The sequence below is a fragment of the Podarcis pityusensis genome (genome assembly GCF_964106645.2).
Source record: "Podarcis pityusensis genome assembly, chromosome: 12".
Lineage (NCBI taxonomy): Eukaryota > Metazoa > Chordata > Lepidosauria > Squamata > Lacertidae > Podarcis > Podarcis pityusensis.
Window position 1 is genome coordinate 27,949,408 of NC_138037.1, and position 144,179 is coordinate 28,093,586.

The window sequence follows — 144,179 nt, forward strand, 5'->3', positions numbered from 1 at the left end:
AGCCGCTTTGAGACTCCTTAAAGGGAGTGAAAGACGGGATATCAAATCCAAACTCTTCTTCTTCTTCATTTCAATGGGTCTACACTGAGTACGATGAACACAGTGTGCAATCCTGCGATGCTATGGAATCCTCTGTGTAACTGTCCTGCAAAGGAGTAGCAGGATGACAATCCGAAGAAAACCTGATAGACATCATTGCTCCGATTCAGCAGTAAACAGCAGGTTTTCCCGGGGAAAGCGGTGGGACACAAACAAACACCTGGACCCGAGCCTACAAATCATGGACCTGCTAGATATTGTGGCACAAATGGAAGTATGGGTGAGCCCTTGGTTGGGCAATATTAGCTGAGATGGTTGGTTGCCCGGGTTACCTTAGATTCAGAAATAAATGGTTTCCATTGCAATAGCCCTGAACCACATTTCACCTTTTCTGATTCAAGGTAAGGCAGTTTCATACACTGATCCCTCCAGTGTTGGGTTACTAGCGTTGCTAGGCTTGAGAAGTACAGAACAAGAACATACAGTAATAACTGCATTCTCCAACAACAACAAAAGTACCAGGATCTTCAGTCGGAATCAGATCATCTGAAATCCAGGTGGTTACATCCCAACTTTGGAAAAGAATCTCATAAAAGTGCCATGGTATCAAGGTTTTAAAGTTGCAGGCTTGCCCACATCAGTTGACACCATGTTCCTTTGTCAGATGAGCTGTGGTTCACTTTAAAATGAAGTCTTAACTGAGCTGCACCCATTAAAAAGGACAAATAACAAACATTGGATAGGTTAGGCCTCTTCTTTGAAATGAAAGAGATGGATAGGCATGATTGCATATGCAGAGTTTACATCCAAGGCTAACACTACTGTATCAGATAACGCACATGATTTGCAGAATAAGTTAACAAAGGGAAAACTGAATATAACTGAACAAAACCCGTAAACATAGGCATAAGTCTAGATCTTGTGGATAAAAGTGCAGTGAAAATACGTGTATGCCACATGTACAAACATAGGCTGCAGAATAAGTTAACTAAGGGAAAACAAGACCTATATAAATAATGTGTAAAGTGTAAAGAGGAAAAACCCACTTTCTGTTGTTTTATTAACACATTTTTCCCACAAGTTCACAGTGAAAATAAATTACAGCTGCACTTAACAAGTTAGGATGTGATTTTACCAGTTCTCATATCGGCAAATTAATAGTTGGTAGACGTACAAAAATACCCAGGAAAAGGGACAACATGAAGTAAGAGCAGATAACTGTTTCTCAGCTTCAAAACAGAAAACATGGTGAATACACATTTATAAAGGCCCCTCAAAATGTATTTTGTGTAAGAGATCCTGAAGACAACTTCAAAGAAGAAGGAAATATCCTCAATATCTGTCACGCATTCTCCACTGGGACTGTTCAGCAGAAAGGGAAATATTTGTATATATTAATCCTATTCACTGCAATCTTCATTTTGTAGGCCCAGTCAAAAATGGGCAGGAGTTGAAATGGCCTGGACAGTGCAATGTAGTCCATATGGGCCTCTGCATATTACGGGGCATATCTAAGTGGTAGAGCACATGCTTTGCATTGGGGAAATCCCAGAGACTGGCATCTCACTCATTTAATACCCTGACCACAATAAAAGACAGCTTCTTATATCCTGCCTTTCATCATCATAGAACCCAAAGCAATAGACAAGGTGTTCTCAGGTCACCTTTCCAGGTACTGACCAGATTCTGCCCTGCTTGGTTTCAGCAAGGTGATAAGTGTCATGGATCTTCAGACCAGGACTCACAGCACAAACACCTTGGAAGAAGGAAGTCCTTTCATCTTCTTTTGGCATTGTAGATGACATTGTAGAAGGACCGTAAAGGTAAAGGGACCCCTGACCATTAGGTCCAGTCGTGACTGACTCTGGGGTTGCAGCGCTCATCTCGCTTTATTGGCCGAGGGAGCTGGCGTACAGCTTCTGGGTCAAGTGGCCAGCATGACTAAGCCGCTTTTGCACGGAAATGCCGTTTACCTTCCCACCAGAGTGGTACCTATTTATCTACTTGCACTTTGACGTGCTTTCGAACTGCTAGGTTGGCAGGAGCAGGGACCGAGCAACGGGAGCTCACCCTGTCGCGGGGATTTGAACCGCCTACCTTCTGAGCGGCAAGTCCTAGGCTCTGTGGTTTAACCCACAGCGCCACCCGCGTCCCCAAGAAGGACCATAGGTAATAGGTAAGTGTTATTATTTATATCCCACTATGGGTGTATGGGGTGTGAGAGGAGGGCTAGTACCTTTGCTGAGGGACATTTCATACTCCTCCTGGGTGAGAGTAGCTGATGGGTCTCAAAACCTTGATGAGTTAAGGACTTCCCTTGTATGAGAAGACAGGCTCTGCAGGATTGAGCAGACGAGACTAATAGCGAGTTCAATGGTCAAGAAGGCGGTTTCTGCAAGTGCTGTAGAGGGAAGTGAGGGGCAGATGGGGCTCATCAACCTGGGAAGGTAGCCCATCCAAGAGAGTGAACACTTTGACCCTGAACCTCCACTGCCTTGCGGGATGTCTTCGGGAGAAGAAAACCCTACACAAATCTGTAGCGAAGTCCTTGGATGGCGCCTTGTACACCTCCTTCTGGCAACTTATGTGGCCAAGCTGGTGCCAAATATATTGCTCCGCTTTCCTTTGGACAACATCAGCAAGGCTGGGGGGGGGGGAGTCTTTTCTAGGCAGCCCAGGACCTCCATATACATTGCCCAGGCTTGCGCCCTGGAAAGGTCACTTTGGTGCTGCAAACACAACGGTTTGCCCTCACTCCTGGAGGCACACTCCCTTGTCTCTCAAGACAGACATATGGCAACAATGTGGGATGTATTGCTAGAGCAGTCAAGTACAACATTTTCCTGTTGCCTAGAACGGACACACAGGAGAACGTGGCTCCAGACAGGGAGGACTTCCTGTCATCCCTGCTCTTGTATGTATGTGACCAGGTAGATAGGCATGACCCTAGCTGACTCTGTAAAAGGGCTGGCCACGCAGCCATCTTCCCTTTTTTTCTTTTCAGACTTCTCTCTTGGACTGCCTCTTCTGGCTCAGTGGATGTAGCCTACCTTGATTTCAGCAAGGCATTTGACAAGGTGCCCCATGATATTCTTGTAAAGAAGCTGGTAAAATGCGGTCTTGACTATGCTACCACTCAGTGGATTTGTAACTGGCTGACTGACCGAACCCAAAGGGTGCTCATCAATGGTTCCTCTTCATCCTGGAGAAGAGTGACTAGTGGGGTGCCACAGGGTTCTGTCTTGGGCCTGGTCTTATTCAACATCTTTATCAACGACTTGGATGATGGACTCAAGGGCATCCTGATCAAATTTGCAAATGACACCAAACTGGGAGGGGTGGCTAACACCCCAGAGGACAGGATCACACTTCAAAACGACCTTGACAGATTAGAGAACTGGGCCAAAACAAACAAGATGAATTTTAACAGGGAGAAATGTAAAGTATTGCACTTGGACAAAAAAAAATGAGAGGCACAAATACAAGATGGGTGACACCTGGCTTGAGAGCAGTACATGTGAAAAGGATCTAGGAGTCTTGGTTGACCACAAACTTGACATGAGCCAACAGTGTGACGCGGCAGCTAAAAAAGCCAATGCAATTCTGGGCTGCATCAATAGGAGTATAGCATCTAGATCAAGGGAAGTAATAGTGCCACTGTATTCTGCTCTGGTCAGACCTCACCTGGAGTACTGTGTCCAGTTCTGGGCACCACAGTTCAAGAAGGACACTGACAAACTGGAACGTGTCCAGAGGAGGGCAACCAAAATGGTCAAAGGCCTGGAAACGATGCCTTATGAGGAACGGCTAAGGGAGCTGGGCATGTTCAGCCTGGAGAAGAGGAGGTTAAGGGGTGATATGATAGCCATGTTCAAATATATAAAAGGATGTCACATAGAGGAGGGAGAAAGGTTGTTTTCTGCTGCTCCAGAGAAGCGGACACGGAGCAGTGGATCCAAACTACAAGAAAGAAGATTCCACCTAAACATTAGGAAGAACTTCCTGACAGTAAGAGCTGTTCGACAGTGGAATTTGCTGCCAAGGAGTGTGGTGGAGTCTCCTTCTTTGGAGGTCTTTAAGCAGAGGCTTGACAACCATATGTCAGGAGTGCTCTGATGGTGTTTCCTGCTTGGCAGGGGGTTGGACTCAATGGCCCTTGTGGTCTCTTCCAACTCTATGATTCTATGATTCATCCTTGCAGAAGATGGAAGCCACAGGTAGAAAGTCTGAGGCGTAGCTCAGACTTCTTTTCTCTACAAATGTAACTGTAACCACAGGATAAAGCCTGCCTTCTGATTACTGCTGTGAACTGAATGTGAGTAAAACTTCATTGTTATTTTCAAAAAGACTGTGCTGTGTCATTGTTATTTTAAGAGGGAAATAAAGAGGACATTTACCAGGAACAATCCAGACTGGACAAGCCAGACTGGATTGCTTAATTAAAAGACTCCAACGAGTCATCAACTGCTTCACTATAAGCTGCAAGGGAATGTGCTCTGCTGTTTGCTCACTAGCGTGAGTGAGGAGGGATAATATCAAAAGAATATATTCTCTCCTACCTTCCTTTACATTCCCACAAACAAACAACATTTCCCACCCTTCCTCCCGAAGAAGCCCAGGAGGCAGTGTTCTTATTTTGTATTCTTATGTTGTGAACCGTCTTGTAATCTTTGGATAAAGTGTGGTATACAAATTTAATAAATAATAAGTGAAAGTATTCCCTTTCAATTCACTTGGGAGTTCCTGGCAAATCCCTTCATAAAATTAATAAAATTAAATTAATAAAATTAATAAAATTATTGAAAAGTTCATAGTGAAAGAATGGATAGCAACAATACCAATTTATTTGTAGTCTTCTTTAAGAAAAATAAATAAAGCAAATAATATGCAGCAGGTGACAGAGAAAGATCCTTGTTCAGTAGTGAGTGTTGAGCCTGCTCCTGCACATCAAGAATCTCTGCATGAAGGTCAACAAACCAGGGTTCTCTCCCTCAGCAGATCACCATGCTTTGAATATGGAGGCCAGTCCATAAGGCTGATCAGATAACAGTGACGATGACTTACTACATTTCCAGAACTGATCATATAGAAGAGCTGTTAAGATTGCTACATATAAACAAAAACAAAATCCACCCACAAATTAAAGTTCTCAAAGTTGAAATAATGCTTCTGGTCTAGAGACCTTCAGGTGCAAGAACGTATGTGGCATTTGTTTGATTTATAGACTTCTCCTCCTTATGAGATGGTGTTTCCCAATATTGCAACCGTTGCTTACATTCTTCCAACTAAGAAAAGAATAGAAACTGAATCACAATCGGAGGTAACTTAATTGCTTCATTCACTTGTACTAGAAGAAGAAAGAGAGAGAAGGGGAAAAAGCATGCAACGTTCCAGGTCTGCAAAACCCAAGGCACCAGATAATTGCAGTTTCTAATATGCGTGTCGTGGGCATTCAAGCAGGGGTGAAAGTGAGCGCTCCTCTCAAATGCCCACAAGCAGGACTGAGTCAAGCACAGCCCAGATCACAGGAAGCAGGACCTGTGCTCACCTTAAGCTCTGCAAGTGCCACCTTCTCATAAGGCCCTTGAACTCTCCTTGGGGAGGAGCAGAAGGCAGCAGTGGACACTTACCTGGCCTTAATACATGAGAGTGCGTGCAGATGGGAAACAGACTGCCAGGGAAAGGGGAGTGCCTCTTTCCTAAAATTCCTGGGCCTTGGGCAGGGGGAAAAGGAGGCAGGGGCAGTGGAGGATGCTTTGTAAGCACACTTCAAACTTTTTGGAGGTGGTCACCTAAAAAAAAAAAAGACATTGCAAAACACCAGCTTTTCCAAGCGGCTGTGTGGAACTGCGTAGAGTGTGCCTCACACTGTGTTGTGTCCCCTAATTTTATCCCCGTCTCCAAGCAAGGATTTCATGTTTTAAGGAAATAATGCGCACATGTGCATAATATATTGAACGTTTCAGTATGCCTGCCTTTATGGAAATACAGTGGTACCTCGGGTTAAGTACTTAATTCGTTCCGGAGGTCCGTTCTTAACCCGAAACTCTTCTTAACCTGAAGCACCACTTTAGCTAATGGGGCCTCCTGCTGCCGGAGCACGATTTCTGTTCTCATCCTGAAGCAAAGTTCTTAACTCTAGGTACTATTTCGGAGTTAGCAGAGTCTGTAACCTGAAGTTTATGTAACCTGAAGCGTATGTAACCCGAGGTGCCACTGTAAATGGAAAATGTTTTATTTGCACGTCATTCTGCTTAGTAAGCAGGCCAGGATTTAACTACCTTCCAGTTCTTTAGGACTGAGTTCCTTATGCTTAGGCAGGCTCCCCCTCATCCCCTCTCTTCTTCCTCAACCCCTGTGGAAACATATCTGCTCACACCACTCACCGCTCCCTCCGGGATTGCAGGAAACTGTCTTAATGCTCAGTGAGAATGCTGGTCCATCTAGCCCAACATTTTCACCATTTTCACTGACTTCGGTTTCAGGCCGAGGTCTCTCCCAGCCCTACCTGGAGACGCCAGGTATTGAACCTGAAGCCCCCTGCGTACAAGATAGGTGCTTTACCAATAGGCTATGGCCCTTTGCTTTTGTTTGATTGGTTGGGAGGAAGCAGGAGCCTCTCCAGAGGCCCCAGTTTTATGTTGAGCAGCTGGTCCAGAGAGAAGCTATGCCTGGGTTTCTCACAAGCCACTTTTATTGCTGCGTCTGGGCAATTCCCACCTTTGCACTGCAGTCCCTTCAAAACAGCACAGTTTACTCTGGAGCGTACAGCCATTTCCCATGCCTTGCCCTCTTCCGGCAACTACTGCCCGCTTCCGGTCCCTCTCATTTCCTTTGACAGTCCCACAACCACTTGGGGAAAGGGAGCAAACTGAATGGGTACTACCTGCGGCTTCTGCACTCACAGAAGGTGGTTTAATGCAGAGGTGGGAAACATCTGTCCTTCCATTTTCTTATTGGACTCCCAACTCCCATCAGCCTCAGAAGGTCAGGAATGATAAGAGATGTAGTCCAGCAGCATTTAGACGGACAGTTTCCTCACCCCTGATATAATGAAAAGCCTCCATATGAACTTCATGGGACCAAGACAGCATTAGCTCTGCGTGATACTTAAAAACTTTTTTTTTTAAATCATCCCAGACTTACTAGTACAGGGTTTATTTGTGAACCTTCACAATCTGGCTAAAACACTGCTCAAGTCCCTGTAAATCTCTATCACAGCAAGAGGAGAGAAGCCTACCATGCTTGCAGGCGTTCATGCAGTCTTTCTTTGTAAGAAAGTTGTTATTATTCCCGCCGCATCCCGTGTACATGAATGCCACACAAGTTCTGCTCGCTATATTGTAGTAAAAGCGATGCAGTGAAGCTGAACAGAGTCCCACATCCTTGGGACTAGAGCAAAAGGAGGGACCCCCTTCAAAAAAAGAAAGAAAGGAGTTAATTAAGGGTGTGTGTGTTTTGAAGAGCAGAATATAGTGATGTTTAGAATTCATAACCAATAATGCCCACCTTACAAAAAAATCGGCAGAGTTTACAGTTTTATTTAGATTCGATACAATATCACCTGGTTCACCAAGAACCACTGTTGTAGAGCTCCTGGTCCCTTGGAGAGTAAGTTTAGGAAATACATGAGAACATTTCATCCCTCCCCCACCTATCAAGCTCAATAGGCCTATGGCTTGTATGAAAAAATAATTACTTCTCCCCAACTTGCAGACGTCAGTGCAGGATCTTTTACTGGAAAACATGTTAGGGTGTCGTGAACGTTTTTTAGGGAAAAATTCCTCGCATTTCATTGTCTCAAGGTTGAAGAAATATTTTGGCTTGAGGGGGCTCCAGGTCCCTTGCGGAGGTTTTACTCGGCACATTACAGGCACTTCTGAAAATTAAACCACAACTGTTTAGATTTTTTTTTTAAAAAAAAAAACTGTCTAAAGGAAACCATTGCTCTTAAAAATCTCCCCCAATTCACTTCAGGATTTGAAATTTTAGAACAATGACTTACTCTTGATTTTCCCGCAAGTTTCTATACAAGCGTCAAAGCTCAAAAAGTTGTTTTCGTTCCCCAAGCAGCCCCCGTGAGTAAACCTCTGGCAGTCTTGTGAGGCTCAGTTGTAGTACCACCTGTCAAATGAACCTGGGCAGACTCCGGGCACCGGTGCCTCTAGGCAGAGCTCTCTGTTGTCTGGATGAAAACAAAACCAGGGGAATGGAAGAAATGAAATGCTCTAAGTCCAAATGAGTTAAGGGGTGGGGCGGGGGGGAGCCTGGCTGGATCAGGCCAAAGGCTCAGGCAGTCCAGCATCCAGTTATCTGTGGTCAATCAGATGGCCTGAACTCAAAAGCACCCTCCCCACATGCAATTCCCAGCAGCTGGCCTTCAGAGGCATACAACCTCCAAAAGGGGAGTCAGAAAAGGGCCTCTGTGGCAAGTCACATTTGAATGCCTAATCCTTTGTGAATTTGTACACTTTGTTCTCTTTCAGGCCGTTCAAGTTGGTGTCGGTCACTATTTGTGGGAGCAAACGCCAAAGTTTAAATATCCACTGTGGTAAGAAGTACTTCCTTCTGTTGAGTCGTCCAACATTCAGTTTCATTGAACAGTATGTTTCCGATCAATATTCAAAGTGTTGGTGCTGACCTTTAAAGCCCTAAACGGCCTTGGTCCTGTATACCTGAAGGAGCGTCTCCACCCCCATCGTTCAGCCCGGACACTGAGGTCCAGCTCTGAGAGCCTTCTGGCAGTTCCCTCCCTGCAAGAAGTGAGGTTACAGGGAACCAGGCAGACGGCCTTCTCGGTAGTGGCGCCTGCCCTGTGGAACGCCCTCCCATCAGATGTCAAGGAAATAAACAACCAGCTTTCTTTTAGAAGACATCTGAAGGCAGCCCTGTCTAGGGAAGGTTTTAATGTTTTATTGTGTTTTGGGAGCTGCCCAGAGTGGCTAGGGAAACCCAGCCAGATGGGCTAAGTATAAATAAAAGTTGTCCCCAAAGTGAGAGAACTGCCATGCTGCCAAGCAAAAGGGACTGTGTTGTGATCTGCTTAAGACTTCTGCAGTCCATTTCACCCTGCTCCAAAAGGTTCCTTCAAGCCCCATTATTTTTAGTCAATCATCAGCTTTTAAGAGGGTCTATTAAACGACTAAACAACAAAAAAAATTCATCTGAACTGTGTGTGTGTTTAATGTGCATTTTATCATTGCTTTTATTACTGATGTTCAGTACCGAGTGCAATCTTTGAGCCCCCCAACGCCCCCCAGCCCTGGAGGATTTAAACGAAGGCACAAGTGCTTTAGTAAGCCAAATACTCAAAAACTTCTTTGCTCATATTATTTCTCATAATAAAAACGCTTTGTTGCCAGCAAGTTGGATGGGGGGGCAGGTACACCACGCAAGGCAATGCGGGGATGAACCGGGCAAAAACATTCCTCTTCTTGCAGACCTGTGACTAATGAAGCAATCTTTGTATGGCCTTCTAAACTGTGGGCGGAGTTTATGGTTCTCCTTTGTTGATACGAGAAAAATCTATAATTCCAGGTGCCATAAGAAAGCTGTAGAGATAGCGCAGGATAGTGCGCACCCTGGAAATTATCTCTTTCAGCTTCTGTCTTCTGGAAGAAGGTACAGGGTTATAAAGACTAGGACTAGCCGCCTGAGAAACACTTTCTACCCAAATGTGATTTTGGTTTTAACGCAGTGTAAAGAGTCTCTATGGGAGTATATTGTATTTAAAAATGGGGTATCAGAGTTTTTAGGGGGCTAACCAGGTTGGGATAGCTGGGATAGCAGGCTTGTTGATTTTTGAATGTCTTATGTAGAGTTTTCAATTTCGTTGTTCTGAATGGGACAATGACAATAAAGATTATCGTATCGTATTTTTGTGGTTTTTAAAAATATATATTGCAAACCGCCCTGTGATCTGCGAGGGAAGGACGGCGTAGGAATTTAATTAAGAAAAACAACAAATAATAATAGGGTCTGGAGTCTGGAGTCGCGATCACCGAGAAGGTCAGATGAAATCCGTTTTACAGCGTCTTGCAAGAGCGCAGCCAAGGAAGCTCCCCACCTCCAAAACAGACCCGCGCCCCCACGCTACCTGCCGTCGGGATCTGGAGCCGGACGCGGCCCAGGAGCACCACGAAGGCGGCGGCCCGCAGAAAGGCGCGCGAGTTCCCCGCGGCCTGGCCCATCGCCCGCCGCGGGCGACTGGCTGCGAGGGCCGGGCTGGTCTACGAACGACGGAGACGTTGGGCTCACGGAGCCGCCGGGGCCTCTTTAAGGAGGAACTGCGCGTCTTCGCACGGCCGCCTCGTCGCGGCTCAGCGGCTGGGCGCGCGTCTCGCGGGCGCGTTGCAAAAGGCATCCCCGGGATCAGAGTCCCTGGGCATCCGCGAGCGGCATCGGAGGCGAGGGGACGGCGAGCGGGGTTGCCGCGGAGGCCTGGCGCGTCTGGGCTGCCCACCTCGACGGCGCAGGGGATGAGCTGCCCTCGAGCAAAAAGTCCCCGAATCCATCAACAACTCGCCGAGCCTTTGAGTTTTAAATAATCCCCAGTGCGCATAATGTGGCCACGCGGCTTTTGATGCTTCCCGGGTTTATGGCTTTGTCTAGAACACAAAGTGACCATTATTACTTGACTTCCTTTGAAGGCTATATGGTAAATTGCCCATTAAACCAACTGCTGGCGACATTTTGGAGGGTGGTGGTATATACGCGCTGGAGGGGGGTAATCGGGAGAAGTATTTGTATATTTTAGCCCTGTTCTTATCAAAGTACCCAACTGCAAGGCCCAGTCCAATCTGCAGGAGTTTGACCTGGCTATTGCAGGGTAAGTCACACTCAGCTCCGCAGAGTAAACTCAGTTATTAAGTTGGGGGAATGTTGGTTTGTTTCAATACTTCAAAGCCCCTGTTAATTGGTACTTTGGTTATATTGACTAGAGGCACGTTTCAATGTTGATTGGAAAATGTTGGGTGGGTGTTGCAATTTATTGCTAGGATGTAGAGCTTGATGTTTCTAATGTTTGATGTTTTATCGTGTTTTTAATATTCCGCTCTTGAGAGCCACCCAGAGTGGCTGGGGAAACCCAGCCAGATGGGTGGGTATGAATAATAAATTCTTGTTGTGTTGTTGTTGTTAAACAGGGTTGGCCCAGATAGCCTTCAAGGTTCCAAAGCAGACCCATTAAAAAGAAGTCCTAAGTCACGTCCATTTATTTCCATGGCAGCCCTGTTCAGGGAAGTTTTTAATGTGTGACATTTTTGTGTATTTTTGGTCTCTGTGGAAGCCGCCCAGAGTGGCTGGGGAAACCCAGCCAGATGAGTGGGGTACAAATAAATTATTATTATTATTATTATTATTATTATTATTATTTACACTGAGTGCGTCTAACATAGCATACAACCCTCTAATTCTCTGAAATCTGAAGGGATGCTGGTCTGCTGAGGGGAAACAAGATGCAATGTTTAATTTTATTTGTATTTTATTTTTGTACAATTTTAATACATGCGGGATGGGGCGTAGCACATGTGTTGCATTCTAAAGATCAGAGGCTTTATCAGTTGCATCTTCAGATTAGATTGTTCTGGTATGACACCCATTTAAGGCTGCTTCATACATATCCCAATACATGTCTTCAATCATTAAACTGAAAAGGATGTGACTGCAGTTCTTGAATAGTCACCCATCCAGGTGCTGACCAGATTCTGCTCTACTTACATTTAGCAAGGTGATAGCCTTCAGACCACAAGGAGTCACTGAACAGGGATTTGAGCATGGATCTCCATGACCCCTTCAGCTGCAGAAGAGGCAATTCTGCATGTGGACATCTGTCCTCTTCCTTGAAATTAATGGGATGAGTATGCTTGGGAGCAGAGGCAGAGTCTAGATCTTAACTGGATAAAGTGGAATGAAACTGTAGCATGTGCATGCAGTGTGTACATACATGGACTGCAAAATAAGTTAGCTAGGGGAAAACTAGATCTACCTAAAACGATGTGTAACAAATTAGGAGAAACAAACACTTATGACAACTTATTTTATTTTTCTTTATTTTTACAAATTTACAGTGAAGGTCAGTCACATTTGCACATAGCAAGTTAGGATGTAATTTTACCATTTCTCATATAGGCAAAGTAAGGTTTGACAGAGGTGCAAATATCCTTAGGGAAACGAGACAGCATGAAGTGAAGGCAGATGACTCTTCTTCAGCTTCAGAACAGAAAACATGCCGAATGCACATTAATAAAGGCACCTCAAAATGTGTTCTGTGCAAGAGATCAGGAGGATGACTTTAAAGAGGAGGGACATAACCTCAATATCTGACTAGCATTCTCCACTCTTAACTGTCCAGCAGGAATAATCTCATGATGAAAATTAATCCTGTAGCTTTAGAACTGGACCAGTTGACAATGGGAGATGCAGCCATCAGTTCACCACACTCCTGAAACCTTACGTAGCTTATAACTCACCTTTAAAAAACAAGCAATCCCCACTATCAAGTTCATTGCTGGTCTCTTCCCAGTGCCAGCTTTTTAATCAGCAGCATTATGATTATGTGTATTACCAAGAACGAATGTATTTAATTTTTATTATCACAGTGTCTATATCCCACCTGTTCTCCAAGGTGGCAAACACACTTCTCCCTTCTATACCCTCATAACAATCCTGTGAGGTAGGTTAGGCTGAGAGACTTTGTGTGTACAAAAACCACCCAGACATGGCTTGAGTGGTGAATTGAACCCGTCTCCCAAGTCCTAGTCTAGTACTCTTAACCACTAGTCCACGTTCATATTTCCTAACCTCAAACAAGGGCTTTGAACCAGGATAAAATTTTAGAATGTCAGATTGGGTTTTGACTTATTTACATTCTCCTCCCTTCCAGGTCACTTGGTAGTTTCTGGCAAGCCTGCCCCCTAAGGATGTTCTTGAAAAGTTCACAGCAAAGAAACTGATATCAGCAATACCAATTTATTCAAGAGAAAAACGAGTTTGGCTAATCTTTAGTTAAGGGAACAATGCAAGAAATATCTGACAAAGATCAGTTTTTAAAAAAACAACAACTATGGGCCATGGTTCTTGCTTCAACTATTCAACAACAGTTCAGCTCTTCCAATACAGCAGAACCATTTTCATAAACTACAGAAAGGGGAAAGTTTAAAATGTATGCATTTATATTTATAGTAACATTTTATAAAACTTGGGGGAAACTCCTTAAGAGCTAAATATCTACATCTACAGTTATCCTGCAACGTCTGTAATCAGCTATATCTTTTCTGCCAGACTTATTCACTTAGAAACACAGGAATCTCCCTTATCTCAAGCCAAAATATTTGTTCAGCCAGCTCAGTATTGTCTACAATGAGTGGATGAGGCTCTCCAGGGTTTCAGACCAAAGCCCTCCCCATTACCTACTATCTAATGCTATATAGTGGTCAATGAGACTTGCCTGATCTCCTGCCACTGGCATCACTGGCTTAACTTGAGCAAGGCAGCATTGAGAGTGGTGTTCTGCAAATGCGCTGGCAGAAGCACTGGATTGGTTCTGCCCATGTGTTTCAACTGCGCCAACCACACCCCGACTGATCAGCCGCTGTCATGCAGATGATGGGAGGTCATGTAACATCAGCACAGCGGACTGTTTTAACTAGAGATTCCAAGAACCAAACCTCAGACATTCTGCATGCAAGGTAAGCCCTCTACCACGCATCTGCCACCCCTCCTTATGAAGGTGAGGATACGAAAGTTCAGGAGAAGGTCTTAATTTAGTGTTCCATATAATGAAACCATCAGAAAGGGTCTATCATATTCAGCAGCCAGTAGAGAAGAATCAATGTTCAGCAGGGAGTGTTGAGCCACCTCTTGTGCGTCGAAGTATCTGAATACTGCAGGATTTTATCCTGCAACAGGGCACACTGCCATGTGCATGGGGCCCAATCCATAAGTGAGCTGTAACTAGATCAAAGTAACCTTGCCGTTCTACATTTCAAAACTGTTCATATAGTAAAATTGTTACATAGCCACATAAAACTGAACAAAACCCAAACCCACCCATAAGTTAAAAGCTTCTAGTGAGTGAAATCAGTGCATCTAGTCTGGAGACCTCTCCAGATTTAAGAAGGTATGTGGCGTTCGTTGGATTTGAATGTTGGCTGTAGACTCCTCATCCTTATGAGACAACATATTTTGATCTCGTAGCAGGTGGTTTCTTTCTCCCTACTAAGAAAATAGAAACCGAAATATAATTGGAGGTAACTTAAATCACTTTATTCACATGTGAATAAAGACAAAAGAGAAGAAAAAGGGATGCAACTTTCTAGGTCTGCTAATTCTCAACCACCTGGTAATTGAAGTTTCCACTATGTGTGTTTTGGGCATTAAAGCAGGGACAAAAGAGAGCCCCCGTCTCAGCAGGACCGAAGCCAGCACAACCCTCCTTGTGGCAAGCAGGGCCTGTACTCACCTTAATGCCTGCAGGTACTACCTCCTCACAAAAGCAAACAGGCCCTTGACCGTGATGGGTAGAAGATAGTCCGCCAGGGAAAGGGAAGAGCTCCTTGTCTGAAATTCCTTGGCAGAGGATGCTTCCTCACAAGCTGCTTTTGCCACAACCTGGGACGCATCCCACCTTTGCTCTCCTTCAGAGCAGCACAAACGACTGGAGGGTACAGTCCATTACCCATGCCTAGCCTTCATCCGGCAAGCATTGCCCCCTTCTGGTCCCTCTCACCTCCTTCTACATCCTCACAACCTTTGGCCAAGGGAGTGAGCTGAAAATACGGGAGAACTACAATCCACCTGTGGCTACTGCATTATGCACTTATGGAAGGTGGTTTAATGCAGGAGTGGGAACCCTGTGCCTCTCCAGTTGTTCTTGGACTCCAACTCCCATCAGCCTCAGCCACCACGTCACATGGTCAGGAACGATGAGAGATATGTACTCCAGCGACATTTGGACGGACACAGTTTTCTCACCCCAATATAACGAAAAGCCTCCCTGTTTGCTCTTGGAGAGCATCAGCTGTTTGTGTTGCTTAATGTTGTTCTCTTTAATCACTCCAGAATTACTAGAACAGGGCTTATTTGTGAACCTTCACAATCTGGCTATAAGGCTGCAAACGTCCCTGTAACTCTCGATCTCAGCAAGTAGAGAGCATCCTACCTTTCTTGCAGGCCTTGAGACATGATTTCCGAGTGAGGAAGTTGTTAATATTTCCTCCACATCCTGTATAGGTGAATTCTTCACAATCTCCTGTGTCTATGTTGTAATAAAAGCGAGGAACTGAACCTGAACAAATTCCCACGTCTTTGGGGTTAAAGCAAAAGGAGGGGGCATCTTTAGAAAAAGAAAAAGAGAGACAGAGTTAATTAACACTACTTCTTTTTGTTTTTTGAAGTGTAGACTGCAGTGGTAGGCATACAAACCAACAGTTCCCAATCAGAAAGTGGGCCGAGTTTCTGATCTTTGATTTAATATTTGTACACTGCTTTCCCAGCAAAAATATTGAGCTCAAAGCGGCTCATAACTACAAAGCATTAAAAATGAGCAAACATTTCCATCCGTGCAATCTATTAGGGGGAAAAAACACACACCACAATAGTGCGTTGGTAAAGCAAAAACGAACAATGCTGTAAATGACTGATGCAATTCAATACAAACTTGTAATAATTCAAAATTAATTCATCAGAAATGGTTGGCGAGCACCAGTCCCATGAGACACAACAGAACATTTCACCCTCCCCCACCCAAACAAGCTATTAATTAAAAATAATAATTACTTCTTTTCGGCAGACAGAAGTTCATGCAGGAGTCTTTATCGTCAAATCGGTTCTGGTTTCCTAAACAGCCTCCATAATAAAATTTTTCGCAGCTCATCGTCTCAAGGCTGAAATAATATTTTTGCATTAAACCTCTACAGATTCCTTCGTCAGATTTCAGTCGGCATATTTTAGGCACCTCTAAAAACAAAAGAGCAACCAACTGGTTGAAAACAACAATCTAAGCCAAACCTTTGCTTTTATCAAACCGATTCTGCAATTCACTCCTGAATTTGAAATTTTAGAGCCACAACTTACTCTTGATTCTCCCGCAAGTCTTTGAACACTCTTCAAAACTCAAAAAGTTGTTGTCGTTTCCCACGCAGCCCCCGAAACTAAACTCCTGGCAGGTTTGGGTGGCTCTGTCGTAGTACCACCTGACATACAAACCCCGGCAGGGTCCTTTAAGTGGTGGCTGGAGACAGATCTCTCTGTTGTCTGCATGAAAACGGAAGGGGGGTGGGGGAAAGAGAAATGCTTTAGGTACAAATCCCAGAAACATGAAGAGAAGAGAGTAGGGAGGCAGGTAAGAAATTCATGTGTTGAAAGTTTGTCTTAGTGAAATGTAAGAAGACCTCTCCTGCACGAGGCCAAAGCCCAAGTAGTCCAGCCTGAAAGCAGGACCTGAGTTCAAGAGCACTCTCCCCACCTGCGATTCCCATGACTGGCCTTCAGAGGCATAAAAAAAGGTAACCTGGGCGGTTAAGTCCAGTCAAAGGCGACTATGGGGTTGCAGTGCTCATCTCGCTTTCAGGCTGAGGGAGCCGGCGTTTGTCCACAGACAGCTTTCCGGGTCATGTGGCCAGCATGACTATACCACTTCTGGCACAACAGAACACCGTGACGGAAACCAGAGTGCATGGAAACACTGTTTACCTTCCCGCTGCAGTGGTACCTGTTTATCTACTTGCACTGGTGTGGTTTTGTACTGCTAGGTTGGAAGGTGCTGGGACAGAGCAACGGGAGCTGACTCTGTTGCGGAGATTCAAACTGTGCATCTTCCGATCGGAAGAGGCTCAGTGGTTTAGACCACAGCGCCACCCGCGTCCCTGTTTCAGAGGCATACCCCCTTCTTGTGGAGGGCAGTGGAGAGGACTGTGGTGGGGCAGCTGAAATTATTCTAGGTGACATCAATCTGGGTTGAGAATGCTGTGGCAGGATTGCTGACAGGAGTTTATACCCTGTCATCTTATAATACATGTTCTCAGAGAGCTGTACTGGTTGCCAATCTGCTACCAGGCCTGGATCAAGATGCTACTCTGAGTATGTAAAGGCCTTAACAGATTGGGGCAGTTTACTTGCGAGATCCCATTACCGCCCCCTCCCTTCATATGCCCGCTAAATTACTTTGATCTGTGACTGGTGTCACATAATACTCATTCCACATTTGTAAGAAATATTTTAGTGTGGCAGCACTCACACTTTGGAACTCCCTGCCTAGGGACACCAGGCAGGCACTTTTCCGCACATGCTAAAAACATTTTTCTTTAGCCAAGCCTACTTTGTAAACTGCTTTGAGGGTTGTTTTTAACTATCAAGCGGTGTATAAATTGTTTGAAATAAATTATTATTATTATTATTATTATTATTATTATTATTATTATTATTAGAGTTTATATACTGCCCTATACCTGGAGGTCTCAGGGCGGTTTACAGAAAAAAATCACAACATATATAATCAGAATGAAAACAGCAACCCAAACACCCCCCCGAAAAGAGCCACATTTTAAGGGGGTATAGGATGCCAAACAGATCAACCAAAGGCCTGGTTGAAAAGGAACGTTTTTGCCTGACGCCTAAACTGTATAATGAAGGTGCCAGGCAAACTTCCCTGGGGAGAGCATTCCACAGATGGGGAGCCACTGCAGAGAAGGCCCATTCTCCAGACATGTAGAATGTTGGCATGTTTTCTAATTTGATTTTTAGCTTAGCATTTATTTTAATTATTATTTTTGGATGTTTTAAATACTTTTTTCTGATGGCTGCATTATTTTATTCTTTTCATAAAGTGCTTTAAGGTTTTATTACAATGACACAGTATCTAAAACTTGTGAAACGGATTATTTTTTTTTTAAAGTCTCCAAACAGCAGTTGGTCACAGTTCTAAATTGCTTGGAAAATGGCATTTCGCTGCAGATCTTGTATTTCTGAATCCTGACATTTTGGGGGAATTGCTTAATCAACATATCTCACATTTCCGGACGACACAAGATCCTTCTTTAATTTATCATATTTAAAGGGAATATAATCTCTGCATTACAGGCACAAGCGCTTTAGTAAGCGCCAAACACACCCGCAAACACTCAATGACGCCATCACTATTACCTGACAGCACTGATAGTCTTTACTTGGACTTTTGTTATTTTAACCCCTGGGCAAACATACTCTTTCTACGTTCCTATTCTAGAGTTTCCTTCTTTGGTCTTTTAATTTTCACCTGTTGTTATAATTGTTCTCTCTGTTTTGTAAACATTGTACAATGAAGTTTTGAAAGAAAAACTTTGCCAAGAAAGAATAAAAACACCAGCACTCATAATATTCTGGCTACCAGCTAGGGCAAGGAAAAGAAAAAAAAATAAAAAGGGTTTTGGCAGACGGAGGCAGGTGCAGCATGAGGGGCGAAGCGAGGATTTTGGAAAGAGACCATCGGTCGCCATCCCTGGGAAGAGCAAAAACAACTCGCAAGAAGAAAACAGCTGATAACATGAACCCGCTCCAAAAAGAGCCCCGATTACCTCCCGTCGTCGACTGGGGCCAGACCTGCTCCAGAAGTACCACCAAGGAGACGACCAGAAGAAAGGCCCGCGAGTTTCCAGAAGTCAGATCCATCGCTGCAAGTCGCTGCGCGCGTTTGGCTGGTCTACGACCGATGGAAACGTTGGTCACAGTGGCCCCTTTATAAACGATGCCGGCTTCTCCGCCGCCGCCTCTTGGCCCAAAGCCTGCGGGCGTGCTTCCCAGACGAGGGAGGCTCGGCGGGGTGATTCATCCGTTTCTGGAAAGCGATGTAAAACCGCGAGGGGGCGGGCGGATCGACGGAGCGGTCCCTTGCGTGGCTGGTGCGCCCCGCGCGTCATTGCGCATCTTCCGAAGAAGCAGCTCCACGAGGTGGTCGCTGGCCCATCCCGACGCGTATCCGGGACGGCTGGGGCGGGCCTGGAGCCTTGCTGCTCGCCACCCCGACAGCGGCGAAAAGGTGCGAGGAAGATGGAAGGAGCAAATATTGGAGTAAACCCCGAGTTGAATGCACGGAACACCACCAGCCAGAAACGGAAGGGTCCCCAGGCGTCTGTTGAGGACTCAGTCGGCACCAAGATGTTCTGCCCCACTACAGCTCACTTCTGAAGTTAGAAAGCAAAGCTTAGGGAGCTTGTGCCACACTGGCAGGTTGCAGTAGTTTTGTCTATGCGCTTATCGGACGCTATCCGAGCTTTCCACAGGAAGTAGCCTTCTACCTGGTTAGATTATTTATTCGTATAGCCCAGTTGTTATATTTACATATTTTTATATTTATAAAATGGGACACGGGTGGCGCTGTGGGTTAAACCACAGAGCCTAGGACTTGCCGATCAGAAGGTCGGCGGTTCGAATCCCCGCGACGGGGTGAGCTCCCGTTGCTCTGTCCCAGCTCCTGCCAACCTAGCAGTTCGAAAGCACGTCAAAGTGCAAGTAGATAAATAGGTACTGCTTTGGCGGGAAGGTAAACGGAGTTTCCGTGCGCTGCTCTGGTTTGCCAGAAGCAGCTTAGTCATGCTGGCAACATGACCCGGAAGCTGTACGCCAGCTCCCTCAGCCAATAAAGCGAGATGAGTACATATATATATATATATATATATATATATATATATATATAAAAACTATTTCCCTTTTCCTCCAAAAGCTTCTTCCTCGCCGTTCTCCGTATTCTCCTCACAAGAACTCTGCAGGGTAGATAAGGCTGAGAGATCATGACTGGCCCAAGGTCACCCAGTGAAATTCATGACTGAGTAGGGATTTGAACTCTAGTCTCTCTGGGCTTAGTCCATCACCCTGTCAAGGGATGAGGAACTGTTTTCAACTTGTGGGTGGCATTCGTACAATAGGTTTCGTTCCAGCCACAGGAAAAGGCAGAGGCATCTGCCCTGAACTTCTCTCCATCCAAGCAAGAAGCACCACACATTCTAGCCTAACAAAAGCAATCAAGGGTTCACAGAGCATTAGTAAGGGAAAGAGGCCTGAAGGGGCACATTTGGCCTGAGGTTTCCCACCCCTGCTGTGACCATTGCACTGCATTGCCTAATCGTGTTGGTAGGTTCTCAAGCTGAGGGAGGTCTTTCACAGCACTGCCTAGTTGGACCTCCTAACTGAAGATGGTGATAGGCATAGCATGTCTCCAGCGTTTCAGACATCGTGCCCCACATATTTTTAACTGGAGATGCCAAGGATTGACTCTACTGCTCACTTCCGTGTTATTTGCTTCCAGAGAAAAACCCATTTCCAAATAACACAAAAATGAGCACTAACCTCACATGATATTCCACAATATTTCTGGAAGTGACTTTTACTGTTCAGGGAAGTTTTTAATGTGTGACATTTTAATGTATTTTTAATCTTTGTTGGAAGCCACCCAGAGTGGCTGGGGAAACCCAGCCAGATAGGCAGGGTACAAAAAAATTATTATTATTATTATTATTATTATTATTATTATTATTATTATTATTTTATGTCATGTGGCAGTTCAGACATCATGCAAAAATTAAGAGCTTTACTGAGACCAGAGGAAATGCTTATATATATATTAGGAATAGGAAACAAACTATTTGATCTAACCCAGTACTGCCTACTCAAATTAACAGGGATGTTGGAGAATTCAGCTGAAATGAGATATGGTACTGGAAACGGCATCAGTTTGTGTGCCTGCCTGCAAGCAGCACTGGAAATCAGGCAAAAAGATAAAAACATGCAACTGGTATTCACAATCGTCATTCCCCTCCCCCCAGTCTGTAATTTGCTTTTGTTATTTTTTTCAGTATGCAAACAATATACTATTGATAGGATTACCCCACCCCACCCATTGAAATGAACAGTGTGGAATCATAACAATACAGTGGTACCTCGGGTTAAGAACTTAATTCGTTCCGGAGGTCCGTTCTTAACCTGAAACTGTTCTTAACCTGAAGCACCACTTTAGCTAATGGGGCCTGTTGTTGCTGCTGCTGCTGCTGCTGCGCTGCTGGAGCATGATTTCTGTTCTCATCCTGAAGCAAAGTTCTTAACCTGATGTAATATTTCTGGGTTAGCGGAGTCTGTAACCTGAAGCATATGTAACCCGAGGTACCACTGTATTGTAATCAATTATGTTATTAAATCTGAACAGCAAGCTGATTGATGTTGGTTTTGAGGAACCTGAACTGCAGTGGAACGGAAGCAGCACTGCATATGTTGGATATGGGGCAGAATCCCTATAGGAAATGCCAGGAATTGAATGTGGAACCATTTCAAAGCACATTCTCTGTCCCTGAAGTATGTTCCTTCTTATGCTCTTTTACTTACTACTCATCAGCATATAGCAGAACACCCTGAGAGATGCAGCTGTGTTTTCAGAGGTGCTTAATCCTCTGAGTGCAAAAAAGGCGGAAAGTGAGCAACGTGGGGGAGATTAATCAGCATCTTTTTATGGCGCATTTCCAGTACAGTATCCAATTCTGGCCAATTTCTTAAGACAGGCAATGGAAGCTAGATGGAGCATTCAGGTGGCCCAAATGATAGTGCCTTCCGCTCTTCCAGAAAATCTGGAATTGGTTATTGTTAGCTTTCCAAGAAGAATTTAAAACGGGCATTGCTGTATTCTATGAAAGGAAACAACTACTATTCCCCACCCACTGCTCCTCAACTTCAACTGAATTAATATGCCAGGCATCGATAATAATAGCATGGAGGGAGAAATATGGACAAAAATGGAATGAGACACCGACAAGCCTTAATTATAAATTGTTTAGTAGCCCCAAGGGCCTAATTCCAGCATGGGGGGGGGGGGGAACCAGGTGGCAGGATGCAGTAAAGGGCGATAAAGTACGTCTGAGTTGCTGACATTAATTTCCCCAAGATCTGGTGGTGGTCGAAGTTAGAATCAGGGAGCAGGAGATTATACTCATCTTCCAAGCTAGTGAGGACAGATCTTTTATATGAAGAATCTCTGCCCCATTCTATCTATCCTTTTCACCAAGACCTTGATTTAAGTCCTTCCTTCCTTGCGTCTTGGTTATGCTGACAATTAAATGTTTTCAAGATCTTATTTTCTTCTTCAATGTTCATGATTGCTCATCTTGCCTTAAGATCACCCCTTCTGTCTTTCTCTTCATTGTCGTACAACAGCTTTGCATGACCTGGTGCCTTCCACATGTTTTGGACTACAACTCCCATCAACCCTAGCCAGCTTGGCCAACAATCAGGGAAGGTGGGAGTCACAGTCGCTCAACATCTAGAGGGCACCAGGTTAGGAAAGGTTCTCTGCTCTGTATTTTTATAAACAGAGTCTTCAGGCTTCTCATTACTTTGCTTCTAATCCCCCCCATTACATCCCAATTTTGTCCTCTATGTTTTGTGGCTTTGATCCAGAATCCATTTGATCCATTACTGCTTGTTTCACTTCCCTGCTTTGTTGGTTAGTTTTATATTGTGGCTCTACAGGCAAAGAGTGAGGTTTTAAAAAACTGTTGCCAAGCACCTGTGCCTAGTAATGCTAGGAAACTTATTATAATAGAAGCAAGAAAGTATATCTCTTTACCCCCATTGCAGAGTAAGGTCTTCCTAGGGGGTGAAGAAATCTAGGACGTGTGTGGAAAACCCAAATCTCCTTAGCAAGTCATTTTAGATTGAGTTAACTTAGCTGGAATTTATTAATAATGGTTACTGTGGAAAATCATCATTATCATCATCATCATCATCATTTTTTTTTTTATACCCCACCCTCCCCAGCCAGAGCCGTGCTCAGGGCGGCTAACACCAGTAAAATTACAATAAAAAATAAACCAATTTAAAATACAGGTTGAAATATAATTTAAAATGCAGCCTCATTTTAATAATAGCCCATATGGGAAGGATATTCCTTTATATTCTGCTTGTGGGCTTTTTGGAGTTTCTACTTGGTCATTTTGGGAAACAGGACATGCTGGAACTTTGTTCGTATCCAGGATGGTTCCTATGTTTGTCTTTATGTATGTACAAATGGGACTGCAACAATGTGTTGCAGTATGCTCCTTCTTAGGCTGCCAGCCAGCCAGCCATGCTGTCATGCAGGATACTTAAGGGGCTTGAGCAGGAATCTCTCACCTCCTCCCACACAATACTTCAAAATCTGTAGCTACTAAGTATGGTCAGTCCTCATTGGGCTGGTTTTTTGTGGGGAGAGGAAGGGGGATCTCCATGGTTTAACCCACCCCATAATTCTACCCAGTGCTTTTTTTCTGGGGGTATGCATACCCCAAAACATTTTGTGAATCTTTGTACTTTTGTCCATTTACTGTATTTATTTCCCCCAATTTGAACTATAAAATGGTGATTGTCTTGAGTCAAAATGAGAGTACATTTTTTAAAGGAAAAAAAGCACTGATTCTACCAATGTGTTGTTTCCCCAAGCATGATGATACCACCCTCTTTTTTAATATATATGTTTGTTTTTGAGAATAAAGGTGTAAAAAGATGTACAATCAAAAGAAAATAAAAAAAACTGTAACTGTGACAAAAGTTGTTTATGTCATCTTCACCTTCAATATTAAGAAATAAATATGGAGTGTTGACTCTAACCACTCTTAAGGTGCTTCCAGATGACCTGTTTATGGAGTATTCATCCTGATTTGTTTACAGGGAGATATCGTGTCAAAGTACAGTGGTGCCTCGCAAGATGAAATTAATTCGTTCTGCGAGTTTTTTCGTCTTGCGAATTTTTCGTCTTGCGAAGCACGGTTTTAACGGTATTAACGGTTTTAAGAAAAAGGAAACAAACTTGCAAGACGTTTTCGTCTTGCGAAGCAAGCCCATAGGGAAATTTGTCTTGCGAAGCAACTCAAAAAACGAAAAACTCTTTCGTCTTGCGAGTTTTTCGTCTTGCGAGACATTCGTCTTGCAAGGTACCACTGTAACTGTTCTCCCACACTTTCCGGTATGTTTTCCAATTTGCTTTCCTTATCAGTAAAAGCCCAATCTTTTCAGAGAGAGGCAGGTTTGTTGTGCAAGAGCTCACAATCAACTATAATGGTGCAACCTGAATTTGCTGCTATGTGATGGAATCGCACCCCAAAATAGTAGCAGTCCAAAGCACACTTCTCATTGGTCCTATTTTGGTTCAGCACTCGCCACCTGAGTTTGCCGCTCAAAGGAGTGGTACATACATACATTTCATTATCCCTTTGAAAACTTAGCAAAGGCATAGGCAAACTCGGCCCTCCAGATGTTTTGGGACTACAACTCCCATCATCCCTGACCACTGGTCCTGTTAACTAGGGATGATGGGAGTTGTAGTCCCAAAACATCTGGAGGGACGCGTTTGCCTATGCCTGGCTTAGCAGAACTTATGGAGCTCCCATTATTCTTCCAAGTTCAAATCCCCTTCGGCAGTTATGGTATACAATTTAGAACTGCACCATTTAATAGATTAGAAGGCACTGTGGCTGCCTAGAATATTTTCTTATGATTTGTTGTATACTATTACAGAGGTATTCAAAAGACACCCAATCAGGACAAAAGCTCTTAAGGATCCATAGATATACACTGGAAAAATAATATATTCCAAACATTACAATTTCTTGTAAAACAATGAATAAAAATGGACAAGCAAATAAAGATTGAAGATTCCATATATAACAACAACATTCCACTGCTCTCTTATAGCATTTTCTTTTTCAGATATTTACTGAAGATCAGTACTATTTTGAGGCATTTGTAAAATTTAGAGCTAACCTGGGTATTGCTACAGGAGTTATACAGCATACAGCATATTTGGGTATTGCTACAGGAGTTATACAGCATAGTGAAACTACATTGTAAACTAGAAGAAGAAGAGTAGAAGAGTTGGGATTTGATATCCTGCTTTATCACTACCCGAAGGAGTCTCAAAGCAGCTCACATTCTCCTTTCCCTTCCTCCCCCACAACAAACACTCTGTGAGGTGAGTGAGGCTGAGAGACTTCAGAGAAGTGTGACTAGCCCAAGGTCACCCAGCAGCTGCATGTGGAGGAGTGGGGAAGCGAACCCAGTTCACCAGATTACGAGTCCGCCGCTCTGAACCACTACACCACACTGGCTCTATGTGCATATTTATGTGCTTTACCACTCAAAATGCAAAAATAAAAAAATGGGGGGGGGGGGACTCCTTAGTTTAATCCACCCCATAATTCTGCAAATGTTGATGTATCCCCAAGCATGTGATACTACCCTCTTTTTATTTTGTGTATGTGTGTGTGTGTTTACTGGTTTTTGAGAAAACAGCTAAGCTGCAACACGTTTCCATTTTTAATATAAATTGTATTAGAGTTTATAGAGAAAAATACAAAACTTAACATCAAATATCTTTTTTATCCAACATTAGTCGAAGTAAGAGAAAAACAGCAAAAAAGAAACAAAAGATAAGTAGATAAGTAGATACAAAAAAAAGCTTAAAAGAGAAAATAGAAAAAATAAAGTTCAAAAACTAAAAAACTTCCAATTCTTCATCTGTCTGCTATATATAAATAGCATTCACTTCATCCACTCCAATATAACACCCAACCAAACCACTTTCTATAAACAAACTTCAATCTTCAATCCCCAAATCCAAGTGCCATTATTTCAGTTTCTTTCTCATGCAAAATGTCTATCAGAGGTTTCCAATTTTGGTAAATGTTAACAACTTAAACACGTGCATTTTGCCATCTCAGCTAAGTCCATTAATTTTAACAACCATTCTTCCATTGCTGGTAATGATGAATCTTTCCATCTTTGTGTATGTAATAGTCTCGCCACTGTAATCATATATTGAAACAAAGTTCCATCGACCTTTTCTAATTGTATATCCATAAGTCCACGCAGGAAGAGTTCTGGTTTCAGTTGAAAGTTAATCTTCAAAATTCTCCATATCAGTGTATGTATTCTTATCCTCTTTTGGGGGACTTTTTTACATGTCCACCATGAATGATAAAATATCCCTTCATTTTCTTTATATTTCCAACAGGTATTCAGAACATTTTTATACATTCTAAATAATTTCTCGGGAGTTAAGTACCACATGTTTCCTATGCAGAAGATCTCAACTTTCCCCTCGAGCATCTGAAGTTAACAGGGCTGAGACTTTGGAAAGCGAATTATACTGGGCTAGATGGGCCAGTAGTCCAACTTCACAGGTTCATATAAAATGGGCACTATGAGTGAATAGCACTTACTGTGCTATCTTCTCTTTGGTGATCACTCATAGTTGAGTAAGATTGTCTTCCATGAACACAGTTTTAACAGTGAGTCCGTAAGTGACTGTGGAGGCCAATTCTGGATCTACACGTCCTTCCACAGTGGGAACATGTTTCTGGGTGGGAGTTGATCACGGTGAGGGTTTGCCAAGCGTGCCTTCCTCTAGCACGTTTCTCCCTTTGGTAAAGGCTGTTCTCCAACTGGAGCGTTCACAGGCCAGTGTTGCCCAAGTTGTCAGTGTTTGTACCACTTTTTTTTAGATTTGCCTTGAGAGTCTTTGAACCTCTTTTGCTGACCACCAGAATCACAACAATATCAATACTGTACAGTGGTACCTCGGGTTAAGTACTTAATTTGTTCTGGAGGTCTGTTCTTAACCTGAAGCACCACTTTAGCAAATGGGGCCTCCTGCTGCACCGCCGGAGCACGATTTCTGTTCTCATCCTGAAGCAAAGTTCTTAACCTGAAGCACTATTTCTGGGTTAGTGGAGTCTGTAACCTGAAGCGTATGTAACCTGAAGCGTATGTAACCCGAGGTACCACGGTACTTCAAAAGAGGTTTGTGACCTCTTGAAACAGATTAATCCACAATGCTCGTGCTGGTGGTCACCATAATATATATGAACAGCAGAAAATAAGTCATTTAAAAAAAGAGAGAGACTTTAGGCCCGGGGAGCGGAGCTTGTGGCGCTCCAAAGGTTAATGGACTCCAGCTCCCATCAAACCCAGCTTGTTGATATTCTTATAGTCAATTGCTTCAAGATGCCTCACAAGAAGGGAATGAAATAAAGAATACCCAGAAGTAATTACACCCCACTGCATATAGGCATGCACAGCCAAAATAGGTTTGCAGCCTAATATACCGGTATGTAAATAAACAAGCTGTTGCTAGGGTGTTCCCCTGCTTCCCTTGGGGTGGGGAGAAGGACAACTCTAATAGTGTTTCCCCCCTCTATAGGTTTGCCTTTTCTATTTTCCCATGCTGCTTTCCAAGCCACCCTATTGTTTCAGGCAGGCAGAAAGGGCCAGACATTTCCTTAGCAAACCTGTTTCCTCCGGAGCGCTCAGCATGGCTGGCGTTTTCCATTGTAGAGAAAGCCGAAGCACACATCCTGTCTCTCAGAGTTTCCCTCCTCCCATCCTCCTCTCCGCCCCCCAGCTCCGCAGTCTCTCTTCATGCACACTTGAGAGCTTACAGCCTCCAGGTGTGTTAATAATCCCATATAAAAAAATTATCCAAGGGGATTTCTCTGTGAAATTCCCTGACCTCCATTCTTCCCCTCTCCTGGGGCCCAAGAGTCTTTCTAGGTAGCGAGAGAGCTGGGGTCCCCCCCCCATGCCTTGTGTGATGTTAGGGAAATGTTAGGGAAATTTGGGGATGGCCTGGAGACAGAGAAGCGAAGGATGGTTTTCCATGTATGTGTAATGCTTCTTTTTGGTTTGAAGCAGTGAAAACTAGAGAGAGAGAGAGAGAGAGAGAGCCACAGAGAGAGGTCAAACTGTGCAGTTTAATCAGATTAGGACGGATTCTGCTGATGAATTAAAATCCTGAAAGTAGTTACTAGGAGCTCAAAGAGCCTGGCAAGAAAGTTGGCTGAACAGGAAGTTGCCGCCGCTGCTACAGAGAAACCGGGACAAACTCACAAAGAGGAGGTAAGGATTTTCTGGGGAGAAAAGGAGAGGGCAGTGACATAATTAGGTAACTTTAGACGCCGGACTTAATGATCTTGTGCCCCTGCTTTTTAGTTCACTCATTCCTGCTGTGTTTCGGGGCCCTCCTGCTCATTTTGGTGAGTGGGGCCATGGACCTCTGCCCTAAAGTCCAACCCCGATGGCACCACCAGGGTGGGGAGGGCGTCTTATGCACTCAGCTGCACCTCTCAACCTCATTTAACTCTCTTTCTCCCTCTGCCTCTCTCCCTGCTTTAAGCCAGCGATGCCAGCAATCAATATAGAGGATCTGAGCGAGAAGGATAAACTGAAAATGGAAGTGGAACAGCTCCGGAAAGAAGTCAAGCTGGAACGGCAGCCGGTGAGTGCTGCGTGGTTTCTTTATTTATTATATCTGGGGAGCCTAGCTGTTGGTTGGAACAGCTCCTGTTTTCAGTGGCAGGCAGATCAAAGCCTGTTTGTTTGGAAGAGGCCTTGCGTGCATGTCTGCAGCTTGCTGGTTACAAAGCAGTTTGGCAATTTGACTGCCTAGGATCATTAAAGGGGCCTCGAAAGGAGGCCCAAACTGAAGGGAGGGGTGTGTGAAAGGGAGGAAGGGATTGATTGATTTTTCTAGACTCGGGTAAAATCAAAACAAAACAAAACACAACCATCTCTCCCCGATACATAAGGGGCACAGGTAGGGATAAAAGATCAGAATTGCATTCCATTGTGGGGAAAGATTATCCTGGCCAGATTGCGCTCAAAAGGTACACATGTGAAATCCATATGAACATGGGAAGCTGCCTTATACAGAGTCAGACCAATGGATTATTTAGATCTGATATTTCTGCATTGCAGGGGTTTGGATTAGATGAGCCTTCCAGCTCTATAATTCCATGATTTTATACGACTGGCAGAAGCTACCCAGGGTTTCAGACTAGTTGGCCCCACCAGGATATGCCAGGGATCCCCAGCAATTATTGCCAGGCAAGGGCGTGTGATCGAACCAAGTGATTAACAATGTGATTGACTAACAGCAGGTCTTGGGGGGGGGGGGGGGAATTCAATACAGTTCACATGTGCAGGTGACCCCTACCTAATCCACACTTTACAAAACAGTAAGAGAACTGGAACAAACCATCCTTCGAAAGGTGCAGTTTGCTGAATTTTGCAATGCATCTCTCACCTGAGATAGCTTCCTCACTTCGCCTAATGATAGGGCCGTCTCTCCAGACTACACACAGGGGGCTAGCATGTGAGGTAGAAAGTTAGTCGAGAACCTGTCCTATCATGCATTGCCGGGGGTTGGGCTAGATAACCCTTGGGGTCCCTTTCAACTCTACAATTCTAATTATTCAGCCAAGTAACATATGCAAAAATGCATGCATTGAGGTAAAGTGTGCATATAAATGCACATACGAGTGAAAATAATGTACAAAAATCTACTATACTAAGGAAAAACACTTTGTAAAAACGTGCAGATTGCCTAGAAATATGTGTATATTAGAAGCTGACCCTAAAATGCTGATGAAGTTTCATGAGCACTTTTCTTAAGTCTAGATCAGAACTTCTTAGTACTTCTGCCTTTATTTCTGTTTCCCCCCATTTCTGATTTAATCTATCATATGTACAACTGTGAAAGGAGTATAGGACTATCTGGATTTTCTGTCTATCGGGAACAAAATGTCTTGGGCTGCTTCTGCCTGGCCCGGCCCCCTCTTCCCAAAAAAAACCACAATTTGGGAATCACTGACACACGAGGGAATGCCTATTGACATCAGCTGCAGAACTGATGACACAGCCTGAATTAGAGTGGAAGCTGCAATTACAAGGAAAGGGGAGAAGCGTGAAGAGGCTAATTATGGGGTAGGCAAGCAGAGGGCTAAATTTGGGGCTTTTTACTGCTTTAGTACAAGACTTCAGGGAGCTGAGGTATGCAATATAGTAAGGAAGAAATGGCCAGATGACTGGGGGTGGGGTGACAAATTGGGCATGAAGTGTTTCCCTGATTATTTCCAGAAATCTGGACAGATTTGCCTCTCCTGGCAAATCTTGTAGAGAAGTGGAGATACTCAAGAGAACTGCAAGAAACTATGTTTTCATAAAGTTCATCCAGTGGCAGGGTAGGAGGTACTGTTATTTTTCACTAATATCCAGCCATAGCCCAGTGGATGAGGGATGGGGAACCTGTGCCCTCCCAGAGGATGTTATTTTCTTATTTTTATTTATAATATACTGAATTCACATCCTGCCCTTCCTCTCCAGGCGGGTGTGAGGTTGTTTTTTTTTTTTTTTAACATAGCAAATATAAAACAAATTGATGGTACAGAATACAGGCAATCCTCATTTTGTGTGGGGGTTCCATCCCAGACCCCATATGCGTTGTCAGAGTGCACATACGTCTGCTCCGCCCCTTTTTGTGGCGTTTTGGAGCTACTTCTCGGTTTGGCGCCATGCACATGTTATTTGGACACACCTAAACCAGGAGTTGCCTGTATTCCTACTACTCAACACGTTTTCACATGCAATGTATATTTTCATATGCAATATCATAATGTACACTTTAAACTGCTGTTATATTCATTTTGCATCTTTATACACTTGCTTTTTTAAAAAACAGATTTAATGTGTATGTCATGTTCTTTGTAAACTGCCTAGAGGTTTCACTTACAGTTATACAAATTTTGTTAAATAACACAAGTTGCAGGAAAAAATATTTATACATAGCAACTTGCAAATTTTATTTCTGGTGTTTATCATTAATTCATATGTGTAGTGTTTGTGTATCACTGTGAAACTATTTTCTTGCCTTCCAAAACGACCCCTGTATTTAGATTTCTTTCGCTCTCTCTTTTTGAAGGTTTCCAAATGTTCTGAAGAAATTAAAAATTACATTGAAGAAAGATCTGGAGAAGACCCTCTGGTTAAAGGCATTCCTGAAGACAGGAACCCTTTCAAAGAAAAAGGAGGATGTGTTATTGCTTAGACGAAGATGGTTAAGCAATATTGAAAGTGGAATAAAAAGCATCCTAGCATAACTAGCCAGATTTAAGTTCCAGGAGTCCTTACTGAACAAATAGACAGTGATAATCCTTTTTTTTATTTTTAAAGAAAACAGAAAATGCCTGCTTATATTTTTATTCCATGAAGCAGATTCTTGCTTACTGTATCCCTAAATAAGTTCTAGAGGCTGCTTCCTGTTCTTTTAATTTCCTGCACATGCTGATTTGAGTAATAAAAGAAATCTATTTGAACAATCAACTACAGTGTTATTTTGGTAAAGAGAATGCTAAGATGCATGGTGAAAGGCTTCTTTTTTTCTTTGCAGAAAATAGAACTGTAACCGTGAGAAAACCATGATAGCACTGTTATAATAAAAATAGGGGTTCATTTACATCTGGTGAAGTACAATGATTATGCGAGGGTTTTAGTTTTTTGGTCAGCTGCAGTAGTGTGGTGGCAAATTCAGAAGTGCAGGGGCTCCTCATGGTAGTCACAGCCATGCGCCCCCCCTCGCTCCCACCCTTCTAAGATTATACAGTGGTACCTCAGGTTACATACACTTCAGGTTACATACGCTTCAGGTTACAGACTCTGCTAACCCAGAAATAGTGCTTCAGGTTAAGAACTTTGCATCAGGATGAGAACAGAAATCGTGCTCTGGCGGCGCAGCGGCAGCAGGAGGCCCCATTAGCTAAAGTGGTGCTTCAGGTTAAGAACAGTTTCAGGTTAAGAACGGACCTCCGGAACGAATTAAGTACTTAACCCGAGGTACCACTGTACAACCTTTTAATGTTTTTATATTGTAAACTGCCCTGTGAATGAACTTCAGATGAAGGGCAGTATAGAAATTTAATAAACAGTAATAATAAAACAAGAACATTCTAAGATTATATTTAAATAATAATAATAATAATAATAATAATAATAATAATAATTAGGGGTGCATTGCTATAATTAGTGCAGATCTCCACATGTTGCTTTCAACTAGATCCAATTTTCTATGCACATACGTGGGCAAATGATTCGGATTGCTCCAATATCTTCTTTCAGAGTGACTTAAGTTGCATTTCCCTTGAAGTTCCATTGTATATAACAGAACCTGCACACTATTGCCTTGAAACTGAGGCACCTGGTTTCAGTGTTCCTAAACGCTTAAGCTTTGGAGCTACAGAACAGCAACTCCTCAACGTTCTTCCCATGCGCTTTCTCTAAAGTGACCCTAGAAGCCAATCCTCAATGGCTGACTGACCACCATTCACTCTGATTGGCTCCAATCAGCACAAAGGGTGAGAAGGCCTTTTCTCAGTGGCTAAAAATCTTGCCTTCTATACTAAGAGAGTAGCTCTAGGACACAGGAGTCAGGGCCCAAGCTGTAGAAACTGTCACAGGTCTTCAAGCCTCCACGACCCTGGACTGCTGCAAACAATGTACTTCAGATTAAATCGGCTTTATTCGTTTATTAAAAAACCCTTATCTACTGCTTTTTGTTTAGAAAAAAAAATATTAAAGCAGTTCACAACAGGCGATCCAAAATCCGATTAAAACCAAACCAACAAAAAGCAATTGAAATCAGGTAAACAAACTATACAATAGCATGGCTGCAATAACCACAGTAATCAAACCAGCAAAAACTGTTCTGAAGAGTTAGGAAATGCCAGGGTAGGAAATATCACACCATTACTGACTGCCTGATCTCCACTAGGAGTTCATTCTACATAGTGCAGGGCTGGGGAGCCTTTGGCCCTCTCTGTGTTGTTGGAACAGAGGAAGCTGCCTCATATGAAAACAGACCACTGGTCCATCTAACTCAGTATTGTATACATTGACTGGCAGAAACTCTCCAGGATTTCAAGCAGGAGTCTCTTCCAATCCTACCTGGGAGATGCCAGGGATTGAACCTGGGAGCTTCTGCTTACAAGGTAGCTGCTCAACCACTGAACCATGGCCCTTCCCTACAACTATCAGCCTCGAAGATTGGCCATGCTGGCTGCAGTTGATGAGAGATGAAGTTCCACAGCACCTGGAGGACCAAAACTCCCCCACCCCTGACACAGTAGGTGCCACAGTGGAGAAGGCTCTTACCAGGACCCCAAACACTCAAACCTCAGCTTAGGGCAGCATTCTTCAACCTTGGGAACCCATATCTTTTTGAACCACAACTTCCATGATCTCCAGTCACCTTGCTCCCTGCACCTTGTGCCTCTCCCTTTCAGAAGCCAGCCGTGATGCTGTGTTGGGAAGGCAGGTCAGCAACCCTGTCCTCCCTGTGCCACCCCACCAACTGCTACTGGAGCCATTTAAGGCAGTGGGGCTTTTATTGAACTTGAGTAGGCTTTACTTCTGAGTAAAACAGAAGGCTTGCACTGTTAATTAATACGTTCAATGAGGTATGTGGAAGTTTTTTCCATCCGGAAGGCTGCATTTTCCTTGGTTATGCACTGCCTAACCACATGCAGACTCAATTCTCCCCAGACCACGATTGAAAATTTAGTTAATTTTAAAATTAACCAGAAATTAAACGGATTAACGGCAAAGTCCTACAGGATCATAGGAAACTGTTATATTGAACCAGATTACCAGTGCATCTAGCTCAGTACTGTCTACACAGACAGGCAGCGGCTCTAGGTCAGGCGTCAGCAAACTTACCACGCCTCGGGCTGGTGTCTCCAGGGCTGATTGTGCAGCGGGCTGGAGGGCGCATGCCCATACATGAGTGCACATGCTATTTCCAGTGCACTTCCAGGTTGGAGGAGCATCGGAAATAGCTTGTGCACATGTGCACGGGCCTCCTCCGACCCAGATGTGCACTGGAAATAATGCTTGCGCATGCACAAATAACGCTTGCGCATGCGCACAAGCTATTTTTGGTGCTCCTCCGACCCAGAAATGGGCAGCCCCGGTAAGAGCGGGCAGCAGCAGCGGGTGGTGGGGCTTTCCACGGGCCGGATAAACGAGTCCCTCGGGCCTTATCTGGCCCGTGGACCTTAGTTTGGGGACCCCTGCTCCAGGATTTCAGACAGGGAGACTTTCCTGGCCAGTAGGGAGTGAATGTGGGACCTTCCGCTTGCAAAGTAGGTTCTCTGCCACTGAGCCACCATACTTCCCAATAAGCCCCATTGAATTCAATGGAGCAACCTCCCAGGTAAGTAAGGAATTGCAGCCTAAAGATGTAAAAGTTTGGAATTGGAGATTTCTAAAGAAAATATGTACTTTTAATAGACTTATACAAACTTGATATACTTACTGACAATCTTAATGTACGTGCTTATAAAAAACGGCAGCTAGCAAGCACAACATAGGGATTCTCTCCCTGTTCCTTTTCTTACACAGGAGGGACTACCTCTTCCAAGATGACTCCAGGTCACATAAGAAGCTGCTGAGACACACCATTGGTAGTTCATGTTGGCGTTATTATTATTATTATTATTAATTGAATTAATATACCGCCCAATACGTGGAGGTCCCAGGGCGGTTCACAAAACAAAATCAAAATATAAAACCACAAAATCTATAATCAAAATAAAACAACAACCCAATATCACTCCCCCCACCCCCAATGCCTGCATTACCAGACAAGGAAAATGGGCTTTTCTGCTTCAGAGATGCTGCTTGAGTCCTCTAAGCGACTCAAGAGCTTGTGAATAAGTAAATTATATTGTTTGCAGCTTTCGCTGCTGTTGTTTATTCGCAGGGACCTGCAAAGGGAAGGCTCCACCTTAAGGGTGCGACGACGGTCTCTGGAGCTGACGCAGCTCCTCCTCAGGGACTGACCGCGAAGCCTTTTCCCAAGCGACGGAAAGCGCATTCGCGGCAGCCGAGGCAAAGGTCGGAGGGGCGTTTCGAGAGGCGGCCCAGCTTCGTTCCGTCCTTCTCCGCCGCAGGGCCCGCGCAGGCGCTTTAGCTGCCCTGCCGAACATGGCTTTGCGCTGGGCTTTTGCACTAAGGCGCAAAGAGGCAGCCACGTCGCTGCTCCTTTGGCGCGGGGCGCAAGGAAGCTCTCCTCGCAGCCGGAGCAGCAGCGCTGCCGCAGTGGCCGGGTCCCCCTCCGGAGACCACCTAATATACACGCAGGAGCATTTCGCCTTGAGGGAGTCTCTGAGAAAGGTATTGCGGGCCGGGGCGCCTCGGCCTCACCGCCCGCCTCGCCTCTTCGTGTAGTTTTTTGTGTGCAGTGAATTGGGCGCTGGAATCCGCAGCCGCGGTGCCTTTTGAGTTCAAGGCGGCATCCAGACCACGCATTGAAAACAACACGGTACCGCTTTAAACCAGTCACGGCTTCCCCAACCCGCCCAAAGAATTCTGGGAGATGTAGTTTGTGAAGGGTCCCAAGAGTTCTTAGGCGACCCCCTGTTCTCAAAGAGCTACAATTTCCAGAGTGGTTTAACAGTCGTTCTCTCTTCCTTGGGAACCCTGGGTGTTGTAGTTCTGGGATCGGATCAGGGGACTCCTATAACGCTGTTTAACAGACTACATTTTCCAGGATTCCTTGGGGGGCTACATGACTGATCATGGTGCTTTCTATGGTGCAGATGTGGTTTTACTGTCACCGGCTGCAGACTCCCATTTGGTGCTGTGAAAGCAGTGGGGCTTTTCCCCTGTCCTGGCAGCCTCTGCTCTTAGCTTCCATCAGGCCCAGCCAACATGGTCAAGATCCAGGGATGATGGGAATTGTAGTCCAGCAACTTCTGGAGGTCCCCACATTGGCTAGAACAATCTCCATAGCGCAGGATAGTAGCATAACAGGCTATCTACCCCTAGGGAAATTGCACGGGTGTTTTATTTAGTTTTTAAGTTGGGCTTTGTTCTGAAAAAGAAAAAGAAAGTACTGAAGCTGAACAGGGATAACATGAGGTAGCGATGCTTTGTTCACAGTGCCACGCAGATACCCTTTAAAAACCAAGCAAACTGTGGACCTAGGCGTGAAAGCAGCCAGGCTCTGGTGCAGGGTCCAGAACTATAAGACAAAGGGTCAGTAGCTGTGGTAACTGAAAATGCAATGTGAAATATGTTCCTACTGCCAGCATTCTGAGTAGCTGCTCTAGTACTGGCATAATTTGTAGATGGGATTAGAAACAATTGGGATAATAGTTATGGCTCAAAGGAGAAACTGCACCACCCTGATTACTGAGCCCAGGGCGTGCTTTGGGAGTTGGTTTCATTAAAATCTACAAGAACTTTACATTATTTCATCAAATAGTATTAACTAATATGTCACGCATTTGCAGTTACTAATTTTTTTGTTTCCTAATACTTCCAAAAGGTTGGGGAATAGTATTTAATAGTATTTTAACTCAGTAATGACAGACCAGAATGGCAAGGTAGTCAGACACAAAGCCAGATTGGTTGCCAGAGGTTTTTCACAGGTACCAGGACAGGATTACCACGAGACCTACTCACCCACCGTCAAGTATGAGAGCATTTGGCTGATGCTCAAGATTGCTGCGGAGCAGAAACTGCATGTTTCCCATCATGACATTAATACAGCTTTTTTGTACAGGGTTTTGGGGGAGGAGCTGTTTATGCTTCCACCTGATGGAATGCAGATACAGAAGGGAATGGTCTGTAAACTTCAGAAATCCTTATATGGTCTCAAGCAGAGTGCCAGGTATTGGAACACAAAGCTCACTGAGACATTGCTTTCTCTAGGTTTTCACCAGGGCAAAGCTGATCCTTGTGTGTTTGTCAAGGAGGAGGGGCAAAACAAACTGTATTGTTTATGTTTTGTTGATGATCTTCTGATGTTTTGGAAGAATCAGGCTTTGTACCAAAGCACCCTAGCTCAGCTGAAGGAGCACTTTGACATGAAGGATCTTGGTGAGGTATCCAACTATCTTTCTCTGCAGGTGGAGAGGGACCAAGCAGGTAATTTTCTGGTACACCAAACACAGAAAATTGCTGATGTATTAACCAGGTTGAATTTGGTTGATGCAAACCCAGCAGACAGACCGATGGTGACAGGTTACCAGGTAGATAGTACTGCTGAAGCGTTTTCTGACACTACCCTATACAGATGCATTCTAGGCAAGCTGAATTTCATTGCTAGATGCTCAAGACCTGACATAGCTGTAAGCACTAACCTGCTTAGCAGACATGCTAATAATCCTACTGTTCAGGATTGGAAAGCTCTGAAGCGCATAGCCCTCTATTTGAAAGGGACTTTGCACTACAGGCTGAGGTTCACCAGTCAGAAGACTGGAGGTCTTGAAATCTTTGCAGATGCAAGTTTTGGAAGTGACACCACGGATGGTACAAGCACTTCTGGAGTATGCTACATGTACAACCACTGTCTGTTTGACTGGCTGTGCAAGAAGCAGACGACAGTGAGCCTAAGTTCCTGTGAAGCAGAACTCAATGCTGTCATTTTCACTCATGGATTGTGAATGGTTGATGCAACTGTTTAAGGACATCAGAGTTTCTGTGAAATGTCCTATACAAGTGTATCAAGACAATAGATCCTGTTTGGCTTTGCTGAACTCAGAGAGATGCAAGCAAAGAACCAAGTCCTTGCAGATTAAGCTGCATCGTGCAAGAGAGTGTATTCAGAAAGGACTCATTCAGGTGTCCTACATGCCAGGAAATGAAATTCCTGCTGATCTGTTGTCTAAGGTTGTTAACAGAGAACAACTTTAGGTTTATGTACAAAGGTTGCAATTGGGTTGAACCACAGGTACTACAGGTTACACAGAAAGGGGGAGGATGTTAGGATATTTCCGTTCCACCTTAAAAGGGAGCAGGCTTTGTGAGTCATAGAGTCTGTGTATTTCCTGTTCACAGGAAGTTTATGTTTTCTATTGCTTTCGTTTCTCTCTCTGTATCCGAGACACTGAAGCAGGCAGTCATGTTTTTCTTTGTTCTGATCAACGCGGAATAAACTTGTAAATAATGCTCTCCTGCGTGCATCTTTCGCTGTGCATTATCTGCTGATAGCGCGTGCACCAGTTCTGGAATGTGGCAGGCTATTTCTGGAGCTCGTGTCACTAATTGCAGATACTGCGTGTCCGGAGGCGGCTTGGGGGCCATGATGGACTTTGTCTCCCTGGCAGTATCCCAACAATATGATGGAATCTTTTTTTTTTTTTTTTTTAAATTTTTTTTATTGGTTTTACAGAAAAATTTTAAACAATACAAACAAATAAAAAAACACATACAAACATGTATAATTTCATAACCTTTTTTTCATATCCCTCTCTTCTCGGACTCCCCCAAACCTCCCCTTCCTACATCCCAATTTCCAAAATTATTTCAGCAAATTCTAATTAATTTTATCAAATATATTTTTTCTTATTCTTTTCTTCAACTTAATCTTATGTCGCTGTAATCTCCTTTTCTTTCTCCAAACCTCGACATTTTAACATTCCTCAATTTTATAATAGTTCTTAAGATAAATTTTAAATTTCTTCCAATCTTCTTCCGCCGTCTCTTTCCCCTGCTCACGGATTCTGCCAGTCATCTCAGCCAATGTCATATAGTCTATTACCTTCATCTGCCACTCTTCCAAGGTGGGTAATTCTTCTGTCTTCCAATACTTTGCGATGAGTATTCTTGCTGCTGTCGTAGCATACATAAAGAAAATTCTATCTTTCTTTGACACCAATTGGCCGACAATGCCCAAGAGAAAGGCCTCTGGTTTCTTAGGGAAAGTACATTTAAGTACCTTTTTCATTTCATTATATATCATTTCCCAGAAAGCCTTAATCTTCGGGCACGTCCACCAAAGATGATAAAAAGTACCTTCCGTTTCTTTACACTTCCAACACTTATTATCAGGCAAATGATAAATTTTTGCTAGCTTGACTGGGGTCATGTACCACCTATAGATCATTTTCATAATATTTTCCTTTAAGGCATTACATGCCGTAAATTTTATACCGGTGTTCCACAACCATTCCCAGTCAGCAAACATAATGTTATGACCAATGTCCTGTGCCCACTTAATCATAGCTGATTTAACTGTTTCATCTTGTGTATTCCATTTCAGCAGCAGATTATACATTTTTGACAAATTCTTAGTATTGGGTTCTAACAGTTCAATTTCTAATTTTGATTTCTCCACCTGGAATCCAATTTTCCTGTCTTGTTTATGCACCTCCATTATTTGATAATAATGGAGCCAATCTCGAACTTTGGGTTTCAATTTCTCATAACTCTGTAACTTCAATTTATCTCCATCTTGTTCCAAAATTTCCCAATACTTTAGCCATTCAGCTTCCATATTAAGCTTTTTCAGCGCCGTAGCCTCCAAAGGTGACAACCATCTAGGGGTTTTACTTTCCAACAAATCTTTATATCTTATCCAAACGTTATATAATGCTTTTCTGACAATATGGTTTTTAAAGGCCCTATGCACCTTAATTTTATCATACCATAAATATGCATGCCAACCAAATGTATTGTTAAAACCTTCTAAGTCCAAGATATCTGTATTCTCGAGGAGCATCCATTCTTTCAGCCAGCAAAATGCTGCTGCTTCATAATACAGTTTTAAGTCCGGCAGGGCAAACCCCCCTCTTTCTTTTGCATCCGTCAGTATTTTAAATTTTATTCTGGGCTTTTTGCCCTGCCAGACAAATTTCGAAATATCCTTCTGCCACCTCTTGAAACAGTCTATCTTGTCCAGAATTTGTAGTGTTTGGAACAAAAATAACATTCTAGGCAATACATTCATCTTAATAGCTGCAATTCGGCCTAACATTGACAATCTCAAATTTGACCATATTTCTAGATCTTTTTTAATTTCCGACCAACATTTTTCATAATTGTCTTTATACAAGTTCAAATTCTTAGATGTCAAATAGACCCCTAGGTATTTCACCTTCTTTACCACTGTCAAACCTGTTTCATTCTGGAACTTCTCCCTCTCCATGACTGTCAAATTTTTTTCCAAAACTTTAGTCTTTTGTTTATTCAATTTAAATCCGGCCACCTGAACAATATGATGGAATCTTGGTCTCTTTCGCCGAGTGGAAAAACTAGGTTTACAGGAATAGTTCATGTTTCATGTTGTCTTTCCTCAGGTATACTGTACTTTTGACCAGTGCACGAGCCAGGGTAATCATTTAGCTTCCTTCACTTCTTGCAAGCCTTTCAGCAAGCATGCAAGACTAGAGATTTCTCAGGCTATCTAGGGCAGGAGATCTCAGACTCTGCAGCTATTGAGGCGCAAGAGGGAGGTGTTGGCATGCTCCAGAAACCTTGGCTATGGCTTGTGGTTAGGGAGCTTACTGAGCCAAACCTTGGCTTAGCTCAGTGCAATGCAGAAGTTAAAAAAAAAGAAGAAAACAGACCAGGTAGGAGCAGAGCAGCTTTGAACTTCTATCTGGGAACCTGCGTAGTCCCAGTGAGCCATGGTTTGGCTTACTATGATATGTGAAACAGGCCACTGTACCCTTTTCTGACTAAACTACAATACTTCAGCCTCTCTGTGGAGGGAAAGAAACTCTTAATTGTGCCAGAGGCAGGTCACAGAACACATGTCTGAACTCTGAATAAGCCTTTCTGCTTCAATAATACTTCAACCACAATAAATACTTTTTTTGGCTTGCCTCTTAGAACCTTCCTGTGGACATTAGTGAAACACAAGGGATGTTTATTACTACTATTGGCTGAAACCATTGTCCTCTTGTCTTATCTTCCCTGCCCTTGCAAACTCAGAAACGTGCTCTGCAATCTTGTTTTGATTGTGCTTCTCTGCTAAATGAAAGAATCAAAAAGTATTTTAGATTCCAAAAGAAGAAGAAGAAGAAGAAAAGGGAGATGATATGCTAGCATTATTATTTTTGAAAAGCCACAGTCAACAGTATTAATCTTTGAGAAGGTCAGTGACGTTTAAAACACTGGTGTGTCCAATTAGAGCATGTATTCTGGTTAAGTGAAGGAATCCAGTATTTGAGCTTCCCCTAGAAAGAGATAAAGCAAGACTGGACATGGTAGGAGTTGCTTTAGTTCACTTTGTTTTGGGTGATTCCATAAATGTGTGACATGATTCACATAGATGGGACTGAGCTAAAAATGGCTGGGGAAGGAATGATGTCGCCGCGTTTCCCCCCTTCCCATCACCTCAATCTGTCAGCACAACAAAGGCACAAAACATGCAAGTACATTTTACGTCCTTCTTAGACCCAATCACATTGTGGTATTTGTGATATTTGAAGGAATTGCTGTGACATGTTTGATGATAGCAGGCTCACAAGCCTGTGAACAATTGACTGTGGCATGAGAAAGGACCTTTTTGATGGGTGGTGGATGTGGGACAGAGGGGATGGAACCCTCTGGCCTGGGAGGCTTAAAAAGACACCACATTTATACCCTGCCTTTCCTTGTAAGAGCTCAAAGTGGCATACAAACTTCTCCCTCTTTTCACTTTATTCTCGCAACAACCCTGTGAGGTAGGTTTGGCAAAGAGACAGTGATTTGGCCCAAGGTCACCTAGTGGGCTTCATGGCTGAGTGGGGATTTGAACCCTGTTCTCCCAGGTGCTAGTCCAGCACTCTAACCACTACTCCACACTGGCTTTTCTTACGTGGCCACATTATAGATGTACTGTCTTGCAATCAAGACTGTACTATCTTCTATTCCTGGCTTGCTGTAGTACTTCAACAGATTATTCAGCTGCATCATGATGATTATCTGATTGTGTTTCATTATATATTGTTTTTACATTTTGCTAGCTCTTTCGAAGGATCATACAAATGGAAAGCAGCATATAACTTTTAATATAAATAAATAGTTTTATGGGGAAAGGCCCAAGGAACCTGTCCTGAAGAGTAAAAGTTATGAGAGAAAACCTAAGACCTCAGAGCAATTCCCAAAAAGTGGAGAGGTTTTATGGCAGGGGAAATCTGCAGACATTTGTGGTTATCCAAGGCACTCTCTGGGTCAGATTTACAACAGAGTACTCATTCTCTATATAGTATGGAAATGATGTTTTTGAAGGGACTAAACACAATGCCCCAACAGCCCTGTTGCTTTTTCCATTTAATAAATTAGGATTAGGACTGCAGTTGCAGGTGATTCCCTCTAATTTATGTGTATGATGGGCAACAGTGAGGTATTTTTGTTTGTTTAGTCGTTTAGTCGTTTCCGACTCTTCGTGACCCCATGGACCAGAGCACGCCAGGCACTCCTGTCCTCCACTGCCTCCCGCAGTTTGGTCAAACTCATGCTGGTAGCTTCAAGAACACTGTCCAACCATCTCGTCCTCTGTCGTCCCCTTCTCCTTGTGCCCTCAATCTTTCCCAACACCAGGGTCTTTTCCAGGGAGTCTTCTCTTCTCATGAGGTGGCCAAAGTATTGGAGCCTCAGCTTCAGGATCTAATATGCAGCATATTTAGGTGGAAATCCTATGCCCACTTAACCTGGAAGTAAGCCCTGTTGAAGTTAATGGGACTTACTTCCATGTAAATATATGTAGGATTATACTGTTGGTTGACAAGGGAAGCTTAAGGGGTTTGGTTTCCATTGTTCTGAACGTGAATAGGGATGGTACTGTAAGCAGTTTTTAGTGCCTTCTATTAGAATTATTCCCAGATTTTATAATAAATGAAAACATGCTGTATTGTGAAGTGAATTCAAGAAATTACTTTTAAAAGATCCTTTTAAAGTGATTATCGTCTTGATTATTGGTATAAGTAGCAAAAATAGCTATCATCTCGCAGTCATTGATCTTAATATTAGCTTTTAAAATTGCCCTGTTATCATTAAAGAACTATGTCTGGCTCTTTGCTCATTCTTTGCTCCTACTATCTTTCTCCTCATTAATTAAAGAGCAGTCTTCATGAATTATTTTGTCATGAGGCTATGAGGAAGTCTTTCCCTTACTGTCTCCCGCTGGCATTATAGGCACTGTTAATATAATAACTCAAATGTGCTCTATTTATTAGGTCCCAAAATGTAATTAAGCACCATACTGGTCGTATTAATATATACAGGAGCTAAAGTGGATATCACAGTTATGGATAATACTTAAGGGATTAATTAATTAGGCCACATCTGCATCTTAGAGCTAAAGCACTCTTATTCTACTTTAACAGTCACAGTTTCCCTCGAAGAATTCTGGGAAATGTGGCTTTTTAAGGGTGCTGAGAGTTGTTGAGCAATTTCTGTTCCTCTCACAGACATACAATTCCTAGAGATTTATGGGAAAGAGGATTGATTGTTAAACCACTCTTGAAAATAAATTCTGTCTACAGTTAGTAGTACCTAATTTTGGACAAGAGACTTGTAAAAAAAGTTGTTGCTTTTAATTTCCATTGCAACCTAAAAACTGACCTTTAATCAATTACTAAGGTCACCAGACTGTGTATTTTAAAATCTTTCTCAGATGATTTTAAAGTCTTGCACAGATGACCCCATGCTTGGCTTATGATCAAGGGAAGATTTCATTAAGGCCCACTAAGTAACTGCTGCCAACCTAGCAGTTCGAAAGCACGTCAAAGTGCAAGTAGATAAATACGTATTGCTCTGGCAGGAAGGTAAATGGTGTTTCCGTGTGCTGCTCTGGTTCGCCAGAAGCGGCTTAGTCATGCTGGAAAAACTGTCTGCAGACAAACGCCAGCTCCCTCGGCCAGTAAAGCGAGATGAGCGCCGCAACCCCAGAGTCGCCCGCGACTAGACTTAACTGTCAGGGGTCCTTTACCTTAACCTTTTAAGTAACTTGTAATAGAGATGTAGGGCAATTGGTATTCAGCTGTCTTTACTATTTTATCTTAATTGTTATTTGAAATGTTGGACAGAAATGAAATATAAAAACCATGCATATCCATGTCTTGTTCCTTCTACAACTAAAGGAAGCCGATCTAGTAGGCATGGTTTTCCCCCACAGATTGAGAGACCACCTTTGCAGCAGGAATTGTGTATAATTCTGTATTGTGGCAAATAACTAATCATGAACAACCACACTTTCTTGTGCACGCATGTGAATGAGCACAGAATTTCATTAAGGTGGGTTTGTTAATTTCTCTTCAGTATTGGTTAATGCTCCAGGTTTGTAGAGTATATCTTGAGATGAAAGAGGGTGGAGCATCTTTTGCCTTCATGGAGCATAAGCCAAAGTTTGTGATCCAGCTATCCTAGTAAAGTTGTACCTTGGAAGTTGAATGGAATCCGAACATTTCCAAAATGTTCAAAAACCAAATCACAGCTTCTGATTGGCTGCAGGAAGCTCCTGTAGCCAATCAGAAGCCATGGAAGCCCCGTCAGATGTTCAGCTTCCAAAAGAACAGTCACTTCTGGGTTTTGATCGGGAGCCAAAATGTTTGAGAACTAGGCTGTTCAACTTCCAAGGTATGGCCGTATTAGAATCTACAGTGCTTTATGGCAAGATGATGTTATCAAGTTGCAGTAGTTTGTATTTCATCCCAGATTTAGAACTTCTACTCTGTATTTGTTTGCTCTGGGGACCATTTGGAGGACAGCTGCTGATGGGCTCTATGTTTTCATATAATATGAAGACTCAAGGTATTCATCCATGGTGTAGTCACCAGTCACCAATTCTGGGCTTCTTGTTTTTGTTTTTCTCTTGGTTTTCCAGTATGGAATCTTCCACTTTTGCCCCAGAAGGAACTTTTCACAGACCTATTTTTCCCAACATGAAAAATGAGGTGCCAAAGGTGATCTCATGGTAATTTTTACCATATTAAAAAATGTTTTTGTACCTTGACTCATTCTAGGCGGAACTAGATGGGACAGTAGTAAACATGGAGTTGGCCTAAGCGACACCAGTTGACACCTTACAGCTGAGGTTAGTAATACCCATCCAGAGGCTAGCTCATAAACCAAAAAGACCCCACTGATTTTGGCAATGGTGGCAGCAAAATAAAAATAAAAATAAAAAATAGCCACAGCACTCTGACAGGGATGTGAGTTGCTCCTCCCCAGTCACCAGATTGTTCATTTAATGAGAAGGAAGGAGGAATAATTCTCTTCCTCATTTGATTTCCATGGATCAGTTGAGGGGGGCAGTGTGTGCAAAAATGTTTGTGGCCATACCTACTGCAGGTGTGTAGCCCCTTGGCAGGGTGAATGCAACCCCTCCCCCCATAGTCCCAGATACAGACGTATGTAGAAAGCAACTTTTATTTGTACTGTGTTCCATGTAGCTGATCACTGATTGTGGAGGCAGGTTCACTAGGATGAACAGGGCACTGTCTGACCACCAGCCTGTGCCCTTCCTTACAACTAGTTCAAGGGATGGCCCTGACTGTCAGCTTCCTCCATAGGCTCAGTGTTGTCCCTTGTAGAACTCAATAGGGAGGGGAGGGACAAAACCAGAATTAGTTGGATTTGCCTGTCACTTTCTCTGGCGCCACCTACTGTTCGTCTCCCTGCCTCCCACCCTACCAGTCCAACAGGCACCAGCCGCCAGCGAGTCTTACTAAACTCCAGCTACTGTTAACCTGCAGTTCAGTACACGCGCACACATAAAATAACAATCTGACTGTCTGGAATGTGTATATTTATATATATCCATGGTGGAAGCCTGCAAGGAGTTGATACCATCACTGGGAAAGGAAGCCCAGGACTCTTTTTGTTTGTGCTGATTACAAGGCAAACACTTGGCACAGATGACAATCATTAATAACCCTGTTTAATCCATTTCAAGAATGTCATGTTAAAGGAGTGGTATAGGGTGTATTGACATGAAAACACTATATTCTTCTGAACATCTCCAGAGAAGCTCTACATAGATTTGTCAACACGTGACAGTTTAGAAAGTAGATGTGTTTACTTCCAGATTAAATGGTTGCCTATTTTTGCACCATGAGATTTGCTTATTTTCCTGGTGAGGGGAAAAGATTAAAAACAGCAAACACACTTATTTTGTGATAATGATTTTGCATTCATCTCTCTGTCTTGCTTCAGCACATAGCTAGTTTTCACGACAAAACTGAACAGAAAAGCAGTAACTTTCTCATAAAAAGACTAACATTTCTATCTATTAGATGTCAGAGGAAGAAAATTCTAAGGGTATATGAACTGATTGTTGTAGGGATAAAATGAGATGTGGTGGTAGAACGACAAATGTCATATTTAGCTCTATGGAGGAAAGGCGGGATATAAATAAAGGTGCTGGTCAGCAATTAGGCTTGTTCAATCTTCTTACTGAAAATTGAGTTGCTGCTTTAAGCAGATTTCAAGAAACCTGTTAAAGAGTGTTACAATGGTGTGTCCTTTATTATAATTATATATATATATATAAAATAAATGGGATTCAATTTTGTAAGTGGAACCTACAACAAAATGTTGCAGTGTGGAGTGTTCAGAATTTCAGCCATGCCATTCTTGTCTCACTTTCTAGTTTTCTGTCTCTCTGGCCCTGTCAATCTGCAGTCTGTGACCACTCAGCCCAGTGTTCATTTGGCTGATGAGGGGTTTCACAAGTTTGCTGACACCTCTTCCATGTGTGAAGATGTTACAGTGTTGGCTATATAAGCAATGACACCTAGCCTCAGAAACAGGGGAAATGATTTCAAAGTTCACTGACAAAGTATACTCTACTGCACATGAGTCAGTAACTCATTTCCTGCAAACTATGGTGCGTCATCTGAATATGTAACCTGAATGCTGACTTGCATACCTCTGTGATAGTTTTAGCTGTTTGTAATAAATTGTTCTTTTTTCTGACAAAAAAAATGTTTTCCTTCTCATGTTAATAGAACCACAGAATGGTGGAGTTGGAAGGGACCCCGAGGGTCATCCAGTCCAACCCCTTGCAATGCAGGAATCTCATCTGGACCATACATGATCTCAACTAGATCATTCAACCTCTGCTTAAAAACCTCGAAGGAAGGAGAGTCCACCACCTCTTGTGGGAGTCTGAGCCACTGTTGAGCAGCTCTTAACTGTCGGAAAGTTCTTGATGTTTAGTCAGAATCTCCTTTCTTGTAACTTGAATCCATTGATTTGGGTCCTAGCCTCTGGAGCAGGAAAAAAAATAAGCTTGCTCCATTCTCCGTATGACAGCCCTTTAGATATTTGAAGATGGCTATCCTATTTCAGTCTCTTCTTTACCAGGCTAAACATACCCAACTCCCTCAACCATTCCTCGTAAGGCTTGGTTTCCAGAACCTTTCAAGATTCATGAGGAAAATAATTCTTATCTCATATGTTTATCTGCCTCCATTTTTCCATTTACTTCCAAGCAGCTTCCATACACCTGCAGGGCAGAAAGGATTCACAAAGGAGTGTGTGAATTTCTGTGGTTCCCCAAAGGGAATTTAGTTGGAAGTGGGGAAAGAGCTGCCATTTGTCAGGCCCTCAAGCAACCTTCACCCATCTGTTGCCCTCCAGATGCTTTGGACTACAACTCCCATCAGCCCCAGCCAACACATGGAGGCTAGTCCATTAGGGCAAATGGGGTCTATCAGCTTTCCCCTGCTTAGTCTCCACATTGCCCTTGTAGAACTCAGTGGGGAGGAGGAGGGGCAAACTTAGAATAAGTTGGCTGTGGCGCCATCTACTGTGGGGCTCCCTGCCTTCTGCCCTACCAGTCCCAGTGGGCACCAGCCAGCACCAACTACAGGATGCTGTTGATTTGAATTGAAAACGTGATTAAGATGAGGGAAATCTCCCAAGAACTGGAAGAGTCAGCTGTCCTTAGGTGTTAACAAAGTGCTTTGCTTCAATTTAAGATGAGAAGCCTGACACACAAACCCTGCCACAATCTCATTTAAACTGTAGCATCTGGTGTTAAGCCTATTTAGGCCCACTGAAGCTAATTGGACTCAGCCAGGCCAAATAGCACAAGCTTAACTTTCCGAACTCTTGTCTCTCCCTCTCCCCCCACTTCTCAAAATACAGATTATTGACAAAGAAATCAACCCATTTGTGGACAAATGGGAAGAAGAGGGACAGTTTCCAGCACACCAAGTTTTTAAGACTCTGGGGAAAGCTGGATTCCTTGGAGTGGATAAGCCAACTGGTAAGAAATAGTCTTAAGTCTCTACTTTTAATGTAAAAGGCATGTTCTGGCCTTTAAAGGGCTTGGTTCAGAGATTTACCAAAAGCTGTTTGTAAATTAATCTCAATAGCTGTTTGTAAATTCATCTCATTTAGAACATTTTAACACTGCGGATGCATAGATACATAGCAGTTTCCCCTACCCTCCCGACCACAGGTGTAATTTGCTCTGGGTGTATTCTGGGACATATTTAATTTATTCTTGCAGAGCCTCCTTACACATTTGAATGAAGAGTCTGACCTTATGAACCACTGTACCAGCAAACAGGTGTGCAGGATGAGAATCAAAGTTCCTTGTGGTCAGTCTTAACATAATTGCCTTGTGTGAACTGACTGCATTGTAGAAATTAATGCAACAACTGGGAACGGCAACAGAACGTTGCAGTGCTGTTCAAGGTGCCAGCCAAGCTTGCTCTCATCAGTACCATTTCTTTTTCTCTCCTGTCTTTCCCCCCTCTCCCTCCCCCAACGGTCAGTCAATATTTTATGGTTACTGAGCATGCTTAGGTTTGGGGTTTTTTTTATTTATTTAAGGGGTTTTGTACTTCTGAAAAACTTGGGGTTTCCCTGAGACTTGCTTATACCTTCTGTGTGCTATTTTGTTTATATAGGAATTGGACAATGTGATCACTGTGTCAACCCCATAAATCTGAGGATGGTTTCATCATAGGATTTAGGGTTGCTGCACAGATCCATTACACAGCACAGCATAGAAAAGGATAAGGATTGGGGATGCACAAGACATTTTCAAAGCCTACCCTCAAATAATTATGGGAATTTTAGTTCACACATACCCCACAGACCTACAATTCCCAAACTACAAACTACTAACAAACTACAGTTCCCAGGGTTCTTTGAGAGACGAAATGTATTTTGAATGTGCTTTAAAGGTCTGGTGTATATACAGCCAAAGGTAGTTTCATTAGGGATAGGTCCAGGAGAACATGGGTTGTTGCCAAGTTACATTTTTTCACCTTAAGGCCAGGAGACTGCTAACTTTGAAAAAGAGCCATTGGTTTGCTCTGTCTCAGGTTTTGTTTTTGTTTTTTTTATTTTTAAAAACAGACCTTTAAATTTGTGGCAGGACACCTTGTAAAATTTGGACTAAAGTGGACTACGCCAAGAATCCAGATCACTTGCCAATTTTGTCCTAGGGTCTGCTGTCATATCTCTGTTGAAACACTCAAGTAGAAATTGAGAGAGAAATAACTTCTTGCTCTTACCTTGGGAAGATTTTTTTAATCCTTAGTAGCTTCTGAAAGAGAACTAGAACTAGTCTAGTCGCTAATTTTTTAGTAAACATACTTTGAATCATAGTCAGGGTTGAAAAGATACAGAATCCACGAAAAGCAAATGAGGCATAATTGCATGGTTCAGATCTAGTTCTGAGTAGTTATATGTGAGCATTTGGTCATTCCTGTTTAAGAAATGCACTTTTAAAAACCAAATTGCAGAGTTAAATGGAACAAAAGCTTGGTAATGTATCACTTATCTTGTTTTCTTTTTTCGTCTGCTGCCCCCCCTTTTTTAATGCTCAGCTTTTAGCACAAATTGAACATGGGCTTCAAAATGCACTGCATATTGAAATTGCACAAGATTGGACTTCTTTTATTATCCTACAGCTTGGGTCACATCTCTAGCTGTGTGCTGGATGGCATTTCACCACAAGAAAACTAGCAAGAAGTGCAAGGCAAACGTTTTGAACATATTGCCAGATCTTGTTGAGCGCCTGCTATTTGTTATGTCCCTCTCAAGTGCGGGGTTTTCCTTGCAGGGTCGTGTGTGTGCATGTTTTAATATTGTCTGCAGGTAATGAGGACTTGGGTTATTGTCTCTTAAATGCTCCAGAATTCAGCCTCTGTGATTTTGCTTCCCTGTAAGAATGCAGCTATTTAAAAATAGCTCCCTTTGCAAATGTTTTGTAAGTCTCCAACGTGAATATGTTCCTCAAGGTATAATATTGTCACCATCTCATTGTGGAAACTTTGCTTCAACTGGGCTGGCTGGGAGGATACTTCTTTGATTTTATAAGAGGCAGACTGTGGGATTAACCATTTAATGGAGTGTGTCAGGGAACTGCCATTGGCTCAGGGGTGAGAGGGGAAAAGCCGGATAGATTACAGAGAGGCCACAAAGATCATGGGAAGCAGACCTCCTCAGCGGAGGAGAGTAACCGCACCTCCAGAGGAGAGGAGCTGCAGGGCTCGGGGGAGGCAAGGAGGTGCCAGGACACCTTGCCTGAGCAAAGCGGGGAGGAGAGAGGTCCTCCGTTACCCACGCCCTCCTTGCGCAGTAGGCTTCCGCGCAGAGAGGGGAAGTGCAGACTGGGTGTCAAGAAACTACTCTGCTGGGAAAGGTTTAAGGACCGCCCACTCTCAGATTCTGCCAGTGAATGAGCCAGCCACTGAAGAGTGGCACTCTGCATGGTGAAGGTTTTTTGGCACCATTTACAAGGCTTTACAGCCGACCAGGGAGGCATTTGCCTGATTGCTCTTGAGCAACCCCCTGATACCCTTACAGAGAGTATCCTTGAAGGCATTCTTTCCTTTATTGTTTATCTTGGACAGTTAACAGCTGCAGGAAAGGCCCGGGAATCCAGACAAAAGAAAGAGTGTTTATGCATGCACACACATGTGTTCTCTCTCTCCCTCTCTGACCGTTGATCGTATCTCTCTGATATAAAACGAAAACCAAAATTCTGTCGAAACAATGCCATTATTTTAATAGGGTTTGGCCCAGAATGAGGGAACGGTAGCCATAAACAGTTGCTCTGCTTCAGAAAACTGCTACACTGTGATGGGTTTGTTTGACAAATCCAATTAGTTTTGAGCTTCCACTTTATAAAAATGCTGACGGTGCAAAGAGAACATTAAAGATTAACTTTAAAGGACAAATGAGATTACTGGTTAAAGAGAACTTGAAACCAGAAACTGGATCAAAGCAGTTCTCTAGCTCGGCATACTTAGAGCAGTCTTGCATTCCCAATTTGGTCGATGATTTGACTTCTCTTTTCATATCTAAGGGTATGTTCACAGAACTGTTTGCTTCCCATCCAGTGCACTACCACTGCTAATCTTTGAAGGCAAACTTACATGCCGCTAGCTGCAATCCATATTGATCCTGGAGTTTCTTGACAAATACTGCCATTCGATGTGGTGTTTCCCCGCCACAAACTAGTTTCAATCCATTTTTTTTTAAAAAACCACAAATGCAGAATAATGCGAACATACCCTAACTGCTGTCACACAGAGGCAGATGACAGCTTTATGAATAGGAGTTCGAGGAGAGTTTCAGAGGTGGGGGTCGAGTGAAGACATCCCTGTGCTCTTTCTAATGGGAACATCTCATTGCAAATGCAGCTTGAACAGCAGCTGGGGTGTGTGTGTGTGTGTGAAGAGACATGACCTTGCTGTGTTTCTAACCACTAATATGAATGTGCTCTTTACACGGCTAGTCTGAAGGTATTTAAGCTGCAGTCAGTTGGTATTATGCCAGTTCTGATGTTGGAGTAGCTGCCTTTGAAAATAACTTCACTAGTTTTTGTATATGATTAAATAAAGTGTTTTGAAATCCTGCATCACAAGGTGTCTAGATTTCGTGTGCCTCTCTCCATCTTTGTCTTCAATCACCCCATCTCTTCTTTGCTGGATTGGATTGCAAACCTTTGGGCAAGTCTTTGTGTTTTATGTTGTACTGTATAGCACTTTGTAGGTGTTCATGCAATTAAAAAAAGGTAAAGGCAATGTTAGTAAGTTTCAACGCGGGTGGCGCTGTGGGTTAAACCACAGAGCCTAGGACTTGCTGATCGAAAGGTCGGCGGCTCGAATCCCCGTGGCGGGGTGAGCTCCCGTCGTTCGGTCCCAGCTCCTGCCCACCTAGCAGTTCAAAAACACCCCTAAGTGCAAGTAGATAAATAGGGACCGCTTTCTAGCGGGAAGGTAAACAGTGTTTCCGTGTGCGGCGCTGGTGCTGGCTCGCCAGATGCAGCTTCGTCACGCTGGCCACATGACCCGGAAGTGTCTTCAGACAGCGCCGGCTCCCGGCCTCTTGAGCGAGATGAGCGCGCAACCCTAGAGTCGGTCACGACTGGCCCTGACGGGCAGGGGTACCTTTACCTTTACTAAAGGTAAAGGACTCCTGACAGTTAAGTCTAGTCGCAGACGACTCTGGGGTTGCGGCACTCATCTCGCTTTACAGGCTGAGGGAGCTGGCGTTTGTCCGCAGACAGTTTTTCTGGGTCATGTGGCCAGCATGACTAAGCCGCTTCCGGCGCAACTGAACACCGAAAACAGAGCAGCACATGGAAACCTATTTATCTACTTGCACTTTTTGGCGTGCTTTCAAACTGTTAGGTTGACAGGAGCTGGGACTGAGCAACGGGAGCTCACCCTGTCGCGGAGATTCGAACCGCCAACCTTCTGATCAGCAAGCCCAAGAGGCTTGGTTTAGACCACAGCACCACCCGCGTCCCCCTATACAATTAATATATAATAATTAAAAAATGTTCAGGAAGGTGGTGTGCATGCTCCCCCCCGTCCCCCGCTCCTCACTTAATCCCTACAATAACCCCTTGAGGTATGTTAGGCTGGAAGGCAGTCATCCAGTGATCTTCATGACCAAGTGGGATTTGAACCCTGGTCTCCCAGGTCCCTGTCTGACACTAACCTCTACAACACATTCAAACACAATTTCTGTCTAGCCACCTGTTCTACTTCAAAAGTAGGAAACATCTGCTTGATTGTTCCATTGTGAAGAATGAAGTGTGTAATAGGAATAGAATGTTTCAACAGAAGTGGACAGCCGTGTTTGACTGTGATCAATTGAATTGTATTGGGGTTTTTATTGTGAAGGTGTCATCAGCTTTTGTCTACATACGTAGTTGTCGCTTATTAGTTTGTCATTCCAGTACATTCCTTTATTAATAGTAAACTCTGGTACAAGTTTGGGGAAGTTAGTAAGCAGTTTTCATTATTGCCAGAGGAAAAGGGAAACCATAAATAATCAGCGAATCCTAAAAATGAATGACAGAAATGCTGTTTGAGAACATCTTTTGAATCATACTGCTAGGATTTGATTTTTATGCCTTTTATTTTAAGACCTCAACCACATATTTTTACACTAAATACCTGGTACAAACCTGGAATGTATTTTACCTTTTTAAAAATTGATCATTTGTGTAGATTTATAAGCTGATTCTGTTAAATAATCGCTTCTTGTTTCCAAAATTAAGTGTCAGAAAGTATTCACCCCCCACCAGTTTTTTTTAAAGGAAACCAATCTTATGTTTACAAAAGCCATGCTTAAAGTTTGGAGCATGTGTTTTCAAAAACTTGCTCCAGAAATGTTTCCCCTTACCTTTGACTAATCAGTTTATAGGAAGTCAACTACAACATACACTTAATGGCTCAATCTGGGGAAACATTCTTCATTTTAAGGATTGGATAAACCAAGGACACATAGTTGCTTAAGATCAAGCAGTAATCTACTGAATCAGACATACCTTCCATCTTTCTAAATAAGACCCGCAAGAGAACAACTTTTAACAAAATATGGAATTCCTTTTCTGAAAATTCCATTCAAAAATCTCTTGTTACAGAATGCTCAGGGAAAGTTGGTTTTAAAAATCTATGCAATTCTATCTAAATTTAAAAGAGAAGACTGGCAAGCAACATGCATAATTTTTTTTTTTTAAAAAAGATTTTTTTAAAAAAACATGTTTATTGCAAATTTGTAAAGAAAAAAAAAGGGAAAAAACGGGGAAGAGGGAGGGGTAATTCTGTCACCTTGTGTTAACAGTATAATAAATATCACTAAATCCATCTTAGTTTACACATACAAATCCATATATGCCATCCAGACATCCAAATGTTTGAAAATGGGGGGCAAGTTCTTATGAAACAGCTGATAATGCAACAGAGTGATTGGAATGGCTGTTCAAAAATACACGTGCTCCATTAATCCATGCTAATTTAAAGGAAAATTTATTTGGAACAATTTATCCATGTTAACTTGTTTCATATTGACAGAGCAAAATATATAATCAAAACATGTTCTGTTTGAGGTGAAAGAGAAGCGGAGTCAATTTTAAACATAGTTGCACAGTACTAAAATAAAAACCTTTTGGATTATAGAACTAAATGTAGTACAAGAAATGACAAGATATGTGTTATCTAGAAACTGAAAACATTTCTCTTCTGTATGATACAACCAGAAGCACAGATCTCCAGCTGAAGGCAAATTTTCTGTACTTTGTAATGGAAGAGTAAAGATCCCAACACATGACACTTGCATTATTTACCATACTTGTATGGCACTAATTTTATTATCGGTGTTGGATACTGTTTCCTGTTTGTTTTATATACTGACTTTCATTGTTTTATTTTAGTTACTGTTATCTTTGGATTCTTTTTTGGGAGAAAAAAAGGATGTAAAAAAGTTTGTACAAACCATAAGTTAAAACACAAAAGCCAATGATTTAAAGTAGAGTCCTTGGAAAGTTGGTACTCTGTCTATAATCTCTTTTATAATATGTTTTGAAGAGTGAAACTATTTTGTTTACGGCAGTTTTCTACCAAGTGTACTATAAATCACTTTGAGATGCCCCATATAGGAAACATTTCATAAATGAAAGAAATAATAATGTGCATATCAAATACATGCATCAACACCTAACCTTTTTTTCCTACAGAAAAGAAAACCTAGCTATCATTCCATCCTGTCCATTAAAGAGTTCTTTGCAACTCTGAGGTTAAAAGCTTGCAGGTCAAGCAAGGGCCGTTCATCATTACTTGAATGCCTTCAAGTATTCGTTTTCAAACAATTCAATGCAACAAGCAAGAATCAGGGCTAGACCTGGATGAGTTGCTGATGGCAAGTGCCACACCAGCTTTCCTCCCCTTAATTTTTTTCTTCTCTTTTTCTGTTTTGGGTCCCCCTATACCTCTTCCTAGGGACGCGGGTGGCGCTGTGGGTTAAACCACAGAGCCTAGGACTTGCTGATCAGAAGGTCGGCGGTTCGAATCCCTGCGACAGGGTGAGCTCCCGTTGCTCGGTCCCTGCTCCTGCCAACCTAGCAGTTCGAAAGCACGTCAAAGTGCAAGTAGATAAATAGGAACCGCTCCAGCGAGAAGGTAAACAGCGTTTCCGTGCGCTGCTCTGGTTCGCCAGAAGCGGCTTAGTCATGCTGGCCACATGACCCGGAAGCTGTCTGCGGACAAACGCTCCCTCGGCCCATAGAGCGAGATGAGCGCCACAACCCCAGAGTCGGTCATGACTGGATCTAATGGTCAGGGGTACCTTTACCTTTTTATACCTCTTCCTTCTCTTACTCTGTTTTTTGACATTGCTAGTGGTATTGCCAGGGTGTTGCCCAGTCCCTGCTCCTGCCAACCTAGCAGTTCGAAGGCATGTCAAAGTGCAAGTAGATAAATAGGTACCACTCCGGCAGGAAGGTAAATGGCGTTTCCGTGCGCTGCTCTGGTTCGCCAGAAGCGGCTCAGTTATGCTGGCCACCTGACCCGGAAGCTGTACGCCGGCTCCCTTGGCCAATGAAGCGAGATGAACACCGCAACCCCAGAGTCGGTCACGACTGGACCTAATGGTCAGGGGTCCCTTTCCCTTTACCTAGTGGTGTTGCCAAGGATCCCAACCAGCTGTGTCTGGCATAGCTACAGCCATTTGCACTGGGCTGCAGGATCGCTATGCAAGATGAGAATATTGTCCAATATCTAGGCCTCCATTTATTAATGTTTGCCTCCTGAATATTTTAAACGAAGAGTGCAGATTCGTTAGGAGGGAATGCATAAATAAACGTTGAGGCAAATTAAATCAAGTGTCCGTGCAATCTCCAGAGTACACAATAAAGCTAGAAAAGGCTGTTCTCATTAACATTTTTTAATGGCAGCATGGCATGAAGCGACACAAGCTTCTAATTAGGGGAATGATGTAGGCAACACTCTAGGTTGGTAGAGGTATGGCTTGATCTAATGCTAAAAAAAGAGTTCCCACGGTAATTGTGCTTACTGATAACCTAAATATTCAGAAGCGGGTGGGGGTGGTTTGGGATGGCACAACCCCAGTGAGTCTGTAGCTCAGAGCATGGGCTTTGCATGCCAAAGGTCCCAGGTGAAATCTTGGGGTTTGCAAACAGTGCTGGAAAGACCCGTGTCTGAAGCCTTGGAGACCTGCTGCCAGCCATTGTAGAACAGTGCAGACAGTAGGTAGGTTGTCTGACTTGGTATAAGGCTGCAATCTCATATGCCCTTACCTGGGAGTAAATTGTCTTAATCTCAGTGCAACTGACTCCTGAGTAGGCAGGCCCAGAATTGTTTACATGCTGCTTGGGGGGGGGCATTTTAAAAATGCAACTGCAGAGGATGGGAAGACATCCCAAGGGCAAAATGCAAACTTGGCGGATTGGCTAGCGTGTTAAAGGAGCATCCAGCCTCTATTAACAGAGCTTCAGTATTTGCACTCCTAGGATTGTTCTGCCCTTTTTCCGGTGGCACGTTTACCTTGGGGAGCCATTTCACCTTGCTTGTCAACATAGCAGCGACTTCAGATTGGCAGATTCATTGCCTGCTGTTTTGCAGATGCCCCTTTCCGAAGGGGAAGCTCCAGCAAGCGTTAACTCTGAGCTCTGAATTCTAAGTGAGAGTTTTGGAGACCTTTCTTTTGACCCAAGCAGAGATAAATCGTATAAAAGTGTCTAATGGCAGGGACTGTGGAGATCCCTGTGGAAAACGGGCAATCTATTGTTCTCATACCTGCAGAATCTTAATAGCTGATCTCATACGGTGCTGCACTGAATACTTTCCATGTGTGTGAAAGGAGAATCCTTAACCTCAGTAGATATACAAGGAAACTTGATTTTTAAAAATGCTATGTCCAGCCTTGTTTTTTGCCCCTTGGATGCAGGGAAGAGCCCTCTGCTATTCAGAAAGTTAATTACTGTCCTTGGAAAGGGAGAAGGTATGCCAGTATCTCTGTGGATACTTGCAGAAAATCCTATCTCCCTGGGGAGGAAACGGCACAGCTGGAGCATGAAATGTACATTTTCTAATTCAGGCGTAGGCAAACTCCGGCCCTCCATATGTTTGGGACTACATTTCCCATCATCCCTAGCTAACAGGACCAGTGGTCAGGGCTAGTGGGAATTGTAGTCCCAAACATCTGGAGGGCCGGAGTTTGCCTACACCTCTTCTAATCGTTCTGGGAAGATCGCTTGGTAGGTTTTGTTGTTTTCCCAGCTCAACCCCAGCTAAGGCTGAGGATGGATGGAGATGGAGGAATTGTTAGCAGGAGCGAGAGATGGGCACTGCGGTCGCTTAGGAGAATGGGGCAGTGAGGCCTTCCAGCAGGGATGGGCAACCTGTGGCCCTGTACATGTTGGTGGACTCCCACCTGTCACACTACTTGGGGATCATGGGCAGTGCTTTAAAAAAAACAAGAGAGAAGAACTTGGGGATAGCCAGTGAAGCTGAATGTTGGAAGATTGTGGACAAAAGAATGTAGTTCACACAACGCACAGCTCAACTATGGAATTGGCTGCAACAAGAGGCAGCGGTGGCTACCAACTTAGAGAGCTTTAATAGAGTATTAGACAAATTCATGGAGTATAAGTATGGTTTTGAATTTCCAGTTGCTGGAAACTGCAGGAGAGATGAGAGCTGTTGTGTTTCTTTCCTGCTTGCATCTGGGGGACCACTGTGAGAACAAGATGCTGCACTAGATGGGCTACTGCAACTGAACCAGCAGTCCCTTCTTATGTTCTTTAGATGCTTCCACTTGTTTCCTCTCAAATTTCACGGGATGCGTCTGTCCATAAAAATTCATGGTTCCAAGATGGTGAGTGGTAGGAAGAAACCATATAACCTTTGTGTGGTGCTTAGGATGTCATATTAGGATGTCATAACTGCCTGCATAGTTCTTAGAAATGCAGTTCCCCCTTCCTCCACTATTCATTCTCTATCAGCTATTTAAGGCAAAAGATGTAAAGTTTGGCTGTCGTGTTCATTGGACATTGATTATTTAAAAGGTCAAAATGATGCTCAGTCTTGATGGTAATTAATCTGTGTTAAGGCCAGGGTTCTTTTTTGTCATCTAGGAGCAGAAAAACACCTTTCTCGATAGTGGCAGGTTAAATTTTTAATGAACATGGCCTTTGTGCCACGATCGTTAGTCATTTGTGATATAATTTGATTTGCAATTAATTACAATAATGTGTTTTCCATTAATCAGCCATGCCTCCTTAGGCAAGCAACAGCAAGTTTAGTGTAGGAATGTTTCTCGGAGCATTTAATCTGTGAGCAAGTGCAGCTCCTGGAAAGTAGGGAACGATGACACTGTCACTTTCGGTTGTGCAAGTTTCTCATTTCTCCACATTCCCACAGCAAATTGTGATTTATTTAAGTCCTCGTGAAACTTCATCAGCATTTTAGTGCGATTTTTCTCCCAATACAAAACATTTGGGTATGCCATTTTGACGGATACAGTGGTACCTCTGGTTACGTACTTAATTCGTTCCGGAGGTCTGTTCTTAACCTGAAGCACCACTTTAGCTAATGCTGCCGCCGCACAATTTCTGTTCTCATCCTGAAGCAAAGTTCTTAACCCGAGGTACTATTTCTGGGTTAGCGGAGTCTGTAACCTGAAGCTTATGTAACCTAAAGCGTATGTAACCCGAGGTACTACTGTATATGCATTTTTGCTAGGAAATGCCCCTAAAATAATGCATTTTTGGTTGGAGAACTGCATTACAAAATTTTGAGGAGTGCAAATTTTGAGGAGTACCTGTGTTTCAGTGGTTGGAGCAGTAAGAATGAGGCAGTTTCTCATTAAATGCAAGCAAAATTGAATTGCTGCTTAATACCAAAGGGCAAAGATGCACAAGTTATAACACTTGTAGAGGCCCAAGTGACAGCCCCACAGCCACAAAGGCTGACTAAACTGAAGCCAATTGTACTGCATCACCAACTGTACACAGTATTCAATACGTTGTTGCGTCATAGATTTGTATAAAGATGTTGTGATATTTGTCGTCTATTTTCTATTCTTTTCTCAATGTTCCTCAAGATGGAAGTTGCCTTTTTCACAGCATCAGTACAGAGACATTTCAGTCAATGCCCAGATCCCATTCCTGGCCTGCCGCTGCCAACACAGACACCATCAGCACTATAAGTGAAGCTAGGAATTTTTTATCCCACTTTACACTTGCTTCGGTTGAGCTGTTTTTGCCTTTTTGACCCCCAGTCTGCCATTTTGGAGAGATACTTCTGGGGCTGTTTTGTTTTTACCACCCTAAATTATTTGGAGTCATCAGCAAACTTGGCCTGCTCAGCGCTCATCACTGTCTTGTCACAATATATAACTTTGGGGGACCCCATTTTTTACATGCCTCCGTTGTAAGAACTATTCATTTATTATGTTTTCTGTTTCATATTCTTTAACCATAAACTTTTAACTGTTTCATATTCTATATCCATAAGAGCATCTTGCCTCTTATCCTATGATTACTAAGTTTGCTTAGGAGTCTCTGGTGAGGGACTGTAGCATGAATCTGCTGCAGCCTGGTCAGTTTGGTTTGCTTGTTTGTTTATTTAGGTTATTAGTTTGCTGCTCTCGGTTTTTAAAATTGTTTTTAATTTATCTCCTAATAAGGCATGGATTAAGGCACAAACGTCAAAGTCCACTTTTTGAGGGCAGAGCTGCATTTTAGGTCATGCGTTTCATCTTCCACGACCTTGTTAAAATTTTGTTTTGCAGAGGAAGCAGTTTGAGAAAAGGAGAGAAAAGGAGAGAATCAGAACACTAATCTCCACTGCATATTAAGGAAAACAGAGCCTTGGAAATACTGATTAAAAATCAAGGCACGTGGCCAAAAAAACCTGGCTGTTCTTTTTCTCAACAATCTCAGTTGTTTTTAAAAAATTAAATAGTTATACATTAATTCTGGTTTCCAAGGCTTTTTAATAAGCATTATGGGTTCTGCCCCCCACCTTTTCTTTCTCTACCTTCTTTCCTCTGCCCTCACCACAAAAGTAATGGCCTGCCATCCTTTTCTACCCTTCCCCTTTTCCTGCTGTAGGGAGGAATAGAGTCATAGGTTGCGTACACAACATATATTTGAAGCAACCCCTGGGAAAAAGAATCCTGGGAACTGTAGTTTACCCTTCAAAGAGCTACAATTCCCAGCACTCTTGACAAAATTACAGATCCCAGAATTCTTTTTCCCAGAGGTTGCTTCAAATGTATGGCACAAATGCAGCTTACCTTTGGATGGAAATGTTGGATGGAATAGCTGGTGCTGATTGTAAATATATCTCAGATCCACGGTCAAGGGAACAGGTTGCTATATCTTCTCCCTCTTTTATTGTGCCCACATATCCACTTGACTGCTTATGCTGGCAAACGTCTATAGCTGTTATTTATAAACAGAATTTGAAACTGTTTTTAAGTGGATGTCAGAGCCCAGGGTGACAAACATAAAAAAATTAAAGCAGCACAATTTAGAATAAAATAAAAGCGTATTTAAAACATCCCTGGTTTAAGCTTTTGTTTAGTCAAACTTCCTTTAATAAGAGGTTCCATATTAGCAAGAATAGCAATGTGGAATCTGTGCCCCATCCCATCCTTGCAGATGTTGTTGGATGCAGCTCTTATCATCCCTGACCATTGACCATGCTGCTTGGGGCTGATATGAGTTGATGCCTGACAACATCTGGAGGGCCACAGGCTCTCTTTAAATTCCAACTCAGCCATGAAGCTCGTGTGACCTTGGACCAATCTCTCTCTCTCTCTCTCTCTCTCTCTCTCTCTCTCTCTCGATAGGAGGATAAACTGCATGTTTGTGATGTTCAGAGAAATCCATGTTCCCCTGATGGAAGGGTGCAACATAAATGTAACATGCCTAACCCTCATAGCGTGTTTATTTAAGAAAACCAGATGCCTTTGAAATAACTATTGTGGAAGGGGCCTTATGAAATAGATGAATTTAAATTAGCCTGAGAAGAGGTTTGTTTGTACATTTCAAAATGAAATAAGGTTAATTAAAATCAGTGGCAGGGTCCTGAATAGGTGCCAACTAGGATTTTGCATGATCTTGTTTGGTATTTTATGCATTAGTTAATACAGAATAGGGCATTTGTTTTTAAAACTGCTCTTGGCTTGACGGACCATTCAATGCATATTCAGTGTATCCATGTGTGTTACTTTATTGGCTTTGAACCTCTTAATAAAGCGATTATGCATTCCACTGCGTTGCTGTGTGATCTGTGATAAATTGTATTGCAATTAGCATTGACAGGTACTATTATAGTCAAATGCCTGTATTGCTATTGCAGAATTTTTTTTTAATTTTTTGGGGTCTTGTCTTTTGCAGCTAGATTTGTTTCAGGTTGTGTATCATTTATATAGTGCTATCAAAGTTCTGAACTGCATTTCCCATGACTAATGGCCATGCAGATGGGAGTTGGGGGTCCCCTACTCCTGCTCCAAAATTTTGCACAAGGGAGGCAACGGCAGAAAGGGAGAGGAATGGATGCAGGGGTAAATCGTAGAAAATGTGTTGGGCTAGCAGGCAGGTGGGCATGAAGATCACGTTTGCCAAGTAGTCCTGGAAATAGCCTGATAATGGAAGTGTCAGAATAGATTAGCTTTCTCATTGTGCTTTATCTCTGGTCTGGAATATGATGATGATGATGATCCCTCAAGGCAAGTCTGTATGATTATATCCCCACTCACTGCAGAAAGGGATATTGAAGCTGAGGGAGAAGAATGTGCTTAAGTCCATCGGGTGAGGTCATGGCCGAGGTGACATTTGAATCAGGAGGTTACAGATGTATAGCTCCCTCTCAGCCACTGTGCTATACCAGCTTGGGTCTGTACTGCAGGGGAACTGCTAATACCCTTTGTGGAATTATCATTTTCTAGGATGTCCAACTAGGCAAAGTGCTGATTACACTTACAAATTTTGTGTTCTGACATCTCCGACTGGGGTGCTGTTGTTGTTTCTGTTGGTCTGTGTATCTTAGTTTTGAATCTTTTGAATCTTTTGTTCAGTATTTTTTATTGTTTTATTTATTGTTTATGACGACTTTTGTTATGTTATACAGTGGTACCTTGGGTTACAGACACTACAGGTTACAGACTCCACTAACCCAGAAATAGTACCTCGGGTTAAGAACTTTGCTTCAGGATGAGAACAGAAATCGTGTGGCGGCAGCGGGAGGCCCCATTAGCTAAAGTGGTACCTCAGGTTAAGAACAGTTTCAGGTTAAGAACGGACCTCCAGAATGAATTAAGTTCTTAACCTGAGGTACCACTGTAGTTGTGTATCTTCTTCATGTTGCAAGCTGCCTTGAGCATAGTTTGAACTGCGGAAAGGAGGCATATACATAAAACTTATGTGTGCATGTATTAAGGGAGAAGAGATTTTCTGTAGTTTTTTTATGGTTTCTAGTGGGGTAGCTATGTCTTGTCCAGCAAAAAACAACGAAAGCCTTATAGAACCTTAAAGACTAACTGATTTATTATGGTTTAAGCTTTCATGAACAGCAAAAACCACTGAATCACAATACATCAGTATGTTTAACGCTCATATTTGTGAGAGGACAGCAATCTCCTCTGCCCCCTTGAGTGTTTTTCTATAGCTGGTAAAATGTGGCAGATCAAATCTTTTCACAAAAGTGCCTTTCCTCATTGTTCTGGACTCTGAGAGATGATTGTCAGGTTTCGAGTAATGTTGGCATTTGCATATGAAAAGCAGCTTGAAGTCAGCTTATTATGCATTTAAATTGTTGCTTCTAAATTTTACATTTTATTAACTTAAAAACTTTTCCTCTCCCCCTGCAGCCCCCTTCCCTCATTACAATAAGTCCCCAAGTTCTCCAGAGCAGATTTTTGCAGGGTACAAGAATAGCGAATTGACAAAAGTCACTCCTTCCACCTCTATTGGCAGGAGCGCCCCTTGAGCGGATTTCTTCTGAATCTGAATCTAAGCCAATTAATACCACGCTCTGTGGAGCCCAGTGGGTATAGCCATTGCTAGTCATACTCAAAGTAGACCCATTGAAATTAATGGGCATGGCTAAGTTAGGCTGATGAATTTTAATGGGCCAATTCTGAGCAGAACTTCCTTAGATGCAACTCCATGTTTCCTTCTTTTCAAGAGGGCTGCATCATTACCAACTGTAGGCACCAGATTTGGTGTAACTTTCGAGGTCCTTTTCTAGAGTTTGAGCTTTGAAGCAACATACTTATGTCCGAGCTTCGTCAGTGCTGTGTAATGGTCCCCCTGCACCGTACATGTGTGGGAAAATAGAGCTGGTATGTACTCTGTAGTTTGCCCTGGTGGAGACTTCATTTCTTTTCCAACAGATGTCCCAGAGAAGCAAACTCTGACCCAGTGGAGCAAGTCAAGAACCTGACTTCTTTCAGCCCAAGCTAATGAAATAAGTCCCATTTAGAGAAGCATTAACATAAAGCCATGCTATCAGCTCTTCAGCAAAACAACCGTGGGTAAATCTTAGCCCATGATTTGTGGTATATTTCCATAATTGAACAAATGCCATTTGCTTCAAAATATGAGGGCTTTATGAGTTTTTCTTAATGTCAGTTGCTAAAAATCCTTTTAGGCTGTACATATATAACTTCAGACAAATAAGCATGAATTAGGAGGTTTATTCCCGGTGATGGACATGGGAGGAATAACCTTTAAGAAAAGAATTTAGAAGACGTTTTCTACCAATGTATGCATTCTTCTTAATCCTTATTTTAAATCGGGTATTAAGCGAGCAGTGCAAACAAGCATCCCTTGAGCAGATGACCACTTAGAGGAGCTGTGAGCTCCTCTCCAGAAGCCTGCATGTTTCTGTAATTCTAAGCCAGTAAACTATAGTTTGGCTTTACAAGATGTACAAACAGTTTAACACTTGATTCCTCACATACTTCAGATATTTTGGATTACAGCCCATGACAATTTTTCATGCTAGCTGGGACTGAGGGTCATTGGAATGCAAAATATCAGGTCAGAGAAGGCTGCATTATAGGATACTGGTAGCCTTGCCAGCATTGATCGGGAATTCTTAGAAAAGAAAAAGATCAGATCAAATTCAGTTCACAATCTTGATTTAAAATGACATCCAGTTGTATCCAAGCATAGATGACAATCTTTTCTGTGAGGGACCATCCTTCAAAAATTAGGTTACGATAGCTTAAGAGGTATCCAAATGCATAGTGAACAACAAATTTTCCATAATATAGAGTAAAGGTAAAAGTAAAGGGACCCCTGACCATTAGGTCCAGTCGCAGACGACTCTGGGGTTGCGGCTCTCATCTCGCTTTATTGGCCGAGGGAGCCGGCATACAGCTTCTGGGTCATGTGGCCAGCATGACTGGCGAACCAGAGCAGCACACGGAAACACTGTTTACCTTCCCGCCGGAGCAGTACCTATTTATCTACTTGCACTTTGACATGCTTTCAAACTGCTAGGTTGGCAGGAGCAGGGACCGAGCAATGGGAGCTCACCCCATCACAGGGATTCGAACCACCGACCTTCTGATCAGCAAGTCCTAGGCTGTGTGGTTTAACCCACAGTGCCACTCGCGCCCCTAGAGTAATATAGAGTAATATTGAGTAATATAGAGTAAGTGGTGGTGGTAATAATAATAATAATAATAATAATAATAATAATAATAATAGATTGAATACAATTTTATAATTCTAAAGAAGAAAATTTCCTTTCTTATGAACAGAATATGGCGGCCTTGGCCTGGACTTCTCATACAGTATTGCAGTGGCTGAAGAACTGGGAAATATTCGCTGTGGAGGGGTTCCCATGGCGATTGGAGTACAAGCTGACATGGCGACACCTGCCCTTGCAAGGTAGATTTCCCAAGAAAACTCATTGGCTCTTTCTCTTGACTTTAAAGGGTTTGTTCTTCAGGGGGGCAGTGAGGTTTTTAAAAAAAGCAGAAAGAGAGCTACAGCTTTCAATCTAGCTCTGCATAATGAAGGAAGGCAAAAATGGAAGATTTTAAATGTGACATATGTTTCACCCAAGACATAAAATACCACAAAGGAACAAGAGTAGCTCACACAGATTTTAATGAAAAGCTATATTCTTGTTGAAGGATTTGTTTAAATGCTTCATTTGGTTGTTTCAATTATTGTGAATCGCCCTGGGATCAATTAACAACAGGCAATATAGGAAATCCCACAAATAAATAAATAGGGTAACTATTAACTCGCCTAGTATGTGTACATACTACCACAATTCAGCAAAGGTCTGAAATAAATGGTAAGGTCCTGATTTAATTTGTTTGCTACTAATTTCAAGAAAGCTGCTATTATTTTGGTGCAAAGGCAAAATGAGGTTATAGCAAGAGGTTTTTTTCTACTTTCTTTTTTTAAATCAATATTTATTTATTTGAATTAAAAAATGTCAAAACGCAATGACATTTACTACAGACACAAAACGAGAAAATAAAAAAGAAAGAATATAAGAAGAGAGCAAAAGAGAAAGAAAAAACCCCATAATACTATACATTTCATATATGTAAATGCCATATCTTTTTTGTGAGTTTGTAAATATGCAAGAGGTTTTTTTCCAGATAGTTTGTGTGATGCTCATAAGCACATATTTCAACACTAAATAAAATAGATGCGCTAACCCCAAAACATTATTGTTATCATCAACTTCATTACCACCTTGACATCCAATTTGGTCTCTAGCCGCAGTGCATAGCTTGGGAGTGGGAAAATGCCTTCCTATCCATCTTGTGGTGTAACCGTAGCTAAGGAGGCTGTTGACTCTTAGTACCTGGATAACAGATCAGCATCTCACTGTCAAGTTTCCCCACATGTGTTCACAATGTCAAGCCGGCTCACCGCCTGACTGATGGCCCCTCCAGCTGCCTCTGTGAACATTGTATGGGGCAAGGTGTGCACTCTGCCCCAATTTCCCATCTGTAATATGGGAACTGCCATATGACCTACTTAGCAGTTGTTTTGAAGGCAAATGCTGTGAAGATCAAAGACCACTCTGCAAATTACCTGAAGGAAAGGTAACAGAGAAAAATCCATTAGTAGAAATGGTTCTGTACACCTGAGCCTGCTCACCAGCACCCACCTCTTCGGCAGGTCGATAATCGCTCTAGTTTATCAAAGCTGCTGGTTATCTTGTTTGGAAATTCAGGAAATAGAAGCCATGTTACAAGGTTTTTTTCCACTGCAGTACCATTACTACTGCTGATGAGACGAGCCTCAAGGTAAAAAAATAAAAAAGTAAATAAACTCTCAGCAGGTAATATTGCCACCCAACTCGATAGAGACAAGAACAAGATTGGACAGTTAATTTGCAAGAAGATGGATGGAAGTAATTCGGGATGAGAGAATCATAGGACCATCAACAATTTAACATGTAGACACCAGAGATGAAAATACTATGAAAGAAAATCTCAAAGGGATTTTTATCACCTGTCTTAGAAACTTGTGTATGTAGACGCTGTTGAAAAGTTCTCTCTGTCCACACCATTCATAATTTTTATGCCTGTGATGTCTCCAACACCATTGCTCAGTTTCCCCCTAAACTAATAAGTCAAAAATGTTGGTTGCTCCAGCCACGGGATCATTTTGGTTGCCCTTTTGTGCAGCTTTTCCAGCAAAACAGTATCCTTCTGAAATAGAACAGCTTTCACCTGACAGCTCAAACCTACCGGAGATGGTGCCTGCTTGATTTCTAATGGAAGGGAGTTCCATGGAGTTGGGCCCACAACACTCAAGGCATGGCTCCTTGTTGACACAAGTCATGCTTCTGGACTACAGAAGACCAACTAATAATGTTCTCCCAAATGATCGCAGTAATTTACTTGGGACATATGGGGTAAGGTGGTCATTAAAAGCACCACAGACCAAATCTTCTAGAGCAAAGCTAAAGGTAGCCTGACATACAGCGTGTTGTCATAATCCAGACTTGAGGTTACCAATGCATGGGCTACATCAGTGGCCGCAGCTGAAGCGGATCAATGGCATCCCTAGCCTCTGAGACAACCTGTTTATGCTTTCTTGGTGGGACAGAGATTGCCTTCTGTTGTGTTGTCAACTATCAAGGAAGCCTGTGGATTCAGATTTAAGCACATGTAGGCTCATTATCATTAATTACTGTTGGCCTTGCACACAATCATCTTAAGGCAGTGTACAATTAAAACAGCAAATGGTATTACAAAACAACAACCAGCTGATACATTTAAAACAAAACTAAAACAATACAGGATAGAGACCTGTGGCAGAGACCCATTCACCCACCTGGGAAAGCCTGTTGGGACGAGAAATGTCTTCAGCTGCTTCCAGAAAGTGGAGATAATGGGTGCCTGTCATATTTTGACAGAAACGTTATTCTACAGTACAGGGGCAGTCATACTGAAAGTCCTGCTCTGAGTTACTGGAGCACAGGCTTCTGAGATTTGTGACACTTGCCAAAGAAGCTTTCCTGCAGACCATGGGGTTTAAGGTAGTGTCTCAAGTCACCTGGTCCTGAGCTGTAGATTTTAGTACCAACACCTTGGACTTGACCCAGTAGCAAAGCGGCAGCCAGTGAATATCCTGCAATCAATACGTTATATGCTGGTGGTAATTTGTCCCCACAAGCAACCTAGCTTCCATATTCTGCACCACCTGTAGCCTCAGGACCAACCCCAAGGGCGGTCCCACAAAAAGTCCTTTGTGGTAATCCAACTGTGTGGTTAAAGTTGAATTTGGAATTGGTCAGGTCCAGGTGTAAAATGCATTTTGCTTGTCTTCCCACCTCTACTCCTTTCTGAATTAACACCCCTGTTCTTGAATTTATCCAGACAAGTTAGAAATGTGAACATTCTTTGTTCGATATGAAGGCTCCCCCCAGAGAGATCTTTCCAAATAGCATTTTCTTTTTCCTTTTAAACATGTGTGGTATAAACCCCCTGGCAACGTGCGGGTTGCCATAATTTCACATATCGATTGCTTCCTCCCAAACTCTGGCCCATTTATTGTACTGCTGAGGATAAAAATGGCAGCTTGATGCAATAAGACTGTGGAAAGAATTCCCCAGAATAGGCTTTTATTATATTTAATTCTTCCCTGTGGTTTTTAAACAAATCAATAAATAGCCGACACATGGCTTCATCCCCCCCTCCCCCAGTGTTTTGGCTTACGTTTGCTGTGTTTTTTCAACACCATGTGGCAATGACAGCCTCTGGGATACTAATCATATCCATTTACAAGCTACACAAATGTCTCATGGAAATGGCAAGAATATGCTGCACTAAAAGAGATGGGGGGGAGGCAGGGAAGGGACACTTTGGTTGAGAACTGAATACAACAGGCACATCCAACTTCCAAGAGACTGTGATCAACTCCCTCTATAAATAAACTGGCAGTGATATACCTATTGGATTGACCACAGTTAGTTGCTGAGTTTTTTTGGGGGTGGGGAATGACCAGAGTTGATGAGCTTATTTGGGGAGGAATAACCAGAGTTGTTGAGCTTTTTTCACCAAAAGTTCGACCATGATCGACCACAGACACCCCGCGATCAACCGGTAGGTAGATTGCGATCGACCTGTTGGACATGCCTGGAATACAAGAATCTTTGCAGCAGAAATTGCAGGCACTGTTGGCAGAATAGCAACATGAGAAATTCTGATTATATTGGGAGTCCTGCATAATAAACCCTAAACCACTTACCCTGATACTTCTTTTCCAAAGGAATTGCAGGAGCTCAAATGGACTGCTTAGCCTTCCCTCTAATAACAAACTCCAGGGGCAACAGAAGTGCAGCCCATAGCAGGTCTCCAACAAAAGGGTGGCATCACCATGCTTAAGGGAATACTGAGGTTTGAGAAAGTAATTTTTGAATAAAACTTCTAAAACAGGAGTGGAGAGTCTGCAGCCCACAAGCCAGCTTTGGCCTGTCACAGGTCCCAGCTTGGCCCACAAGGTTGTTTTCCCCCAACCATGGCCACTTTCCCCATACCTGATGGCAGACGGAGATGCGGCTGAATCAGCTGCTTATCAGAGTTCACTGCAGGGAACTTGATCACACAGGCAATCCTTGCAGAAAGTCATCACTCATCCTTCAAAACTCACACTTCTCCAGATATTGCAATGCATTTCTTCAACTAGGTAACACATACATGTGTGAAGATTCATATACTGTACACGCATTTATTTGTGAACAACATACAAAAAAATAAAAATGTTACATTGAGAAAATTTGCTTAGCAAAAACATGTATAGAGCAAAAATTGGTTCCAGAAATGTGTCTTATTAGGAGACTTTTTCATGAGGTCTGTTTCATTTATTATTATTATTATTATTATTATTATTATTATTGAAAACTGATGTGGAGAACCAAACTTAAGAATGGAAAAACAAGAAACGGAGAGAAACAGAAATGGATATATTCAGCCCTCACTAAGCATGTGACTCTCAAGACTGACTCTTTTCAGTATTGCTGCTGCTCAGTCTTGGGTTATCAGCTGTTCGATGCCCTTCTGTGCAGATCCGCTGCGCCACTCGTGTGTGCCAAGTGCCACACTCATCCTGGAAGACCTGCCATCTCCTTTGAAGTGGGTCATTTGACGTGGCGCTTAGAAAGACGCGAGCGTAGGGTGGTTTAATGAAATGTGGAATGTGAAAGAACTCACCTGCAGCTGTTCCTACTTGGAGCTACAATTTCCCCCCCACTGATGGTATGTCATAAAGTGTCAGTCCTAATTAGAAACTTTCCTCACTCTAGATTTAATTAATTCAGTTGCACGACGCTCCGCATGGCTCCTTTTCCTCCCCTGTGGGATGCGAAAGAAGAAAGAGTACCATCTCGTCTCCCTGCCTCCCTCCTTCATATTAAGAGAAGGGAACAAATGCCCCCCCTCCAGTTAAATCCGAATGAAGTGCAGGCATTTAAGACATGTTTTTGTTCAGTGCAGCAAGACTCCCATCTGCCAGAAAGCATATTGATTGCTCTTTAAGGGGAACTTGGGAAGCATTTTCCTGGGGTACACAGGCATCTGCGTGGAAGAAGTGAGTGTGGTAAATGTAACAGTGTTCGGATGCCCTTATAAATCTCTTCTTTGTAACTCCATTCAACAGAATTGTATTCACATTTTGTTCCAGAGTTGAAACATCAGTTCCGCTCATGGATTGCTTGAATGTAGGGCAGGAGCAGGGCTGTGTCAAAGTCTGCACATTTATGCAATTATCTTTATTTGTCTGAGCAATTTATAATAAATCTCTAAGCGGTTTACAAAAACACAATACAGAAAAATCAGTTAAATCTATAAAATCAAACTTTAGTTAAAATGCTTGCTTGCAAAAAAAGAAGTCCTCAGTAGACACCAGAGGTTCAGGAAGGAGGGAAGCCTCTTGTCCCCCAACTGGAAGGGCATTGTGTAAAATTGAGCCCACAATACTAAACACACAGCTCCTGTTGTGTTCAAACTGTGCATCCAAGCGCCGGGGGAGAGGCCTCTTAACAGTGACTCCCCCAAAGAACTCAGTGATTAGGCAGGGATATATGGGATTAGCTGGCTGTTGAGGTATCCTGGACTCAAATTGTTAAGGGCCTTGTAAATTAATACATGAACGTAGAAGCATTGAGTATGGTCATTGGCAAAGGAACCCCTTTGTGTGAGCAGGTGCTTCTGTATAAGGCAGCTTCCTATGTCCCTATATGTTTGGAGTTTTGTATGTTTGGCTGCTTGCCAGGGACTGCAAAGGGAGGGTATTGCAAAAACACAGGGCATTTGTCAATTGCCCCAGCAAGCCACCAGTCCATTTGGATTGGTTCTCATTCCTTAGAAGAAGCCGCCTCTTAGTGCCCTTGCCTTATTGCTTGATAGCCACATTGTAAATCTTATTTTTCTGTGGTTTCTTTTTGCTTCTCCCCTTCTGCAGACATACAGGTTATTTTCATGGCTTCTGTCTCTTTTGAATATGTATTTTGAAAAGACATAAATGAAAGTATTGCTCTCCCGTTCAAAGAAAAAAATGGGGGGGGGGAGGAAGGACTATTGTAATGCCACTTGCATTCAGAAATATTCAGAATTGTAGCAAACAATGTTCTGAATATTTCACATTGCAGATTTGGATCTGAAGAGCTGAAGAGAGAATTCCTTGCCCCAAGTATAGCTGGAGATGTTGTGGCTTGCTTAGGAGTCAGTGAACCTGGTGCAGGCTCAGATGTTGCAAGTAAGTAAATAGACGATGCTTAGGATTTTTATAAGACGTGTAAGCTGGTGTTCATTTCATCATGTTTTTGGATCTTGTCCTCCAAGTTCCTCAGGGTGACACACACACAATCCCTCTGCCCCGCACAGACAACACAGAAACTTTAATTTTGCGAGATGGTGATTGGCCCAAGATCACCCAGTAAACTGTGTTTACATTCTCAGTTTCACAAATGTGCAGGAGATTAAGCTGCTAGTTGCTATGCTATAGGGCATGGACGAGTAACCTTTTCTGTCACATTCTCTCCAAGGCAGTCTGTCAAGGGCTGCATGCCACTGATAGGTGGAGCCATACTTAAAGTGGGAGGGACCACTGCTTTCCCCTCCCTCTTCCTCCATGTCTAGCGGCTGCAGTGGGGAGAGCAGATCACTCTTGCCAGAGCTGCGACTTACCAGCTTGCAGAGGGCTATTGAAATTACACAAAATTGGGTCCCTGGGTATGGAAAGGATTTTCTGCAAGTGGGCTTCCTGAGCTCGTGGCGACAAGGGTTCCTCATCAGGGTTGTGGATCATAATCTTACAGCATTTGGGACATTTCGTGCTGTTACGAAAAAGCTTTGCAGAATGGGCTCTTGCGGGGGGAAAGGGCCTAGTGTTTTGTATGATATTGCAATGCAAATGGCAACATGTGGGGCTGCCCCTGAGGTTGGTTCAGAAACTGCAGCTAGTGAAGAATGCTCAACTCAGCTCACTAGGGCAGACTATAACCATCGTGTTACACCACTGCTGAAATAATTGCACTGACTGCCAGTTAGCTACTAGGCTAAGTTCCAGTATGCTGGTGCTGTTGCACAAAGCCCTGTGCAGCCTGAAAAGATTTTTTAGACCTCTTATTTCTGGAACAGGTACACCTAACAACTTATTTACTTTTGAATAGGCATCAAGACGAAGGCTGTAAGAAAAGGAGACGACTATATTATAAATGGTGGCAAAATGTGGATTACATCTGGTTGTCAGGCAGATTGGATGTGCTTGCTGGCAAACACTAGTGACGGACCACCTCACAGAAACAAATCTCTTCTGTGTCTGCCGATGAAGCTACCTGGTAATAAAAAGGGTGTCTTTGTGAGTGTCTGTGAAGGCGCATGCGGCCACCAACTTGCTGAAGCTAAGCAGGTCCGGGTCTGGCCTGTGCCTGGATGGGTGACTGCCTGGGAACTGCAAGTCTGCTGCCTTCAGTTCCATGATGCAACAAAGGCAGGATGCAAATGTAATAAATTATATGGGGAAATGGCAGTAGTACCAAAAATTGGAGGGCTGGAACATCTTCTGCTCTGACCTCCCTAACCTGTCCTTCCATCCTCAAATGAAAACAGTGTTGCCTGGAAATGAGATACTCTCTTAAAGTAATCAATCACATTTGAGAGAGGCTAAATGATATGTCATGGTTTGAAAGTCGCGGGGGGAAAGAATGAGAAATGGGAACGAAAGTAAAGTAAATATTTTATGCATAGTCTCTACCCCTTCCCTCACCCCAAGCAGCGGAAATTTAAAACCATCTTTCTCTTAGAAATGTGTTTGATGTGGAAACTTGTAACCTATTGTAGGAATAGATAAGGAACCCACAGATTTCTATTTTCTTTTAAAAAAAAATACTTGTAAAAACACGGCTTGAAACATCCAAACACACTGAACAATAGTGCTATCAATCTAGTATGTCTTGGAGAACGGTCACCAAAGCTACAGCCAGGAGATAGATAGATAGTTAGATATATTTCTTTGCTGTATAAACTGTTTTTGTTGCTTAACTTCATTAGGTAACCTGGAAACCTGATGGCCAGAAGCCCAACTTTCCACCCATGAATTTAAAACAGTTCATGAAATAGGCTTTACTGCCTTACCTTTTCCCTTTCTGCAACCCCCTCACCTCCCTTCCTACAAATCTGCTCCTGGGAACTGGAGGCGGCTTGGGAGTGACGTGGGATATGGTGGTGGTCGGGGCTTCAGGTGAAACGGCTGTTTGTAGAAATTGCTTCCCCCCGACACTTTACAGTCGACAAAGGAGCAATTTGGGGTCCAAACCAATGAAAACCCAGAGCCGCCATCATCTTTCTTTACAAAATATGGTTGAAGCTGGGGTCAGTTTAATATGTCCAAAGACATATACAGTGGTACCTCAGGTTACAGACACTTCAGGTTACAGACGCTTCAGGTTACAGACTCCGCAAACCCAGAAATAGTGCCTCGGGTTAAGAACTTTGCTTCAGGTTGAGAACAGAAATCGTGCGGCGGCAGCGTGGCGGCAGCTGGAGGCCCCATTAGCTAAAGTGGTGTTTCAGGTTAAGAACAGTTTCAGGTTAAGAATGGACCTCCGGAATGAATTAAGTTCTTAACCCAAGGGTACCACTGTATGTAGAGTTGAGATTGGCAATGACAATTGAAAAGCACACAGAGCTGAAACTTCCTTCTTCAGCTCTGCGTAGTTTTCATGGGAGAAAGAGACAACCACTCTCAGCATCTCATGATGCTGTGAGGCAGCGAGGGGGATCTCAGAGACTTTGTGGACAACTGGTGAAGGCCTCCAGGTCAACTTAAGGATAAGCAGATAGTTGTGGCCGATTTCGATAGGAACAGACCATCGTAGGGTTTCCTGCATCAGAGTCAGTATGTTTTCTGGATGGGAAAATTACTGTTCTCCCCCCAGATAAGACTGGAATCTCCATTGTCGGCACTGCCCACAATCTCAGATGAAAATATTTCCATTTATTATTAAAGGACTTTTGTTCCATTAACTGCTCCTTTTCCGTTAAAAGAACAAACCAACAAACTTCTCACGCATCTTCAGGGCTGATCCCTCCCCTCTTCTGCATTGGAGAAGGACAGGTGGAATCCGCAACGAAATGTTGCAGCATGCAGTGCCTCTGTTCAGGGTTCCATTAACGCTACCACCATCCCACAATGGTCTGTCAGCATTCTGTGACCATTGAGCACCCCCAGTTCTCATTAGGCTGGCTTTGGAGTTTTCTCCTTCCTCCTTAGTGCCCCCCCCCCCCGCCCTCAATATTTTTTGCACTTCTGTAAACCTTGGGTTCCACCCCACCCTTCAAACCTGCTAATATCTTCCCTTGCGTGTGGGTGGTGCTGTTTTGGCTACATAAATAAACAGCACCCACTGCCTGAACATGCAAATGGAAGGAATGATAATACCGTGACTGAGATCAATTAAAATTTATGTGAACTGAGTTTATGGACTTCACCAAAATTTAGTCTGGTCATAACAGAGCTAAACTTGCAGCCCATTTGTTTTTTCTTTTAAAAGTGACCAGTAATCCTGAATGATTTCTTCTTTGTTTTGTTCCTAACCAGGGTGAAATACCTCTCTTAGGTTTTTGAACCTCACTGAATCCAGCTGCTTTGATTATCATTCTGTGGACTTTTGTTTCCTTTAGAATTACAAATGTGCGTGCAGTTCTAACCAAGCGGCCTTAGAAACATAACAAATTAGGACTTTGCTACGCAGCCAAGATTCAGAAACTTATTTGAATTTGGAATCTGGAGGATGTTTTCAGTCATGCTTTCGTTTTTCCATGCGTCACTGTGAACTCCACTCTGCTAATGGGCTTAATTACACACGCAAGATTGAAACATTAAGTGGAAGAGCCCTAGAGGCTCATGGGATTAAATAGGGAGGGGGAAACCATGTACACTGCCTCCAGCTCCATGGGGGAACCCCGGGAGGCTGTTAGCAGCAGGAGTGAATGATGCTGAGCTAGGCAGACCAATGGCTTGACTTGGTTTAAGGCAGCTAGCTTCCATGTAGTCCGACACATAGCTGCTTATCCCTGCCATGCCAACACATGGTTAAAAAGAGAAGAAAGCCCAGGATGATTCCGCAGCCTTGTTTTGCTGACTGTCTCGGGTCATGTGACCTTGAAGAAAATAGCATTTATCTATTTCATTCTGACCTCCACCCAGCAAAGAGAACAAAGATGAAATTTCCCCTTCTCTCAACCCACTCCTTCCCATTTTCTCCAAATGCTTTTCTTTTCTTTTTAAAAAGCTCACTTATCCTGGAATGACCTGAGGTTAATTGTTGCGGGTGTTTTGCTCTCAGAACCATATTCTGGATGGGAATGGAGGGTACATTCTCAAGGGTTTAGATACTTGAATGACGCTCTGAGAGACAGAACAAATTTCATACTAATTCTCTGTAATTTTTTTTACATGTTTTGTTTCCTTTATTAATCAAGATTCTAACGTTTTACCATAATAAGCAACCTGGACAGTTTTGACATTTTTCACTTTAAAATTCAGCTTACTCTCATTAGGAAGCTGTTCCTGTTTTCAGGATTATGAAAAGCAAGACCTTTTTTAAATCTTGAGAACTCTGATTTGCTGATTAACAACAGCACCACCGCTTTTACAGATGAGGTAGAAATGGAAATATTTACCTTATCTTGGGGTTTTTTAAATACACACACACTTCCATGTGTTCTTAAATTTTAAAATCTTATGTGTTTAAAAAGGAAGACTCTTGGTTATACCTTTTAAAAAGAAAATACCACGGTACGTTTGGGACTAATTGTTTCCTGTCACTTTTTCCACAAACCCTTATTTTTAGGTGTTCACATTGCTAAGAAAATTGACAAGATGGGCATGCGGTCATCCGACACGGCACAAATCTTTTTTGAAGATGTCAGAGTTCCCAGAAAATACCTCATTGGGGAGGAAGGAATGGGCTTTACATACCAGATGTTGCAATTCCAAGAGGAGCGAATGTGGGGAGTAGCCAGCAGTAAGTCCTCTGGGCAGTGATAAAGCCTGTCCCTTACATAACAACTTACAAAATGCATTTTAGTGGTAGATCACAGCCATATCTTGATGGGCATTTTGAAAGCCCTTATTTTTGCTGAACACCAAATACTTTGGTATGCGCTGGCAAAGTCAGTTTTTTCCTCCCTTCTGCATCCTTGACATTCTGTTTGCAGAAAAATACATAAATGAAAGTTCAACAAGCAGGAGTCCACAAATGGAACAAAAAGTTCCATTTCTGACTCAGTAAGAGGCAGCTCCCTATGTTCTTATAAGTTAGCGGTTGTAAATTTTCCAGAGGGCCTTTCAGAACTCAGCTGTACATGCTTATTATGAAAAGGTCCTCCTAGAAAATGTGTAGAATTTTCTTGCACTTAATCTTACCCTCTGCTTCGCTCAGCACCCAAAATAATATGAAATTAACATTTTTTTCTTTCCTTAACTAGGATTTTTAGTGCATTTGTTATAACCCATATAGCACTGCCATCTGCTTCACAATGCTGTTACGATGGATTAAAAAAGCAAAACCCAAACTCCCTGTTGGAAATGCCATTTTCTTAATTTTATTATAGAGATCACTTTCATATGTTCTTATAATAAGTGCAACAAATTAATGTTTGAATTCTGCTTCTGCAGTACTTATGGGAAACAAAGTATTATTGGGTTGCTGCCAACCAGCTTCTACTCAGAGCAGATCTATTGAAATTAATAGACCTACTTTAGCCATGCCAATTAATTTCAGTGGGCCTGTTCTGACTATGCCCAGCTTTGCATACAACCCATTTTATTGATTCATAAAGGTAAAGGTACCCCTGCCCGTACGGGCCAGTCGTGTCTGACTCTGGGGTTGCGCGCCCATCTCGCTTAAGAGGCCGGGGGCCAGCGCTGTCCGGAGACACTTCCGGGTCACGTGGCCAGCGTGACGAAGCTGCTCTGGCGAGCCAGCACCAGCGCAGCACACGGAAACGCAGTTTACCTTCCTGCTATAAAGCGGTCCCTATTTATCTACTTGCACTTAGGGGTGCTTTCGAACTGCTAGGTGGGCAGGAGCTGGGACCGAACGACGGGAGCTCACCCCGCCGCGGGGATTCGAACCGCCGACCATACGATCGGCAAGTCCTAGGCGCTGAGGTTTTTACCCACAGCGCCACCCGCGTCCCCTATTGATTCATATATACTGCCTAATGTCAAGGTAGCATTCAAGAGGTTTGTAAAACATGAAAACCAATTACACAACATTGTTTAAATACAAAACAATTAGAAATACACCAGGCTGTTAAAACAGCATGGCAGTTAAAGCAGGAGACTTTCATGAAGAGACCAAGGGAATGCCTGCATTCCAATCTCTGCTAATTCCCCCTTGTTTTATTTATACTGTATTCCACCTTTCTTCCAAAGCACCCAAGGCAGTTTGCAAATTGAAATAAACCTATGGTTTGAAATACAGATTAACACTTGTAAAAGGTGTGAAATACAGATTAACACTTGTAAAAGGCTTGCCGATCAGGTGGTCGGTGGTTTGAATCCCCGCAATGGAGTGAACTCCCATTGCTCTGTCCCAGCTTCTGCCAACCTAGCAGTTCGAAAGAATGCCAGTTCAAGTAGATAAATAGGTACCGCTCCAGCGGGAAGGTAAACAGTGTTTCCATGCGCTTTGCTTTCCATCACAGTGTTCCGTTGTGCCAGAAGCGGTTTAGTCATGCTGGCCACATGACCCAGAAAGCTGTCTGTGGACAAATGCCGGCTCCCTTGGCCTGAAAGCGAGATGAGTGCCACAGCCCCATAGTCGCCTTTGACTGGACTTAACCGCCCAGGGGTCCTTTACCTTTTACCACTTGTGCAACTCCTTCCCCACAGAGGTGCGTCTGGCACCTTCCTTATACAGCTTCCAGCAAATGCTGAATATACATACCTCTTTATCCTGGCTTATGAAACTTGAGTTGCATATTTTTAGGACACACTTTCTTTTTATTTTCAGGTAGGTAGACGTGTTGGTCTGACGCAGTCAAAATAAACAAAAAAAATTGTCCAGTAGCACCTTAGAGACCATCTGAAGAAGTGTGCATACCCAGAACAAACTTAGTTGGTCTCTAAGGTGCTACTGGACAATGTTTTTTATTTATTTTGACCTATTTATGTTGTTTTAAACCATTTTTAATACTCATGCAGTCATAGAATTGTAGAGTTGAAAAGGGATCCTCAGGGTCATCTAGTCCAACAATGCAGGAATCTCAACACAAAGCCCCCCCACCCAATTTGAAACCATACCAGACCCTGCTTAGCTCTTCAAATGTGCCAGCAATTGTACTGCTGCACCGCTAGGAGGACTACTGTGTTATAACATTGTAACCCACCCTGGGATGTTGAGAGCAAACAGCAGGTAATTAAAAATAATAATTCTATCGGGGCACACAGGTCTTAAATATTTTATTCATTTTGAAAATTTATAAACCATTTGATAAAAAATAAAATTATCCAAGCGGTATACAAGTGCAGTTATATACAGAACAGTACCTCAGTAGAGCATGAGACTTAATCTCATGGTCATGGGTTCAAGTGCCGCACTGGGCAAGAGATTTCTGTGTTGCAGGGGGGTTGGACTCCATGACCCTCGTGGTCCCTTCCAATTCTACTATTCTATGATTAACATGACAAAAATATACAAACCAATCAAAAGCATATACAATATCAGCCAGACATTTAAGTATAATGTCTGGATAGGTTTTCTGAGACAGAGGTTTCTTCAGCCACTGCCTAGACCAACAGAGTGAAGGTGCCTGTTTGATGTCAGGAGGGACCCAGGGGACATGGCGCTGCCACAACATCCTGGACAAAGTGAAGCCTGAGTTTGCTAAGTGAGCTGTAAAATAGCAACAAAGCAACTTCAGCTTGAGAAGCTGAATATGTTTTCACATGAATGCTGGGAATAACTATTTTTGGCTAGACATTTGTTGTGCGGAAGCGGCAGGGGGAATTGAAAATGGCAGGCAGTGTCAAATGTTCACAGAGGCACAGTAACACTTAAGAGTCATTTTCCTTCAGTGTTACGCTGAGAACTCGTCTAGGACATGAAAACGTCTTAACAAAGGAAGGTTTCCAGTTGCTTTGCAACTAATGGATTCTTAAGCACTAACGCTGAAGATTAAGCGGATTTCTCTCCCTTCTCAACCCTTGAAAACAGTTTTGCCACTGTGATGGTTTATAAAGTGGTGTTTGCTGTGGCTCAGTGGGAATAGGATTTGGCTGAGATTCCTGGGGTGAATTCTTGGTGAACAAAGTACTGTAAGCTCTATTTCGTTGCAATCCAGAGTCCCACAGAAGCTCTAACACACATGCAAAGCTCCTCACAAGCTTCTCTTCTGTGTCAGAAAACACCGCACAAATGTCGTCTTCTTGTGTGAAAGGTGGAGCGTTCTGCAAGACTGAAGTGTGAGGAGCAGTTGCCATTCTCATGGAGTAATGGACTTATTCACTTTCTACTTTGAGGGGGAGAAGGGGGAATCTTAAGCTAGTAAGAGTCTTGGATATGGGCCTTGCCCCTCGCCATGGGATAAAAGTTACAACCAAACCAGAGTGCAACCACATTTTATTTGAGTATGAAATGTAACTCATGCAATGAAAGAAAAAGGGAGGTTTTTTTGGGTTGCGTGTGTGTGAGGAGTGACAGTGAGAGAGAAAGAGAGGTGGGGAGAGAGGAAAAGAAAGGAGTAACAGTGTTCAAATAGACACAGTATATCCTGATTCACTTTCCCCACATTAAGAGGGTTGCTTGAGAGAAAGTATTGGACTCTTCCCAGGTGGACTGTTCCCTTAGAACTGTTAACAGGTGAACAAGCCTATACGCAGGTGTACATTGGATTCCCCCATCCCCTTGGGTCTCTCAGAGCTGCTAGCGTGAGCCATGGGGTGTTAAGTGCCATTTCCAGGCAGTAAACACCATAGAGCACAGTAGGACTTATTTTCAAGGAAACACGTGCTGTAAGTAAATTAATACCTTAGTGATCCATTCCAAGACATACGACATAAAATGTCCTTTAAAGCTGTTTCCAAACACTAACTTGTTTGGAGGTCACAAGTTAATCTACCCTGAATTGGTGAATCAGGCTCTCTGTGAATGAACATTATTGTTTGTTGCTTGAGGACTTGCATGAGCGAACGGGTCGTCACAGGTGAAACTTTCATTTTTTCCTCTCATCATCTCGCCCACAATGCTTTTCAGTGGTCCATTCACAGAAACACCTGTGAAGAAGAGCAATGGAACGATGCGCATGGGTGTATGAACTAAGTCGGAACGAAGCTGTCATTGTTTAACCACAGACTCTAGGGCCACACACACGACCATATTTACCCTTGTCATTAGGGCCACTTCTCCGGTAAAATACAAAGGGTTAGCGTTCATAACCTTTGTGGAAAAGTCATTCATTAAACTCACTTCCTCTTTCATTCTCCAATTCCTATAGTTTTGATGCCACTGGAAAATGCGATACAAGAGACGGTTGATTATACTCGCCAGCGTAAGGCATTCAACCAGCCAATACTTCATAACCAAACAGTGCACTTTCGTCTGGCAGAATTAGCGACAGAGGTGGAACTCCTTCGATCTTTACTCTATCGGGCTATTGGTAAGTGGATTGAAGTTTTGCTTCAGATATCTGCTTGACCGGGGAGAGATTCCCACCCTCAACTTTCCAGAGCAGATTTTGAGGGTCCTCGGGAGACTGCAGGCTGGAGGAGAAGGTGAAGTCCTGTTGTGCAAGCCGGAGTCTGTTACATTCATGCACAGACAGTATTGGGGGGAAACCCCCACACTATTTTGTTAGGATTTATCTGCTTGTTGGATCAGATCAAAGGCCCAGCTCATGCACATCCAGCCAGATGCCTCTGGGAAGCCCACAAGCAGGACATGAGCTCAGTACCACTCTCCCCACCTGTGAATCCCAGCAAGCGGTATTCAGACATACCACCTTTGACGCTGGAAGTAATGCATAGCCATTATGGCTAGGAGCAATCGATAGCCTTATCATCCATGGAGACACATTAAGCCACCATCTTGCTGAAGCTAAGCAGGTCTGGCTGTGGTCTCTGCTTGGATGGAACTGCAAGTATGCTGCCTTGGCTTCCATGATGGAAGAAAGACATATAAACTATAAAACCTGACAAAATATCCATATAGGTATTCTTAAAATTCATTCTTTATGTCTTTTTTTATTATAGCTCTGTATATCTGTGGCAATGATGTGACCAAATTTGCATCCATGGCTAAATTAAAGGCAGGGCGTCTGGCTCGGGAGTTAACAGATAGTTGTCTCCAGTTCTGGGGAGGAATGGGGTTCACTAATGAGGTGCTGGTGAGCAGACTGTACAGGTGAGCAAATACTCTGTGATCAATATATAGACAGAAGAAATAACTTTTGATTTAAATGTTTTGTTTCTTAGAGTGCATACCACTGGTAATTTTTTTAATTGCTAAATGAGGTTCAATGGTTTGCGGCAAGGTGTTGTATGCTTGGAGTTAATATAAATATGGGGAAGGTATCTTTATTACGTTATTACATCCATGCATCAAACATATTTCTTCACAACCCTGTTTTAACCAGTACATCACAATTTGATATTTTAAGCTCAATTGATGCAATTCAGAAAAGTGTATACACACACACAAGACCCCTGCTAAATAGGCAAGCCACTGTTTAGTTCAAATGTTTATTATTACAGTCAATGGCCAGCATTAAGAAACCAGGGTAAGGAGTACATAGAACATATTATCCATATGTATATAAGAAGGGGGGAAATGAAATAAAACAAAGTAATAAAAGTAGCATAAAATGAATTAAAATGGTCATCAGCATTAAAAAAATTAACAACAGTTCCTGGTGTGTGTTGCTTTCTGCAACACAGTACTTTGCCACCCTAAGAGTGATTGATACATTTTGGTCTGAGAGAAGGAGGACCTAAAAATGCATCTGATTGACCTGGCAGATAAGAGGGGTTCAGTGAAGTTTCAGCAGATCTCCATAAACAGAGCAGTGTGGGAGGACATGGGTTGCCAACTCAACCTCTCCAGAAGCACATGGGCACTTGCAGTCTTGGTAGCTTGCCTCCAGCATTGCTGAGGGAATAGTATTTAGGCATGCCAGAATGAAAGCTCCGCAATGCTTTTTGACCTAGAGTATAGAGAGTTGGCGTATTGAGTGGCTGGAGTGCTCTGTCAGTCAGTGTGGTTGGAGGTTGAACCTAAATTGCGCTGCCATTCAACATCTTACAGTAGGCCGTTTGAGAGCCACTCCAGCCTTTTCATGTCCCAGAGGGATGAGGGAGCCCAGGGATAATCCATATAGCTGGCATTTGTGGGTTGGCTTAACCCATACAGACTGAAAGCCATCCTGAAGGGTGAGTGGGATGGAAAGTGAGCTTCAGGCAAAGTTGAAAATGGCAAGGCAAGCCCCGGCTTTGGCCTTCTGAAGGCTGACCTCGACACAAGGCAGCATTTGGCATGCAATGGGGTATTTGAAGAATATCCCTCAGAAATTTAGAATGAATTGCTTCCAGACGTGTAAAACTAGAGTCGGGGCCATCATATAAGAGCTGGGTTAGTGATTTGGCCTGAAACAACCTCATTACATAAATTATTAACTCCTCTGGTATGGTGTGTTTTTTTTAAAAAAAAATGGCAGAAGTATTCTTTTGGGCTGTCAGATCAGCGAATTCCGCTTGTGCCTTCCAGTCACCATTGGCTTGAAAGACTTTCTGAAGGACTTTCTTTACCTGTTCTATCTTAAGTCCATTTATGAGCCAGCTGCAAAGCATCGGTCTTTCAGCAAAGATCATGACCTTTGTTTGCTGTTTAGTTTCAAATGCAAATTGTACTTTTGGGAATTGAAACTCTTCAGCCAAAAACAATTTATAAAGTTCCAGTTGTATGTGCAAGTATCCGTCTTTGAATCCCGGCCAGGCTGAAGGGGCGGTAGCAGGAATGCTACAGACAGTCCCCTCCCTGACTTTCTATTCTTCCTTTCTGCAAGAATATTTGGTAAATTTCTTAGAAAAACTGTTCTTTGCTTTCCCAAATGAAAGTCAGAGATTGACTTCATTCCTCATCCCCCTTGCCCGCCCGCCCTCACCAGATATACTGTATTACGTAGTCATAGAACAAACTACATTTTATTTTTCTGGGGACATGGAAAGCTTTTCGATAAATGCTGCTACTTTTGCTCAGACTTTATGACTGTTGTCAATGACGTTGTCACAGTAGGGAGGTTTGTCTCTCATAACTGAGCAGCATGTACCCTTAACCTCACTCCCTGGTGATGTTTCTGCTGCACAGCCTTTAGTAAGCGTCTGACGCATATGGTCAGTTTGCATTACTACAGCCATCATATCCCATGGCATTTGGCTGCTGCGTTTGGGCTGCAAGTTGCTTCATAGAGGAATACTTTAGTCAGGCACCATGCAAGCCCGTCAGCTGTCTTATTCTTGGATCAACCTTTCCAAATTGCTCTCGGCTATGGAAACATTTTCCCCCTAGTACTGTGGAAGAATTAATTTACAAAAAGTCTGCTTACCTCAATTGCCACGCTCTGGGATTTCTGTTTATCAACTTCCTTCTCTGTGTCACTCTTTTTACTTATGCAAGAGTTTTCATGGAATATCTTGGCTATGTGATTGTACAAATGGACACATTGTTTGTGGGTATGTGTCACTTACCACCAGTGCACATTTTTAAAAAATATTGTGTTTCTCATGCAAGTAGTTTAGAAATCCCACTTGCTTGGACAAATTAATTTGACCAGCTACTGTAGTTATTTCAACCCACATACTTCAACCCAGCAGTTCTTTCATATGGGAGGAGGCATGCATATATTGTCCCATATTCAGTTGGTAAGTTTCCCCATTCACTTCAAAGACTGGGCGGCCACCATGGGCACAGAGGGTTAAATATTCAGAGCTTTCCCCTGAGGAACACAGGAACCTGCCATATACCAAGTCAGACTATAGGTCTATCCTGTTCAGTATTGTCTACACTGATGGGGCAAAGGCTCTCCAGGATTTCAGACAGGAAATTGCTAGCTCTACCTGGAGATACTCGGGGATCTTCTGCATGCAGAGCATACCACTGAGGCACAGTCCTTCCCCATGCTTGTAAGAAATTAAAGCAAGAGGAGGGATCTGCAAGAAAAAGTTGTGGAATGCTCGTCAAGCATTCCAGCCAGCCATGCCCTTTCCCTAGAAAAATGAGGGCTGACTGTGTGTAGTTGCTTTTTGACTACATGATACTGAGGATCTGCTGAAGAGTTTCCATTTCCAAAGAGTCAATTTGCATTTTAAACTAAACAGTGACTTATTGGTTCCTTAATTTAATTGGGCAGAAGGTAACTTCTTTCAGAACCTAACATTCTATGCAGTAATAAGAACACCTAACTGCAGTTGTGTTTAAAAGTTGCCAGATGGGACAATCTTCGTTTTGCCATTGTTATGTTTGCTTTGTTTTTCCTTCGCAGAGACTCTAGATTGCTCTCCATAGGAGCTGGTGCTGATGAGGTCATGCTTTCCATTATATGCAAGTACATGGACATCTTACCAAAGAAGTAACTCCCAGGACTCCTGTTGATCTCTGTTTACATTTCAGTAAGCTGAATTGGGTAGATTCTGTGAGGAAAAAATATCCAAAAGATCTGTTCTAAGAGTTACTTACCTTGAATGTTCTTAACATTCATTTTGCTGGGATTGTGCCTTATATGGTAATAACATACCTAATCATTGCCAGAAACACACGCAACCTTATTTTACCTCAAATATTATATGGCATGACCTATACTCACTCTCTGGTTGGGCAGAGATGGACTATTTCTCTGGCTATTCTTACAAAGCTAAAACATTTTAAATACGTCACAAAAGCCAGAGCTTTGAGCAGTAGCTTCTGGTGAAAGATTGTTTTTTCTGGGCCTGCTTTTAATTGCTGTAGAAGTGCAATTGTTTCTTATTTGCTTTTAAATTCCATATAATAGAAGAACCTCATCATGTGTCAAGAAAAACTTCAAATACCAATAGAGTTTCTTAAATGTCTGTGTGAATCCTCTCTGCTCCAAGGGAGGCTTCCGGCAATTCCTCAATTGGAATAAGAAAGTATTGATTGCACACCTCTGTGTGCACAGCACATATCTAGGCTGCTCCAGAGTAATTGTTTAGGTTTATTGTTAGCGTAGCTGCTTTCAGCAAGGAGACAATTAAAATGGGTAATTCACAGAACATGTTTCAAAGCAAACCCCCTAAAATTCCATCTGGTTGGCTAAATTAGTGTAATTTGTTAACACATCTGACAATCAAGAAGTGGTAATTGACTTTGCAATAAGTTGCAAACACTGGCTCGGTACTAAGCTGAATAAAAAATATTTTTAAATTTTGAAGAACTGGCTCGTACTATTTATTTTGTCTAAAGCAAAAACAAAGCCTTACCCATCTGGACAGTGCAAGAGTGAGGCATGCAGTTTACATTTATGACAGACGATTCAGATCCTGAAACAGTTCACAAATGATGGGCTTTCATAATAATAACTTTCACCCCTCACAATACGCATTGCACATTGCTATCTTAAAGCTTACCTGCTTTAAAAGGACTTGTTTTGATCTCTTGCCCCTTTTGCGTCCATGTGACTGGCCTTCATCAGGCTAGACGGACGGGCGTAGTAGCCATGGTAGGAAATATCCCTTTGCCCCCCTCAGTTTGCTATTTAGTTGCCCTGCTCTCAGCCTACTAAATCCTAAGTCTGGAGCTCCTGGGCAAAAGGGACTGAAGCAGCCACACACAAGATAGTCTGTCTAACCTGCTCGGCTTGTCAGAGTCGGAAGGACTGGCTAAAGAGAAAAAAGGGGCAAGAACTACAGTCACAATAGAACGGGTGCCCAGGTGCCCCAATAAAATATATTTATTGAGTTTTATGATTGCAAAACAGGAATGATGCATCCATTCATTAATTTTTAAAAAATAGTGATGAAAGAACGTTGGAAGAAAGAGTAAGATCAAATTTTCTGTTCTTCTTATAAACTGTAGGTGAGGCAGCAGTTCTAAAAAAATATTTAACAAACAGTTCAACATGAGTGTCAAATTCTAGATTTATGTATGTTTTTTCTTCCGTAGGTGGCTTTCTCAAACCCCAACCCCGGCCACCCATTCACATTTTTTTTGAAGTGGGTATTAAGTCAGCATAGTTTAATATTAAGCACTTTGGTGAATTTTAACATCTTCTAAGTGCCATACAGATATTAAAAAATGAGACCTTCTCTGCCCACAGGCTCACAATGTAACAGAGGGATGCAGAAGAAATATAGATTGGTGAGGGGAAGAGAAAAGAAGCATTGCAGCAGCTGCTTCTTCTTCGCCAGCTTCTGTTTTTTTTTTATATAAATATTTATTAGAGTTTAAGATACAAATAGATATAATAAACAATATAGCATGTGTCGTAACATAATTTCACATCTTCTTTGGACTCCCTCACATCTCCCGGTCCCACTTTCATCATTATAAATTTTTACCAGCAATTTATCATCTTGTTTGCATTCTTATGTCCCATCTATTTATTTATAGTCTAGTAATTCTCGAAAAAATTTATACTTTCTCAATCTCACTTATCATCCTGAATCATCTAATTTAGTGGTGCTCAATTATTTATGATCTAGCACTTCTTCGCCAGCTTCTGAATGGGATCTGAGTAGGTCTCCCCCTGACCATGATGTTCTACCCAGAAAGCTGTAGGCACTGTTGCCCCAAAGGCCTTTAGGCTGGTAAACTGTGCTCCCCCTTTCTTCTAGCTGTCGAGTTACCTGACTTAGATTGAGAAGCTTCAAATTCATCCAGACACAAAGCTCACTAGGTAAACTTGGGCCAGTCACTAACCTACTTCAGCAGAGACACTGTGGATATATGAATTTTGGATAGGATTTCCCCCACCATTTCTAAGAATTACAACAATGAAAGTGCTGTTTTCAGTAAACTGCAGCCATTTTTAAATTTTATAACAATAACTATAACTCATGACACATTTCATTTGAGTATTTTTAAAAAAAATACAAATATTAAAAATTATCTGCAGAAAGGAGTTCTAAAGCACATGAATGCATCAATATATCCTTGCTCCCGCCAATACGGTGCCTTGAAGTGCTCTCTTCCACAGTGCTCACCATGAAGTTGTTACAGCAAGTGCCGCATGTTTTAACAACAAAAAAAGAGGTGCCAGTACTGCGTACCCTTGACTACCCCCTGAAAAAAAGCCCTGGTGCCATGTATTTATAGAGCTGGTGGAATGGCAAACCTTCATGATCTGAACTCTCTTCTCAACCCTTGTTAATGGGATCATGTGACCGATCTTATCAAAGATCAGATGCAGTACAACTGAGTTTGCCATCACAAGATCCCTCAGTGTATACACTCTACCATTTCTGCAATCTAGAGATTTATTTATTTATTAAAAATTCATCTTTCACCTCTAGCGAATACAATTCCACAATACATTGCTCCAGGTAATTTCATAAAGGCAGATTAGATTGGCTGAGGTTCTAGATAGATGGGTTATAATCTGATTGGCAAGCAGAAGTTGGGATAGCTTATTTAAAATATTTATAGGCTGCCTTTCTGGACGAAACCCCATCAAAGATCATTTCCAAGACTACATGCTCTTTTACCATTTCCTAAAATAGTGGAACTATGTTAAGATGAGCCCCTCTTAACTTCTGCAGAAACGGCAGCCTGCCAAGGTGAAAGCCCCATATCTCCTAAAGAGCTCCCACAAATCTGGCTACTGTTAGACCATGTAATCAGCTGGAAAACTACTTCACTGCTGCAGCCTCACTCTTGTCCTGCAGCTGTCCCAGGAAACTGGCTGACGAAGTAGGGAATTTCCATATTCAGGAAGTATTTTGTACTGAATTAATCAATTTGGCATTACTTCTCAGAAAGAATGTCTATAGCCATCATAGCAGCTCCAAATATTTTTGTGCTCTGTTTCCTCCCTGAAGCTTACAAATATGCTTGTACAATATTTCAACAACCTGGCTAAGTCATAACTTTTGATCAGATCTTCCTAGTCTATTATACTGCTCTTCATACTTGTGGGTTGGGCCTAATCCAAGGTGGATTGCAACAGCAGCCCTGGCACCATGTAAATATACCTTAATAAGAAAATGGTTCTGATGTGCATCAAGTTAAAGGGCCCAGGTCTGAAAAGGCTGAAGACTACAGCGCTAGAAAATGGTTCAACCTGCCAGAAAAAAGCAAAATGACACTGTCTATACCGCAGCTAGCAATTTATAATGCAATCCTATGCATATCAACTCAGAAGTAAATCCAAAAAAGTTCAATGAGACTGACACCCAGGAAAGTGTAAGGAGCTTTTGCTGTTATATTAACCAGTAAGTCTATGTAGTAAGCTATCAAGGTTTAACTAATGAAAACATAAATAATGTAGCATTATTTTGATTTGCAACCATTTTGCCTAACCCAGAGAGGGACACAGAACTATAAGCCTATTGGAACCAACTGCAGGAACTGCTAACGCTGGCAAAGATTTGGATGGTCTCCTAGATCAGATTAGGCAGCTTTCAAAGAGGAGAGACCTAGTAATAGGAGACATAAAACAACTGAATATCTGTTGCAAGTCGAACTCTGCCAAGAGCGCCTCACCCAATGGGCAGAGCTGCAGCAACAGCCTCCCGGCTGCAGCGTCACTGTCGCTTACTAGGAGGTAAGGCAGCTGAGTCCTGGATTGGCTGCACCAGTGCACCAAATGGTGCCATCCTCAACATTGCCTTACTCCTCCCAGTAAGCGGAAGCAGTGCCGCTGTGGCTCATCCCGCCAGGGGGAGCCACTCCTAAGCTCTGCTAAGAATGAAAGGTCTAAGAAATTCCTGTCTTGCTGACAATTTCATCTTTTAGTAGATGAAAGAAAAGGCAAGGAGAACCAGCTACCCTAGACCCAAGTCTCACCAATAAGGAAGAATTGGTTGAGGAGATGGAAGCAGTGGGAGCTTGGGAGAAGAGGCGATGCTATGTTGAGATTCATGACACAGATGAAAGAGAAAGCGGAATTAGCCAGATGTGCACTCTGGACTGGTTTCAACACGTTAAAAGAAATAAACATAAGTTGGCAGTGTGAGGCAATTAAAAAGGCAACTGTTATTCCAGGTTGTCTTGAAGGATTGTATCCAGATTGCAAGAAGTAATGATACTACTTTGCTTTGGTCAGGCCTTATCTAGAGTACTGGGTCCAGTTCTGGGCACTGCCATTCACAAAGGATCCTGATGAACCAGAATGCGTTCCAAGGAAGGCAATGAAGGGGTGTGTGTGTGTGTAAGGGACTAGGAGCCCAGGTGCTAGGTGGAAAGTTAGGTTGAAGCTTACCCTGGAGAAGAGACAAGCAAGATATGTTACGATAGCTATTTTCAAATATCCGAAGAGTTGTCACAAAGATTATGGAGCAAATCTAGTCTCTGTTGGTCCAGAATTAAAACTAGTGGATTACAACAACCCCCCAAAAAGAGGATTTAGACTAAGCAGGAAGAACTTCCTGGCGATACAAGCTGATTGACAATGGAACAGGCTACCTCAGAAGGTGGTAGCCTTTCCTTCATTGGAGGTTTTTAAGCAGGAGCAGGGTGCCAACCTATGAGGGATGCTGTAGAAGAGGATTACATTGGAAGGACCTCTCAGCTCCATGATTCAATGAACGGGACACAAGAACCATAGAGTTCCAGACACAGAAGCCCACTTTCACGCTCACTCTTTGTGGGTTGGACCATATTTTGTTGAAACCCTAACACCACAAAAAAGCACAGTCACAAGGCAGCTTAAGAAACTGAGAAAATTAGCAACTTCACACCTCGGCCATTCTTTTTAACAGTTCTGGTTAATGCAAATTCTAACTGCAGGAATGAACAAACTGCCGTGGACACAATCCAGCCAAAGTTAAGCACATGCTGACCTTTCCCATTGAAACAACGAGGCTTAACGGTACTTCGCCACGATCATGTACTTCATTAAAAAACAACAACAACTGAGTATAACTGTACAGCATCGTCAAATGCAATTCATTCATTTTATTGTTAGTGGTATTTGGAAAGTAGAACTGGTGCTTTTAGACATTTTTTAAAAAATCATTTTCATGTCATTCTTAATATATACACTTCACTCCACAATGTAACTTCTCTTTTTGGGGTGGGGGCTCTACAAAGTGTTCAGCCTTGAGCAGAATTCAATTTAAGAACCCTACAAAATAAGGGTTTTAAAAATAGAAGTAGTTCTGGCCTGATAATCATTGAGAAACCACACGCATTAATACTTAATGCAGTTTACAAAAAATAGTTGATTTTTCACAGATACCTTTCTAGGATCTTGACGTGGCGCAAATCATCTCGTATTGGAGAATATGCATCACCTCAATTTAATAATCCAGTAAATTACAAAAAAAACGAACAGTGAGAACAGCATCATGTAGCATAAGAGTTTTGTTTGGCTTCCTCTGGAGAGTGTTTTCAGTCTACCCATCGTGGCACCAAGAAATCCACTTGTTGTATCAAATTCATTGTCCTGTAGTAACAAAGTAGGAAATTAGTCTAATTTTAATTTGCAACACTAAACTTGCAAAGAATGGCACCTCAGAGTTGCTGTGAGAATTTGGGGGTGGGGGCAGAAAGACAACCATGCAAACTGTCTTGAGCTCCTTAGAGGAAAGGTGGAATATAAATGTGATAAATAAACAGCTTTGCCATGATCCAAAAGCAGCATGTGTGCAAAGGGACTTTTAGAGACTCTGCTTGCAAAGCCACTTTCCAAAGCTAAACTCCTTCCAATCATCTGTTTTGGGGGGGGGGGGGAGTCTGACTCTAGCTCTTCCTCCCAAACAGATGAGCAATTAATTTTTTACCTTTTTAGAAACGGTTCCCCAAGCTCAGCTTCACCTATGAAATTGGAATGGGAAGGGCACCAATTGACAACATGGTTCACCATCCAGGTGGGGAAAGCCAGATTCTGCATGTGTAGTTCTGACCAGAAAAGAGCGCTTTTTCTTTTTTAATTAAGAAAACTATGGCCAGGCACACCACAAAATTTATAAGCATATTTTGACGTTGATGCAAATTCTATAGAGAAATCTCAAAATAATTTAAGTAAACATATGAAAATGTTTGAAAAATTGATACCTAGAAATTTTATTTCTGGAAATAAAAGCACATCTACTAGTATAATTCAAAATTACAGGTTGTTTAAAAAAATAAAAACCCAACAAATTATATACTGACACATTTCAGAAAGAACTAAATTTATCAGTCAGAGAGTTAAACAAATTCTAAATTCATCTAAAGGAACTGAGTACTTTCATATACATACCATTTCAGCTAGCATTTTATTTTGGTGTTTAACTTCTGATCCAATTTCAATGGAAAGCTATGAGGAAAAAGAAGATTGTGATCCCATACTGCTAACTGGATTACATCATGCAAAACTAAGTTTCTTTGGGAAACACCAAACGTAGCTAATATACTTTCTGGAATCATCTTAAAGATCCAAGATACAGGCAACTCTAAAAATATTCTAAAAGATAATAGTAAATTCTAGTCTATGGTTTTCAGATACTGTATAAAACTTCTCTCAAACTAACAGCAACTAAAGCCAAGTATTGACATTTTGTAGTGTCATGTTACAAATCTTTTGTTCAAATTTCTTTATTTCTTGATATGAGATGCTTCAAGTTATTTAACATACCCCAGTTTTTGTTTTCATTCTACTTGAGTATTTTAAACCACCTCCATATTTATGCTATAAGAGATGTGCTATAGTGCAGCCTTCTACAGCCTGGTTCCCTGATGGGTATGGTAGTCCAACAACATATGGAGGGCACCAGGTTGGGGAAGCCTGCAGTAGAGCACAGTTACCTTCCCTTCAGTGTACAATGCCCAATCAAATTAGATTTACTGTACTTTATCTGCAGCACCCTTGCTCTCACATGACACACTGCGGTTCAAATAACATAGGCTGATGGGGGTGAGAATTGTCTTGCTTTGACACAACCCATTTAGCTATGTTTATTCCATTGGAATAGGAATAATTTAGCCTGATGGTTTACTGGTAGGTCTGTTAACTGACCTTGCTGACTTATAAGTCCTTTGGGAGTGCAACCCTTAGTCACGGTGTGCCAAATAAGCAGAGCTTCTGCTTTCCCAACCTGTAACTAATATCTTGATTAGCCAGAAAGGTCAGCAGGAGCTCAAATCCAATTAGACAGAAAATTTGTTCCACGAATGAGTCCACTAGGCCTTCTGATGGGCAATATTTTGCCCAAATTCAATTAAGCTGTCTCGGTTTTTGCGACTATATTGCTATTACCCTGATTGAGCAAGCATTATGTACTGCCATCAATTTTAATGCTTCTATAATAATATACTTACTGATTTTATGGTAGTGACTTTTGAACGCAAACTTTCCGTTAACTTCTCATTTTCTTCCTCAAATACACTGTACCCACTGTTGCTGTAGCCATAATTGCCGCCAGCAGCTCCTTCACCTGAGAAGGACATCAGTTTAGACCCCAGAAATAGAGCAAAAAACAAAACAAACAGGATTTCTAGAGGGGGAAGAGCAATTTCCTTTTATTACACCTGTCTAAAGAGATTGAGGCAGGCTTTGGTATTACACAAGATGAAGACCCAAAGTGTATGAAGAAAGGAGATGAAGGGAACACAAACAAATGTACCTACTCCACCAAATGCCTCCTACAAAACTTTTTTGCATGATTTCCAAACCAAAGGGAACCTTTGGATCCAGAAGTGTATATCATTCAAAAATGATTGAACAGTCCAGAACCACCTCCCATTCCCACAACTTTCATCCTGACAAACATCCAGGTCCATCACTGTTCTTTCTTTCACCTTCCAAAATGCTAATGCCTTGCTGAATCATCTCCTGTTGCACCATCTTGATTATACTTGAACAGAGACTCATATCTGAATGAATTCCTCATGTACATTCAAATGCTACCAGATGGCTCAAAAGATAATTTACTACACTACAACAATTAGTGGACAGCCATGGATACAGCCAGAGATACATGTAACAATATCCATTTTTACAGCATAGATTTTAAGTGTTAAAAGAAACCCCAAATCCATGCTGTAAATATTTCATACATGCACACACACACACACACACACACACACACACACAGCAGTTGCTTCATGCTGTGTCACACAAATGCAAAGACAAGGCCATTAGTGGATCTCTTGCTGGACTGCAACTCCCATCATTCTTGACCACTGGCCATGCTGGCTGGGTGCTGGGAACTGAAGTCCAACAATGTGTTGGCCCCAGATTCCTCACCCCAGCCGTCACAATTTAAGGATGTACTGTTTGTAACGCTCTTCAGTGCCTTCAATATGGCATGGCAGAGATACTTGGAAACAAAATTGGAAGCTCTGCTGCATACATTCAAGTCTCCGAACATGCAAGTGATAGGAGTCACCAGACTAGAATGAGCAAGGAACGCCTTTTCAACACAATGAAAGTACAAGCTGCACTAGTCAACACACAAGCTGTTATGTGCACATCTGAAAGAAAATCCATGGTGTAGCCAAATAAACTGAAAATACAACATGTACTGTTTAGAATAATTATTGGCAATTTTAACTGGCCTTAATTTATTTCCAATTTTAATCAGTGCTTCAATCTGTAGTCCACCACTTTAAGGAGACTTTTGGAAGCGGACATTACCACAACTTTCAACAGATTGGTTAATGAGATTCTGTCTTTTCCAAAAACAAAGACACCACACACAAAAAAAACCTGTCAGGCGAAATGATAGCAAGTACTTTTGACGTTTTTTCTGCATTAAAGAGCAATGACTGTGCAACAAAGACCACAGTGATGTAACTGCAAGTGTTATATCAGTCCACCGAATGTAAACATTGCAGAAGACTGCATTTTGTCGCCTACATGATCCTTAGCTCAAACGTTCCTTTTGGTTGATCTGCATTATTCTTCCCACATAAAAACAAACAAACAAATCAGTCAGAACAATAAATAAACACAAATTCCAATGTTTAGAATTGTAAAATTTATAATTGCATAGTTTATAAGCCTGTAAGCCTATCCCACTCCAAGTGGGAGTGCCAAAATTAATTACAGATGCTTTACACTCTGCCAGTTTACTGAAAACTTTATGGCCTGAAAGACTATTTGACCCCCAATAACAAAAGTAAAATAATGAGTTTTGTTTTATTTGTGTGTGTGTATTAATTTTCCTGTGAGATTTCCATGCACAGAGTTTAGCTGGAACAATATTTACAAGTGACTAGAACGAAAGATATCAGAGATACTCATTATGTAACTTGTAGGCCAGCTCACTGACTTTTCTTAGGAAGCTGCGTATCAAATAATTACTCAGTCAATGTTCAGTTACGTATCACACCCTAGGGATGTCTTAACCCAGATGTTTTCTGTTTTATGACTGACGCAACATACAAACCACAGTCAGATTCTTCTAGAATCTCAGCTGTCACTTTCAGACAATGACTCAAAACTGCATCTCTCCCACAAGAATGTTTCTTGAATCCACCGATGACATTTCTATTACACACTTAGCAATTTCACAATTGCAATATTCAAACATCCACACACCTGATCACCAGAAGCAAGTGTCCCTGCCCCACACTCCTACCACAAAGATCCCAAGAGAAAACAACATGAAAGCAAAGAAAATATCCTCACACGAGTTCTGTGTGATTAAAAAAGCAGCAATATCAGTGAGGTGCTACTAATGCCTCATAAGACAGTCCAGCAAAGAGGAAAGAAACCACCCCCTCCTTTGTTCCATGGAGAACTCAATGAGATTTGGAATGAGGTCATCAGTACACTGATGAAACTCAGCTCGACTTATCTTTCTCATCAGTCAGGTGAGGCAGTAGAAGTGCTGAATTAGGGCTTCGAAGCTGTAATGGACTGGATGAGGGCTAATAAACAGGTAAGATTCCTCAGTTTTCATCTGTTTGGGAATGGAGGTGAGATTGAACCTGCTCTTGATGAGGCTGCACTCTTCACATGGAGCAAGTTTGTAGCCTGGTGGTCCTGATAGACCTTGCACAGTCAGTGGAAGCTAGTTGCAACTGCTCCTGGACAGAGAGCCTGGCCACAGTTATCCATGTCCTGATAACATGTTTATTAGACTACTGCAATATGCTGTATGGGGAGCTGCCTTTGAAGACTTGCCAGAAACTTCAATGGGTTACGCTGCTGGTAGTCTGAGACAGCCCAGAGGGATCATATTTTGCCAGGTCTGCACAGACTGCCAGTCCATCTCTGGGCATACTTCAAAGTGCTGGTAATCACATCTGAAACAGATTGGGACCTGCGTAGCTTAAGGACCATCTTTTCCCATATGACTATTTTGAGAGCAGAAACCCTCTTCAGAGTTCTTCTACCTAAATATAAGGGGTCTGGCTCAGTTGGGGGTCTACATAGCTGTGATACATGTGGAATGTTCTCTCAGAATCCCTAGCTTAGCATTACACTCAAACAAGGAACCATGCTGGTAAGCCAAGACGACAGCTGTTTAACTTTGTGATGCCCAGATGTGGGAATGCTGGACTAGGACCTGAGAGTCCAAGGTTCAAATTCACACTCAGTCATGAAGCTCACTCTGTGACCCTGGGCCAGCCTTTGTCTCTTGAGCTCCTTAGAGGCAAGGTGGAATATAAATGTAATAATAAATAAATAAGGGATGGGGAACCATTTTCATTGGCCTAAGGGCCGCACTCTCTTCTGGACAACCTTCTGACACCACACATCGGTAGGCAGGATCAGAGGCAAAGGTGAGTGGAACAACTAAGGTAAATTTTACCTTTGTACAGTAGACTGGTTTCCTCACACACACCACTATCTCTCCTCCCTTCCAGGCAAGCAAGAGGCATTATCAAAGTTCAAAGATACATTCCAACCAAGTCAAAACACTTAATGAAGGTGCAAAGTAGGGATGGTGAGGGATGTAGTTAACAAGGAGGTGTAACCTGGAGAGATAGGCCTAGAGAGCTGCAACTGGGCCCTGAGCCACAGGTTCCCCACACCTGAAACAAATTGTTTCTGCACTGCAAAGAGAAAATTTTTTGACAAATCAATCCAAATATGGAAGAAAGATGTAAAGAGGAGACAAGAGAGTGAAGAAAACACCTCATCGTGCCGAATTTGTTATACCCAAATTACTGTGCAGGCAACTCTGCAAGTCCCTAATTATTCCACAGGGACTAAGTTTGCCGAATACCCTAGCTATCCATTAGTTTGCTGATCAAATTAGGCGGGTTCACTGCCCATTACGTGACATTACCATTGTAACAGTAAATGGTATTTTCTGTCTTATCCATGAAAATTAGCATTCACCCACCAAAGAGCTGCTGACAAACGGAAAAATATCACAAAGGGTCGCAGGTCAAAGAGTGGGAGTTTGTTTCACAGAACTCACTGCTAGGGAGAAAATTTCACAACACTCAGTGGGACATGATTAACCTGATGAAGACTAGGCTGCATATGGAGCATCCGTATGGGAAATGCTGCTGTTTTCATAGTACTGCTACTAGACCTGGAAACAATGAAAGGGGTCTTATCCAGAGTCAGTCCATTGGTCCTTTTAGTTCAGTAAATTACAGTACAGTGATTGGCCGTGGCCTTCCAGGGTTTCAGACAGAGGTCTTTTCGAGTTCTACCTGGAGAAGTCAGGGACTGAATCTGGGATTTTGTGTGCTCTGCCACTGAGCTATGACACATATAGAGTGAGCACCTCTCAAAAAACTTTATCGTTTCTGCATTGGAACTACTAGTTGAAAGGATTTCTGTGACAAAGATTTGGACACTGCCAGTTCATATTGAAAGCAGTGCCCAATGTAAGAGAGAAAAGGAAGAGGAATGGCCAAGACAGACACTATTAAGTCTGTGTCAAAAGAAGTGGGATGGCATCTCACCCCACTGGCTAGAAAGAGAACAGTTGTATTGTTGGAAACAATCGCACCAAAAAGCTTTGGGGAAAATAGCATTGGAAGATCAGTACAAAATATGGATTCACCCACCCAAAGAAGTTGAATAAAACTCCTTGTTCAAAGGCATCCTTCTCCATACTTTCTTATTGATTAGAAAGGAAAACTTCTGCTGTGGTCTATGTACTAATGCAATAAATACTATTCGGTTCCACACTGGCAAAAGCCTGTCTAATTCGGTATCCTGTTTCTCCTGGGAACCAGTGTGTAATGATTAGAGTGTCAAACTAGGACACTCAAATTGCCAGTCAGCTGTGAAGCTCACTGGATGACCCTGGGCCAGTCATGGACTCTCAGTCTAACCTACTTCACAAGGTTGTTTTGAGAATAAAATGGAGGGTGGGGAGAACCATGTGACCACCTTGTGCTCCTTGAAGTAAAGGTAGAATATATGTGTTATTACTCATATTACTATTAGCAACTAACCAGATGCCCGTGGGAAGTCCAGCAAATGGTATTCAGAGGCATGAAGCTTCTGATCCTGGGGTGGAGGAATATTTTTATTTAAATTTCACTAAGTAGGGACAGTTACTTCCCAATCACAGAACGTTAGATTACTTATCACTGCCGGTGAACTCGAATCTCGGTTCAAAAAGTGAAACTGAAGTACAAATTCTCCCATCACAGCTGTAATTCAATGAAAGCACAACATGAATCACAGGAAACAGGTGGCACCGTAGAGATCCACCACTCAAGTTTACAAGGCTCCGGTGCCTAAGCAAAAACATGCAGCGGGTTCTGATAACTGCAGAGATGTTGAGCTTACAGGCCCAACCCCCGACGGAAGCAGACAACACCAAGGAGTAAGGAAGGAGTAAGTTACAACACGTCTCCTCTCGTCCGGGCTGCCCATTCCATGCAGGCACACTTACTCGGGAGTAAGCCCTGCGGGGCTCAGTAGCTCCGTGCAAAGAGCAGGGGACGCTTTCCAGGGAGAGGTAACCTGTCCCCCCCCCCGCCAGGTGTTGATGGGACCCCCAACTCCCCCCCAGCACCCCAAGCTCTTCCACCCGAGAGGAAAACACTGCCTTCGCAGCAAAAGGAAGAGTTAGCCTGAAGACCCTTCTGGAGAAGGGGATGCTAGTCCCTAGCAACCAGCCGGGGTTGCTAGGCAACAGGCCTCTCTCCCCCAGAGGCCGCCTAGGCCCCGCTCCCCAACTGCGCCCCACTTACCCAGCCCGGCCCTCCTCATCCTCGCTCTGCGTGGGGCGGGGGAGGAGACGCGGTGAAGCCTCGCTCCTGCGACCCGCGGGCCCCTCTCGAAGCCGGCCTTCTTCCGACACTCAGCCGGGCAAAAGTGGGGGAGCTTTACGAAACTCTTTCGCCAGACTCGGATCACCCCACAAACGCCACGACAGCGCTTAAGTCCCGCAAAGCGTTCCGGGTAATGTAGTTCTGGTTGGTTTTTTCCCCCCCGCAAGGTTCTCTGGGTAACGTAGTCCCCGTGAGCGAATGGGAAGAGGCAAAGAGGAAAGGCGGCAGGGCCTGGAGGTTTCTGGGTAATGTAGTTCCAGGAGACCCAGTGCCTCCGCTGGGAAATTTAAGTTCCACGGGCGAGTAATAAGCGTGGGTGGTGAGGTATGCGGCGGAGGGCTCTCGCCTATTCCTAAATAATTAAAAATGAAAAAAGCAAAGTAAAAAGAACAAAAGCACGCCGTCGAGGAAAAGGAAAGGAAGTGAAAGTGGTTCATATTTACCTGCTCATCGTTCCAACTTTCTCACCCTCTCGCTTAATGGGCATCTACGGCTGTAATCCATTTATCCCAGGGGAGGAAATCTGTTGAACTTGATGGGACTTACAGAGCACGCCTAACCATGCCTGCTCAGAAGTAATTCAAGGGGTCTTACTCCCCGGTAAGGGGTTAGGATTGTTTCACTCTTACTTCTAAATAGGCACGTACTGTACAGGATCACACTTAACTTAATGAATTGCAGTCTGAGGCTGCTCGTTAGTTTTTGGTTTATTAGGATTAGAAAACGTGGGTCTGTGGGTTGATTTGTAGAACACAGCCTATGATGCATCCCGGCCTCAGTTTAATATATTTCTCAGAATACTCCCTTATATCTTGAGTGTGTGTGTGCTCCTCGCCTTTATGACAGTTTTTGCCTATGGGGGGGTATTTGTTTATTTATATCATATTAGATTTATTAGTCGCTTTTACCCCTAAGGTGAATTTAAAGTGACTTACAGAAAGAAGCTTTTAAAACAGGTATGAAAGCAAGAGTAAAAACAACCCGAAAGGCTCACCAATAGTGTGTATAGAAGAGCAGGGCCAACTCATAGAATCATAGAATTGTAGAGTTGGAAAGGACACTGACGGGTATCCATTCCAACCCCCTGCAGTGCAGAAATCTTAATTAGATTGTACATGACAGATGATCATTCAACCTCTGCTTAAAAACCTCCACAGAAGGCGAGTCCACCACCTCTTGGGGTAGCCTGTTCCAGTGTTGAGCAGCTCTTGCTGACCAAAAAGTAATGAGCAGAAAAGTAGTGTCCCAAAGCCCGGGTGAATAAAACTGTTTTTGCTTGTCCCCTATAAACAGATATTGAGAATGCTGGGGAGAGCATTCTGAGAAGGCTTGTTCTCACATCGCCACATTTCGCACCTCCCTCAGAAAGGGCACAGAAGGGACTCCGGTGATGATCATGAGGTCCCGGTTGGTTCATGTGCAGAGAGGCAGTCCTTGAGATATGGGGTCATGAGTCACCTAAAGCTCCCCTTTGAGTTAGCACATGCGATCACGCTGTAAAGCACCATATAAATGCCAAGTACAGTACTTACATGTTTAAAATAAATATCATTGTCAATATTACTGAATCCTCAGCAGAATATATCAAAGGTGGCATTACTGCAGCATCTAGTGTAATGCTTCAGATTTCTCTCTGTACTTCTGAGCTCAAAAATGCCCTAGAATTAATTTGCAATGCTAATTTGTCTTCTCCTACAACTTGCCTCCATTCAAAATGTTTCATGAGAATTCAGCATTATCTTCCTATATTATGGATGTGACTCATGCCATACACTGCAGGATTATAGATTTATTTCCCAGGATGATAACCTTAACAGGAGGGGGGAAATGCGGCATTTGGAAGCAGTGAATCACTCGAGTACAACTTCCTTTCTTCTTTTTCCTTGCCTAAAGCTGTTACAAAACTGTTTTCTCAGTTTCAATATCTTCCTTTGCCTGCGTGCTGCTAAGTCTCCCTACAGGGGAAAAGAAGGATAGCAATGGAATGTGACAGCAATAAGAATAAAGTCAAGGTAACTGGAATCTTGGCTGAATTAAATACAGTACAGGGGTGAGCAGCTGTTGCCTATTGTGTTCCTAAAGGTGTTGACACATTACAGTCAACAAGTGTATGCTCTGTGTACCCATGTACACAGAAAGTGTACATTCCTTCACACAAATACTTGTACTTCTGTAGAGACAGCTTGTATCTGTATTCAGTACTGTATACCATGTGAACAAACCTCTTGTTGTTCTGTTCTCTTTACGCTCCTCCTGATTAACTGAGTTTTTTAAAAAAATTAATTACAGAACAGGAGCATACACAATTTCCCAATGCTTTCCAGCTCATTTGCATCTCTCCCCCCCCCCTCATTTGCAATCATAGCCCAAAACGCTGTTCACAGTTTTAGTAAAAGACAGTGGCGCTACAGGAAGATGCAAAGGGACAAATGCTTTGAATGGAAATCAGGCTTTCTGAAGCTTGCTATTTGCATTTCATTTGGTGTTTCAGTCAGGACCATGGCAGGGAGGGGAGTTGATAGTGAATAGCAGGTGCGGAAAGCCCTGGGGCTTCTGCAATGGGCCCTGGATCTCAAGCTCGACTTCCCCATCCCACCCCCATGATCTCAAGGTTACTTAGGCTTCCCTGTAGCAACTGTTTACAGAATGCCCTTCCCCACATAACCAAGCACTGTAAATTGCATCCATGTAATTGATACCACAAGTGGGACGCGGGTGGCGCTGTGGGTTAAACCACAGAGCCTAGGACTTGCTGATCAGAAGGTCGGCGGAATCCCCACGACGGGGTGAGCTCCCGTTGCTCAGTCCCTGCTCCTGCCAACCTAACAGTACAAAAGCACGTCAAAGTGCAAGTAGATAAATAGGTACCGCTCTGGCGGGAAGGTAAACGGCGTTTCCGTGCGTTGCTCTGGTTCACCAGAAGCGGCTTAGTCATGCTTGCCACATGACCCAGAAGCTGTCTGCGGACAAACACCAGCTCCCTTGGCCAATAAAGCGAGATGAGCTCCGCAACCCCAGAGTCGGCCACGACTGGACCTAATGGTCAGGGGTCCCTTTACCTTTAATTGATACCACACCTAGTTTGGCCTGGGAGATTAAATTTGGCACCTTCCACATGTGCAGCCTGTGTTCATTCGCTCGGCTGCAGCCTTCCCTTGAGGAAAATACTGCCGTAGCTGCAGGTGTGGAAGTTTTCTCCTCTCCTCTGTGTTTTCAGGATCTTGAGCACAATGTTCTTAATGGCCATTTATTTTTCGCAGTCTGTTCCTTCCCTGTACTTTACAGATGTTGTCTGACACCATTAGTGAGCTACCAAGCTGTTATCTCAGGCTTTTGCGCATCTGAATCTTAATGTTCGGTCGGTTTGCGTTTTGAGAAAGAAATTGCTTCTCTCACCACCACCACACCTTCTTCGAAAGAAGGCTTGCCTGTTAATGGGTGATCCATCACTGTAATTAGATAATGGCTGCCTGAGATTTTTATAAGCACAATCCGCTACATCAGCTGCATAAAAGCAAGCGTGTATCCCTTTTAAAGGAGCACTTTTTGTTTCCTGCAGGGAATATAGTGCAAGTTCTGCAGCTCCCCTATTCATTTAACACCTTGTAGAAACTGGTAATTGCTAGCACATAAATCACTTGGGCTGCTGGGCAGAACAAAATCAATCAGTATTTGAAAATGCCTGCTCTGGTATGCTCTTTACTCAAGCAAAGTATCCAGTGACCTTGTGGCAGTCAGAATCATTCAGTGGCCTTGCGATTGATGCAGCAATCCTGACATCATCTGTTTGGGGGGAATTTCACAGCTTCATGGAGGGTTTCCCTATTAAATAGCGGTGTAATTGCTCACAGCAGGGATGGAGGATCCCTGTTCTTCCAGATATTGTTGGACTCCTGCTCCCATCAACCCCAGGCAGCATTGTCAATGGTGAGGGATGATGGGAGTTGTAGGTGAGCAACATCTAAGAAACCCATGGGTTCCTTACTCCTGTCAGACAGGAATTCTGGCAATCCTTTTGAACTAGTGGAATCCTCATCAGATGATGGAAAGCATGCTCTTTCGGCTTACCACATCCCGCAGCATCCTCTTAAATCAATTTACTGTATTGTCATGTGTTTGTTTTAAATATCTTGCAGCATCACAGGGAGCCCCTCTCTCCTTTGTTTCTTTAACTCCCTGAGTATCACCTTTGTTGGCAAGCATGAGCTAAAAAAAGGCTGCCCACTTTCTAGCCCCTTCCCAGTGGCATCCCTGGTACCCAGAACACTAAAGCAATGCAGGATGGAAGAGGTCATCAGGTGTGCAAATGGACAAACCTTTGACTTTATATCTTTGAACTGATGCTGTTGATCTTCACTTGTATAGTTCATGACAGGTTGGTTTTGAGGGTTCCTCCTCCCCAAACTAGAGCCTCTAAGAAACATTTCTGGCTATAGTTTTGTGCATATGAATTGCATTATTTCAGAAGCATCTTATGGTTGATTTACTGTAGGTTAGGAGTTCATCTTTGGTTCCAGTCGTACATGTAGAGGTTGAGCTGAGGTGGTGGGGGGAGTTCCACAAATCCTTAAATTGTTTTGAAGTGCTATGTCTACATATTGTAATGGGTTGCCTGCTTGGGGGAGGAGGAAGAAAAGTAGAAACTACATCATATAACCAGCAATCCCCGCCAAAGTGAGAAAAGTATTGTTTCTTCTTCTTCTTCTTCTTCTTCTTCTTCTTCTTCTTCTTCTTCTTCTTCTTCTGTCCTTGGTCTGAGGTGTGGCAATCATTTCAGCCCTTGTCAGTTAATCTTAAAAGCAATTAATGCTTGCATTTCATCCCATGGTGTTAGGTTGCTGGCAAACTGGACCGATCATAGGAAGCCATTCTAATGATGAAAGGATTGTACTGAGTATCTGTAATAAAATATAGACACTAGCATGTCCCTAGATTAAACCGGGGATTCCCATTATTCATGAAGATGTGTGGTTCACATTCACAAATTACTGTGAAAAATGAAAAGAAAATTGTATGCAACTTTATGTGAAAAATTGGTGCTGTGTATCCCAGTGACTCAGATACTGCTATGATCCTGGGAATCTCTAGAATTTAGCTGAGGTCCTTTGCATACCAGCATCCTTCACTACTGCTGAGGCATTGATATTCTGCAATCAACGGGGAGTGCACATATAACTCTGGTTCCACATAGCACAAAACAGCAAACTCAGCAGATGGCATGGACTGTAGTCAAAACAGGGCTACAGAAAGACAAGCGGGGGTACCAGCATGCTAGGGGGAGTCCCAAGGTTTTCCCTTAAGGAAAAAGTTACATACACACATAAAAACAGCCTGATGACGACAACAACGTATTACCTTTCTATCCTATCCTTCCTCCGTAAGGAGTCCAACAAAGCAGCAAAACAATACAATTAAAAAAAAAATAAGTAAAGCATTTAAAACCATGGAAAACAGCTAACAACATTTAAAGTACAGGCTTGGTTTCCGGTGGGGTGGCAGGGAATGGAACCTTCTGGAAGAAGGGCATGGCTGACTGGCACACTGGCTCCATGCTGCAACATTGTGTTGCAAGCTTCACTTGGTGTGCTACCTTCCTGATTGCACTCTTGCAATCTCTCCACCCCACCCACCCAGCAAGTCTGTAATGATGTTTTCACTTGGTCGAATGGGACTTACTAACAATGCATAGGATTGCTGCCTTCAATCAGCAAAAGTCTCCCCAATCAGTGTGATTTAACGCAGCTCCTGAGACTCATGACATTATCAAAAATGGCTTTTAACAATTTCCTGAACTTCCACCCATTCAGTCATTTAATTACTCCCAAGCCTCATCAGTTTCCCATTCTTTTTATGTTGCAGGTGTGCATTTCAGAGCACTGGAGGCCACGGACCTTGTCATCGCAGAGATCCGCAGGTTCCTGACACATGTGTCACACTGCAAATGTTAATGAAGATAACAAGAGGATTCTCATACTTGCAAAAAACTCTTCGTTTGAATGTCTGAACTGTACTGTCTGTACAGTACCTAATTTATTATATAAGGGCGTCTGTTGTTGTTGTGGCAACAATACCATCAATCTCCCAGAGGTTTTCGACCTTTTTGAGTGACCAACTACATTCTGTCTGTGGCACCCCTGTGGGACTCAGGAGCCCAGTTATATCAACCCTTGCCTGCAGAGCTGGCAGCCTCTCACCCTTTTACGAACACCCTCCCTCTTAGTCTCCTCTCCCCTCTCCTTGGGAATCCTCTGAGCAGCCACTGCTGCCACACCTGGTCTCTGAGCTGCCCACTCTGGTCCCAAGGAGAGGTTCCTCCTCATACTTATCCATAGGGGACTGGAAAGAGGATGCCTCCAGCCCTAGGGGCCTGACAGCAGCAGCAGGCACTGCCAGGCCTGCATGGTGGAAAGTCTCCCCTTCAGCAATGGACACTTGGCTCCCAGGCAGGCCTTGCACACAGCAAGCACAAGAAAGGCCAGCGCAGTGCCTGCCTGCCCACTTAGCCTCCCACTAGTTTATCCTCTCCCAACAGCAAGGACTGGCAGACTGGCTGGCTGGCTGGCTGGGCTCCCTCACCCACTTGCTTGCTTACTCTGAGGCTGCCTCAGCTCCTGGCAACCAGCACCCCCTGGCCAGCCCCTAAGTCACCATTTACCTGCGGAGCTTGTAGCTAGGGCTGCTGCAGCAAACAGCCACACAGGCCTTGGGGAGGCAGAGGCATCAGAGGAGGGAAGGCCTTGGGGAGGCAGAGGTGCCCGCGACACTCCTGACCACCATTCAAGGCACCCCAAGGTGCCACGGCACACTGGTTGAAAAGCACTGCATTGTGTTCCTTCTACATTGGCGGAATCTTAATGTCGCCATTTCCATCAATATTCATTCACTTTGCAAGGGCTCAGGAAGCAGCAACCTTTTAACTGTTTTAATGGGCTTCAGGTTTGGAAGTTTTTTTTTAAAAAAATTCTACCAGAAGCTGGGTCCTGATTGCTACCTACTTTATTCATAACGCTAGTCATGTTTTCCTTCGGCAACATTAAGGTAGTACTTGGGTTGTCAGCTTTGACGGATGAATAATCAGCTGAGTGGGTGAGACAAATTCAGCAGAAACTCTTGAAGCTGGTTAAGATTTCCAGAGTCAAAAGAGGAGAACTTGGGTAGGACGATGACTACTAGCCTGTGTAAAAGCCAGAGGCTCTATTCAGAGGTGCTTAATAATATCAAGAAAACGGAAATCTGTAATAATGATCCAAGGAGCACACAATTCTTACTTTTCCTGAAAATGGTCATTAAATAATGACTTACTACTTTGATGTCTAGGTCTGTTGGCCTTTTATGACTGAATTTTAAAAACAACAACACACAACCACATTTATTTTGGCCACAAACAGAAATAGCATTAAACACATGTATTTTTATGTTAATATAACACAGGAGTCTCTTGACAGGTAGGTAACCCTACGCCCTAGATGGCATGCAGTCCTTAGCCTAGTTTCAAAAGCCCTCTATAAGTAATCAGTCCCAATTGTAGGCAACAGCATTCCATCCCTGCCCTGGCAGATTTTTGGGTGGGGAGGAAGAAGTGGAGAGAGAGAAGGAAGCCCCAGAAAGAGAAAGAGCGGGACAACAGAGAGAGAGAGAGAGAGAGAGAGAGAGAGAGGAGAGGAAAGGAGAGGTGTCCCTGCTAACTTGTGGACCCTGCTGGATTAATGCCAAGGTAATGTGGCCCTTACACATTCAGAGACATCACCTTGCCAACAAAGGTCCGTATAGTTAAAGCTATGGTTTTCCCAGTAGTGATGCATGGAAGTGAGAGCTGGACCATAAAGAAGGCTGATCGCCGAAGAATTGATGCTTTTGAATTATGGTGCTGGGGGAGACTCTTGAGAGTCCCATGGACTGCAAGAACAACAAACCTATCCATTCTGAAGGAAATCAGCCCTGAGTGCTCACTGGAAGGACAGATCCTGAAGCTGAGGCTCCAGTACTTTGGCCACCTCATGAGAAGAGAAGACTCCCTGGAAAAGACCCTGATGTTGGTAAAGATGGAGGGCACAAGGAGAAGGGGACGACAGAGGACGAGATGGTTGGACAGTGTTCTCGAAGCTACCAGCATGAGTTTGACCAAACTGCGGGAGGCAGTGGAAGACAGAAGTGCCTGGAGTGCTCTGGTCCATGGGGTCACGAAGAGTTGGACACGACTAAACAACTAAACAACAATGTGGCCCTCTAAGAATTGCCTGCCCTTGGCTTACATGAAACATTCTCTAATGTAAAATTCATGATTGTATGGGGATGACTCCATTTTGTCGAGGCTCATACAGAAGGACAGTTTATGGGCATAATTCTTTAAAAGTGTGTTTTGTTTTGTTTTGTTTTGTTTTGTTTTGTTTTGTTTTGTTTTGTTTTGTTTTGTTTAATCATTAGTGGCTGCCTAGAATGAGGTGGCATGACTTTTAGGTTGGGCTTCTCTTCTTCAGGGAAGAGGAATCTGTCCACAAGGCCTGCCAGTGCCTCTCCAGCCTGAGGATGCCATCTTGCCCTCTTCTGATTCCAGCTCAGAAGCCCGAGTGGAACCACAGGGTGGTCTTCAACTAGGCTTCACTCTGAGTACACCCACTAGAGCGGGCCACCTTTGAGTAAAACTTAGTTGAATGCTATCCACATTCTCCCTCGTTTTGTCAGAGTCAATGACTGTTAAAGTGGGCTGGTCCTGTTTAAGTGAAAAGGCTCCCCTTGCTGAAGGTGGTGGTAGCAACAACTGAGAAGGGATTGCAATTCATATTTAAGGCTCAGTTTGAGGACGATTGGTGGAATTGGCAGCCGGTGGCCTGCATGGAGCTGTCTCAGGTACCAATGAAGTCTCACCTCACACCATCATTCAAAAGGAAACGGACGATCCTTGGGACCAATAGTGTAGAATTTTTTTTCTTTTAACAACATTTATTTATTTATTTATTTATTTATTTATTTATAAATAAACAAAAACTGGAACAATTAAAACACTTATCCAGCAGTACATCTAACGGTGTTTCTTCTATCCATTGACTTACTTTAGACATAAGCTTACACATTCAGTGTTCAAACATATTACTTAACGCAACCTCTCCACTGAGAAGACTGGTCATTAACATAGTTAAAGAAAGGGGTCCACATTTTTTGGAAGGTATCTCATTCTGTTACGCCTTTAATCGCCCTCCTGTGTCTGGTGAGAATATTAAATGTCATGATAAATAACGTCCTATGGGACGAAGGGTGGTTTATACATGAAATTACAACATTCTGTGGGGGAATGGGGTTCAATCCATGAATAAGATGGCCAGATATAAATGAAGCCAAGGGTTTATGAAGAAGTTTCATGACCTATATTCAATCTCTGGGACGGGTGTCTATTTTGTATTGCTTTTAAAATTATAGGCTGTTATTTTCTGTGTTGTGTTTAATTGCTGTTGTTGTTTTTTAAGCTGTTCTCATCACATGGTTACACATCACCTTGCTTCCCATGAGAGAATGTGCCACCTCAGATGAAAAAGGTTCCTGGCCCCTGGTCAAAATGTATCACTGATGCAACACTATAGGTTGAGATACTGCACTGGCGCAGTAAGTATTAGCTTACATGTCATCACACTGCACAATAGGATCAGGCACTGGCATAGGGATGGGGAGAGAGAGAGAGAGTATAGAGCCTGTTCAATTTCAGCCTATGGCTGTTTGGTCCAGAAACTCTAGCAGGCAGAAAGGTAACAATCATCTGTCCGCTGATTACAGCATTTTAAAAATGTACTACTGCAAATCCCCATCAATATCACATTGTGTGTGATTCACAGTAAGAAGATTGCTTCTAGGAAGTTTATGGAAGTTCCATGACCTACATTAGACTGCTTTCAAAAGTGGCTGTTAAATTGGTTTTGTATTTCACACAAACCATGCATTAATAACTACTCAATCAGCATTTTTAAAGTTCAAATCTCAATGCTTCTTTAATGCAGGACAGGCCATGTTCTCTGGAAAGCACCAAGATCAATGTAACTCTAGGGTGGGGAAAGGCAATCTGAAATACTTGATCACAGGGTGCAAGAAAACATGCCCTCAGCAGAAAGTACAGATGAAAATATTAGGAATTAAAATTAGAAATAAGAGTTGCCAACTTTTTACTGGTTCTGCTCCCATAACTGGGAGTGCAGGATGAATCCTGAATATTCCTTTCCCTACCACTTACTATGATGCTAAGTAAAGCTTCACCCAATTAACTCCTTAATATCAGGTTATGGTTAAAGGCACAGGAGCAGGACTGGTAAACAAAGTTGGCAAGCCAGTCCATGTTTTGAAATGGGCTGTTGCTTACTTTCCCCATGTCCTCAACAGACTATATGTGTGATGGGGGTGCCAGTACTACATACCACTGAATACCATCAGGGGGAAAAAGCTCTGAGGTTCAACAAGAGATGCTGCTTATTTGGAATTTAATGAGAAGAAGTTTTGAAAGGTAGGTGCCACCACAGTAAACAACCGATTCCTAGATTGTATAGCTCAGACCTCCTGATGAGATGACATCTTCAGGAGTCTCTCCTTTCGAAGCATTGAATGTATAATGATTGAGATTATCTCCCAAGCTGTATAGTGCTTTGTACACCAATGCCAGTACTACCCACCGCCACCATAAAAAGAAATAGTATCTGCCTGGCTTTAGTAAGAGTTTCAGGGTTTTGCTGCCACCACACAAAAAAAGCACCCACCCCAAGTGCTTAATTCTAAAGCATAGCCTCCGAAAGAGAACTTAACATTTGGCTAATCATACATGTCAGAGTTGCTTCCAGATCCTAGCTCACAGAGGATCACGCTAGCCAGCGATCATTAAATAAAAGTCTTTATTGAGTTACAGTTTCCATTCTCAAGCTGCTGCGTGCCACCCTACGTCTAATGGTTAGATCGGCGAAGCTCCATCTGAGTCTCCGCCCCTTGTACACCAACTTAATATCCTAGCCTTGCTCCACCTTTTCCGCCTGACTGTTCTTCTCTGGGTCCCTCTGCCCCCCGGGGTCTCTTCCTTCCGGGATTCCTCTGACGCTGACGCTGACCCCCCTGACTCTTCTCCCTCCTTTCGGCGGGCTTTAGGACCTGGCTCCCTTTCCGGGCTGCCTACTGCGCCACCTTCCTGTGCATTTGAACTTGTCGCGCGCGCCCAACCTTCCACCTTCCGTCTGACCGTTTCTTCGCTCCCCGATGGAGGTGTGGCCACTCCTGACTCGTGCCCTCCCCCCTGTTGTGAGCTGCCAGCGCTTGATCCCTGGCGCCCTTCCTCTTCCCTGCTCTCTGGCGGTGACGCTGGTCCCGATTTCCAACTGCTCCCCTCTGAGTCCCCTCTGGCTCTATCTTCCTGGGGTGTCCCCCTAGGCTCCCCCCTTGCCCTGGCCACTGGTGCTCCTTTCTGTGAATCTTCTGATTCACTGGAAAGACTCGGAGATCTCGGGTCGTCGTCATCACTCATCTTTTCTTCTGCCTCCTCCCCCTCGCTCTCTGTTTCCTCCCTTGCCCTTGCCTCTGCTCCTGAACCCCTGACAATACAGAATATGATAGGACTTCTAGGACCCTGTATCCAGGCTGTTTTTAAAAAATATAATCTCCAAGGGAAAGAATGAACACCAGGCCCAGAAACAAACAGTGATCCAATGCAGCTGTTTCAAAATTGGCCCCGTATGTTCTCCATGGCCAACTTCCAGACAACAGGCTGCATTTTGTCCCAGCTGGAGTTTCCGATAATTCTTCAAAGGCATCCCTATCTACAGCAAGGGACACTCATCTGCCCAGGATGTGACTAAGGCATAAGCAACCATGGCCAAGTCATGGTTAAGAAACTGCAGGCATTACTCTTTAAGTCACAGGAAATGGTGGCTAGCCGTGTTTCCTGGAAGACTGGTTCATGGCGACCAAACTGCACTGATTGGATGAAGCTGATGTGGAGCCTAAGCCTATGCAAGCTCACTTGGAAGTATGTTTATGCGAGCACCTAAGTTCGCAGCAACAATACCAGGCAATTATGCTCACAGCATAGGGTGATCTTCATCATAGATTCTACTCACAGCAGACCCACTGAAATTAATAGACGTGTCTAATTTGGGTCCATTAATTTCACTGGGTCTACTCTAAGTAGAATTTAGCTGGACCCCACATTTATTTTTAAAAAGTGAGCGATCGCTTTGGCCATAAAGAGGAAGCTTGTAGCTAACAAGGCGATTCTAGACATGTGTAATCAAAAGTTCCATTGAGCTTAATGGACCTTCCACCCAGTTAATTGAGTAGAGTATGGCTCCCTTGTTAGACTTCAACTCCCATCAGCCCCAGCCAGCATGACCAATCATCAAGGATGAGGGCAGCTGGAGCCCAGTAATAACTGGAGGACCGCTGGATTTCAGTAAAACAACAACAACATGCATAGGTCTTTTTTTGGTAACCTGCATACCAAGGACCAGAAATTCCTAATTAACTGCAAACACCCTTCCTTTATCTATCAGGGATTAGCACAGTTTCAAAGGCATTCACAATCTCACCGGAGTCCTAAATTTTCATTTCCGAGTGTGTTGGAATGAGTTATTCTTCTGAAAACAGGAGGCTAAAGGGAGATGGGTTAGGGAGCTGGGAGCTGGCAACTGGATCAAACACAGCAACAAACCCATTATGCTTTCCACCGGCTTCAGGTGAACTGCAATTACTAAGCCTTCTCAAAGTGAAAGAGAATTCTTTATTACCATAATAAGCCCTTGGGCAGCGCCGTAGCAGCCCACACCCTGCGCTCACTGCCCCTTTGCCCAAAGGGGGTTGAATGAATAAATAAATAAATAAATAAATAAAGTGCTCTTACCATGAACTACTGCAATAACTTTGACACCAAAAGTAACTCTCTTAACCTCAATTAGCAGACAGGGGAAGTGCACACTATGAATCTTCCGTGGAAGTGAAGAGGTGTCAGTCACGTAAATGCCTTGGTTGCGAAAGGCATTCTGGAAATGGAATTGCTTTAGGTAAATGACCCTGAGTTATGGCTTGTGAGATACGAAGTGCAGGGAAATGCTAGAGGAAAGAGCTGGGTGCTCTGTTGCATTACTGTAATCTACCTATGAATGAAAGAAAACGGCATGGACCAGTGACACACAGGGGCAGTAGCTAAGAGTATCAGTTGCTAAAGTTATCTGCAATGTTTGGCAGATGGAACATGCCATTCTGGTCACTTTTTCATACCACTTCAACATTCTTTGAATGTTTTGCAGTGGATGGTATACACAGAATCTTCAATCCAATGGCATCCCTCTAATCGGAACACCATGACTTAAAAAAAATATATTAATCACAGCTCAAGAAGTCCAACCACCCTTCCTCATGGGTGCCATTGTGGGAAGTCCCAGGGAATTTCCCAAGCAGCAAAGGAAAGGGCCGAGCTTGCTGCCTGGGTAATTGGTCGCACCCGCTCACCTAATCAGCGAATAGCAAGCAGGCATGGGCCACCAAGGGGCAAGCTATAATGTGCTCTCCTTGCTGTTGACCATGAACATGGGTAGGCAAGCTAAGGCCCAGGGGCTGGATCTGGCCCAATCGCCTTCTAAATCTGGCCCGCGGATGGTCTGGGAATCAGCGTGTTTTTACATGAGTAGAATGTGCGCTTTTATTTAAAATGCATCTCTGTGTTATTTGTGGGGCACAGGAATTCGTTCATCCCCCCCCTCAAAAAAATGCAGTCTGGCCCCCCACATGGTCTGAGGGACAGTGGACCAGCCCCCTGCTGAAAAAGTTTGCTGACCCCTGACCATGAATGTGAACTGAATACAAAATTGACCAGGTTGTGGAGATGAATAAACTAAGGAGGAATATTAGGGTGGGCAGGTCTTTGGCAAAAGAGAAGTGAACAAAATGTGTGTAAGTATGAGTGTAAATAATGAGAGGACAGACAAGAAAACAAATGTGAAAAATATAAAGCTGAAGAAAAACGGTCTCCCTCCCCATTCTACACTGTAAACCTTTTCAGTGTCACCTGCACAAAGGAGTGATTTGATTTCACCATCATGTGAGGTATTCTACACTGCAGAAATTCCAATTATCTCCATTCCAGCTTTATTGTTATTACTTTAATGTGCTGTGAATGTTTCTATCTGTGTGACTAGGCACCACACCAAAACCTCCTACCCTGCCTCTTCCCTTTTGCCTCTATGCACTCATGCCTAACAAAATATTGGAGTCAACAACTCTGGAGTCCGTCTTCTGTTTCCTTGCTTCTTTCTGAGGGTAGTGGGTGCTTAAGCAACAGAGGAGTGGAAATGCAGAGGGTGGAAATGAATAGATTCTATCATGAGTAAAATAATAATCCACTTTATTAAATAGGAGCAGCCTCATACCCAGCTTTGGTCGGGAATTCAATGAAACTAGAAGTGAACACCCAGGGTAGTTTCAAAATCAGTGGTTCAAATCAGAGCATTTTCAAGAGTTCCATCTTTATTCAAAATGGTGTCCAATTGTATCCAAACACATGGGGGGCCACCAGGGGGCGCATTGGAAGATGGCCGACAATAACATCTCTCCGACCCACACGAGGTAATTAAGAGGCTGCTATGGGAGTATGTAGCCTCCCCTGCCCCCCCAAGGGGATGGGGGGGACTGCCTTGCCAGCTGTGTCCATAATTCACCCCCGGATTCGAAAGAAGGGGGTGCGGACACTTGGACACCCTCAAGTGAGATCGGCTCTCCCTGACGCTGTCTGCAATCAGCACACTGGTTCGCATTAGCTCGAAATATATAATTGGAAATATATAATTGGAAAGAAGCTAATGCACATACATCAAGTGAAGATCGGGAGTAAAGACTGCTGATTAATGGGATCTCTGGGAGCGGAGCGACGGGCTGGAAAATAAATCAAGTGAAGAATCATCATTAAAAGACTGGTATGTCGGAGTGAAACGGAAAGGGGGGGAGGAAAAAACTTTTCTTTTTTTGTCTTATGTGAGTACCAATAACCCTCCCCTCCAGAGAGAAGAATCGTTGCGATTATTAATCACAAGCTGGAGCCTAAGAACTGTGTGGGAATGAATTACTGATTAAAGAGAGAACTGGTGGAAACATCGGGGAATGGAAGGAAAGTTTTATGACGCAGCAATAAATGGAATCTCGTGAAAACAGGCTTGCCTAAGGAGGACGAGGGGGAGGAGGACCAGGGTCATTGGAATGTGAATGTATGGTTATCGGAACGTTATCTTGACCTGGCAGGGCCCTCTCAGATATAGATTGGCAAGCCTGTAAATCAACGGCCGGACTGTGGGAATGTTTTTAACGGAGGTGTGGAAATGGCGTCTGTCCTTTATGTGATATGATTTTTGGAGAGTGTAAAACCCACACAGGAGATGTTTGTTTTTCACCCGCTTGTGAAGATTATCAGAGATCACAAAGAAAGGAATATATGATAACAACAAGAAGATGAAGAAAATAACAAAAAGACTATCTGGACAGAACTGGATAGAACTGTTTAATCAAAGCAGCAGCAAGAGTGATGTTTGGACCCCTTTTGGAGCTTGAAGTATGGGTACCCCCAACAAAAATTTTAAAAATTTGGCTGTATAATTTGGAATTAATGTGATTTGGAATTAATGTGATTTGGAATTAATGTGATTTGATTGGCCTGTTAATAAAAATTATTTTAAAAAAAAATTGTATCCAAACACAGGGGAAAACCTGCTCCTTGATATTAGGAGCCACCATGCAAAATTTGGTTACAATATCTTAAGAGCTGTCCAAAGGTTAGGCTTATGGATTTGAACATTGGTATTGAACACTACTGTGCATTCTGCATTTGGGTCATTGTGTATTAAGGGGGGGAAAGCCTGTTCTGAGACCATGGGACAGATTAGGATAGAAATTGATGGGCAAATGCTGAGTGATTGCAACACACTGAGTGCACCTGCCCTTTCAGCAGAGCAAAATGCAATATAGAGTAACAGTTGATTAATTGTTTGGCTGCTTTAGAGGATCTGGGAACCTCAGTGCTCATTGCTTATTTCAGGTACACTTCTCTGCACAATGGGAGCTTGGCAGGAGTCCCAGACAGCTGGTGAACTGGTGTCTGCTGCAAGCTGACATTCTGGCAAGGCTGGATCTTTACACCAAGTCTGCCCATGAGTCTTGTCTAGTCCAGGGTTGCCAGTCAGAATCCAACAGCAAAGCCATAGCTCAGTTTCTGAGTGTATCACATGCATGCAAGAAGACTCCAAGTTCAATCCATGGAGGTTCAATCTAGCAGGGCTTTTCATATCGAAGAATCGCACAGGGGTCATTCCCAGCCATGGATAGAACCCAGAGCATTCCACATGCAAGTGATGTGGTCTACGACTGAACTATGGCACTAGCATTAGATTATGGGTGCTTTTGGAGTCATTGACATTGCAACATTCACATTTAAGGACTGTATTGCATATTATTCCGAGAAGAGGAGGTTATTTGGATTTTCTCCTTCAGATGAAGTTTGGACCAACCCTTCATGCTGGACAAATAGCTACCTTATTCAATGTCTTGAAGTCATTCTTCCTATCCAAAGCCATCCTGCAGACTTTATAAGCATCTTCACAGTTAAAAGGAGCAAACGTGTGTTATATGTGCAAGGAAGATTCCATTAAGACATTTAGCACTTTAAAAGCAATAGAGGCTCCATTAAAGGAACTCATGCTTCCCAAGAGAAATGCCTAATCAAGTGTTGCTTTCCCCATTGATTTTAAATTGATTTACTTAAATTTACTTCTGCTGGAGAAGGGCTTAATCCTGAGTTAAACCAAAGCTAGTCATTTGTTGGGAAACCCATGTTGGTGTTCCCACTTCAGCTGTGGCAGTGTAAGGCAAGCAGGGTCAGAGCAAGATAATTTGCTGCTTGGCACATAGGGCGAAATGGTACCCCTACCCCACTTGGCTGCCCCATTCCACATACAGAAGCTGATCAGACTGGCAGTCAGTTTTTATTTCAGCACTGGGAGTGGGACAGCGCCCTCCTGAAGGCAGCAGGCTAGCAAGCTAGCTTAGCGGTTGCAAGGCAAACCACAAAGTCTACACAGCTCTGCCCTTGTGGTGTTCACAAGAGGGCAGTAATGTTTCCTCAGGGCTCATCCACACTTTTGCCCCACACTTTCTAGGCACAGGTCTGAGCATTTTTTTAAAAAATATTTTTTTGCCCTGGCCCTTCTCACAAAAACACTGAATCGATACAAATGGCAATTTGGGTTTTCTGCAGATTGTTGTTTGCTCCGATTCAGTGATAAAGTGGGGTTTTGTGAGGAAAGAACTGGGGCAAAAAAAGGGGGGAAAGAGCTCAGACATGGCACCTTAAAGCACAGATCTGTGCCTAGAAACACAGCACAAAAGGAAGTCTGGATGAGTCCTCAGTCTCCAACTGTTGGGTTGAATGGCATCCCTGGTGTCTCCAGGTGATCATTCTTCAGCACCACGCATTCATTGCTATAAGATGGCTCAGAAATCCTGTGTAAGAAGCAGTTTTCTCTCTCCCCCCCCCCCCCGGAGGCTCAAATAAGATTGCCAAGAATTGATGGCTTCCTTTACCTCCAGTTGAGTGTTTTTTAAGCTCAAGGGAATTTCTTGACAAAATTTACAGTCACTAAGCTGAGCCTGATGAACTTTGCAATAGAAGGTACTGTGAATCTCTTTGGTTTACCTGGCCAAACAGGCCATTCTTCCTTTCTCTCTTCTTTGCGGATTTAATTGTTGTTGGAGACAATGTTTTTAACCTGTATTTCACAATAGACAAGAGTAGAAGAAGACTGAACTGCCCATAAATACTAAATGGAATGTCCTCATTTCTTTCGGGGAAGAGGCAGACCGGGGAAAGACTCATTTTCACACACTGTGCTTAAACGTGTGGCTGTAGAGTGACCTCCAAATGCATGGTCCTTTACAAAGAATGAAAAGACCAGTCCCTGCCCCCTGGAGCTTACAAACTAGAAAGTGGCATGAGGAGGCAGCAGAAGGAGGGCCTTTGCAGTGGCCTTTGCAGCTCGACAGATCCACCACTACCTTCTCAGCCCTGCTGCTCCCAGTGGAAGTTGATGGTCAGAAAAATTGGTCCTGATGCCATTGCCCATGGCTGTGAGAGCAGCTCAGAATTTGGCAGACCCCAGGCCAGCTCCACCCTGCTCCATCCCCATCCTTGGAACACTCATTTGGGGAACTTTCAGCTGGTCCCAACCAATAGGGATATTGCTAGCAGACTCATATAGTCAGTGGGAAGAAGTGTGGAGGGGGTGGCAGTGGCAGCTGATGGGAGGTTGGCTGAGCCAGGAGAGTTAGGGCACCTGTGCCTAATCTAAAGCAGAGGGAGGGTTAGATTGTTCTGCCCATTGCAGTGGGGCATAGGAGAGTTGTGCCAAAAGCTTCATGGTGACCTGTGCAGAAATATTTGGGGGAAGGAAAAAAAAATTGGAGACATTTTCACACCAGGGAGAAAGGGCAAAGTGTTTCCAAGGATCAGGAAACCTTTGGAGAGGAAAGCAGCAAATGAAGGTCCTGGGCAGAGATGCTCAGGATATAAGGGCAGAGACCTAAAGGAAGGCAACACCATGGGGGATCATAAAGGTGGCACAAGATCTATTCCTGTGGAGCAGTTTAAGCAGTCTCGTTTTCAGAGAACAAGAAGCTAAGTCACAGATAGGGAAACTGAGGCCCAGGGGCCCAATGTGGCCCTTTGAGCCTCTCTCTTTAGCCCTCAGGACTCTCCTCCTCCTCCTCAGCCACAAGTCTTCTCTGAAAGTCACACCTTCCACCACCCCTGCTTACATTGCGTTTTTGCTTGGCTAGAAATTATCCTTGAACTCTGATCATGCTGGTGGAGCATAGAGTGGGATGCGTGAGTGCAGAAGCAAGCCTACTGTACAAAGCTAAAATCAGCATCCATTGCTCCACCCACGTGAGTTTCTGGCCGCACCCACCACTGTCTTGTGTCCCCACTTCCAGAAGGTTGCCTAGAAGGACAGTCATTGTGGTGTAGTGGTCAGAGTGTTGGACTAGGACCTAGGAGACCAGGGTTCAAATCCCCACTGCCATGAAGCTCACAGGGTGAATTGGGGCCAGGCACTTACTCTCAGTCTAATCTATGCACTATGAACTATGTACTCCACCATGAAGTCTTTGCAGGAAAGGTGGGATATAAGTGCAATGTAATCAATCAATCAATCAATCAAAGAGAACACAGCCCATGGATTGAGAAGGTTCTCCAAGCTTGAATTAAGTGGCTTTGGCAGCAGAATACCAAACAGAAGTGAGGTGATCAATGCAAGAAGAGGATGCCAAGTCATGGATTATTTGCGGGGAAAGGAGTTGCATGAAAAGGACAGAGAGGTATTCTTGAAAACTGTTACTATGATCAGATAATAAATATTTGACAAGGAGGGGAAAGGAAGGCTTAGCTGATTATGGAAATAACTTTCCTTATATACAGAAAATGGATTCTTTTTGTGTATAATTATTTCTTTTCAGGTTGGATGTGGATTAAAACCTGAGCAGGTAAATATTGGCATTGGCATTTTCCACACATTTGTTCTGGCACACGATCATTATTTCCCATTTAGCTGTATAAAATGTACCATAATTGGCAAAACGTTTTCTAAGGCTCTTGCAACACATAGGTGTTTTTTCTTCTTCTTCTGTGACGTTTATGCACTGTAATGCTAATAATTAGCATGTTTATGTGCTTAATTGCTACCCAGATGAGAGCACTGCTAGTCACTTCTTGTGTGCAGGCTTCAAATAAATCAATTTAACAGGCTAGCTATAAAAAGCCGTATGTTTTCTCTTCAGCATAAACTGCCGCTGAGCGGCACACAAAGAGATGGGGAGGGAGAGAAGGAGGGAGGCAAGCAGAAAATATGGATATATATATATATATATATATATATATAGCCATTCCAATAGATTTCAACCCACCAGTATTAGAAGTGGTGAAATGTCCATAATAGTATATAGACTTCTCATCGCACGCTGAAATAAAGAATGGGTTGAAATTTCCAGAGACTGTGTATGTGTGTGTGTGTGTGTTAAATTCAGTTTAAATAAGGGGCATGTTCTTTTATGGTGGATTTTCTACAGCTCCGTCAACACTATCATCATCACACAAAAAGCCAGCTCTTTCAAGCTCATTGTTCAAACAATGACACCAGTTTCAATCCATAAAGCTAATTGCTCTCTCCACTCCACCCAGCCTCTCCAGAAATCCAAATCTCCCATCAAGGAAACTGAACTCTCAAAGAAGGAAGGGAAGGAGAGAGGCAGGGGCAGGCTTGTGCTGTGCAGGTTGTTCCCTCTCTCCATCCTGGACACCTACAGGAAGGATGAGATCAAGAGAGGCAAGGGAGGAGGGGGGGAGAATCGTAGAATCGTAAATTATCTTGAATGCCTTGGCAGAAAGGTGGCATATAAAGCCAATAAATAAAGGTAAGGTGATCACTTAAGCAGGTGCACAGGCCCACTCTTAACTTACATTTTTCCAAGCAAGACTGAGGACCAGAAGACTGAATAATTTTTATTTGGTTTTACAAATTTAAATTTATAATAATGCCACAATACATCTGCAATTAGAAGATTCCTCCAAATCTCTGGACTTCCCACCTTCCCCTCCCTGGGTTCTGTTGTTAAACCTTTTCTACCGCATCTTTTTTCAACAATCCAAGTTTTTTTTATAACTCCATTATGTCCATAGCTCTCATTACATTGTAAGTGCTACTGCAGTCCTGCTAATGTTTTCAACTGCTTACAGTGGTCTCCAAGGTAAATTATAATTTTTTCTCATTCCTTATTAAAGTTTTGGTCTTCCTGGTTCCTGAGCTTTCCAGTCAGTTTTGCCATTTTGGCATAGTCCAACAATTTAATTTGCCATTCTTCTCTGGTAGGGACTCATATCTTCTGGAATTCTCAAGGAGGATTCAGAATTTACTGTCAGAGCAGAGTAGCCAGTTTCTAATGTTTCCTGCTTTTCACTCTTTCCTTCAAAGGATGGGAAGTACATAGGAGCTACTCATTCCACTAGCCCTGTGTTTATCCTCAAGAGGCACCAAGGATCACGGGGCCTGAGCCTCTGCTGGGAACACTGGGGGCTCAGTGCCTTGAACACTAATAGGAAAATATGCTGTAGTGAAGGGAAAGAGAAGAGGACCAATGGGCATTGTGGCGTTTGCCCTCGTAGGTGTGTGACATCATCCTGGGTTCATAAGGAAAGGGTTAACTAATTGTAAAATGACTAACCAATAGGAACCCAAGGGGAAGAGTTAGAGTTAGAGTTGTTAAGAAGTCTTGAGAGTCTGGAGTTAGAGAAGAGACAGAGAGGATAAGTCTGTGGGTTATGCTAGTCTGATGTGGGAGAGTGAGAGAATCTGTTAAGAGGAGTCGGTCAAACAGTTGATATAATCAGTCAGAAGGTATTAGGAAGGTATAGGCCGGTAAAGAAACTAAAGTTACGAAACTGACAAGAAAATTATCTGAGATAAACTTGTTAATACTTATAAAATAAACTTGTTTAATTGGTTCAATTTTAACAACTGTCTGGACTCAGTGTGTACCCAAGAGTAACGGGTTGGTGGCAGTGGGGAAGCGAGCACAGTGGTGGCACAGGGATCAATAGACCGTTAAACGTCCGGGGACCCTGTGTGATCGCCACAGGCACCCATTGTTTTCATGGAAACAGCGTTCATTGCCTGCTAGTCCTAGGGACAGCCGTACCATAAGGCTGATTGAGGTATCTCACTGGGGGACGATTACAGATAGGTAGCCGTGTTGGTCTGCCATAGTCAAAATAAAAAAATCCTTCCAGTAGCACCTTTAAGACCAACTAAGTTAGTTCTTGGTATGAGCTTTCGTGTGCAAGCACACTTCTTCAGATACACACTGAAGTGTGTATCTGAAGAAGTGTGCTTGCACACGAAAGCTCATACCAAGAACTAACTTAGTTGGGGGACGATTGTGAACTATGGCCTCCTTAATTATGCTTATATTAATTCAGGCAATGGAGCTCCGCAAAGTTAAAGATTTACTCCATCCCTATTCACTGCTACCAATCTCTCTCCCCTCTCCTGGCCCGGTAGTCACTGATACTTGGCAGACTGGATTCCTTCGGCTGCTGGTCTTGTTAAGCATTTTTCTTACTTAGCTCTTGACACAATGAGCTTTTGGCACAATAGATACTTGACCTTAATGTGTTTTGACCTACCTTCCCCCTGCCTCATTTGTGAGTATGAAGTCCAAGGAAGTATATTAAGAGGTTATTGATTGTCCCCGAGTCCAGTAATTGCACTTTTCTTCCACCGTGTATCAGGCATGCATTTAATTTTCTAAAGTTAGGAAAGTAAATAGGCTGTTAGACCTAGGCTCAGTTTCCATGTCACCACACACTATATGAAGCATAACTGTGATGTGATGTCCTGAGTTGTCCAGTCATGGCTTGAAGACAATTTGCAAGGTGTGGTTTCCTATCGTTCCATCTATTTGCAAACTTAGGTGGTTGAGTGCCATATATGTTTGGAAACAAAACTGGGCCACCCAAAAACAAGGGAGGTGTGTGTGGTGTCATGTCACTAGGTACACAAGAGCTTGAAAGTGTGCCAATTATTATTATTTATATAAATAAACAAACAAAATAGAAACTGAAAGGAACCTGCAACCTTACAGAAGACAGCTGAGCATATTGAGAGGAGAGGGGAAGAGTATAAATAAACAAGGACAAGCAGTCTGTGTGACTCTATCAATAAAATCTATGCTTTGCATCGCCTGAGATATGAAATGTTAGGATGTCAGATAAATTAACACACAGCCTGCAAAGGAACATGAAAGAAAGGTAAGAAAGGGATTTGGCCTGCTTCTGGCAGCTGGGGTGGGGGGATCTTTGCCATGATATTAAAATGTTCCCAGCTGCTCTATACCGGGCAGTTTAGTCTCCAGAATTGCTCTGGCCACCTCTGCAATATGCTATATATTTTGGAAAGTTGTTTGTCTGTTTCCGCCTATCTGTTTGCTCTCTATAGATTTGGCTGCCTCTCAAGATATCATTGCCAAACTTAGCATGAGAGTTCTGACATGGAATTCTACTCAATATTGATCCAGAGTAGATTCCAGCATATAGTTAGCAGAGCAAAAACTTAAACATATTGCAGGATTTCCAAAAAATAGACTAGAGGCAATTGTTTTTCATCCAGCAGAGCTTTACTGCTACTGAAGGTCATAAATCCAATACATTCAGGATTGGCACTGCCCATAAGAAATCCAGTTGCAGCAGACTTAACTTAAATTTACAATAACTTATAATAAGACTATACCTTAACACTAAGCATACTATGTACAGAACACCACACCAGAAGGAAAAGAGATAGAAAGAGAAAGTGAAACCCAGGATCATTTTGGCCCTACTTTTATAGTCAGCATGACCTTCACAGAAGAGATAACAGAATCAGTTTAAGCCAACTGTACTGAGCCTCTCTGAAGGAATAACCCAAACATCGTGAACCTTCTGCTTGTTTCTTTCACACAGAGCAGCTTCCAGAACCCTCTTGAATTAATTAGAATAAGAAATATCTCTGCACATCAGATCAATACTTTCTGTACAAGTTCCTGAGTTGTGTGGTGATTTTTGTTGACGTTTGGATGCTGGCTGCCATTTTGAAAAAAGATGGCAAACCAAAGCATCACTTGGGCACGACTTTGCCTGTTTGGGGGCATAGCTGCCTCTTGAGCTACCATTGCCAAACTCAGCATGAGGGTTCCTGAGGAGAGGGTGCTTGACCGCCATCTTTCTAAAGCCTTCCTCTCCCTCTTCCCCAGCCTGGTGCCCTTTAGATGTTTTGCACTCCAGTTCCCATCAGCCCCAGCTAGCATGGCTAGTCATGAGGGATGATGGAAGCTGGAACCCAAAACACCTGGTGGGCCCCAGAGTAGGGAGAGGTGCTCTTCAGCTTTCCCTTTTCATAACTACCATCCGTATGTCCATATTGAACTTCTGGAATCTAGTGCTATCCAGTCACCCTGCTGAAGATTTGCCATTGATTTTCACACAAGACAGAGGCTTCTTCATTCACTTCTGTATAGTTTTAAGATTGAGTGTCCTGCGAATGACCCTAGCAATTATTTCTGAGGGCTTTCAGTATCTGACAAGAGCAGGCATTTTATCGAATTGGCACGCAGGAATCAGAGTTCCATTTGTTTTGCCAATCTGACGTTCTCTGTCAGGTTTATAGCTGTGACTTGAGAAGTGGAGGCCCCAAATCACTGAGTTCTGAAGGCAAACAAAGAAAAAGAAGGTGCACGACTGTAGAGCACACAAATCGTTATAACTGTGAAGGAAAGAGGCACATAAATTCCATTTTGAGGCTGTTCTGGAAACAAGCCCTCCTACTCTGCTTCTGGAATGGAGTTTCTCCCAGATAGTTCTGTAAAGGTTACTTTTAATTGAATGTGACAGATGGACTTCCTGGTGTCCTGTAGCTGAAAAGCCCAAGTAATCCTCCACTGAAGCAGAAATATTTCACACACCATCACATTTTTGAAAATCTGATCTATCTATATCTATGTGTGTCTATTGGCATTTATTGGAGGAAATGTTCAGCAATGTATCAGTAGATGCCCACACATAATTGGTAATGAATGCTTTCTCTCTCTCTCTCTCTCTCTCTCTCACACACACACACACACACACACACACTTTTTATAGATATTATCAACAAATAAGTTTGATATGCAGAGTTTAAGCAAGTAGCTATCTAGTCCAATAGCCAGTTTTCCATAGTGGCCCACCAATCCTATTTGCCATGGTGGCTAGTCTGTTAGGGCAAAGGGGCATTGGCCCACCAACCATAGTCTCCCGCCTTCCTGCCTTCTTACTTGCAACCTTTTTAGGGGGCGGAACTTCCTGTCAGCTTCCTCCCCCTTAGTCTCAGTGTTGCATTTGTAGAATTTGGGCGGGAGGAGAATAGCAACAAATTAGAATTAGTAGGCTCTGCCTGCCATTGTCGCTAGCTCCACATCCTATGGAGCTCCCTGTCTTCCAGCCCTCCTGTTTCAATGGTCACCAGCCACCACTGCCTACTTCCTCTCTCTTCCAGCTACACATTTGCTGAAAGAGAAAGGTGAGATAACATCGTGCCCTCCAGATGTTGCTGGAACTCCAGCTCCCATCATCCCTTACCACTGACCAAGCTGACTGGGACTGATGGGAGTTGGAGTCCAACAGCATCTTGAGTCCACCATGTTGGTTATGCTTGGTAGACAGCAATCCCTACACAAAAATGTATTCTTATTTGCTTCATATAACAAAAATCTAGCTTAACATGAAATGCCAATTGTAATATTTCCACTCATCTAAGGAAAGTGAAGGCAGTTTCGCATTTCCTCAACAGAGGTACATTGTCCCATGTGTTTCGATGTAGGGAAGGTGTTGTCATTGTGAAGCAAAGCTTTGGACGACATGACATCAAGCTAAAGAACAACTGGAACTCAAGAAGTTGGGAAAGAGGGAAGATAAACGGGAGCCAGTGTGGTGTAATGGTTGGAGTGTTAGTCTAGCACATGGGAGAGCCCAGTTCAAATCCCCATGCAGCCATGAACCTAACTGAGTGACCTTGAGCCAGAATTGTATCCCAACCTAGCCTATCTTTTAAAGTTGTTGTGAGGATAAACATGAGGAGGAGAGTCCTGGATGCCACCTTGAGCTCCTTGGAGGAAAGGCAGGATATAAATGTAATAAATAAAAACATACATAAAGAGTCAATAATATAAATCCCTCTCCCCACTATGGTGATTCAGTCCCCAAATCGTCAAATCTTCTTCTCCATTTCTATCTCAGGCAGCAAAGATTGTTGTTGTCTTGAACTCTCTGATAATAGGAATACTGCTGTTTAAGCCAAGTAGATTAGGCTTTAGGACTCAAATCAGGCTTTGGCAGCACAGTAAGTATAATTCCCAATGAGCAGGACTAACCCACCGTTGTTTATTTCCTAGTTCAGCTTGAAGGTGGGAGAGGCCATCTTTACTAGGAGAGATCTGTCACCCTCATTCTTCTTTTCTTTAGTAGGTACAAATCCGCAAGACATCTCCTTACATCACTGTGCACTGTTAAATGCAAGTACAGGCCCAGTGTTTGCCAATTCCATTTCCCAGGAAATGCCTAGAGAGATTTGCTGGTTTCAGCCTGACAGTTCAGTGGTTATTTATATGAGATGCTGACAAAAGGCAGAGGTCAGGAGCATTTGTAGCAAAGCAGGTCAAAGCCTCATGAGGCAGTGCTGGAAACACCGAGTCTGACTGGTTCTGAAACGTTCTGAAACGTTGATGCACCCACACAAGATGTTCTTCCACACATCTTGTCTGTTTACAGAAGGGGTCGCGGAGTCACTGGGTGATTAGGATAGCTTGTCAACATCCTGCCATGTCTGTGCATTGTCAGACTGTCAGATTGCAGCATCCATTTTAGTGATCCTGACACAGATTAGGTACTGTCAACAGGAAATGTTTAATCAATGCAAATGTGCATTCTATATTCAGCGGATTTTATTCAGTGCAGGTGATATCTTTTATGTTGATAAAATGTTGCTTGCCTTCCAAAATTCCAATTGTTTACGTAGCTCACACAAAAGAAGAATTTGTCCAAATTCCCCAAATGTGAATTTTAGCTATTGGCCCATAACTGGGACCAAGATACAAGTTCCCAAATGAAAACTTTTGCATTAACATAAACACTAAACTCACACAGCAGCAGTTGATGCCTATTGTCCCCCCTCCCAAATGCATGTAAGACAGTGCTATATAATTATATATTATTTCCCTTTGGGGGGCTGATGGATAAACCCAAAGTGGGAGCTGGGAACAGGGTGTTGCCTATGGGTGAGTTTTAGCATTCCCAATTTCCCTCAGCATACTTCCTAAAATGCCCCCTAATTTCACTGCAGGTGAATGGAGGGTAACCATTTGGAGAGAGCTTTTCCAAGAAGAATCCAGAACACAACTAAGAGCACAGATTAATTATCCAGCTAGTTTTTATTCCCATTTTACTGGGCCTTCTCACTTGCAAGCCTCATCAGGTCCTAAGGTCTTTTGGGAATGACTGCATTGGTGTTAACACGCGCCAAGGATGAAGTTTTCAAAAAGCATCTAACATGGGCAACTTAACTGAAAAACATGCCTCATAGACTTGTGATTGGTTCTGTATTCCTATTCAATTATCTTTTCTTACATTGAAATAGGTGGTGGGGAGACCTGGTAGGACGTTCTCGATGGTCACATCAATCTCTGGAACTCTGTGACAAAGGAGCTTAGTTTGTCCTCACCATTTTTAGCTTTTGCAGTTTGTGTGTTTGCAGGTGAAATATTTCTGAGTGAGAAGCTTTTGGAAAAATATCTTTGATGCCTGTGGACTATGGTCTGTGTTTTTGTACCACTTTATGTTCAGCCTTTATTTTTGTCAGCTTTACCATCATTAAAGAAAAATGCATTTAAATTGTCTTACTGCTTTTATGATTTTACTTGATGTATGTCACTTGGAAGCTCAGTCAAGTGGAAAATGTTGTAATGTATACTTGGGCTTTGTAGTCAGGTGTTTTCAAAGGTCTGAATAGGCAGGTCTTGGCCTCCTGGTGGAAGAATACCAAAGAGGGAACCAATCTATGCTAACTTGAGAAGGAATTCTACAATATTATTGTGCTAATGATGGTTTTGGGAAGATTATATTTTATCTCATTTTCAATACCATCTGTGCCTGCAGCAGTTTCATGGCTGGTACCCTGCTTCGCTCCCAACTGGTATGTGTCCTATAACTTCCTGCTGAAATCCTGTAACTCTTTATGCCACAAATATTCCAGGGTTGCTGTTTCGGACCTGCGCTTGTTGTGCTATAGTTATGATTGCCCATCAAGATGTCAACAATGTGATAACACTGAGGAAGCATCGCAGAACAACTAAAAAAATGGAATGAATGTGTGGATGGTGCCCAGTGTTAATCCACCACGAATGTACTATTATTGTGTCAATGAAATCTTGCAGAGTACACACACAGAGAGACAAAAACTAGTCTGGAAGGGCCCAGAGTTCCCCATTATGTTTAAACTAGGAAGCATCAGTCTTAATATTGGTTAAGAAACCAGTGGTTCTCGCCTTATTTTCCTCATTTATTAACTGGCATTGGAAACAAGCTTCAGGGTTTGGACCTGAAGAACCTCTAGCTTAAAACAACCCAGGATCATTATGGCAAAGTTATCGTGCAATATGAGCAAGGGGGGCAGTGGAGGAGAGCTTGATCCTTATGATAATCTGAATGATCATGTTAAGCACAGACCACTATTAATTCCACCGGTAACAATAGAATCCTTCTTTCAAGGGGAATTTTAGCAGGGAGGGGAGACCCCATAGACACCAGGGTGAGCCTCTATGGGTGCATGGGTGCCCCTGGGCACCACATTGGCAACACCTGCTTTAAAGCCTAAGTTAATATTATTGTTGTCGTCTCTGCTTGCTTAATGCAGTCCCTAGTTATTACTGAGCCACTGTTTATAATATTCCTTTTACAGGAGGGTATTCTATCATAATCTTTAGTTGTTTTTTCTTTCTAAATTATTTATAAAGCTTTTTTTAAAAAAAACAACACACAACACCATAATATCCCTATCGTTATTATTCCAAAGAAATGTGTTTGTTAACCAAATTAATATGGAGTATTAGGCTATTCCTTGTTCATGGACTTCGGATTCAGTGTGTAGATTTACTATAGTTATTAAGCCGCCTGACAACGGAGCCTTTTAGATGGTGCTTGCTGCCACACTGTCCATATGTCTCGGTTGTAAGAAAACAGGTTTTAAAGGAGGATACATAGCTTCTCAGAGCAATGTGCTGCCATTTGATGTTGCCTAAAAGAAAATAAAAATAACATCAAAAAGGCCATCGTTCATCCATAAACCCCAAAAGGAGTCCATCACAGGCCTCTTTACATGCACTGTAAATTTAAACCAGTGGTGGCTTCCTCAAAGAATCCTAGGAACCGTTGTTTGTCAAGGGTTCTGAGAGTTGTTAGGAGATCCCCCTATTCCCCCAACAGAATGGTTAAACAATCAATCCCTCTTCCCAGGGAACTCTGGGAATTGTACCTTTGATTCCTGCTGCAGCAATAGCTATCGTAGTTTTCATGGAACTTAAGGGATGCCGGTGGCGCTGTGGGTTAAACCACAGAGCCTAGGACTTGCCGATCAGAAGGTCGGTGATTCGAATCCCCACGATGGGGTGAGCTCCCGTTTCTCAATCCCTTCTCCTGTCCACCTAGCAGTTCAGAAGCACGTCAAAGTGCAAGTAGATAAATAGGTACTGCTCTGGTGGGAAGGTAAACGGCATTTCCGTGTGCTGCTCTGGGTCACCAGAAGCGACTTAGTCATGCTGGCCACATGACCCGGAAGCTGTACGCCAGCTCCCTCGGCCAATAAAGCGAGATGAGCGCCACAACCCCAGAGTCGGCCACGACTGGACCTAATGGTCAGGGGTCCCTTTACCTTTACCTTACCTGCTGTTAGATACATTATTATTATTATTATTATTATTATTATTATTATTATTATTACCAGTGAAATACAACTTCGCTGCTTGGATGAGATGCCCTGTTAAGTGCTACCTGGTCCAGATTGTTCAATAGCACACACTGAAAGGTGGGTGGGCCAAAGGATTCATTATTTGCTCTGCCAGCACTGTAGAGCTCTCACCTCTGCTCTCAGAGCCAGTCTGAATACCAGTTGCTTCAAATTGCAGGGTGGAAGAGTGCTGTTGAATCCAAGTCTTGCTTTCAGACTTCCCACAGGCCCCTGGGTGGCCTTTGTGAGAACAGGATGTTAGACTAGATGGGCCATTGGCCTGATCCAGCATTTTCTTCCTATGTTCTTATGAGAGGCAGAACGCTTGCATGTGGAAAAGCTAGAATTCTTTCATGTTATTCAGAACTACGTGGCTACGGAAATTTGCTTTGTGATCAATACATAAATGAAAACTCAGCAGCATGCATTCATGAATGTTGCATAATTCCAGGTGTAGAGCATCAGGAAACTGACCAGAGTTCCCCTCACTTTCATTTTAAAAAGTGATTTAGTTTGCTTCTGTTGAAAAGTTTTCATTTCTCCTCTCCTGCCTCCTCCTCACATTCACATATCAACACATGCATGTGTATATTGGTTGGATAGGGTATATGCACAAACATGGTTTTTCTTTTTAAAAAATTTTTTTTTAATATACATTTTTACTTGTCAGTGTTTCCTGTCCTTGAATGCCATGTGATGTTGAACTAACACAGTGTAACTATACAATCCCTTCCCTGATCACAGATATTTGTTTATTTATTTTGTTTATTTGTTCAATGCTGGCTATTTGGGTCAAGAAACCAAAAGCCTTCCAATATCCCATTTCAACAAAAGGCAGGCATTCAAAGCAGCAGCCAAAAACATTTTGCACACCAGCCACACACTTCTATATAGAGTGTGTTTAAACAATTTAAGACAAAACCATTTAAAGACTGCAGTGCTGTAAACCATTACGAGTCAGAAATTCAGATCCACATCTCACCTAGAAAACAATTTTTTATAGTTGTGCCGCTGAACATTTGCAAGTGAATGTTTATCTCTTTTTTCTTTTCTTTTTTTGCAACACACAGTTTGCTACAAAGCATAAAGCTGTGCTTTGTTCTTAGCTCTTCAATTATTTCTCCCACCTTTGTTGCTACAATCACAACATTAGAGGCAAGACCCAATTTGTTTTCCCCCAGACAATGCATTGAAATACGGGGCCGCATCTACACCATACGTTCAAAGCACAATTATAGCACTTCCCCCAAATAATCCTGGGGTCTGTAGTTTCTTTAAAGGAGATGAGAGTTGTTAGGAGACTCTTATTCTCCTCCCAGAACTACAGTTCCCAGAGTTCTCCAGGAAGAGGGATTGGTTGTTAAACCACTCTGGGAATTGTAGCACTGTGTGTGTGGGGGGGGTGATAATCCCCAGATAATCTGGGGGTTACGGTTCAGATGTGGAGGCAACTCCGCCCCCCAGTAGGCACGCATGTTAATGCATGGGATTGTACCATCAACTTGCAGAACTGCCATGAACCAAGACTGTGAATGGTGTGTCTCAGTCACATTGATTAATGCACAGGCCAAAGGCTATGCACTGTGCTGTTAAGCAAATGCATAAATACATAGCTCATTTTTGATGTTTATTATGTTTAGTATACGTTTTCCAAACACACGCTTTTAATATCCCAATATACCCATTTGGCTTTTGGCTGTGGAACTAGGGAAGATAAAGTAAGAGCTAGACACCAACATAACATTCAACAAAGCTCCCATTTCTCATCGCTGTCCCTTAGCAGTTCAAATGTTCCCAGCCATGTATCGTTGCTGCTGGCACCAGGAAGGCAATCTCCTCTTTGCCATGCAATGACTTGCCCCTCTTGGATCTTTTCTTTGCGAGGCAAGTAATAAATTATACAACTTCAATTTCCCCAGGACATGCCAAAACACATTTCCCCATTTGGGGAAGCAGAAGTCTTTTTTCACCCCTATAATGAGTAAAGATGTGATTATAGCAGGGCGACAATTTGTAACGGGCAACTGCAAAAAGCCAGACCTCCAGCTCTTCACAAAGGACATCTGCCTGATAAAATTCCACTCTGTTTCTCTGCGAAACTTCATGCTTAAAATGGAAACAGGTGCAATTGCAAGCCTTGAGGAGCTGTGTGCAAGTTGCTCTCCAAGACCTTTACCGCCCCCTCCACCACATTCACACCATAACATTTAAAGCTATGATATTCATATGAGATTCCTGCACTGAAGGGAGTTGGACTAGATACCCCTTGAGGTCCTTTCCGACTCTACAGTTCTATGATTCTAAATCACAAAGCATAGCTTCCCCCAAAGAATTCTGGGAGCTGTAGTTTCTTAAGGGTGCTGAGAGTTGTTAGGAAGCCCTGTTCCCCCTCCCAGAGTTTCAGTTCCCAGAGCTCCCCATAAAGAGGGCTTGATTGTTAAACCACGCTGGAGATTGTACCCAAATTTCCACCCTAAGTCGCCATCTTGTAGACCTTAGAAATATCTCCCCTTCGTTTCTGCAGCAGCATGCTTCTCCTCTCTTGGGTCTCTTCATTACAAACCATCTGCTAACTACCTTGCCAAGCTATAAAAGAGACCACCTGCCACCTCTGATTGCCTAGATTTTGTAGAGAGATTCCTCAGAAGTTCAGCACAACGCCAGAACGACTCAAGAGCTGGAGATGGGGGGGGGGGGGATCAAAGTAAATACTCACCAAGTACATACAAAAAAAGAGAGGTTTGATTTCATTCAGAAACAAGAAAGCAAATTACCTGCAAAGCATCTGCATTTCAGGTGTCTAATGAATGTAGGTAGAAGTTCGTACACAGTTTTCAAATAAAGGTGCACACCTAAAAACTTCTCTGGAGTTTTGCTAAGAGGCTATTATCCCATGCACGCTTATTTTTATTTAATGTATATCCTCCCAAGGAACTCAACAAAGTATACAAAGTGCCCCCCAAAGTTAAACAACCCCCAAGTTAAACCTGTGAAGAAATGCCCTGAATGCCCATCACTTATCTGAGCCAGTTCTTCTTCATGCAGTGCATAGTCAAACTATGGAAGGCAGGCAGTGATGGTTACCAACTTGGATGGCTTAAAAGAGGATTAGACAAATTCGTGGAGAAAAGGCCTAGCAAAGGCTGGTAGTCAACTAACATTCACTAACTTTACTGCACCTAACTACTGCACCTTAGTCCAGCCTCTGCTCATTAATTGTAATAGGTCTGCTTTGGGTTGGCAGAGACTGGGCAAGGCTATTCACAACAGTTATGCACAGGATTCTTAAAAACACACACCCATGCACAAAACCCCATGAGAGCATAAACACAGCAATCTGGTTGCAGATATATTGAAATTCATGAAAGAGTTGTTCTGGATTCTGCTTCCAATTCTGTAATTGTCAGTGGCTCAGTTTATAACAGCAAATTTAAATTAGCATATTTATATAATCTATTGAAATCTATTAACAGTGGAAGGCCTTGCAGCAAAACTAAGGCTGCCGATTCGTAACACAACAAAGAATGAGCCGAAAGCCCCAGGGAGGCAAGCACACAATGAATTATTCTTTCTGTATTATATGTGCAAATGAGACCAATTAAACTATGAGATGCTCAGCCACGTTTCATTCCTAGACCTTAATTAACATGTTGACGGAAGAGTCACTGGTTGTAGGAAAAAGTAAGAAGCTGCAACCAAGAGTAGAGGTAGCATCAAGTAACTAATCATTTGCTCCAGATTGCTCTCAAGTTCTTCCTAGACAGAAGGATTTTGGAGGAAGGCTGTGGCACAGTGGTAGCACACCTGCCTGTCGGCTTTGGTGATTAAGTGATTTACAAATCAATCAATCAATCAATCAATCAATCAAAATATCCAGATAGGGCTGGAAGAGAGCCTCTTCTGACATCCTGGAGAATTGGGGAACCTTTGGCCCTTCAGATGTTGCTGAACTCCATCTCCCAAGCAAGGGGTGATGGGAGTTGTAGTTCAGCAACATCTGAAGGACCAAAGGTTCCTCATGTCTGATCCAGACAATACTGAGTGAGGTGGTCCCCCTGCCTTTTGCCCTACCAGTCCCAAAGGGGAACCAGCAGCCACCAAGGCTATGGGTTGTTGGTAGAGCATTTGTCTTGCAGGTAGAAGGCCCCAGGTTCAATACATAGCATCTCCAGGTAGAGCTGAGAAATAACCCTGTGTAGACTCCTGGAGAGCCACTGCCCACCAGTGTAGACAATAGTGAACTAGATGAGCCAATGGTCACACTCGGTGTAAGGCAGTTTCCAGTGCTCCTGTTCCTAAGTGCTGGCAGCTGTTGCTTCACCTCCAGAGAAGCGTAACTGATAAAGAAGACACCCGCTTGCAGCCGCCATTTGGCAGGTGGCCTTTGTGTCACAGGAAGGTGCTGGACGATGACAGCATTGTGTCTGAGAACAAAGAGGCCGCACAAGGCCAGGGTGCTGATATACAAATGGAAGCTTGTCAAGATAAACAATACATCAAGCGACTGAAGCAGGAAATCAGTTTGGCAGATTCACAATTCACATGGGTTTCTCCAGAAGCCAAGAGCCACTTTTAAGAAGTGGAGAGAAGGTGGGAGAGAGAAATTACATTTACTCAGAGACACGCACACACAATGCTGCCACAACCACAATCACACTGTAAATCACAGCAAGCAGCTATTTCTCCTGGGATTTTTAAAAGATGGTTATGGGGATTATGAGAATGAATACACCGGAAATTAAAAAGCATCAGAATAAGAAAAAGAGAAATGTCTGTGAAAAGTCTGGTTAGCTGTTTGTTTGCTGCCTTCTCTCTTGCTTGGTTCTCAATGCAAGCACCGAGTGAATGGTAAACATCTCTGTGGAATCCTGGGTTGGAATGCTGATCATCCTTTTTCAAGAGCAAGTGGTACCTGTAATAAAAAATTACCATGTGGAGTGATGCTGTTCAGGTTTCCAGCTGCCCTTATGTGCTCTTTATGAAAACAGCGTTCAACTGATGATAGACTTCACAAAATTGGTACAGACAGGGGTGCATTTAGGTAAGTTTAGACCAGCCTTTCCAATCTGATGCCCTCCAGGTGCTCTGGGCTGCAATTCCCATCAACCCCAGTCAATTTGGGAAAGGCTGTTTTAAACTCTGGACCTAACCAAGGTGGGAGGGCTGGCCTTAGGTGGGCCTGGGCACTGCTTCAGTTGTGAAGCACTTCAGTTAATGTTTCTTCCCACCACCATTCCCTACAACTGCTTCTACACTTCCAATATGTTAGAAGTAGGAAATGAAATGCCAACACTGATTTTCTATTTCTTTCTTTCTAAAAGAATACGCAGAGCATGTACAGTGTCACATTTTAAACTCGGTTAAGTCTTCACACCACCATGGCTACAAGAATGAAACTTAATTTCCTTTCGCTACCTAGAAGTTTAGCACGTTTACTTGGAAAGAAGAGCCATTTTGTTACAGAAAAAGGAGAATATATTTCAAAGTAAAAGTAATAAAGAGAGCATCTGGAACTGTAATTGTGATTCTGGCCACTCCCTGGCACAAATTAGGAGGAGGAGGAATGTGTGCTGTTGTGAGCAGCACAACCATGTCAGCCCAGGTGCTGATGCATGGTCTGTTGTCTGCTGCACCGAATCTGCCACTATTGGGGGTGGGGGTATCATTCGGGGTCCTCTGGGCTGTGGGGCCTGGATTCAGCCCCATAAACAACCCTAACAGCACCAGCTGGCACAGATTTGGGTTGGCACAGATTTGAAGTAAAATGCAGTGTCAGGATTAAAATGTGTTTCTAAGATTTCTGCTGACCGTAGCTCTATATATCTCCCACCAACAGCTCTATAACAATTACCATTTAGTCTTCTGTAATGGCGGAGCTTACTTTCCTTTCTTTTCCTTTCCTTTCCTACAGGGTCATGCAGGGCCGTCTTAAGGATATCCGGTGCCGTGGTGCAAAGATCCCTCCGGAGCCCTGCCCCCCTGTTTCCCAGAGCTGTCGACTTGTCAACCTTTTCCCAAGCCTCTGCGGGGATCGCTCTCCTCCCATGGAGGCTTGGGAAGGAAGCTGCAGCCCGTCAGCCTTATGCTTGACGGGGCACAGCTGGCGGGCAGGCAGGGAAAGGGGAGGCCACCGGCAAAGCCGCGTAGTTCCCCTACTCGCTGGGGCACCCCTGAGAGGCCAGCGCCCTGGCGCAACGCACCAGTAAGCCCAATAGGAAAGATGGCTCTGGGGTCATAGCTAAGAAGAAGAGTTTATTTTATATCCCGCTTTATCACTACCTGAAGGAGCCTCAAAGCGGCTAACATTCTCCTTTCCCTTCCTCCCCCCCCCCCACAACAAACACTCTGTGAGGTGAGTGGGGCTGAGAGACTTCAGAGAAGTGTGACTGGCCCAAGGTCACCCAGCAGCTGCATGTGGAGGAGCGGAGACGCAAACCCGGTTCACCAGATTACGAGTCCACCGCTCTTAACCACAGAAGTTAAGCACCTGCTTTGTGCACAGAAGTTCCCAGGTTAAACCCCTCACTTCTCCAGGTAGAACTGAGAAAGACCTGTGTATGAAAGCCTGGAAAACTGTGGCCAGTTGAGGACAATTCTGAGCCAGATGGACCAGTGGTCTGGTTCAGTATAAGGCAACCTCCTCTGTCCCTCCATACCTTGTAAGTCTTCCGTGGTTCCTTTTCTGAACCCTGTATGGTTTAAACAGATATAGAATGTTTCAGAGTATCTCTCCTCTCTCACTGTGTAGAGATACTCATGTCAAAAACAAATTAACCCTGAAAGACTAAAGAGATGTCTTGCCTCATATTGACCTAGCCTTTAAACTACATCTGTAGAAATCGTACAGGATTCTGTTGCTGTGCCTCAGGAGGCTAATGAGCCACTGATTTTTCCTGGCACTTTGCCGGCCTCAGTGTCTGTCACCAGGCTTCAGAAAATCACTTTGCTCTAATCTCTCCATGCCCTGTAACATGGATGGGAAATCTCAGGCCCAGGGGCCAAAAAATTATCCCCCCCACCAGACTTGACAAACCCCTCCCCAGCAAGATTTCTATTACCCGCTCACCACACACAACAACATTTCCCAGAGTTTCCTGGGAAGAAGGATTGGTTTTTAAGGACTGGGAATTGTAGCTCCATGAGGGATATAGGGGCTGCTAAAAACTCTCGGCAACCGTAACAAATGACTATTCCAGGATTCTTGGGGAGGGGCAGAGCTCAAATACAACCCAAATATGCCTGATTTGGCTTGGGACTTGGTTAAATCCAGTGCACACCCCTAACAGCTTCTTCCTGCACATCTGAGGGCAGCAGGGTAGTTTAAGGGTGGCTGGACAGGCTACACGGTGCACATAGCTGTATCCTCCAATTGCAGGGAATGGCCAGCGACTCGGGAGGAACGGCCAGGAGGCTTCCATTCTGCTGTCTGAATTTTTACTTTCACCTTGGAGCATCCTGACTTTGTGGGCCAGGCTTGTGGCATGTTTGACTAACCAGGCCTTTTGCAGCCCACCATCCACTATGAGCTCAGCACTATTAGGTTTTTGACAACCTCGTTGTGTGCCCAGGCAGGTGCCACTGCTATCAAGCGCAGGTTTGTCAACAGACTTTGGTGGGTCACAGATTTATTGTTCATCTATTATCATTGTAAATTGCACTTCCCATCTTCGGGATGGGATATACTTCAATAATGCAGCAATCCTGTGAGGTAGATGAGCTGAGACAGTGGTGTATGATTTCCCAGCCAGCTTTTGGCTGATCAGATACTCATACTCCCCTCCCCTCCAGCTCCAACATTCTCTCCATGACTTCACAGGCTCTACCTAATATTCTACATTAGCTGTCTCATTCTGTGCACCAAATTGAATGGTAGACATGCCCAGTGCTAGTGCTCTGATATCATGCATCTGGTACATTTCCTGGAGATATAACAAGGCATGACTTCTGTAAGCTACCCTTTGCTTTATATCTGCCATCCCTTAGAAGAGATTGTCCAGCGCATTCGTCTAAGAATCCCCAGTTTGCATCTCTCCCATCCTGCAAAGTGTACGCAAGTGATGAGGAGTAGAGCAGTAATCTTTAAGAATCTTCTCCTGAGCCTGGTGAGAAGAAGATTGTCTTATAGCTGCTTCTTCCCTGTCCACATCTATTTATTTCCATTCTGCTAGTGTGGGTGCTTAAATGGCTTGACCCTGCTTGCTGACACTCACAAATCAACAGCCATTCAGATCAAAGCCAACCGTCACTTCATTTTCAGCAGAGAATAGGCTCTGAATGAATCTTTTTTTTGTTTATTCAGGCCTCACAGGTATTTCACATACAAACTGGCTCCAACTCAGACTGAGAAAGAACAAGCAAGATACTGACTGAAAACTGTTTCGACTGCTGAACTTGGGTCCACTTCTGGAGAAATCATTTGTTTCCAGTAGTACCGCTATGCAATTATAAACTCCATACTTAATGGTCTTGGCTTTAGACAGTAATGTGTATTATTTGGCTACATCCACACCACATGATTAAAGCATTCTTATACCACTATAACAGTCATAGCTTCCCCCCAAACTGATTTCTGTGTAGACATGCCTACAGTACAGTCGTACCTTGGTTCTCAAACTTAATCCATTCCGGGAGTCTGTTCGCCTCCCGAAACAGTTCAAAAACCAAGGCACGGCTTCCGATTGAGTGCAGGAAGCTCACTCAGACGTTGAACATTCGGCTTCCATAAAACGTTTGCAAACAGGAACACTCACTTCCGGGTATGCAGTGTTTGGGAGCCGATTTGTTCGGGAGCCAAGCCATTTGGGAAGCAAGGTACCACTGTACTTGCATAGACTTGCCCTGATATTCTTCTACTGCAGCTAACTCCCAAACTTAGAGCAGCCTCTAACATTTGATTCTTATGTTGAAAGGCTGGCAGCTGCCATTAGGTTTGAATGAATTGTGTTACACACACACACACACACACACACACACACGTCTGGTATTTATAATTTACATATGATTTGTAAGACAAATGGAAATGCTAGACGTGTTTTATTTCCTTTGGCATAAAATGATTTTTCTTTGAACTATAAATGTTGCTCCTTAACACTTAAAATTTCTGGTGCATTTTTTGCTCCTTTTAATTGCTGGATTTTAGAATTCCACATTGTGGATGATGTAATAAAAGTATAATATAATTTGATTGCACCACCTTTTCAAATGTTAAAAGGAAGCAAGAGATTTCTTAAAGACCCTATTAGAATCTGAAATACTCTGCAAGAATTTAAAAAGGGCCCCTCCCGTCGCAAAAAAAGAAGTCTCTGTTCCCACATCGGTAGCTGCTTTTGTATTATAATCCACCAGTAATGGGAAAAAATACTAAGCCTTAGGGTGTCATCTAATTATACTGAATAATACAGCTAAACTGTGTTCGTTTTGAAAGTTGCATTGCTTGCTACAGAACTTGTTAAATCCTTTAAATGACTTTTAACTTATGGATTTAATTTTTGGATTCTCAGTTCGCAGTCGAGTGTGTAATTCTTCCTTTAGGCTTTATCCTAATCATTGGCTAAATGGGAAGAGTTCAAATTGGAATATTCAACTAGAATCAATCATTTATTCAGATCTGCAAGTGATACAAACATTCACAAGGGTTTGGAAGATGCATGGGTCATCTCCCTGGTGTGTGTTGCTGGGCACTAAATAAGGCACCTGTGGTGACATTGGGACCAGGATTTCGGGCATAAGTCCGAGGTCCCACTCAGCAGAATGAGCAGAAAGGGCCCTCAAAAGTATCAAGGCTGGCTCAGCATATTTTGAAGTCAGCAAAGTAATACGTATTGCCATCTAAAGAGCCCCCCCCCCCCATAAGACTATTAAAGTATACTGCAGAGGTGACCTGTGGCCATGCCCCCAGGATGCATCCCTTACCTGTCCTGCCCCATTCCTTCCTCAACTGTTTTTGTTTAGCTGGAATTTGAATCTAGCTGTTGCTAATGGTCAAGGAAGACTATCGGGTTGTTTCAATTAATTGTATATTTTATGCATTTTTTGCCAGTTTATTACTTCTGAAGTGTTGTCACTTGCTCTGAGATTAAATAGTGAGAGAAACAAAAAACCAGACAAGGTAAGATTTACTTTATTCTATTTATATCCTGCTTCACCTTATGGGCTTGGGTTTCCGATGTTCTAAGTTTGCATCCATATATATATATATGGTAGCACGTGCAAATTCAGTGCAGATCTGGGTCCTTTTCTGGCAATGTTTTCTCTCTCCCGCTCTCTGCTGATGCACAATTGGTTACCCTATCCAAGAGAGAGTAGATCTATTCACAAATATGCAGCTGTATGGGAAGAGGGAAGATAATGTCAGGACCAGAAACTGCAATGGGTGGATGAATTGCTACCTTGTGTACAAGCCTTTTATCTGACATTTGCTCCCCAGAGCATGGGAGGCCTGCATGCTCATTTCTGATCAAGGCAGTCAGTGCGTAAACGCAGGCTCCCCGTGAGCAAAAAGAGGACTTGAGATATCTGCCTGTTATTACCTGCTTGTCAAAACCATGGCAGTAAATACAAAATACTCGGAGCTTCTTTATCTGATCGCGGAACCTCCCTGAGGCTGCTTGGCTTCAAATAGCTACAAGGAAGCTATTGGGACCAATATTCAGCATGACAACAGGAGGGCATAAGAAGTTTATAGTGCTGAGTCTCTTGAATGTTTCAGAAATGGAGCAACCTTTGGGCTGATCAACAAGATGGGGACAGGCCTCCTGCATGCCGATTCCTTCCTGTGAGTGCCATCTACTGGGGCATGAATGAAATAATAGTTTCCCTCCCCTAATTACAGAAATCGGGGCAATGCATTCTTATCCAGGAATTACCTCTGGGCTGATCCAGGTGCTACCAGATGCCTGAAGATTATCTTTTTACTGCACCCCTCCCAGTCCTAAATAAAATGTCTAAGTCTAAAAATAAACAACAGAAGGAGCCAACTTTACTTTAAGGCTATAAATCTCATGGGACACTCGTTCTGGTGACTGAAACTTATATGGAGCTTCCTTCTGAAATGTCAGCTCTACATGTCACTTATATGAAGGCTGATACACACAAGCTGGTACAGATACACACAATCACATCAGTCCTGTCCAACTGAGGCAGGGATGGGGAATCTGTTACCTGTGGATGCTCATCCATTAGGGCAAACAGGGGCACTCCCCCCCCCTCAAGCTCAGTCTACCCTTAGCCTCCTCCTACCTGCCTTGCGGTGAACAATAATTCTGGGAATCATAGCTGTAGGAAGGAAATTGGGTTCTGCTAACAATTCTCAGCACCCTTCACAAACTACAACTCCCAGAATCCTTCAGGGGAAGCCATGACTATAATTATCATAGCCCTTTAAATGCATGGTATGAATGTGGCCCCAGACTGAGAAGTCTCAGTTTGAATCCCCGTTCAGCCATGGCTTTCTCTGTGGCTGTGGGCCAAGGCCTCCATCTTATAGCCTAACCTACCTCACCTTGTTGGGAGATTTATTAGGGTCATTCATTAGGGTCTGTAGGAAAGGAGACAATCTCATATATTTGGGGCCTATATCATTTAGGGCTTTAAACACTAATGTGAGCACTTTGAATTGGGCCCAGAAATGAACTGGCAGCCAATTCAAGTGTTTGAAAACAGGGATTACAATAAAAAGGGAGCCAGAAAGATGTATGTCACCCTGAGCATCTTGGAGGAAGACTAGAATTCTTCTGGCAGAAGGCTGAATAGTCCTCTGTTGGGGACGTTCTCCTTCTAGATTTTCTGCATTGAGAGGAAACTGGGCTGGATTGCCCTACCAACTCTTACAATTCAATAACTAGATTCTATAATTCGTACTTCCCTGGACACACTTCAAGCAGTTGGTGGAGCTTTCTGAGAATTTGCAACTCACAAGTCAAGATTTGCAACAGGCTAATGATGGCAAAAACATATAGTTTGGGAGCTAAGATCTGAACAACAACAACAACAAAAATTTCCCTGAGGCAGCTAGGAGTAATTATTTCCATTGATGTTACTAATAAGAAAGTCAGTCAGATGCACTATTTGATCAATGGTCCTTCATCTACACTGTTCCACCTGAATATGCAGCCATACATGCTTTTCACCCACATCCCCACAGAGAAATAAAAAAGATTTAATCATGATTCCTTAGAATAGCAAGAACAAGCACAGAGAAATAACAGTTTCAGGGTTTTTTTCTTTTTTACCTCCCTGAGAAATTCTTTTGGAGTTGTCCTCTAAGCACCAAGAACAAAGTCTGGAATTAATATATCTGGAGAGGTTTGAGCCTATTTATATATTTTTCCACTTAGAAATGAATAAAGAAATGTTAGAAATGAATAAAGGAGATGAAAAATGATTTCTTAAGCATCCCACGTTTATTAATCAGTGCCTCAGCCAACAGTGAGTTATATAAGGCATAAAACCTACATTTCTTTGGTTTATTTATTTTTTCTTTTCCCATAACTCAGAGACAGCTTGATCTTATAACTGTTTGGAAAAAGAGAAGCCGTGCCCGTTTTTTAAACCATGGAATGGGTATACACACACAAAAAGCTGGTGATTGCTGTGTAGCATATTTCAGGAGCCCAGCTAAAGCTTCTGTCATCTACCTTTGATTCCCTTACAACCAGGGGCTCAATGTGTTCACTTCCCAGAAGCACAAACTTGCTGTGGATCAGCAAAAGAACAGCCACCGGGTCTCGCTATCAAACCCAAAGCTTTCTTGGGAAAAAAGTATTCTAGCCAAATGGACCTTTCCATTTGGTAACTGACCATTTTGATCCCCACAGAGCCTAAGTTTCTCCAAAACCACAGTGCAGAACAAACAGAACCAAAGGATTATCTTTTGAGTGAAGTTTAGTCAAGTCTTCCTGGCTGTGGTATTCATAAATCAAAACAAGTCATGGAAAAACAATCTCTCCTTATTAGGTCCCGCTTCAGAGCATTATTGGTTTTTTGTTTTGTTTTGTTTTTTGTATTAGTGGCTCAATGAGTTGAGAGTTGGGTCATGAACTAAGGCAGTCTGGAGGCAAATCCTGCTCCATATGGGTACCTACTTGTGGCGTTCCCATGCTATAACTATTTTGCAGGAAAAAGTTCAGTCACATCCTGGCAAATTCAAGTTGTGCAATTAAAGTGGATTTGGTGCTCTTGTGCAGCAAAACTGAACTTCTTGTTGTGATGAAAGTGACAGGAAAATGTACCATGTAAACGTGAAATAACATCTGCTTGATGGGATTTCATATGACCTGCCTGCAAACAAATCTGAACAAAAGTCCAATAAATAGCTGGTTATTACATAACCTCCATGCAAACTTTGTGCATGTAGATCACCAAGGATGCTTAATAAACATTTTGTCTGGAAGTAACCTAAGGGGGTGGCTGTTTTTATTTATAAAATGCCTCAACAATTACATGATTAAAAAAACAAGACAGTCCCTGTTTGTGGGCTTACAATCTAAAAATGACATGACATGAAAGGAAAAAAGGGAGAAGGAAAAAGAAAACCACCCAACTCAGGAACAGTTATTAATGTTGTATCACTGTGCTTAGAATGACCAGCTGGGATGCAGACAGTTAATGGAAGGGAAGAACAACATGGAAGTCATGGTCTCTCAGTCAAGTCAATGGAGTTGGTCATGCTATTCCATTACTCCAGTGTAGCAATAAGGCTAACCAACAGTTCAAGGAAAGAGAAAGAGGAGCTAAATGGAACAGACCATTGCCCCATCTCCTCCTCTACTGCAGGCAGATGGAAGAGCTACGAAATGCGAGTTGGTCTCTCAGTAGAGCTAACAGACTAGGCCACATTCACACCAAACTTCTAAAGTACTAAACCATTCTCTGAGCAGTTTAACAATCAATCCCTCTTCACAGGGAGGCATGGGGATTGTTACTGTGTGAGGGGAATAAGAGTCTCCTAGCAAGTCTCAGTTATTTGGGGGAGGCTCCGACTATTCAAAGTGACATTATAGCGCTTTAAATGTATGGTGTGAACGTGACCCCTATCTCACTGGATAGAGTGCTGGGCTCAAAGGACCAAAGCTCAGATGAAAGAGCATCTGCTTTGCAGGCCCCTGGTATTTCTAGCCGAAATATCTCAGGTAGCTTAGCTGGGAACAGCTCCCCTCTGCCACCATTCCCTTTCTGCTGCCACAACTGTATTATGTGGCACTGAGACTTGAGTGCTTAGGAAACTGACTTACCCTGAGTCAGGCCATTGGTCCCATCCAGTGTGCCCGCTGACTAGTAGTTTCAGACTGTGTTTATTTTCCATGTCAGGATTATTTCCCTACTGTGCCTGGAGATGCCAAGGATTGAAGCTGAGCCCTTCTGCATTCACAGCATGTGTGCTCTACCAATGAACTACAGTGGAACCTCGGATTACGTACCGTCCTCCTTACAAACACTTCAGGTAACAAGCTCCGCTAACCTGGAAGTAGATGCTCTTGTTGTGAACTTTGCCCTGGGATGTGAGCGGAAGTCGCACACCGGCGGCGTGGCAGCAGCAGGAGGCCCCATTAGTGAAAGCGTGCCTCATGCTAAGAACGGTTTCGGGTTAAGAATGGACCTCCGGAACGAATTACGTTTGTAACCAGAGGTACCACTGTATGGCCCCTTTTTGCTTTTGTCTCACTGATTTCAACGGAACTAATTATCTGGATGGTGCAAATTAACTTTCAAGTGGCTTCCAACTACTGTCCACGTACCTGCACAAAGAGGCTTATTTCTTTCAATGAGGTTTCTCATATTAATAAGGTCAGCAGGACCTCATCGCAAATAAAACTAAGCATCACATAGATGCCAGGGGTTTAGTGGATCCTTACAGGGATCCAATACTTCTTCCTTTGCCCACCTCCTCAAAAAAAAGGGGGGGGAGAAAGAAAGAAAGAAAGAAAGAAAGAAAGAAGAAAAAGAAAGAAAAAGAGCTTTTATTATATGGGTGGCATGCTATGGATAAAATGCAGTTATAAATATCCCAGGCACTACCTGACTTTGTTACAGGAAAAGTGCTTTGTTTCACTTTCTCATTTCAGATAGCAACCTGGCTGTAAATATCTGTGTGATACAGATCAGCACTTCAGGATGCAATATGTGCAGAGCTGAACAGCAGCAGGCTGTACATTTGGCCATCTGCCTGAAAGACGTATTATACATTTCTGGCTGAAGAAGCAAAATGAATTCCTCTTTTTGAAGTTGAAAAAAGAAAAGCGAATGAAGTATAAGAATCTGATTTCTAACCTGTGGGTTTGAGTTGGAGCCAACTGATTTTGTGTTGGACTCTTGGTTGTAAATCCTGTTATGTGAAACACGAGGGCGGTGCTCAATTATGAGGCAAAGTGATGGGGATTTTATTTATTTCATTCTTTAATCAGCCATCTGTAGGTGTAATATTACAGTCGGAGGATAGGGAAAAACCATGATTGGAGCGGGCTTTTCAGCAGTCCTGCTTCCTTAGACTTCCTCACTGTAATCCTGCATAATTGTTGTTAATGAGGTCTTTGTGCAGATGGAAATAATCTTCCCAATATGCACAAATAAATAATAGGGATGGTGTTTGGGGCTGCTGCTTTTTGGCGTGGGTGTGCAATTATCTTGTCCATCACACAGTTCTCTGTTTCTCTTATCTGCATCAATACGTAAAAGAATAATGCCTACAGGTGAAAGTGTATGTGTGTGTGTTTAAAAAAACAGTTCAATTTATAATTTAAATTGAATTAATGACATGCCACAAGTTCGAATAGTGCCATGTAAGATTAATTGGGGTGCATCTACAATTTATTCCAAAGTTTTTCAAAAGATGCGGGATGTGTCTTCAGATGGCATTACAATATATATGTAATGTGTTCTTAAGCATGAGGATGTACAATCTTTGTTGTTTAGTCGTTTAGTCATGTCTGACTCTTCGTGACCCCGTGGACCAGAGCACGCCAGGCACTCCTGTCTTCCACTCCCTCTCGCAGTTTGGTCAAACTCATGTTGGTAGCTTCGAGAACACTGTCCAACCATCTCGTCCTCTATCGTCCCCTTCTCCTTGTGCCCTCCATCTTTCCCAACATCAGGGTCTTTTCCAGGGAGTCTTCTCTTCTCATAAGGTGGCCAAAATATTGGAGCCTCAACTTCACGATCTTCCTTCCAGTGAGCACTCAGGGCTGATTTCCTTCAGAATGGTTAGTTTTGATCTTCTTGCAGTCCATGGGACTCTCAAGAGTCTCTTCCAGCACCATAATTCAAAAGCATCAATTCATCGGCGATCAGCCTTCTTTATGGTCCAGCTCTCACTTCCATACATCACTACTGGGAAAACCATAGCTTTAATTATACGGACCTTTGT

The 144,179-nt window shown here is 43.0% G+C and overlaps 4 protein-coding genes and 2 long non-coding RNA genes across 12 annotated transcripts; 4 read left to right on the forward strand and 2 right to left on the reverse strand.

Annotated features, from left to right (window-relative positions):
* Positions 1-5,253: 5,253 nt before the first annotated feature.
* Positions 5,254-19,165, reverse strand: TFPI2 (tissue factor pathway inhibitor 2). The gene is given in 11 exon segments (XM_080976111.1): positions 5,254-5,324; positions 7,280-7,453; positions 7,739-7,918; positions 8,045-8,147; positions 8,151-8,224; positions 10,136-10,268; positions 14,530-14,675; positions 15,200-15,373; positions 15,817-15,996; positions 16,114-16,293; positions 18,591-19,165. Coding segments are annotated over 11 exon segments (1,452 nt in total). The 5' UTR covers positions 18,685-19,165; the 3' UTR covers positions 5,254-5,310.
* Positions 19,166-27,410: 8,245 nt separating this feature from the next.
* LOC308459893 (guanine nucleotide-binding protein G(I)/G(S)/G(O) subunit gamma-11) lies at positions 27,411-31,185 on the forward strand. 4 transcript variants are annotated; one of them, XM_080975674.1, is made up of 3 exons: positions 27,411-27,924; positions 28,206-28,303; positions 30,785-31,185. In XM_080975674.1, the coding sequence occupies exons 2-3, from the start codon at positions 28,208-28,210 to the stop codon at positions 30,908-30,910; spliced, it is 222 nt and encodes a 73-aa protein (XP_080831800.1). In that variant the 5' UTR covers positions 27,411-27,924; positions 28,206-28,207; the 3' UTR covers positions 30,911-31,185. The 4 variants fall into 4 exon arrangements, with proteins under 4 accessions (XP_080831800.1, XP_080831799.1, XP_080831798.1 ...); XM_080975673.1 differs by having other exon boundaries at positions 27,415-27,924; positions 28,202-28,303; XM_080975672.1 differs by lacking the exon at positions 27,411-27,924 and adding an exon at positions 27,927-28,061 and having other exon boundaries at positions 28,202-28,303.
* Positions 31,186-34,738: 3,553 nt separating this feature from the next.
* On the forward strand, positions 34,739-85,305 carry LOC308459890 (putative acyl-CoA dehydrogenase 6). Its single transcript, XM_080975657.1, has 9 exons — positions 34,739-35,031; positions 47,725-47,845; positions 64,636-64,765; positions 71,001-71,107; positions 72,024-72,191; positions 75,708-75,881; positions 80,359-80,520; positions 81,113-81,263; positions 84,397-85,305. The coding sequence occupies exons 1-9, from the start codon at positions 34,843-34,845 to the stop codon at positions 84,485-84,487; spliced, it is 1,293 nt and encodes a 430-aa protein (XP_080831783.1). The 5' UTR covers positions 34,739-34,842; the 3' UTR covers positions 84,488-85,305.
* On the forward strand, positions 47,864-51,072 carry LOC308459897. Its single transcript, XR_013978362.1, has 2 exons — positions 47,864-48,151; positions 49,506-51,072. It is a non-coding gene; the product is annotated as an uncharacterized lncRNA (long non-coding RNA).
* BET1 (Bet1 golgi vesicular membrane trafficking protein) lies at positions 79,468-98,344 on the reverse strand. 3 transcript variants are annotated; one of them, XR_013978353.1, is made up of 6 exons: positions 98,130-98,344; positions 92,331-92,446; positions 91,273-91,329; positions 90,268-90,474; positions 85,499-85,750; positions 79,468-80,137 (listed from the first exon to the last, which is right to left on the reverse strand). XR_013978353.1 is itself a non-coding variant. In XM_080975671.1 (4 exons), the coding sequence occupies exons 1-4, from the start codon at positions 98,146-98,148 to the stop codon at positions 90,319-90,321; spliced, it is 348 nt and encodes a 115-aa protein (XP_080831797.1). In that variant the 5' UTR covers positions 98,149-98,344; the 3' UTR covers positions 89,949-90,318. The 3 variants fall into 3 exon arrangements, 1 of the variants encoding a protein (XP_080831797.1); XR_013978354.1 differs by lacking the exons at positions 79,468-80,137; positions 85,499-85,750 and adding an exon at positions 86,956-88,149; XM_080975671.1 differs by lacking the exons at positions 79,468-80,137; positions 85,499-85,750 and having other exon boundaries at positions 89,949-90,474.
* On the forward strand, positions 92,453-105,826 carry LOC308459895. Of its 2 annotated transcripts, none has more exons than XR_013978357.1 (2): positions 92,453-97,770; positions 104,070-105,826. It is a non-coding gene; the product is annotated as an uncharacterized lncRNA (long non-coding RNA). The 2 variants fall into 2 exon arrangements; XR_013978358.1 differs by having other exon boundaries at positions 92,453-97,759.
* Positions 105,827-144,179: the final 38,353 nt, after the last annotated feature.

What these genes read in the sequence shown, in the direction of transcription:
- BET1 (XM_080975671.1), bottom strand. An exon ending in AAGTCACTACCATAAAATCA is followed by an intron (nt 91,330 to 92,330) that starts GTAAGTATATTA and finishes TTTTCCTCATAG; the next exon opens with CTTTCCATTGAAATTGGATC. An exon ending in ATAAAATGCTAGCTGAAATG is followed by an intron (nt 90,475 to 91,272) that starts GTATGTATATGA and finishes TTGTTACTACAG; the next exon opens with GACAATGAATTTGATACAAC.
- LOC308459893 (XM_080975672.1), top strand. Translation starts at nt 27,993, where the DNA reads ATGATCTTGTGCCCCTGCTTTTTAGTTCACTCATTCCTGCTGTGTTTC. An exon ending in GGGCCCTCCTGCTCATTTTG is followed by an intron (nt 28,062 to 28,201) that starts GTGAGTGGGGCC and finishes CCCTGCTTTAAG; the next exon opens with CCAGCGATGCCAGCAATCAA. An exon ending in TCAAGCTGGAACGGCAGCCG is followed by an intron (nt 28,304 to 30,784) that starts GTGAGTGCTGCG and finishes CTCTTTTTGAAG; the next exon opens with GTTTCCAAATGTTCTGAAGA.
- LOC308459890 (XM_080975657.1), top strand. Translation starts at nt 34,843, where the DNA reads ATGGCTTTGCGCTGGGCTTTTGCACTAAGGCGCAAAGAGGCAGCCACG. An exon ending in TGGAGTGGATAAGCCAACTG is followed by an intron (nt 47,846 to 64,635) that starts GTAAGAAATAGT and finishes TCTTATGAACAG; the next exon opens with AATATGGCGGCCTTGGCCTG. An exon ending in GCGACACCTGCCCTTGCAAG is followed by an intron (nt 64,766 to 71,000) that starts GTAGATTTCCCA and finishes TTCACATTGCAG; the next exon opens with ATTTGGATCTGAAGAGCTGA.